Source organism: Ictidomys tridecemlineatus, chromosome 7 (assembly GCF_052094955.1).
Source record: "Ictidomys tridecemlineatus isolate mIctTri1 chromosome 7, mIctTri1.hap1, whole genome shotgun sequence".
Lineage (NCBI taxonomy): Eukaryota > Metazoa > Chordata > Mammalia > Rodentia > Sciuridae > Ictidomys > Ictidomys tridecemlineatus.
In genome coordinates, this window is record NC_135483.1 from 177,865,677 (window position 1) to 178,009,855 (window position 144,179).

Here is a 144,179-nt window from a genome sequence, read left to right on the forward strand (position 1 = left end):
GTTGTAGTTGGACACAATACCTTTATTTTTTTATTATGTGGTGCTGAGGATGAACCCAGGGCCTCACACGTACTAGGAGAGCGCTCTATCGCTGAGCTACAACCCCAGTCCTCAGACACGGTTTTTTATCATGCTTCTAGGTGGCATGGTATTCTACTTCGTAAACAATCAGCAAATTATCCCCAATGCACTGGACCCTTAGAGGGAATTCATTACTAAGTTATGTTGACTCTCTTTGTGGATAATGCTAGTGCATACTTTTCTGTAATATAGGATGGCCATAATTTTAGGAGCCCAGGATCTCCTCTTTTTGGTGTTTTTTGCTTTGTTTTGTGGGTTTTTTTGTTAGTTTGTTAGTTAGTTTGTTTGTTTTTGGTGCTAGGGATTGAAGCCAGGGCTTCTTGACTACTAAGCCACATCCCTAGCCCTTTTTATTTTTACTTTGAGACAGGATCTTGCTAAATTTCTTTGGTCCTTGCTAAGTTGCTGAGGCTGGCCTTGAACTTACGATCCTCCTTACTCAGCCTCTGGAGTCACTGGGGTTGCTGGTGTGCATTACTGTGCCTAGCGGCCTCTGTCCTTTGGAACCACATAGAAAACAAAAGAAAGCTGGGCTGAGTGATGCAAGCCTGTAATCCCAGCAGTTTAGGAGGCCCAGGCAGGAGGATGACGAGTTCAAGGCAAGCCTCAGCAAAAATGAGGTGCTAAGCAACTCAGTGAAACCCTACCTCTAAATAAAATACAAAAAATAGGTCTGGGGATGTTGCTCAGTGGTCCAGTGCCCCTGAGTTCAATTGTTAGTCCCTTCCTCCCCCACAAAAAAAAATGAAAAATAGAGGTCTGAGAGTGTGGCTCAGTGGTAGAGTGTATTCTTAGTATATATGAGACCCTGGGTTCAATCCCTAGCATCAAAAATAAACTCTCCACGTAGTCCATATTTTGGTTCCCAGATAGACCCAACCTTCTACTTTTGTACTGAAGGTTAGGGCTATGAGAGGGCAATGCCTCCCTGAAGCAGGCAGGATGATGTGTGCACGTGTCCTGCAAGTGGTCATGACTGCTTACTTACATCATGCATCTGGTCTTCTAAAATCTTTTGGCATTGTTCCCTTCTATAGATAAATCCTACCCATTTCTCATGTCTTTAATCTATTCCCTTAGAACTTTTTAAATATTCTTCAAGGTCATCTTTTTGAGTCATTTATATATTAACACACCTTCCAACTGTTAGTAGTACTCTGCTCCATTGACACAGGCTAAGAGTATTGCAGAAAAAATACAGCAGGTAGGTCATAAGACATTGCAGCCTTGGCCTTAGTGTCTTGGATGGCCTGCCACTCTGGGATGGGCCCAGGCCTTCTTGTAAGGAGGTGTCAGCAACCTGCTTGAGGAGAGAACCTTCCTTGCTTCCACTGGCTGCCAGCTGGGAAGGAGCCACCCCGAAAGGAGAGTTTCCAGCTCCAGGTTCTGGCAACACCTGGCTTCTACCTCTTGAGATGTCTGAGCCACAACTGCTCACAGGAGCATTCCATGAATTCCTGCCAACTAATAGATACCTGTTGGAAGTCATGGAGTTTGGGAGTAATAAGCTATATAGCAATTAATAGCTAATAGATTTGGGCACATAAATTATTACGTATATTTTTTGTCTTTCCCAAGCTACTGATTATTTTTTTACCTTGACTGAAGGTTAATATTAAGGACATCATTTTGGGGGGGCAAGTGTAGCATGGTAGAGCATCTGTATAGCATATGTAGTATTATGTTCAGTCCCTAATAATACACACACACACACACACACACACAGAGGATATAATTATTAAAACAGTTTTTGCTCTATTTAACACTATATTGCCTAATCATGCTTACACGTGTAATTCCACCAACCATTACTATTTTGAGTTTAAAAATTATGTATTGTGCCTCCAGCCTAGGAAGTAATGTGAATGGTAATGATGAAATTTCAGTTTTTAGGGCTGGGGATGTGGCTCAAGCGGTAGCGCGCTCGCCTGGCGTGTGTGTGGCCTGGGTTCGATCCTCAGCACCACATACCAACAAAGATGTTGTGTCCACCGAAAATTAAAATAAATAAATAAATAAATATTAAAAAATTCTCTCTCTCTCTCTCTTTAAAAAAAAAAGAAAGAAATTTCAGTTTTTACACAGTCCTCTTTTCTGCAAATGTAAAATAGCAAGGAGAAGTGGATTAACTTGGAAGAGTTATACAACAGTGTTTGTGTTTTGTAGTACTATTTTAAGAATATTTGTGTAATCATGGTTAGGCAATAAATATTCAAAAAGTATTAAAAGACAAGTCATAATTTTTAAATTCTGCAACATTGCAAAAAAGATGAATTCAGTAGGAACCATACGCACTTAAATACTCAAGCTGGGAAACAACAGCAATCTGTAGCTTCTAGCCATTGATCTTAGCCCCCAAACTACTGACCTCTGCAGTGTATTGTGCTGGTAAGCTGTGGTGTTCAGTAGGTGTATGAAGTGCATCTTCAATGTGCAATAGTTTCAACTTAGAATGGGTTTACTGGGATGTGACTTCACCGTACACTGAGAAGCAGCTGCACCCTCAATACGTGATCTTCCATTTCATTACTTTCTTTTTAAATATGCTGTTTGTCTCATCTATGGAGCTGTTCATTTCCAGATTTACTTTTTTCACATCTATGAATATTTCTGTGAATCAGTAAACTACTGTTATTTTGCATTTAGCCACTTTATCCTGAAAGGTCTTGGTGTGTTGGTCCCTGCACTGATATTGCCCCATGGTGCTGCCTGCTCTGGCTGGAGCTTGAGACAGGATGACTGGTGCTTCCTCATCCTGGTCAGCAAGAGTTCAGGAAGGGGACTGAGGGTTGGGTGTACCTGGTGAAGAAACTGGAACCCATTAGCCTAGTCTTTCTGCTGCTATTCAAACATTAAAAACCTTGAACACATCTCTGTAATCCAGCAGTTTGGGAGTCTGAGGTAAGAGGGTTGCAAGTTTAAAGCCAGCCTCAGCATTTTAACTAAACCCTGTCTCAAAATAGAAACCAAAATGGGCTGGGAATGTGGCTCAGTGGTTAAGTGCCTCTGGGTTCAATCCCTGGTACAAAAACAACAACCCAAACAAACCAAACCTCAAGACTGGCCAATTATGGTGGTGCAAGCATGTAATTCCAGTGACTCAGGAGCCTGAGGATGGTGGATTACACATTCAAGGCCAGCCTGGGCAACCTAGTCAGGCCTGTCCCGAAATAAAATGGCTGGGGATACCCCTGGGTTGACTTCCGCAGCATGGGAGAGGGGATGAATAAAAACAAACCCCTCAAGACTGATGTTTAAACGAAAAGCATAAGGACCTCATGCCTGTTATTTCAGTGGTGAAGAGGGCAGAAGACCCATAAAATATACCCGGATCAATAAACTTTAAATTGGGGGAGTACTGGGGCACAGGGAGAAGCACCACTTATTATTTGCATCATCCATTGGAGTCACTCAGTCTGTTGCCTGGTCCTGTGACACCAGGAGCACCTTCTTTTTGAAGCCTAATCAGTGTCCCTTCCTCAGAGCACAAAAACCTGAAGGGCTCTAAGCTCCCCAGTGACTTCCATTCTTAGATATTCTTTTTAAAAATCTAAATTGTTTTTAGTTATACATGAGAGTAGACTGTATTTTGACATATCATACATACACGGAGTATAATTTCCCATTTTTGTGATTAAAAGTGATGTGGAGTTACACTGGTCATGTGTCCACGGGAAAGTTAGGTCTGGTTCATTCTACTGCCATTCCTATTTAGATACTCTTAAACCTTATTGTTGCTGAACATTGCAAGGCCCAAATTTATCTAAAACAAAGCAAAACAAAACAAATTGTGAGCAAACATGGAAAAAGTGCATGAAAAATCTGTAAAGAGTACCTTTTAAACATCCATTCGTCATCAGTGAGGTCATGAAATAGAACTTTGCCAGCAGCCCTGCACATTTTTGTTCTCGATCACACCTCTTCTTCCAGAAAATCAGCTGTGTGTCTTTCAGGATAAATGCCACCTTGTTTTCCACTCAGCAGCTGGGTGATCATGGGTGGGTGCCTTAGCCTCTTGGAGTTTGCTGCTCTTGTACAATGGAGATAGATTCTCTCCTTGCAGAGCTTCTGGTTAAAAGCATGTGCCCTGGAGCTAATCTATCAGCTTGGAGTCCCAGCTCTATGACTCACAAGCCATGGAGACCTTAGGCAATTCATTTAGCCTTTCCTACTTTCTACTTATAGGATGATGGTAACTACAGTATTTACTTATAGGGTTGCTCTGAAGAGGGAATAAAAAAAAAATACTAAGGGCACTTGGAACATCACCTGGGACATGATAAAAGCTGTTTTTCATATTTTTTGTATATATGGAGGCATGGGGAGTAGTGGGAGATGATATTAATTTATGGGTATTACTATGAAAAATAGTGTGTATTTTTGGATATTTTTACTTACATTTCAGATTGGTAACCAGAAAGTTCCTGAGTTCTTTCAACCTTCATCTATTCTGTTTTATACTTCTTAGAATAAGCACAGGGATATAAAAGATACTTTCTGTAAAGTATATTTTTCTTTATCAAGATAAAATCACATGAAGTTTACCATTTTAACCATTTTGAAGTATACAATTCAGTGGTTTTAAGTATATTCACAAAGCTGTGCAGCCATCACCACTATCTAGTCCCATAATATTTTATCTGTGCTAAAAAGAAGCTTTGTTTCTATCACTCAAGCTCTCCCATTCTCTTTCCCCAGCCTTAGGCCACCACTTATCTGTTTTCTGTTTCTATGGGTTTGACCTATGCTGGACATTTTCAAATGGGGTCACTTAGCATAATGTTTTTGCATCTAGCTTTCACTTTGCATAATGTTTTGAAACTTTGAGTTGCAGAGTGTACCAGTACTTTATTCCTTTTTATGGACAAATATCCCATCATAGGGATACACCACATTTTGTTTAATCATTCAGTTGATAGACATTTGGGTTGTTTCTACTTTTTGGCTGATATGAATAATGTTACTGTGAAAATTTGTGTACAAGTTTTGATCCGAACTTATGTTTTCATATCTCTTGGGTATTTGGAGTGGAAATGCAAGATCATATGGTAAGTCTATATTTAGCTTTTTGAGATGCCACCAGACTGATTTCCAGAGCAGCAGCCCCATTTTCCTTTCTACCAGCAATGTAGGAGGTTTCAGTTCCTCCACCAGAGCAGGATGCTTTTGAGTCAAAAGAGCTTTTCGGTGTGTGTTAGTTTTTCATTGATGTGATCAAATACCTAACAAGAATGATTTAGGGGAAGAAGAGTTTACTTTGGTTCATGGTTTCAAAGAATTCAGTCCATCCAGGGCTGACTCTATTTCTCTGGACCCAAGGTGAGGCAGAACGTCATGGTGGAAGGGTGCGGTAGAACAGCCCTGCTTGGTTCATGGCAGCCAGGAAGCAGAGGGAGAAGGGGCAAGGGGCCACAGAGAAGATAAACTCTTCAACAGCACACCACAGAGATCCACCTTTCCAGCCATGTCCCGCCTGCCCACAGTTACCACCCAGGACAGTATTCCTTTCAAATTACTAATCCACCAAATGGATTAATCTACTGATTAGGTTTCAGCTCTCACAGTCTATAATCATTTTATCTGAAGATCCCTGCATTGATACAGGAGCTCTTGGTGGACACCGCCTAGCCAAGCCATAACACAGTATTGGGTTGTTGAGCATTTTGCAACCAACGCTGAGACAGAGACTGGCAGTTTACATTTAAAGTCCTGACTAGTGGTCACCTGGCAAAGGTAGTGCCTCCTTTCTGGAAGGAAATGGCAATTTCCAAAGTACTCTTATACAGCGAGCTCCTTGGAAGAATTCCTGATCTTCAATTTGTTTGACCTAAGGGAGCCCACTGTGGTGCACAGCACACAGGAGGGGTGACTCCAACCCTGGAGTGCAGAGTGCTTCCTGTGACTTCCTGCCATCCCCAACCAATGCTAATTGCAAAGCCTTTGGGAGACTCCACATAAAAACTGTTTTAGAGATAAACTTAGCTTCTAGAATTGTTAAAATCCGTATGTCTCTAAAGAGTAAGTAAAAAAAGAATTCAAGGTAATGTAAAACACACTTTAATATCTATATCCGGCTCTACTGAGGAATGTTAAAAAAGGAATTTTCCATTTGGGGCTTTTAGCTTCTGAAGCACCATTTCTCTTGCTTTTTTATTACACACAGCATTTTCTTCTCCTTATTTGTAATTTATATAGATTTTTGTTTGCAATTCAAATTGAATCTTATTTTAATGAGATTATGGAATGGGACAACATGATCATGAAAACAATTCGCATTGCAAACATAAGTGCCATCACTCTTGAAAAGAACTTTCTTAGTCTAAGGTCATCTGTACGTGCTTCTGCTTTGCCATCCTTGTGACAATCTTAAAATATCCCCAAACACGGGGAGTCCCAACAGGAAACTTTTTTTTTTTAAAAAAAAAAAACCAGCATTGTATTCCCTGAAAATGAGACTTTTAAAATTGTAGCCTGCCACTTTCCCTACCACAGTAATGGGAACTTACTGAATAGGAAGCAATTTCAGCACTTAAATGTGCTGATGTGATGTTTCTTAATCACTTTAATGAGTTTCATACAACTAGAAATGGAATAGAATTTTCAATGGAAATATAATTAAATAGAAAAAGTCATTTCCTAAACTTATAATATCCACCTGATTATTTCTCTATTCACCTCCCTAGAAAGTGTGCCTTACATACATAGTGATATTATTATAGGTAATTTGCATAATTCTTTTAGGTCATTAGATCTGAAAACAATATTAATACACAACAAATTTTACTACAAATCAAGCACAGCAAGGCACCGTAAAACTGAAAAACCTTTATTTTTCTTTTTAAAGCCTGATAATATTTATTACTTTCACCTGGTTTTCCTCCCATTTGTTGCCTAAATCCAGATTGGTCTTTTAATTACGTCTTTTTGATCTGCCTTGCTTTAGAGAATTTTCAGTGGAAACAGTCACATGAGTCAATTAAAAACTGTAATAGATCTTTGGAAATACTTAGTTTTTGTTTTGAATGATTTTGCCGAGAAATGGTTAATAAAAAAAGACTATTATACATGTCTTGCGTTGTAATGCCCAGACAGAAAAGAGCATTTATATTTACTTGATTTGTTCTGAGTTTAATTCATAAGTTTACTATACTGCTTTTGAAAATCCAGTAGATTGTTTCTTAAAATAATTTATATTTATTCTTTTTAGATACATGACAGTAGAGTGTTTTTTGACATATTATACATACATGAAGTTTAACTTGTTCTAATTAACCACCATTCTTGTGGTTGTACGTGATGTGGAGTTTCACTAATGGTGTATTCATATGTGAACATAGGAAAGTTATGTCAGAGAAGATCCAGTAGACTTTGTTTTCAAATATAAATACCTTTTAAGCTTAAGCCGAGGTGCTGCTTGGTCCCTCACCCATGAGGGTTTGCTTTCTCTTGGGCAGGCGTCTTTGGTAGAATTACCTACTGTACACTGTGTAGGTTGGTCCTAGGTCCTAGTCTTCTCTTCCATGAGCAGGGGTGACCCACTTATGTCTGAGAGTCATTTAATATCACTTTGATCTGTGTTTTTTGTGTTGTTTTAATAGACATGGAACAGCTAGGCTGTAACTGATAGACTGGTAAAGCTGAAAGATTGGTGATATTAAATAGATACCTGGAGTCTGGGTCTGTATATTGCTAAGGAAAACTCATCTGACCTGTAGTCTATAAATCAATTCAAATGTGTATATAAAAACATGCTTCCTGAATTTTTATTAATTATTAATCAACTATTTCCTATGCCATGATTTAGTATTCTGAAAGTGAGATTTTTAAAGGGTTTCTCCTTCCTTCCCTCTCTCTCTCTCTCTCTCTCTCTCTGTCTCTCTCTCTTTCTCTCTCCCTCCTGGAGATTTAACCCAGAGGTGCTTAACCACGGAGCTTACATCCCTAACTCCTAGCACTTTTGTTTTGAGAGAGAATCTCACTCAATTGCTGAGGCTGGACTTGAACTTGATCTTTGTGCCTCAGATTCTGAAGCCACTGGGATTGGAGGCATGCGCCAACATGCCCAGCTTCTTTTCTTTTCTTTCTTTTTTTTTTTTCATGGTACTAAGGATCAAGCTCAGGGCCTCATGCAGTCTAGGCAAGCATTCTGCCACTGAGCTATACCCCCACCCCTGAATGTCATATTTAATCCCAGAGTTTTGTTGCTTCCCCAAGGTGAAATTGAAAAGGAAATGATCTTTGCAGACCATGAGTAAGGCAACTGTTGAGATGGTAGTTTATCAAGTCATGCTAAAGTGTCAGTCGACATGAATTAAGACAGATTGGATGAGGTTATTATACCGTGGGGATTCCCTAAGACAAAGCTACTTGAATAGGATAGTACAGGGAAGTACTAACAGCTCAGCTATCCTTTTATTTTCCTCACAAGTAATCTATTTGAAAAGATGTTTATTCAATGAAGGAAGGAAAGGAGGAGGAGGAGGAGGGAGGGAGGGAAGAATAATAATGCTTAGAAAAAAGCAACTAAAGGTTGTTTCAATTATGCTTCTGAAGTGCTAGCTGGCATGTTTCATAAAGATGAGAGGCTACTTAAATCTGTTAAGGGAAAAAACATAAATCTCTCTCTGCTCTTGAAGAGTGGAGAAATGACAAAAGTGAATCTGTTTTTGCAGCAAAAAGCAGAAAGCCTTGTACAGAAGTAACCCAAGAATTAAAGAGCCTTGCATGTCAGAGCTATCTAAATGTTCGGTGAATTGAAAAGAAAAAGAACATTCATGGTGATTATTATTTCCTCCCCAAATACCTTATATAAAAAGAAGTGGCCTCCAAGTTGTGGAATGTAAATCTTTTATTAAAACAGTTGTCTTTCCACAGTAGTAAAGCTTTGGCACATACAGTATAAAAAATAATCACCAACCATAATTATACCAAATTTCTCTTATCAACCGCATACCAAGTGTCTTCAATACAATTTTTTTCTGTATAAAAATACTGAGAAAAATTGATAAATAACAGGTAAGAGAAAGACACTTCTAAGCAACTGTTAGAATCATTTGGAAGAAGTGAGTACTGTGGATATTTTAAATATCACAGTAGCAAGGACACGCCATTCCTATAGTATTGTGGGCCAGACAATTAAATGAAAGCAGAAGTGTTTGGGCAACTTTCCTATTTAAAATTTTGGTAACATTATTCAATACATCACGCAAACCAAATCAGACCGAGAATCATTTCATTTAAAATACTGAGCAGTATTGACGATTCTGAAGCAGAACAGGCAACATACTGCCCTCATTTATGAGAAAAGTCTCAAAACACTTCCAAGGGTGATGCTTGGAGAAGCTGTGAGTTGAGCTGAAGCTGGAGTCTCCAGAGCAAAAGGCTAAGAAAGAAACAAACATTCAAAGATGGGATCTGCTAACATCACTCGACTTCGGGTAGACCATGGCAGACATAGATGCTTGTTCCGTTGGGTTGCAAATATTACTCTCTGGAATCTTCTTTGTCAGCCTGCACATCTAAAGGCATGAAGCACTCGATTGGGCAATCAACATTCTGTTAATGGAAGAAGAAGAGAATCAGTAGCAAATACTCTAAAGTATATGGGGGTGTGGGTGGGAAGGGGAGACTTGTGACAACTGTTCATGGAAAGGAAACTTTCTAGTTTGAAGAGCCCAGCCATCTACTGAGCAATGAGAGATGTTCAAAAATTCAATGATGCTTTAGGATACAGTATTCCACACAAGTCACTTAAGAGATCTTTAAAAACAAACAAACAAACAACAACAACAACAACAAATATTTGGTTCATTCAGAAGAAAGGAATCTACAGAAAGAGATTCCCTGTCACGCACCCAGTTACATTTAGGGAGAGTCTACAGGGGCAAATGGACTTACAGTGTTTGTTCTCTGATGATATCTCGGTGTATACTGGTTGGGGGAGTGACCTGAGGAGGGGCCTTCAGGAACAGTTGAACCACCTGGTCTGTAACAGTTGTCACAGAGCCAGCCCTGGAGGAGAGAGATGAAACAAATGGAGCTTAGGACAGACAACCCAAAGACATCATAATTAGTGCTTGAGTTAAGAATTTCAGCTCTTGTGCATTGGTCAAATAAAAACAGTTAATCACTAAAGAAGCACCGATGAGAATCTCATGCATTTGCAACTCTTAGAGTACATTTTGGTTTATCACCAAAGCTCACACTAGTCTCTGCATACACTGTCTTTCTCCTGGAATTTCCTCTCTTCTCTTCCTATCTAAATCCCACTCAGTCTGCTAAGTCTGATTGCAGTCCCAACATCCTCAGCAATTTTTTTTTTTTAATACTAGATGATGGAAGAGATTGTTTCAAAGAATCCTAGAGCTTTTAAAAGAGACTTGAGACCACATGGACACATACCTTCATTATACAGCAAAGGAAATAGAGATCCAGAGGAGAGGAGTGGCTTGCTGGGAGGGAGAGGGAAGTCACACAATGGGCCATGGTTTGGAGCTGCCACCATGGATTGGGCTGACTCTAGCCAAGGTCTTTCCAGCATCCTATGGCTACTCCCTTCCTAAACCACCCTGGCCAGTAACATGGAAGTCTTGCCTCTGGCCGGCAACGGAGTGGAGCATAGGAATAGACCACGCTACACCAGTAAAGCTCTCTCAGATTTTTGCCTGAAGTGTGAGGAAATGAGAGTTCTCTTTCTCTGTTCCTAAATTGGGAGACGATAAAATTGAAGCTAGTCATGGATGTCACCAAAAGCAGGGAATCTACTAGAAAAGAAAATGTAGCCCAAGAGCAACAGACTCCAGATGCCATGGTGGGAGCTGCCCCTCAAGCTGGTAGATACAGAACTTTTCAGTTATGGGAGATATTTTTGCCCACTTAACTTGAACAGGACTTTCCTCTTGCAACCCAAAGAACACTAATATATTCTTTCTTATTTTTTTCATATATTTTATACATTCTTTCATATCTTTTATATATTCTAGACATTTTCCATTTTGTAGCCTACTTCCCATAACACCTAACATAACACAGGTCAATGCCTACCTACAGAATCAGGAATGTTCCCACCCCTGTCATAAGTGGTTCATTGAGCACTTTGGAACAGAATAGGGGTCACAGAGGAAAGGTTTCACGTTCATTAAGTAACAAAGAGACTGAAGTGTGACCAATGTCTACTTTCCAATAAATTCTCCTTTACACATTTTTATACCAAGATGATCGAGTTCTATGATCAGTCTTTATGAGAGAAAGAGGGGAGGGTTTGAAAGAAAGAGACCAACTTCACACACTAGGGATGGAATCAGATCAGTTTCCTTGGGCTGTGTCCCTTGGTAAGGTGATGCAGACAGAACCCGGAAGAAGCCTCCCTGCTGCCAGATGAATCTCCCCAAAGTACATTTTCCTTCACACTCATTTTCTTCTTGTGCATCTGTAACTGGTTAATGCCAAATATATCATGCTGTGGACCTCGCCTGGGGTGGAAGCATGTTTCCTTCCCATGGATCAGAATTTGGACCGCTATTAGGAAAGGCATGTCTCCATTGAAAACGAAGGACTGTGACCTTCCATTACTTTCCAGTTACAAGAGTCATTTCCCTTTGAAATTTCACTTATTTGGGAAAGGCACAGCATTCTGTAGTTACAATGAAGGAGGGCATATATTAGAAATAGCTGAAGAGTACTGGCTTAAATAGTGGATTTTTTTGCCATCTAATTTCTGACAACAAGACACGTAGGCAAAGGTTTGGTTCATTGGAGCCCACCTGGGCCAGTTCATCCTATCCCTGGGGTTGTGCGTACTGACTTTCTGCTCCCTCAACCAAATCTCAGCCATCCCAAGTCCAGCCAGTTTATGCTTCCCTTTTCCATAAACCCTTTCTTGCTGACTCCAGTCTAGCCAGAACTGTATTTGTCAGACTCAACTCAAAAACCGTCCTTAATTAGCTTGATTTTAAATACATACTAATTTAATTTCTGACTATATCATTAAGTAAGAGCCATGACCACTTCTCATTTCCTGTTTGTCCCATTTACTTAGCACATTAGTACAGCTAGTATAAGGATATATTTTTGGACTGAGAGAGGGCACAAAGTGGAATTTTCTTAGACCCAAAGTATTATTTGAAATATTTCACAACAAGGCCACAGGGAAATTGTCCATCAGCATAGAGCTGGCTCCCCAGTGCCAGGCATGGGGAGGGGCTGTCTGCCATCCTCAGGGAGGATGCTCCAGAGTCTTATCAACTCTTCATAAGAGGCACGGAGGCCGCTTGTACACAGCATGTAAATATAAGAGCCTCCTCTGTGTCATATCTAAATTGCAGGGAACCTGGCACATCCCATCTTACCTGCTGGCCTCCAAAGCATGTGCAGGAACAAATGGCACCTAAAAATTCCTTCTGCCACCGTTCTCCCACCTGGTAAACCTTCCCATCATCGTAGCATGTTGTCCCATCTACATGCAGGCACAAATCAGAAGCACATGTAAGACCAAGAACAGCAAGGCAGACTCGGCTTGATACAAGGGTGGGGTCTATTTTATCCTAAATTTGTATCATCAAAGTCCAAATTACACAAATTTATATGAATCACCATAAGAGAGGTACTACTCCTCAGATCTTAAGGCAGCATTTCCACAAACTAGATCTAATAGGTTCAATGGAAATCATATTTTAAAAGTTGAATTGACAGACCAATAGAGACTTCTTCCACCATTTTCACGGCAGATAATGATCAAAATACTCAGAAAAGTGCTAAAGTGGCCTGGAATAACATTCCATCATGACTCCTTTTTGAGGCTCGACTCCACTTTTCCAAATCAAAAGATGAACAAAGCCTCTGTTCAAACCTCAAGGGGACCTAAAGTCTCCTGTCCATCCTGTGAATGGGAGTTACAGCCCATAATGGAAGTGGGTGTGCCAACAGAGCTCTGGAAACCATTCTCAACGACGTACCAGGATCGCACTTGAACTCTCCTTTCCCGTTGCCCAGGCACGTGCAGCTCAGCATCTCGCCGGTGTCTGCCCTACGAGTCCACTTCTCCCCAATCTTGTAGTTCACACCATTGTCGTAGCACCATTCTGTGCGGGTGGGAAAATCATAGGCAGAGTTATTAGTGTTCTGACTCTCAAGAGAAAAGCACACCTGGATATAGGGTTTTAAAATCCACACATCTGGAAAGAATGACAAGTTAAAGGTCACAATCCCTACTGTGAACTGATTCTTCAGTTGGACTTAAAAATATAGTTTCTACTATTTATTATTTTCTAGGCCATTTTAAGGCACTCCGCAGTAATCATGTCATAGCACTTGGTCAGTGATTTCCATTTGAATTTTCGTTAAGGTTTCAAATTGTGGCGAATGAAAGCAGGATCAGAGTAGTCTTTTAGGAATATATATATACATATATATATATATGTATATATATATATATTTAAAAAATCAGTTTTGGATTTGCAGAGACCTTAGATACAAAGAAGTGTGATGAAACAGATCAGCATTTTCTTTCTGCCATGACCTCTTGCATGTAAGTTAAAAGAAAGAATAAACATAGATGACAAAACAATGATAAACCCTGGCTATCATCCCTACAAATAGAGACCTGGTGCTGAAGAGGATCCACAAGTCCTATCCCTTTACCGTATGTAAAAGATGACTTTTAGTCTCTGAGATTTATACTAAATAGAACACACTTAGGAAGTGTACATCAGAATGCATTTTTTCTTCTAATTTATAAAATCAACAATTCACAGGATGGACTGGAATTTTCTTCCTCAAATTGGAAGAAAAGGCATTAAACAACTATGACATTCAAGCAAAGAATATGTAAGTTGATCTAACTCTCATAAACAACCTTAGAGTTCTGCTCCCACAATTGCACCTAATACACAGAAAAAAAATAGGCAGACTTTTAAAAAGTAGTTCATTTTCAGAAGTTAAAAACCAACCACCTCATTGCTGCCAAATGTTAGCACACGCAACTCTACTGCAGTGCACGCCCATACTTCTGCTCAGCCTCCCAATTTTATATACCATTTTCAGGTGGCCAAGCTCAGAAGTCTACACTGTAAAAATCAGTTGGCTTTTGAATTTCAATCTGGATTAAGCCATTTCATGTATACAAGTCAACTAAAACACTTTTAAGAAATCTTTAAAACTCTGTTCTGTTTTACTTCCATGAATATGATTTCTGTAAAAGTCGATAAAAGGCTTGTTTATATGGTATAATGGTTAACACCTGTAAAAATGAACCAATGGTCAATAATGATTATATTTCCTAAAATCAAAGGATAAGTGAAAGGTTATAAATTCTAATACTAACTCTCAAAGCACAATAGATAAATCCTAGGATCACTGTAATTTGAAATATTAAAATCTCTATAATTTGAAAATCAAATATTTTTTGGTGAAGTGGCTTTTAAATTATGGACAAGTAGAATATCTGTACATTTTCCTTTACATTACTAGCAATATTCAAACTATGTGGCTGGTGTGTGTGTGTGTGTGTGTGTGTGTGTGCACATATTCAATGTGTGTATTTGTGATGTGTGTGTATAATGTGAAAGTGTGTGTGTAGTACATGTGTATGTTTGATCTGTGCTAAATGAGAATGAGTTATGAATCATCACCTTGAACCACATTCAACACTAAAGATTAAAAGAGAATTGAGGTTTCTCTGACTGGTACTCTCAATGAGAACTGACTCTACTGAGTTTGACTTAACAGAAAATTTCAAAAGCATCACCAACAACTTGCTTTAATCAGTAACTGTATTACCATGTGAGTTGAAATGAAGCGATATTCAACAAGTAAAATTTCCCATCATTTTTCAATGATGCAAAATGTTACTTTGAGTCCAACAGTTTTCTCAAATGTTTGGAAGAGCTTGTGTCTACCAAACATGACTCCTTGGTACGTTAATGCGAATGTATGGAACTGGAGGAGATGGAGGAAGAGTGGATGGTCAGAGCAAGCTACTCACTAGATGAATCACATCTGAAATGCCCACTGCCAAAGCCCAAGCACTGGCACGTGAGTTTAAAACCAGTTTCAGATATTCGCTCCCATTCGTCTCCAATGTCATAATGGGAAGCCGAGTAGGGGTCAAAGCAGGTGTCATCAATAGGTTGGTTGGGGCCTATGAGCAAAAGGAAGAAAAAGCAAAAGAGACATATTATTGGTGGTTTGGAAGAAGAAGAAGAAACCAGAACATTATATACAATGACTTAATCTAACAGAAAAATTCCGGTAGCTCTAAAATTCCATCTGCTCCATGGATGCATCAGCCAGTCTCATAAGTGATGTAATGGTTTAGCCAATGGACACCTGCCACCGGCATCTGAAAAGGAGCCCATCTTTCACTTTTTTCTTCAATTGTAAAAATGATCATTTCTGGTAAATCTACTTTATAGAACATGGAATGGACCTTGAGGCAATTTAAGCTAGGTAAGAATTAGGGTAGCAATGCCTCTCCATCAGGACTTGAGTGACCTTGAGCTAATTATTTAGCATCTCTCTCACGAGGCCAAGAAGCCAACGCATTGTCCCTTTGCCAACCTGTAGAAAGTGCTCACTAAACTAAGAAATATTATTAGAGGCTACCTTCTGCTTATAATGCAAAGGTCTTAGCATTTTTATATACTGTTATAATGCAGTCTTCACTTTTATTATTGCATCTTTTTTGCATAATAGTTTGGAAATCCTAGATTTTGCAAAATAGTTATTAAGATAGTAAAACTGATTTTATTAATTAAAAACCAACTGTTTCAAATAGGAGAAATCAAATGGGAAGTACATGAGTTAGGAATAAGCAACAGTCTCATCATGTGACCTAAGATCTTGTCTCTTTATGTTTTAGAAAAATATGTTTTAAAATAATTTGTGTAAGCCAGGCATGCTGGGTACACACCTGGAATCCCAGCGACTCAGGAGGCTGAGGTAGAAGGATAGAAAGTTTATGGCCAGCCTCAGAAAAATAGCAAGGCCCTCTCTTAAAATAAAAAATAAAAAGGGCTGGGTATGTGGCTCAGTGGTTGAATGCCCCTGAGTTCAGTCCCTGATACCAATAGATAGATAGATAGATAGATAGATAGATAGATAGATAGATAGATAGATAGATAAACAATCTGCAAATAAAGCATGCCTCAAGTTATTCTCTGAAAACTGAATATGATAACATACTGTGACTTTAAATCTCACTGTGTGTGTGTATATTTTTTTAACAGTGTAAAATTAAATCCAGTAGATATTGGAAGGGCCTAATATTTTAAAAGGCATCACTCTGGAAGGAAATATATTTTAGAGAGCTAAAAAGTCTGAAATGTCTCAAAGTCAAGAGACCCTGGCTATCATGAAGAACACTACTACTAGGAATAAGAAGTAGGAAAGAAAAACAGAAAGAACTTAAGACTGTTAAATGGGGTTTCACTATTCCAAAAATATTCAGGAGTTAAAATTCTACCGTAACTAATGTTATGGAGATGGAATCTTTTAAAGAAAAAAAAAAGATATGAAAAAGCACAAAAACCTTTATGCTCTCAAAAATTCCTTTCACACAACAATTTTGCCATTAAAACCACAAAATGCAATACCTAACAACAAACACAAAAGAACCTCCCCACAGCCTGCCAGCAGTTAGCTGCTATAATTCTCCAAAGTTTACACATGTAAAATAGTAGTCTTTTGTCAGATGAAGAAGGCGGCTGAAATTACATAACTGGACCCTAGGATGAAATTCTGTCACATGGCATAGACAGGAGTTACCACTCCTTGTTGAAGTGGAGAGGAGACCCTTCCAGTGGGAAGATTCAGGATTCATGATTTTGATGATTTCCTATCTCATGTTTCTGGGTGAATATCATCAGCTGCTGCAAAATAAAAGCCAGGTGGCATGCTATTGGCTTGAAAGGACTTGCAAGGTGCTACAAAGAAGAGTCAGTGGTTGCTGGGCACAGTGGCACATGCCTGAAAACTCAAGCTACTTGGGAGGCTAAGGTAGGCCAGCTTCAGCAATTTAGCAAGGCCCTAAGCAACTTTGCAAGCTCCTATCTCAAAATAAAAAAAATAAAAAGGGCTGGGGAATGTAACTCAGTAGTTAAGCACCCCTGGGTTCAATCCCCAATACCCGTCCCCACCCCACAATAAAGTCTATGGTCATTTAACCCTTATGAAGGTTTTACACCTATATCACCAGGAGAAAAAAAGTGAAATAACTTTAGAATAAGGAAGCTCTTTGGATAAAGATGGGTTGCAAAGGAGAACTTCCCATTAGTTTTGGTACTAAGAATCACTCTAGGGGACCACAGCATGGTGAGAAGGAAGGGATATGGGAGAGTATACCAGGAAACCAGAGCCTCAGATCAACTCAAGACACTGGGAAGTTTCAACACTTTTGGGCTAAATAACTGAAGCCCTTCCCAGGCCTGTCATCCCAACACTGCATGTGTGTTGGTGAGCACACTTAAAGTTAAATGAACTTCAGGTTGCTCATTTACTTCATATTGATGGTAGGCATACTTCCCACAGTGCAAAGGCAACAAGCAAAAAAGGAACAGTCACTAGGAAAAGCCTTCTCTGGTGCAGTCCAACAAGGAGCAGGTGCCTAAACCACACGTGAATTTACATACCAGGGTTGCCCACAGTCACAACCTCCTCCAGAACCTTGTGCCTCTTCAGGTTTTTCATTGCCTCCACTAGGATGTTGTAGGTGGCCCCTCGGGTAAGGCCTGTCAGAGTGGCACTGGTGGAAGTTCCAGGAACTCGGAACTGCAATTATTGGTACAGCCAAAATGGGGAGAGAGCATTATAGTAAAGAACAGATGCGGGCTCCCCTGGTCCCTTATCATTAACCCTCACTGTTTAAACAAATCAAAGGGAAACTAATAAAGACCAGGGGTATATAGGAGTCCCAACTGGCCCGGGAGAGAAATGGAATGAGCAAGGGAACAGTCACTTCTCTCAGATTTTCCTACCCAAAGTCTGCCTATGTGCTCCATAGTTAGCAGGAGCCGTCGACGACACTAGCCGCCTCTTAATCCTACTAGATGTGGCTCTGTAGAAGCCCAAGGAAGCCCTGCATGATCCTTTCACATCAGGCACAGACACTGCTCTCTGTGGAGACAGGCAGGCCATGCACAGTGGGCAGTAGACCACAACGCAATACAGAGTCCTTCGAACAATGGCACATCCTCAAACTCAGGTTTCTAAGCTCAGGAATCTCCCACCACATAGTCATTTTTAAAAACTGTGCCAGTGTGACAAATTAAAGGATGGGGTTTTAGTAAGAGAATCGGTGACTTCTAACAGCTGACGTGCACAGCTCCTCCTACATTCTTTTTCCTTGTACGTACTACAGATAATGGGATTCTTCAAGGACAAACTAAGAATGGTGCACAAATGTAAATTCAGTGGAATATCTTTCTTCTTTTCTAAGATCATCTCTTTTGTTCATCTTACTATGGAGCCTCCAATGTGTGAGGATAATACAAATGATTTCATTCTCTACTGAATAAAAGCTAATGACGCTCTCTGGTACATCCTCCCAAGTAGAGCCATCTGGACTTTTAATAAATGATCAGTGCTTAAATGTGCCATCTCTCTAAAAGTCCTAGAAGTAGCCATTTTACATCAGAGCCTCTTAATCCTACTAGTAAGATGGGAATTGATAACCATTACCAATTAATAACCATTATCAATTCAGGCAATGAAGACTGTTTATCAACCTGATCAAAGCCTCTGGGGAAATCAGCAATTTTCAGATCACAAAACACTTTCCCAGAAGGAAAACTTTGTCACTTCTTTCCTCTAATTGATTCCTTTCTGAGCTTCCCATCCACAGGCAGGGCGGGAGCTGATTACCTGTAAGGGTTCTTCTGTCGTGCCAATGGGCTGACATGAAATGATATACTCAGAACTGTCCTGGAACGGGGTCCAAGAGATGGTTGTCTGAGAGAGAACTTCTTGTCCTGTAGAGGCATTTGGATTGAGCTCCGTAATGTGAGGGTAGAGGTGGTAGTCTACTTCTCCCCTGGGGACATGAATCTCATCTATAGTCGGCGAGTATGGTCTTGGCCTATGCCTTACGGGGGTGACCGCTGTGGGTGGTGTGGTCCTCCTAAAACCATGTTCCTCAATGACCATTTGTTGCCCAAAACTGGGCTGCCGATGGCTTGTGCCAGGAAGATGAATACCGTTTCCATTGTCAGCCCCAGGGCTGGTGATGAATGGGGTCTTTGGAACTGTGGAGGGGACATCCAAGATCTCTGGTCCTTGAAGATTGGGGTGAGGAAGGGTTACCAGTTGGGGAAGCTCATCTAGCCAAGAGAGGTTAGAGCAAAAAAAGCAAAGCGCGTTAAGTTTCAGTAAGTAGCAACCATTATCAATTGAGGCAATGAAGATTGTTTATCAACCTGATCAAAGCCCCTGGAAAACCAGCAGTTCTCAGATTACAAAAAAAAACATTTTCTCCCAGACAGAAAACTTTATGATTTTTCTCAAAGGTTTCTTTATAGTTTAGAAAGAAAAAAAGTGTTAGCATGAATTTATTAGAGACACAAAGCTTTGAACCACTGAGCGCCATCGAAGCTGCCTCTGTTCAAATTAAGCCCAATGAAACTGCAATGGGTAGTGCCTCCCCACCCCATTCTCTTCTCTCTTTAAACCTGAGAAACAAATTATAGGAACTAGAATCCACAGCGATCATGTCAGTATCAGAAGTATGAGAATTACAGAGGTTTAAATCAGAAGCATGAGAATTACAGAGGTTTAAATCAATAGTTTTCATGGTTGGAAATGGTAAAAATAGGTAAGAACACATATTTGTTTTGAAAGCTTTCCTATTGCCATATGTATAGCACTTTCTCCAAATTCAACTAAAACCGAATGACAAAGTAAAACATTATTTAGTTCCAAGTTTCAGAAATCAAATAATAAGATAATGGGAGGGATTTCTATCCCTCCTTTTTTTTAAAAAAAAAAATAGTTAACACAAAGTATAGAAGAATAGCAATTACAACTTGGTTTTATATTTCATATAGGATTTGAATTTTTGAAAGGTAATAACAAGGTTTTATATTGACTGGCCTTTTAGTAAAGAAATAAATAAAATGGAACTCTACAGAGGATGTTCAGTTATTCCTCCTGTCAGAGAGTACAAAATATACTCTGGGCCATTAGAAAAGCATCCATGAGATACGCATCAAAACATGGAGACCCTTTTCACAATGCAAAATCCATCATTCATTAGTTTGGTCTTAACGTTCCTCTCATTACCCGGAAAGTGCTTTTTACCTGTCTTTTTCCTCCCAATCAGGGGCTCACTCTTCTGGTTGTTCTTCAGGGCAATGATGTAGATTGTGTACTCGGTTCCTGGTTCTAGGCCTGATGGGTAGAATAGAACGTCATGTCATATGGAGGGCTCAGCCACTCCAGCGGGAGTCAGTGCCAGCAGCTGAGGCTCCTGGGGAGCAAGCATCCCTTGCTAGTCAGCCCTTGACCTCTTAAATGGTAAAACTAGTACTTATGCCCCATTCCAGGCATTCTCTGCCTCCAGACCTACTCTGTGGTACACAGCAGTTAGACAAGTCCTGCAAGATTACCAGAGCTATAGGGAGCTGAATGTGATGGCAGGATCACACTTAGTTTACTTTGAAAAACATCATTTTCTAGCACTGAACTGACAGATAAGCTTACAGCAAAACAGAACACAAACAAACAAACAAAAAAATCCCAAAATCTAGTTATGCCACTAACAGTATTAAAACTTGCATTTTCATGAACTAGTGCCTTTTGAGATATATTGAGTTCTCCTGGTACTGTGTGGAGGATGCCTTTTGAAGTGCAGGGCTTCCCTTTCTCATGATATAGCATCAAAGACACAGATGGAGTTTCAAGACTTAGACTGTCGGAGGGAGTAAAGAGGAAAGGGAGGGAGCACAATACCAGTAATAGTGGCCTCAGTGACACCAGGTTGGGGCCGAGGGACCACTTCTCTGGGAGGGGACCCAGGCTTCTCATATTTGATGATATAGCCAGTGATCTTGGCACGGGGCGGCTGCCATGCTACCAGCAAGGAGTTGGGGGTGGTGGTCAGGAAGCGCAGGTTGGATGGTGCATCAATGGCTAAAAGAAAGCAAAACTAAGTCTCAGAAAATAAAAGCCAAGAAAATACTCCCATATTTCCCTGCTCCCCCCCCCAGACCTTTTAATCAGACTTAAGAGAGTGAAATTCTGTAAGCTCCTCCCATGGTTCACAGGGAGTCATATTACAAAGACCCTTCATTTGTTTCTTAAGTTCATGTGTCTGATTATACTACAAGCCAGTGGTGTCCCTCAGCACAAAGTAGTTACCAGTGGAGGCATCGATGACCACGGGGGAGCTGTGGGCATTGTCGTTCAGGGTATACAGGTAGATCTTGTAGTCTGTGCCGGGTTGCAAACCTGGGGTGTGAGAGGAGATGGTTTTTATGTGTTCTTCTTTACTAGGAAACTTTTCAAGCTTACACCTGCAATTTTCTTGGCTCGTCTACCCACCCATGTTTATGCAGACCACGGGAGTGGTCTACCTTTGAACAATAAAGCAGAACATGGTGTGGATATTAACTGTTATTATGGAGCATACTTAAAAGCAAATCACTAATGCAGAGAAGGACACGGACTAAAATAAAGTTTTAAATGCAAAAAACGCTATTTTAGAAGCAGTCCTCTTGGAGAATGAGGGGTGGCCCACTGAATGTACTTTCTCTACAGGGTAATTAGGTGGTCATTACTTGGTACCCGGAATCAGAATTGTACAGCACAAAAAGACCTAAATTGATCTATTTTATCAAATTCCCTCTGAACTTTGACCTTTATTAAGTAATGTTGTTTGTCTTTATTAATTATGTCTTTTTAAAATCTATATTAATGCTAAGAACTATACACCACCATTTCATTTTTTTCTTTTCTATTTTCATATTTTTGTGCTTCTGGGGATGGAAGCCAGAGCTTCACCAAGTGCTTTTACCATTGAACCGCATCCTCAGACCCTATTTCTTTTGGTTTTACATTATTTTACTTTTTTTAAAAAGAATAAAAAAAGGGCATAGGGATGAAAGAACAAATCTGATAAAAAGCCATTTCTCTGAGACCACACACTAGACCAAAATCAGAGATTCAAAGGACAAAACTATTTTTGATTATGGTATGAGAATAACTGTTTCAAGCTGTGTTATCATAAAATATTGGAAATAAATTGAATCATGTAAGTCACAGAATAACTAAGAAGCTGGTTTACATTGTGAATGTTGATTGATTGTCACTTGTGGTGACGGTGGTGGGTACCCTCACCTGTGATGGTATAGCTTCTGACATCTGGGCCGATGGTTCTCTGAACTGGGGTCTGGCCATTGGCTGGGATGGCATCAACTTGGAAACCAGTGATTGTCTCGGTCTTGGTTCGCCAGTTAATAGTGATGGTGGTCTCAGTAGCATCTGTCACCCGAGCCCTTCTGGGAGGGCTGACATCTGCATGGGATTATAGCTAGAGATTAGTGCCTGCCTGGCTCATATAGGTGAGATTTCAATCTTTTAAAACATTTCTTTATGTTTTAAAAATACATCCTCTTCAGAAAATACATTGATTAAATAATTTGTAGATTATCTCCCTTGGCATTCAAAGAACGTTCAACAGTAATTGGGAAATATGGAAATAGTTACATTGGGTGCCTTTTTCTTTGAAGAACTGAAAAGCTTTATAAATACTACCAGTGGTTCCTAGGTCTGACTTTATAGTACCTACAAATACTTCAGTAAGTATTAAAATGATTAATTTACTGTACTGTAAAAGTGTGTGGTAGGAATTATGATAGCATGGCCAGGTAGCAATTATATATATATAGAGCCAGTATTATTGCTAGTATTTCGTCGTTTTTATAGGGCTTCATATCTTTTCTCTCAACAGAAAAGATTCCTATTTTATCTCTATTTTATAGATGATGGAACTTTTGACACTTTATGTGACGGCTGAAAGAGCTCGCAGCAAGTTATTGATGGAGCAGAAACTAAAATCTGGGCCAAATTTGATCCCATACTTATGGTGCTGTTAAGATACAGCAGAAGTCAACATGTCCTCCCCAGACCTAACTCCAGGAAAACAAATTCTAACAAGTGGAGCATAAAGCAGCTGTTAGTCCTAATCTATAACACCAATGTTATACCATTATGAAAGGATTTCATTTTAGGTATTAGTGGAATACTTTCTGAAGGGGCAAAAAAGGTAACAGTCAAAAAGATAGGCAATCCCACCAATTTCCAGATTGGGACTCATTCCACTTTCAGCTTAGTGACCAGAGAGATCATTTATCATTCTTTGTTTATACAAAAAATTTTGAGACGAGAAAATTGGATTACTTACTCTCGAGAGTAGTGATGATCCCCTGAGCTGGTCTGCTGGTCAGCGTGTCCTTAAGAGCATAGACACTCACTTCATATTTGGTAGCCACCTAGAAATAAGGGTGTGGTGAGCCTTAGCAGTGTCATTGCAAGAAGCCCCCGGAGTTTCACCATGGCTTAGATAATTCAGTGGTTATTAGTAAAAAAGAAATAAACTAACAAATCCCACAACACTGTCAATTCTTAGATTAATTTCATCTCTATACTACAGATGACCAGCAAAAGACTGAAATTAAATGAATTTTAAAATGCTCTTATGAGCTTATGCCCAAGTAAGCTATAACTCACATTTTCATGTAAAACTGGTGATGAAAAAATAAGAAAAATGGGTAAGAGCCTGTTTTTTTTTCTTTTATGACAGGTGTAAATCATGAATTTTTATGGTCATAGACAAAGATAATTTTCTTTTCTGTCTCTGAAACCCCTTTCTGTAGTTTCCCTGTAACTGGTCTTAAGATATACATTAATTTTCTGGTATTCTAGCTAGTTTTCCATATACACGTCTAGAAGGATTTAAAAATTTTTAATGAGGGTATAGTCAAATTGATTGGTATAATCTGGAGAACATTTCTTGCCAAGATGACATTGCTCAAAAAATGTATAACTAAATGAATTTATGTACTTAGCCTATCGATATGCAAATTGCCCCCCACATATATAGAATACTTCCAAAAGAGCTGCACAAAATCCAAAGCTATTTATAAAATTCTGTTCCAATAGTCATCTGGAAAAGCTTAGGTCAACAAAAAGCAATTCTCTTGATACAAAAATCACAATGAAATTATTTGATAGGAGAGGAAAAGATCAGTTGGATCCAGCATGAGATTATGTTTCTACCACCTAATAAACTATGTAAGAGAGGCTCTACTTTATTCCAATGACAGAAGTCACTTCTTACCATGAGTCCTGATACAACCACAGAGGTGCTGTCAGGAGCGAGGTTGATTTCCTTCATTGGTCCGGTCTTCTTGTCTTTGGGGGTCACTCGTATCCGATATCCAGTGAGCTGGACATTGGGTGGTGTCCACTGGGCACTAAAGCTTGTTGGTGTAATCTGAGTGAACCTCAGGTTGGTTGGAGCAGGGATGGCTGTTGGGATGGTCATTGGTCAAAGGTTATCTTACAGGAAGTGGGGAGAAGGGAACATAGAGTGAATTCCAGGAGGTAGAAGGGATAGCTCTTGTGGGATTAGAGGATTCCCTGGTCCAGAAAAGATTCAGTAGGAGAGAGTAACAAGAAGGGATACAAAAGGAAGAAAGTTTGCTGAAATGTGTGTTCTCTATCTGCCAATTCTCAAATCCTGAAAACACTTTAAATACTTGAGCTCTAGGAAACTTTGGGTTTTCAAAGTTATTTGTTTTTCCTTAAAAAACAAAAGAGTCAAATTGGCTTATTGGTCATTACAATTGATTTTCCATTTGTATGAAAAGAACAATGGCCCTTTTTCTATATAAATTATGTTCATATGGAAAACCATTCACAGTATTCCATCCAAAAAAAGATAGAATTATGTTTTTATTGTCTCTTTTTATTCGGACCCCAAGGCAGATGTAACTGCTAAATTTAAAGTATTTCTGTGGTGCGACATAAGAAGAAAATTAGATCATAATAGAAGCAGAAAAGAGAAGCAAAGAGCAGTAATCAGATTGTCACCGCTAAGGTTTATACCATCACCAGGACAAATTTTTAGCATTCCACTCTGATTCAGCAATAAAGCACAAGAGGATAAAGAATTGTGGAAAGAATTTGCCTTAATGACTGTTTCCTGTGTGTCTGAATCAGAATCCTTTAAGCAAATTATACACAAGCATAAGCTATCTTGCCAGGGGAGAAAGGTCTTACCCATGTGCTCTCAGAATCATGCTGCTATAAAACGTCCTAGTTGGGATCTTTTCTTAGAGGAAACTCTAGGATGCCAAACTGCTTTCCTTTGTACATAGTGTGAGAGTAACCACAGGGAGTCATAGCTTAGGAAATACCCACAATTTTAGTGTCATCTTTAGATGTTTGGTTTCATGGCCTTATGTATAAGCCAAGCTACTCCAATATTTCTTTCCATCAGATTTATTTACCTAATACCACTAAAATTGATTTTCCTCTTTCCTCTTTAAAGAGGGTCTTTTCTAAAGAGGGTTGTTCATTTAATTTATTTATTTATTTACCCCTTACATGGGAATGAATAGCCCGATAAAGTAGACTTTCAGCAAGGCTTAAAGCCACTGCTCCCATGAGCACCCTGGTGGTGCGATTACCAAGATACCTGTGGACTGGGTTCCAATCAGGGGCTGGCTCTCCATATCATCGTGCAAGGCAACCACACTGACTGTGTACTCAGAACCCGGCCTGAGGCCTTGCAGCTCTGCAGTGTCTTCTTCACCATCAGGTGCAGGGAATAGCTCATGGATTCCATCCTCAGGGCTTGAGTAGGTCACCCTGTACCTGGAAACTTGCCCCTGTGGGCTTTCCCAAGCAATTTTGATGGAATCGACATCCACATCAGTGAATGCCAGTCCTTTAGGGCGATCAATGTCTGTTAGGCAAATTAATGGTAAGAGGTCAAGTGAAAAGCAAGTTGTGAAATAAGCATTTTTATAACATGCAAAGCAGTTTTGCAGATACCATTTTTCTTTGATGAATTACACTGCAATTAACCCACTAGTCAATGGAAAATTACTTGACACTTGCCTAAAATTGTTTTGGTTTAGAAAATATTTGATGCTGCATAACTTATCAAAATAGGTGTACATGAGATGCGTAGGCACCCTGCAAATGTCCCCACGTTGGGGATATACTTGCATTGATTTATAGATGTTCCACTAAGATTTGTTTTGCAATGTGATGTTAGTCTCATAGACCTGGATTTTCTATGCCTTGGAAGTGGTAACGTTGATTTTTCAATGTTACATTCAGATCGCTATAAGCTTTCTTAAACTCTTTCTTTTTTTTCTTATTATTAAGTATTCATATGAAATGTTTTTCCAGCCACAGTCCTCCAAAAATGGTAACTTCATGACGTATACTTTATTCAACTTTACCATCCAGTCATAGAAAAGAAGGTCCTAGCAAAATATTTTGTAGATTTGCTATAGGCAAATAAGATTTTGCTGAGGCCACTGGAGCAAAAGGAATTCAAAGCACAGCAATTCACTATGGTAGTTCCGCAACTTCTTTCCTGTAAGTTCACTACTTGGCAGGAAGAAAGAAAAATGTTTGCCAAGGACTCAGCTCAAGATACAAACTAAACAATAAGCTGGTTCTACCTGTGTATAAAATGCAAAAGACATGCAGAGGGCATTCAGACCCAAGAATAAAATTTGACTTTAGAAAAGGAAACCACACATTTGTTACGTACTGGTTACTGCAGTTTGAACCAGGGGCTGGCTTTCTCCTTTTCCATTCTGAGCATAAACACTAACCACATACTCCACTGTGGGCTGCAAGCCTTCAATGGTCATTTCTGTTTGATCTGCAAGGGGAGTGAAAAGCAAATGTAGCATCTATGCGCTATAAAGCCATCCAAGAGACTTCTGGAGTTTGATAGTAAGTATGTGCGGTCTTGAATTTTTAGTTGCAGAATTGTCATGAAAATATCGAGGAGTTAGATATCAATTTCCTCTTGGACACACCTGTTTATTGCTAATGCAATTTCCCATGTTGGAATAAAATTACATTCAAGGAGAAGGTCAAAAACTTAATAAGATGCCCTCAACAATGAATGATGGTGCTCTTGGAGAAAGGAAGAAAGAAAATTAACTTGATTTTGAGGTTGCTTTGAGATCCTATTTTCACAAATATTTCATATAAAAATAAAAATAACAGATCTACAAGAAATCTGAAAAAGTCAGTTATTCTTCTTGGTGTGCAAATACCAACAAAACCACAAAGACAGATCTGGTAATTTAAGAGGCCTGTGTCACTAAACCGAACCATGCATGTAAAACCAGAAATGTGTGTATCCTAAAACTGCTACTGTGAAGTGAGTTGGAAATGATCTTGAGTCCTGAGCTCATGAATGGGAAACCATGACATATGGCATGAAATGGATGGTCCCCATGACAAGGTGGCCATCTAGTAAAGAAGGAAAACCATGTTGTCCTACTCTGTTGATCCTGCTGTATGTGACAAGAGGGTTATTCTTACCTGGACCTGCAGTTCTAGTTTGTGATGGTCCTTTGCCCGTTTTGGGAATGGTGGTCACTCTGTAACCAGTAATTGGAGAACTTGAAGGCAGCCACCTGACACTAATGCTGTTATCCTTAACATCAGTCACTTGCATCTGGGATGGCTTGTCAATTTCTACAAATAAAAGTAAAAAGAAACCAGTTCAGGCCCAGTCCTGGGGGACAAGACTAGAAAAATCCTTATCTTTGGTTCTGGTACATATTCAAAGGTCTCTTATTCCTATTAACCTTTCCCAGGTGTTTCTTTTGCAAGAATAAAGAGATAGCTTTGAGGGGTGGGGTGTGCATTACAATTTGTTTTCAAGATGATGGCTTCATTCACAAAGAAGCTACACCCCAGGTAGGTGTTTGTCTTCCTGTCTTATCAATACATTCATTTCTTTCTCAACAAATATTTATTGAATATTCTCTTTCTGCCTATTTCTTGCAGGAGGCACATGAGATATGTCAATTAACAACACATTTAAAAAAAAATCTGTGCTCTTGAAGTCGTTCCTTGTATATTTGCCTTATAATGTTAACTAACGATTTTGTCTTATTAAAAAGAAAGACCAGGGCTGGGGGTTATAGCTCAGTAGTAGGGTGCTTTTTTAGCATGTAGAAGGTACTGACTTTGATCCCCAGCAAAAAAGAATAGAAAAAAAAAAAAAGAAGAAGAAAGAAAGGAAATCAAGTTCACAGTGAGGAAAATATATTGGAGAACATTGTAAAAGTTATCTGAATAAATAATCCTATGTTGTTCCAGAAAAGAACTTTGTACCTGTTCGATAGTCAATGGAAATTGGCTTGCTGCTGGCTGGGCTGTCCCCACGGCCAGTGACAGCATACACTGTGATGGTGTAATCTACTCCAGGTTTCAGGTCGCTGATGGTAGCTGTGGACTTGCTCCCAGGGACAGTGAACTCCTGAACAGGGCTCGTTCCTCCTGTGTGAAAAGCAATGAGTCCATAATGTGAGGGGCTTGGAGTTACTTGGGCATTACTGATTAATTAACATATCGAAAGCAGTATGTAAATCACATTTTATTACTTATTCCCCTTTAAAGAGTGTTATTAATAAATCCTGGACAGGAAGGTGTATTTATACACATACTAAACCTTGATAAGTATATAAAATAGGGAGAAAATTGCAATTAATGTTATTTTAACATTCTAACTTTGAAATGTTACTAAGCTGTAGATTAATACTAAACGGGAGGAGAGGTAACCCCTCACTCAAACTAGGATTGCATGTCCTTCATCCTTTTAAAATTTTTTCATGGAATGTTTTTATGCTAAAAATTAGAGAATACAGAAAAGTAAAATGAAGAAAAAGTTAAAAATCATATTTTACCAGTGATAATATATTTGTGATCTGACAATCTTTTTTTCCTCAGTTCTGCTATTCCTCCTCTAGTTGTATTGTATAAACAGCTTTTTTCTCTTGATTTTATAACCAACTATATCATATGCAGAATCCAGGTATTCTTGGAATAGACAAGTGTCTGCAAGCACGCTGCCAAAATTAATTTTATGTCCATCTTGAGCTTTTGGGTTCTTCACAGCAGATTTTGGTCTGCTTTTAAGAATGTGAAGCACCAAGCAGCCTACATACCTGTTTCTCCATAGGTGATCCTATAGTATCTCACTGTGACAGCAGGGGCTTCCCAGCTGATCAGTACGCTGGTGGGGGTGGAGGCAATGACTTCCAGGTCCCTTGGGACATCAGAAACTAGAAAACACGAGGGACAAATCTTCACATCCGTAACTTTCAAATGATAACTGGATTCTCTTTGCTCATTTTCCAGGTCATCGTTTTTAGGTTTCTTTCATATAAAAATGTAAATACCGTATGAAATTAGTAGGACTAAAAGTTAGGAACAATTCAAGGAAAGCGGTTAAGAGACTATTCAATTTGTGGTAAAATGACTGTTTCAAATTTATTGAAGGATCTTGTTCCCTCCACTTTTTATTTTAGTAAGACCGTAGAAAAGTCACAAAAAGTAATAACAATGAATAGCCACCTGTCCTCCTCTTAAGTGTGTACTGTTTGGAAACATTTGCAACATTTGCTTCTCTCTTAACATTAATAACCTAAAATGATTAACATCATTTCAGACTAAGATAGAGACATCGAGATGACACTTCTTCCCTAAGTGCTTCAGCATCTATCTTCCAAGAATAATGGCACTATTATGCTAAAATTATATTTTTAAGAGAACTTTGAAATGGTTTTCTGTATTTTAAATAAAACTTTAGTAATTATAAACATATACATATCTAAATCAGGTGAGAAATTTCTTGGGATAAAGCAATGATTTTCTTCACTATATTCTAAGAGGGAGATTTTCCTCCACACCTTCTCTCACTGGCCTCTCTGTGTCTCTAACCATGATCCATTTTGCGGGGAGAGGATGACTCTGCTGACATAAAGCTAAGCTATTTCATAGACTGTACCGACTGTATAGGAAAGTCTGGGTTTCTCTGAAGAACAGACTACAAGTTACCTGTCGACTGTTGGCCAATCAAGGGGGAACTCTCCTCTCTGCCATAAAGAGCAACAATGCTGACCACATATTCTGTGCCTGGATTGAGGTTGGTGAGGGTGATGGAATTCCGAGAGGGGGGCACTCTATCTTCTCGGGGTCTCCCGGCACTATGCTCAGGATGATGGCGAATCCAGTAGCCAGTGATGGCAGCTCGAGGCGCAATCCAGTGGACGGTGAAAGAGTTGGGAGTGATGTCAGAAAAGTCAATGCCAGATGGGGAATCAAGACCTATATTTTCCACCCATGAGAATAAGAGGGGAAGAAAAAAGACAATACCGTGAGCTTAACATGTGAGGAAGGTTGGGGGGAGTTACATCCATCCAACTTTCTATCATTTCTCATCAATGGAGTGAAGTGCCCTGAACCTCAGGTTATGAGGCACTGATTCAAAGCCACAGATGAATTTCAAAATCATATATTTGCAGTTCAAAATAGCCAATTCATGCATTTTTTTTCTTTTTCTCAGCAATCCTTGTGATGTATACATATCATTACAGTGGTCTCTGTATCACATTTGAAGAACAGTGTTTAAGATACTGTGGGAAGTAATATTTTCAAGTGTTTCAGTGATCAAATAGTCCAGTTCCATCCTATATCTCTCAAAGTAACACAAGATCTGCCCTCTGTCAAGTTAAAGAAGCTACCAAAGAAGCTTTCTGTGCCCAAGAAGAGACTAATTTGTCAACAGAGTTAGTGGTGATGATGCTGGACATAAACTTTCTAAAACTGAAGACATTATCCTGGACAGATCCAATTTAGGTAATCCTTTATGAATTGAAAACTCTTGGAAATTAATAAGAATTCAGTATTCATCTCAGATTCAAATTATTTAACCCCTCTGGGGCTTCCAGCAAATTTTTGTTTGAGTTGAAATATTCACTAATTCTATTTAATAATATACTCAAACAAAATTGTGATATATCAGCTTCCTTTTGGGAAGTCCTTTTTAAACTATGAAGAAATAAACACACTAAAATAGGCTTTTTTAAGGGAAAAAAATTAAAAGCATTTATATTTAAGAAAGAACATAGTGTCTAATGAAAAGAAATGTCCAGCAACTCTAAAATAATAGAGATTATGAGATATTCTCATTGGGAGTTTCATTTTGTTGTTTTGTTTTTGTTTTTCTGTTTTTTAAAGCATAGATAGCAAAGTTTCCGAACTAATTTCAGTCCACTGTGGAAGCAGAAGTAGAATGTTACTGACTGAACTGCTAATTATAAATTACTAATTGTTGAGTGAGATGTCTTTTAATTTTCAAGACCAGTGAAGAAAAAGTAATGACAAGGCTGCCCACACCACCATCACCACAAAAGACGAGGTGTATATTTAGAAGTAGTGTTTCATTTTGTTTTTTAAAATCGGTAGGCAAGAGCTACTTGATAAGCATGTTGCTCCAAGACTCACGTGTTTTCTGTCTTCCTTTAAGAGGTATGCTCTCGTGGTGTTCGTAGACACTGGAAACACTGACTAAATATTCGGTCCCAGGCAGGAGGTCTGAGGAGGCAAGTGAGACTCATTTTACACTTGTGCTTGAAGGTAGGAAAAACCAGAGTACTCCTGAGACTATTTCAACTGATACCATATATTAGCATTCAGTCCTGCAGCCTACTCACACCTACGTGAACATGGATACCTGGAGATGGTCTATAAGCAGGTGATGATGAAGGTCACCTTGCCCTGAGTCCTCTCTAAGCCCTGTCCTAAGTTCTTCCTGTTTATGACTTAGCTCTATCTATACCTGACAGTGTGACCACTGGGAGCACAGGAGACAATTCCTATGGCACTGTGGGTGATCACTAATCCCTCCCCAAGACTCTACATGGTGGTTCACTATTTTCTAAAGCAGTTTTATAATGATACAGTATACTGCAAATATTAACATGTGCAGTTTGACAAGTTTTGATAGATATTTAACTTACGGACCCTTTACTACATTCAACATAAAAAAAAAACATAAACAGTACCTCTGGACGTTTGGTTGGTGACAAGTGCCCCCATTTTACAAAGAAGAAAGCTGAGGCAAACAGAAATGATCATTTTTAAATGACTTGCCCAGGATGATTCAGTGGTTGACTCAGGTCGGGACCAATGGTCTTAACAATGCAGCTTTATTGGAAAAGGGTCACGTGATAAAGGGATAGCCATCAATTGAGCCATATTAATATATGTTAAAAGTTTAGCCTACATCCATGAGTGACCCTTTCTCCCATTTTGATATAGCCAAAGGGTACAGAGGAAGCTTTCCAACCTTTGAACTTCTGCTCACTAGACCCTCATTCCCCTATATACTGTTGGCTCTTCAGTCTTTCTGCAGAGGGTCCTGCAAGGTTTGGAAAAGGACCAGAGGGGAGGGCTGGATGCCGGAACTTCACATCTTCCTTCCTAGTTGGCCAGAGGCAATGTAACTTAACAACTGGGGACCTCAGTTGTTTCATCTTTAAAACAGGATAATAATAATTCTCTAAGGGGGAAATGGCTACCTTGAGGTCATAGCATTAGGACCAGAAGGTCTTAACACATGAACATGTAACAGGTATTGGTTGAGCAGGAACCAACATGCCATGCAGGGTTTAGTGTATATCAGGTCATGCCGTCACCACTGGTTCCAGAATGCTCTACAACAAAACTAGTGCTGTGGACGCTCTCATGCAAATATAAGGATGTTCTCTGTCACCAGCCAGCAAGTAAGAAATCCAGATCATGGTCACACATAGCTGCCTTTCTTTGTGTTTTGCTTTATAGAACATGTTGGAAAGGAAGAGGATGTTTTCAGACCATCATTTAGGAATGTCCCTAAATGTAAGCCATTTCTGCTTGTGTGGAATCTTTGATGTTCTCACACATTGTACTACAATAGTGAAATATAATAAGAAATGTTTATGTGAAACACAGCACCACATTGCAGCCTACTCTTATTTTCTTTAAAAAATATTCTGTTTCAAAATGGCAGGGACTAGAAAGAGACAATTTCCATAACTTGTTTAATGTCAGTTGTTTTCTAAGACCTCGGCCTTCTGAGAAATCCTGCCAACAGATGCTTTTTGAAGTACAAATTAAACTTCTGTCTTCACAATATCCTGATCTATCCCAAGCAATCAGTCACTGCTTTTAAGTTTTCAAATGTTAAACAGATCATCTGCTGATACTTTAACAAGAAAAAATGACAACACAACATATATGGGGAGACTGTTTTCAATCCTCATTTTTTTCCTCTTCTAAACACTTATATTTAGTCAAATAATTTCTCTTGAAATTCACTTATTTTATGTGTTTAGTTGAAAGCAGAATGTGAAGTCTTGGAACATTACTTTTAGGGTTTTCCACTAAAGTTGTAGACATCAACAGTATATGGAGATAGCAATAAGCATTGCGTCTTTCAGAATTTACAGAAGTGGACTTGGGACTTTAGTTTGGAGCTCGTCTGCAGCTCTTCTGCGTTATTTCTCTTTGAGAATTAATACATCTGCTCCAGGCTAGTGTTTATTCAACAGAGGTACCCGACTGCTTACTTGTTAAGACCACTGCGTTGTCTGATGGAGAAATCGACAACTCTGCAACATCGTCCTCGTTTTTCACAGGTGAGTAGCGCACCAACAGGTTGCTCAGCTCAATAGATGAAGGGGGCGCCCAGGTGACACGCATAGTGTCTGGACCAACATTGGTGAATCTCAGGTCCGTGGGAGGAGGGACAGCTGGTTTCAAATAAAAAGGAAGATTATATTAATATGATTTTTTAAAGTCAAAGCTCACAAATCCACTGAAAAGGTAAAAAAAAATCAATGTTTCATGCATAAAGGAAACAGAGTCATAATCATGCAAATAGTCTAATCTAAATCTAATCTAAGTTATGGTAGACTACTGTTAAAAAATCAAACACTACATTCAGTACTGTTAGGCCCCTTTAACCTTTCTGCCCTCATCGATGTGTTCTAAAGAATCATTTTAATCTACTTTTAAATACGTTGATTTTTACATACATGATGAATACCACTTAAGATTCTTTTATCCCAGGCCAAAGAGGCTTAAGTTGCCACACAACAAAAAGAAACATAGCGGGTACGTTCCAAAAAAAAAAACCAAACACACATGCACACAGACAAAAGACAAGAAGGTCCTAAATGTCCCCCCGACATGAAATATCTATGATCTAATGGCATAGCCACAATTCCATTCCGTGAATTCTACTTACAAGTGAGAAGGGTTCATGCAAATTGGTTCTCAGCATGTTTCTTCCCATGCAGGGCAGAGAACCTTTAAGATGTTGCATGCTGGTCCCCAGACTGTGGTTAAAGAGGAGTTCCTTTACCTTATGATAGCAACAAAATCTAGCATATGCTGAAGTTTATTTTTCTTGTACATCAAAACAACCCCTTCCGTTCTACTGTAAATTTTGATGGCTTTTCAGTCAGCTACAAAGAAGGAACATGGTGGAGTTCATCCAGGGGTAGAAGGAAGAGTGTAATGGCATATTCTGGAAGTACCTTTCAGCATGAACTGGTGTTCATCCTAAAATTTGGTATTCATGTTAGGTATTTTTTTAAAAATGCTAGGTCTACAAATTTAACTCACCTCTGCTGCTTTGTATTTACTAGATCCGACATCTTAGATTCCTCTAGTTTTATGCATACTTGCAGTTTAAATGAAAGTGCACTTAAGACTCTTTGCATACGACTTCAATTAGTCAGGCATATGCTTTAGACTCCTTAGGCTCAATCCCTCCCGTCTTCATCTATGTGGCCAATTGCTGGCTTCTCCCTTGAAACATCCATATTTAACCAGAGTGGCTGTTGGCAGCATGCAACACCATCCATGTGTCAAACACAGAAGTTTTTAAAATTCACCCGTTTGCTGTGTCAGTGTAGTAGGGGCACTCTCTCCGCCATTAATGAGAGTGATAACGCTGATGTCATAGTCAATGCCGGGTTCCAGCCCTGTAACTGTGTAGTATCCTACTGAGGAGTCCACAAAATCTTCAAAAATAGGGATCCCTTCTCCTGCTGCAACTACTGTGATGCGGTACCCAATAATGGTGGACGAGTTTAGCGGGGTCCACCTCAGGCCGATGCTTGAATCGGTTATATCAACAAAGCTTAGGTCAGTGAGTTGGGGCACCTCTATTTAGTTACAAAGCGAAGAGGGGGCAACAGGAAAATAGAAGCAAAAAAAAAAAAAAAAGAGGAAAAAATAAAGCAGTGTATATCAGGTTATCCGTAGTCAAATTGATAGAATGGTAAAGCAATGATGGTAATATGCAATCAATTTCAAATGATCTGAAAAGATGTCCTAAGCATCATGAATAGTTTGCTTTCCTGGGAAAATAAAACAGGTTACAATATTCTTTTAGGGATTTTCTTGCATTTTGAAAATGTCCCTGAACAGTACAGTTTGACTTCTCAGATTCCTAAAAATCATAGGCCAGTTTAGGATGTCAAAACCATGAACCCAGACACAATATCCACATTAAGTATCAGCGATGATTTAAAAAAAAAAAAAAATCTCAAGCTGTTTCAGTAGGAAAATCAAAGCTTGCATGAAGGTTTTAAAAAAACTGGCTGATGAATTGTTTTTTGCCCCATACAAAACTCATGTCAACATCATGGTGATAATACTAATGCATTATGGATGTACGGTGTGAAATGTGCCTTTCCAAAAAAAGCACATTCAGGCCAAGGACAGACAGGCTTTCGTCCAAGGCCACTGCCAATCTTTTAATTCATAATCAAAGTTATTTAATCAGCATTAGTAAACACATGCCAAACAGTGCCAAAGGGGACACAATCTGTGCAGTAATTTCATTCTGTCATCATCCAATTTTGGACAAACAACAAATGTATCCCTAGACAGGTCTTTGCGATGCCGGCTTTCAATTCATAAGAAGGAATGCACTGTGGGCGTGGCCTTTATTGCCTTCTTCATTGTCTTTTCCCTCCTCCAATTTTAAAAAAGTTGCAAGATAAGGAATTGGATATTGTCAACCATACACTATATCAGTGCTCACACATGGAGACAAAAAAATATTTTATAGATAGCTGCTAAAAGCAGAAACTGGCTGTAAAATCCGGCACACATGTCCCGATGGGATGCATTTACCATATTACTTTTAGGCCGTCAGCACTGAGTACAGACACATGACGTTTTAGTAATTTCCACGTGAGCAAACAGTAGAGAGTTCATGCCACGGTTGCCACTCCATTACATACCCATCGCAACAAAGAGCATCCCAGTGAAGCACAGACAGTGAAGCAGTGTTATCAGCAAGCCTTTGTCCAAACAGTCATTTTGACTGCGTAGTTTTGGAAAGTGCGGTTGGGAGGTTGGCATTAAATCCCAAACACACTTGACACACTCAGCCATCTGGGGATTAAGATGCTAATCCCTTCTTATTGAAAATGCCACTCTGAGGATAACAGCTTATTTTTCTATTACCTGGGATGATGGTATCAGAGATAGGGACACTTTCCTTGTCATCTTTGACAGTGTAAACACTGACATTGTATTCCAGGCCGGGACTCAGATTTTCAAAAGTGCAAGAACTCTGATCCGCACGAACCATTTCTTCCAAAGCATTACCCTGCTGTCCGCTTGTAGGGGTGGTGGTGATTCTATAGCCAGTGATACCTGCAGAACAGAAAGGAGGAAGTTACCACAGAGCATTGAAGACCCACAGAGGATTAAACAAGACTCCGTGATGGACTGACGAAGGAGATAGAGTGTTTATTAAGGAGTCTACTATTATTCAACCCTTTGAGGTTGACCAAGAGTCTGAGTTCGGTCAAGAAAATCTTGTGTTAAATAAAATAAGCTCAGGACAGAAAGACAAAACTGTGTATTCTCATTCATTTGTGGAAATTATAATGTTGATCTTATAGAAGAAGAGAGTAGAATAGAGATCACTAGAGACTAGGTAGAGTAGCAAGGAAGGGAGATACAGAAAGGTTAGATAATGGGCCGGGCAGTGTGACAGCCAGTTTGGGAGGCTGAAGCAGGAGGATCTTATGTTTGAGGCCAGCCTCAGCAATTAAATGAGGCCCTAAGCAGCTTAGTGAGACCCTGTCTCAAGATAAAAATTTTTAAAAAAGGGGGCTGACGATGTGGCTCAGTGGTTAAGCACCCCTGGGCTTAATTCCTGTTACCAAAAACAAAAAGAAAGAAGGCAGGAAGGAAGAAAAAGAAAGGTAGGTAGGTAGGTAAGAAAATGGTACCAGAATACAGTTAGATAGGAGGGATTCATTTTAGTGTTCTACAGCCCAGCAGGGTGACTATAGTCTATAATGATCTATAATATATTTTGAACTAACTAGAAGAGTCTAAAGATGCCCAACACAGAGAAATAATAAGTATTTCAGGAGATGCAGATGCTTATTTGATCATTGCACACTGTTTCTATGTATTCAATTATTTTACTGTACACCCAAAATATGTACAAATTTTGTGTGTCAACTACAAAAAATAATGCTACCTTTCAGCAACAACAGAAAAGAAAAGAAATCTTGGAAAAAGGGGAAATGATGACCAAATTCCTCTCCTCCTACCACTCTCCTCTGCTTTCTCTTAATGATCAAGTCTCCGTAGGACAGCCGAGGGCCATCCCATTTTACGAAATACTCTCGACCTATGGGATTTTCAGGAAGAGAAACCAAGGTGATGCCGCTCATTCTAGAAAAAGTCTATAAATTATTGAAGACTTCAGAAATCATGGAAATTGGGCAGTAAAATAATTGAGGGAGAGAAGGGAGAGAATCAAGTAGATGGTAACAACTAGAGATCTTCAGGACCCAAAGAGAAGAGGTGGAAGAGTGATGATGTTAAACTTACCAAAGGACAAGGAAACAAGGGTCTATTTTATCATTAGGAACGAGGTGAACACTAAAGTGTTATACAAGGAAATCCAGCTGGATGGGAAAAAAATATTTAGGTCATTGCATTGGTTTGTGATCATCTGATGAGGCCATTGAGACTGGAGATGAATGACTAGCTGCCAGCCAGCATGAAACTCCCCAGCAGAAAGTTTCAAAACCAGAGTAACTCAGTTGGAAACTGGGTAGCTTTGGCCTAAACTATGTGTTCATATACTTAAAAACAAACAACAACAACACAAAAAAAAACTCACCAAAATCATTCTAGACTTCAGAGGGAGATTAGAAAGGATATTTTGAGCTACTTTTACCTTGTGTGACTGTATAGACTGATCAGACTTACAGATAATTACCTCAGTTTTATACCCACATAGCAGTAGAGGTGTGCAAGAAATACTTCTTACAGGTTTTTATTTTTGTACCAGGGATTGAACCTAGAGGCAATTAGGGGCAATGTATCCCTGAGCTACATCCACAGCCTTTATTTTATTTTTTTCTTTGTGGTCCTGGGGATTGAACCCAGGGCCTTATGCATGTGAGGCAAGCACTTGACCAATTGAGCTATATCCCAGCCTCTTTATTTTGTTTTTAATATTACATTTTATTTTAGAGACAGGGTCTTATTGAATTGCTAAGGGCTTCACTAAGTTGCTGAAGCTGGCTTTGAACTCACAATCCTCCTGCCTCAGCCTCCTAAGCCACTGGGATTGCAGGTATGTGCCACTGCACCCAGCTACTTCTTACAAAAATTTTAACAGTCAAATAAGAACAAGTAATAAACTAGTTATATTCCTCAAGTTAAGTATAGCAGGTATGGATGCAACCAACATTAGCTGAAACCTTTGTTTAGTATAAAATCTTGGTTTTGGAAACCCTCTGACTGGTCCCAGGCCTACCTGGGGTGGTGCTCCTCTCCCAGGACACAGTAAGCTCGCCAGTATCAGGGTTGGCCTCCAGGTGCAAGTTTGTCGGTGGAGACAGTGCTATGCAAAAAGAAAATGTTAAATTAAAAATGAGAGCTCACACAAAGTACTTGGCCAGAGGAATGTTTCTTCCCCTTCTTTCTTTTCCCTTTATCCCTCCCTCCCTTCCTTCCAGAATTGGTGAAATTATAGAAGTTATAGTATGAAAACATGGTGCACGATTATTTTGTACTACTAATGGAATTATTTCCATCTTTCCAGTTTGCAAATACTCTTGACACGGAAAGAACATATCTTATGCCCCAAAATACCTGGCATGAGTTGGATCCGCTCTTCCAAATTTCTAAATAGTAAGTCGGGATAAGATTTTTCCCCCATACTATTCTTATAAATAGTGCTATTGACAGATTTTAAAAAGTAGAACAGTTTGAAAAGCTAAAAGAAAAGAAAAAAACACAAGAACTCTCCCTACGTGTCACCACTCTGTTGACAATCGGCTGTTCGATTTCTTTCCCATCTCTCAGGACTTGGACGCTATAATCATATTCCACTCCTGGAGTCAAGCCAGACACGACAATGCTTCCTGAGTCTGAAGTCACTTCTCGTGGGGCCTCACCTCCCTGGCTTGGTCGCACACCCAGCTAGAGGGAGGAGAGCACATCAACACAAAGGAAAAGCATTTCTGGTTAAATCATAGTTAAATTATAAACTAGATACATGTTGAGAGGTTGTGGTTAGACTTTACATATCATGGCTCCTCAGAAACACACAATGTACTTTCACCGGGGACGTGCCGTAGCTCTATTTCCAACCTCAGCTGGAAATTCCCTAGATTGGAGCCAGGGTAGAAGAGGTATCATCCAAATAGCACTAAGGTGGTTTGTGATGGAAGGTTCCAGAGAAATGCCTGGAACCTTCTATTGAAAATGCTGATTTGCTTGATAAAGGACCTTCTGGTATAAACAGGGGGCTTTGGGCCACATGATATAGTTCACTTCTATTTTCTTTTGTGTGAGAGGAAATTCCCTAGGAACTCTATTAAATGAGTTATTTACATCCAGTTCACTTTTCAGTTGCCATTTCAGGACACCAGCCTCTGTAGCACCTCTTATTAAACACACACACACACACACACACACACACACAATCCTCCTGTTGAAGACATTATGTTCACAGTTTCAGCTGCAGGATATGTTATAAAAGAAGAATTAAAATAAATGTGCCCATAGTTTTAAATCCTTTTAAATTTCTATTTCAAATACCCAGGTAACATTGTGTTATGAAATGGTGTTAGACCTCAGAGAAATCCTTCATATGCTACGCAGCATCTGAAAGTTAGATTGATGCCATTAAAGGAAATCCACAAGGTACATTGGCACACTTCAAAAAGGAGTCTCAATAAGTGGCCTAATCATCAATATGGCCATTATATACTCAAAAAGGAAATGACCTCTGGCTTATTTTAAAAACAATCCTGGGGGTTTAGTCTTTATTTCCAGTCTCGATGAATTATTTCTTCCTCCATTCTCTACATAAACAACAAAAGTAATTCTTTCAAGCATATTCATTTGTATTCATCATTTCCCTAATATCATTACTTTAAAGAACATGAATCCAGATATCTACAGGGGAGACCTCAATCTTCTATTAAAGAGATTTACCCATGGGGCTTTGAACAAGTCAAAAGGAAACTGATTGGATAAAAGTGTGATTTTTAAATGACTCCGAGTTTAATTGTTCTCCCCAAATTGGCTTTTGTGAACTGCCTGGCACCCATTTAGAACAACACATCAAATGGAGTTCTCCTACATTTTTCTTAAATGTAGTTCCCTGGGGGAAAGGATAGAGAAAATAAAAACAGCAACAACTAACAGGTCCGTGCTAATGTTTTCCCCTTTGCAAAGCACACACACAGCCTCAGTCCATCCTTGCAGCAACTGAACAAGGTAAGCAAGGGGATCCTCCAGGTGTGAACAGAGGCAGGTGACAACACCCAGGTCTCCTCTCCTGCACAGCTTCTATCTACTGCATGCAAAAACAGGAGGGCTCTATCAAGCCTGCATCGCAAGAATTTAGGAACATCTGCAGTTTACCTTAAACCCAATCCTTGGAACAGGGATCCATGTGATCACAATGGTGGTCTCGGTGACCTCTGTGTTGAAAGGTGGAATGGAGCTCGATGGCTGCACTGTGAAATGAACCCACACATGTGTTCAACACCTTCAACTCGTAAATGATGGTAGAAAATGTAAAAAAACAAGTATCTTTATCTAGAACTTGAGTTTAATGAACCAGTAGATGGAGAAGGAGTTACTTCATCAGGTGAGAAGAGCAGTGCTTCTCAATGATCAATGTGGCACACAAATAACCTGGTGAAAATCCAGGTGCTGATTCTGGAGGTCCAGCACGGGGTTGGGGAGCTAGCTTTTCAAACCGGCCAATGATGCCAACTCTGGTCTGTGAATCACACTTGAGTATGACAGGTGGCTAGACAACCCTTTCAACTCCTTAGATTCTGTCATTTGTGGCTTTTCATTATTGTTGGGATTTGAGTTTGGTGACAATAAATTTTCTTATAACAGAATAAAGTCCCTTATAAAATATGTAACTGGTCACTGCAAACAGATGATCATTTGGTTTCTTAAACATTAAGAGCAATGGTAAAATTACAGATGTGATCTAAAAATAACTTTTTGCTGAATTTTCCACAATGGGGACCAATATTTTTGGTTTTGGTAAGTGATGCCATACAAAAGTTAAAAAATTCTGAAATCATGGATGTATTTTAATTGTAAAAATTCATCCTTTAATATATGATTGTTCATTCATAAGAATTCTATAGAAGTTTAGTATCCTACCACTAGAATTAGAAATCATAACAAAGGTTTATTTTGCATCTCCTAGCATCTTAGCACCAGTTATTTCTCTTAGTGAAAATATTCCTTAAAGCAAGGGATTAGACAAAGGGGAATGAAGGGAAGGGAGTGGGGATGGGAATAGGAAAGACAGCAGAATGAATTGGACATAACTTTTCTATGTTTATATATAAATATGCCACCAGTGAAACTCCATATCATGTACAACCTCAAAAAATGGAATCAAATTAGAATAAGTTATACTCCATATGTATATGTCAAAATACACTCTATATCATGTATATCTAAAAAGGACAAAATTTTTAAATGACTTCAAAAAAGCAAGGAGGAGAAAGAGCATGTGTACACAGTTAAGGCAGGCACTCCTAACAGCCTTGCAAATTCTTGTTGTAAACTTAGAAAGATGAGGCTTTGGAAGCCAAGAAGTTTGAGTTGGGTGAATTAAGTTCAAGGGTTTGGAGCACATTATTAGCCCTGGGTTATGCCTTCACAATTCCTTCCATTTTATGTCCCAATCAAACTCTGTTCTCACTGGGAAAAATAACTACTGAAAGCATTTCTTCTAAATCATGAATGGCTAGTGAGACAAAGAGTTATCCTTCAGAATTACACCAACAGAGATTAAAAAGTCTTCAGACTCTAGTCTATGTAGCTCCAATCAAATGTTTTATTATTTTCTTTCTAAGCCATGTGGGAATTTAGACTCAACACTGTTTTTCCCCCTCAGTCTGGATTTTAATGTCTTACTTCTTATTTTTATTTTTAAAATACTGTGTGGGAAAAAGTCAAATATCTGTGTGGGACATTTTGCAGAGGCTGCTATCATGGCTGAACTGAAGCTAAGGTTTAGTGAGCTATTTTGTTAAGTATATTATTCTGGTGGCATTTGGGGAAACGGGGGTGGGTGATCGTTGGTGCTCTCCAGCACCTCTGAAATCATACATTACGTGGCTGTGGCTCACTTTGCCAAAATACCAGGGCCACCCGGGGGTCACCATTTTTAATGGCCCGCAAGAAACAATTTAGAGAACAGTCAATTTCTTTTATTGAACATCTGTGAAAGCCACAACTTTTTCACAAATTACATTCTCTCCAACAGTCCTGGACTTTAGAACTGGGTATTTTCTATTGCTTGAGCTAGCCAGGGAAAATCTTCCCAAGTTTAAGATGATCCTCTCTGTCTGGGAAGACCATTACAGGAAAATCACCAAACCACAAACCCACAAACTGATGTCAAACAAAGGATGTGACTGTTAACTACGAGTTACAGATTCTGGAAGGTCTTGTTAGGTGAAGAACTGCCTGGCTGTTAAAGAAATAAAATATGCCCTATCAATAAAGGAGTGAGCCATATTTTCCCCAGAAATAGCTGCTTCTTCCCACTTTTCTCACATTTGCTCTTAAGAATTCAGCACAAGTTATAAAACTCAGGAAAGTTATTCCCAGAATTCAGCTTAGTAAGACAGTAAAAAAGCTACAGAAAGTTAAAAGTAATTTCAAAAACAGCAAGCTCTGCGGATGTTTACAGCCACAGGAGTGTTTGAGGTTCAAATGAAGTTGTATAACTCCTTGTTTACGTTGGTTTATTTAAATATAAGCTGGCCTGAGTGGTTCTCATTATCATTTCTTTCTCAATCAATCATCTCTTCAACAAATGTTTTTTGAAAGTATACTCTGCAATGTACTATGTTAACCTTTACATAATAAAAATTAATTTTGCTATTAGCATTTTAATTCAAATATAATTATATTTTAAGTAAATATATATACATACATATATAAAACATATTCAAGAGAGCAAAAAATAGCATTTCCAATAAGTATATAAAAGTTCTCCCCCCCAAGAAAAGTTCCTGTACTGATCCCCTCACTCCACTTAATTATTGTTATCTTCACTAAAAATTCTCTTTCATTTCATAGGCACTCTACTCTATCCAGCAAAAAAAGAGAAGTACATAAAATATGTCTCATGCTAATGAAAAAGACAACTATATAATTCTACATTTCAGTAAAAAAGGCTGTCTGCTGAAAGGAAACAGGCACAGGACTTTCCATTCTAACTCTGTGAAGGCCTTTCTTAAGAAACACAAAGACAATTTCATGAGAGCAGATTTTAGGCTCTCTCAGAACCAGATGACATAAAAGAGTGAAATTTTAACGTGAACTTTCTTTCAAATTAAAAGCAAATTTCATTTGCCTGTGATTAACAATCATTTAGGAAAAAGCCTTCATTGGCCAGACACCAAATTTAAACGAAAATAAGTTTTTGGTGAAGTATGGATTCCTATGGGGAAACATTTATAGAGAGTTTTCTTTGGGAAATAAATTCCAGAGTTATGTAGAAACTAAGGGTTGTCTTGACTTTTTTTTTTACTGCTTTTGAATGTCTATATTTTTAAATTAGTAAAAGAGGAAGATTTGTAGAAAGCTTTTGGGAAATTGAAAACTAGTACATGGTTGCAATATATGCTGAAAAAAGTGCTTATGTTAGATGTTTTCATAATTCAAAATGTCAAGTTGAAAATAACAAATAATATTCGGCTAGCAATAAGGAGTCTCATAATTCTTTGTAATGTAAATGGAATGTACTTAGTGGAAATCAGTTTGTGAATAGAGGCCTTTATTGTGATGTGTATATATAGAAGATTTAAGACCATTTCCTCTAAAATGTTGAGCAAAAGTAGAAACATGACCAAAAATTATTGTTAGAATTTTCACCCTCTGTGGAACTTCAAGAGTTTTTTAAGGAAAAGAAAAAAAAATGAAAGAAACGAAAGTTCGTTTTTGTGTCCTTTAGAAGTACTTAATGCTTTGCAGTCAACAACACTTGGGAGAAATAATTTCCTCAGCTTCTTGCTCTATTGGTTGGTTTCTGCTCAGTCCCTAGATATTTTTGATTCTGCTTGTATGGCTATCATTTGATGCCCGATGTAATAAACTATAGGTAGAGATGCTGATTTAGTTTGTCTTAACCATTTGGTAAATTTATTTTGTCTGATAGAATTCAATTTTTCTAATTGCAGGGTCATTATGCTACTCAAAGTGCTAGCCTAGGAGGAAATAGGGAACTTGGCAATGTATGCAAAAAAAATTTTTTTTTTCTTTTTTTTGAGCCACTATAGATCAAACCCAGGGCTTTGGGCATGCTAGGCACGTGTTTTGCCGATGCAGTCACATCACCAGCCCTCATAGAGAAGATCTTTCTTCAAAAATTTTATCAGCTAAATGAAACAGCATGCTTTTGAATTACATTCTGGCACAAGCTCCTTGTCTTGTAGCAGATGAATAATAAACAATTTATGGCCCAGCAGCCAATCCGTAGAGCACATTATTAGTAGCATTGCTTTAAATGATGTACTAAGTTTTTAAAGTTAACCTTTAAAAATGGAAGAACAGAGACTGCAAAAATACCGTAAGGAACCTATGATACAGGTGGGGATACAGCTCAGTTGGTAGAGTGGTTGCCTTACATGCACAAGGCCTTAGGTTCAATCCCCAGCACCATAAAAAAAAAAAAAAAAGAGCTAAATTTTGGCTTACATGTAGAGAAGACTCCAGTGGCTTTGGGGCTCTCTTGGTCGCCTTTGATACCTACGAGGGTGACAGTGTACTCAGACCCAGGCTGCAGGTTCCTCAGAGGGTACTTGGAGACAGAGGGCCCCACGTTGTACTGCTTGGGCCGGCCTCCTCGGGTCAGGCCCACCGTCAGTCGGTACCCTGAGATCCGGGCCCGAGGTGGGGTCCAAGTTACCAGGACACTTGTGTCACTTTCATTGACAAATTGGAGGTTAGTGGGAGCATCCAGTTCTAGAAAAAAAAGATGAAACATGTCAAGAAATATTTAGATCAGTAATTATCTCATTGAAATCTTAAAGCTTGACCAAACAGTGTTGCGTTTCTTCTACTCAAGGTAGAAACTAAAGGAAAAGTCAAAACTCTGGAGAAAATGAGCCTTTAAGAGGCAGAGCACTTTGTACAACTTTGCCTAAACACTGTGTCAGCCATGAGAAATCCTTGACCTTTTCCCCTTGAGGGTTATCCTTTGGACAGTCTCATTTTCAGCAAGATCTCCCATCACACTCAGAAATTACAATTACATTAAAGCGATGGCATTTTCTTAAAAAAGCAAAACAAATACTTGTGAACCCCACAATTTGCTCAGAGCCAGAAAGGTTATGGGAAGAGAGATAAACTCAATAGAAAGGACAGCAAGACGGAAGTTCCCTATGGATCAAAGGAAGAGTCTGTGCATTTATTAAATGAATAGTCCTTTGCTGGAGAAATAAATGTTATTTTCGCATGGTTCTGAGTAGACAATAATTATAATCACAGATTCTCAGTAGACATGGGTGACTTTGTACTATCTGAAAGAATCACATTCATTGTGGGTTTTCTTCTTGAGTATGACAACTAGCAGTTTCCCCTCAGAATTCTAGAACACATTTCAGATACAAGAAATCTTTAGGAGGTGGCTGGGTATAATTGAAAACAGGGAGTCCAGAATCAAAAAGTCAGATTTTAGAGCCAGTTCTAGCTCTTCTTAGCTCTATGACCTTACAACTTGCAGAACTTCAAAAATGTTTCAGTTTCTTTCTGAATCCAGTAGAGATAATAATATTTTCCTTTATAAGATTAAAATGAAGATTAAATATGAGTACTTTGCTAGAACTGAGCAGACAACTCAGTGTTCAAAATAGTAGACACATTCATTTCCACATTTTTTTTTTGCAGTGTTGGAAATTGAACATATTAGGTAAGTGCTCCACCACTGAGCTACATCCCTAACCCAACTACAATTCTTAAATTCTACTATAAAAGTGTTAGTAGTTTACATTTTAACTTAGATCTAGATATATTTATTAAATACAAAATGCACTCAAATTACTTAACCATGCTTCCATTAGCAAAGGAAATTAGGTTCTCTTAGTGCCATCCCCCTGAGTATTGGAAATGGATTACCATTTACCATCCACAGAGCTTATCTGAATTTTCATTCCAAGTTTAGTGAGCTTTACATTCAATACACAGTCTCCCTGTTGGGCATTTTTCTACTGCTAAGTGTAAACCCAGGAGGTTAATAGAACAGCAAGGTTGCACTTCCACATAGGTCAGATGTGAGGGTGGAGAAGCTGGGGGTGGGGCAGACACAGGTAGGAAGAGTACATACTGGTTGTCTGTTGTGCAATCAGAGGCTTGCTCTCCCTCCCCTGGTTCACAGCAAAGACCTTGAAGTAATAGGTGGCCCCGGGGGACAACCCCGTGACTTCTGCAAAAGTGTTCCTGTTAATGGGCAGCCTCTGCCCATGCTCCCCAGGCAAGTTGACAGGGATCACATCCACACGATAGCCGGTCACTGCACTGTCAGGGGGTGTCCACATGATGGTGACCTTCACGTCTGTCACTTCCACAAACTGCAGGTCTTTAGGAGGGGGAACTTTATCTAACAGACAAGAAACAGCACATCATTCACAATTCCAACTTTTTTTTTTTTTTTTTTTTTTTTTGTACTGGGAATTTAAGCCAGGGAAACTTTAACACTAAGCCATATCCCCAGCCCTTTTAATTTTTTATTTTGAGACAGGGTCTCACTATGTGGCTTAGGGCCTGGATAAGTTGCTGAGGCTGGCCTTGAACTTGAAATCCTGCCTCAGTCTCTCAGGTTGCTGGGATTACAGATGTGCACCACCATGGCCAGCTGAAAACTGTCTTTAAGGCCATTTTCCTGGACATGTTAGGCACTTCATGGAGCTACCCTCCAGAGCACTGCTAAATTTTGTCTCTTAACCAGATAATTGGCTTTTTTTGCATAGATTTTCATGGTTCAGTCATACTGCTTACATTATGAAATTTGAAGTTTTGTGTCTAAAATACATAGGTAAATGTATGAGTTTACAGCATAAGAAGTGTCAATTTGGAGAGAGAAGTTAAACATATAAAAAATCCAGTTTAAGGTAACTGCCCAAAAGATAAGATGGTCTTATTTTACTGAACTATTTTATAATAATCCGAAGAGCAACAGATAAAATGACCCTAGGCTTCTGAGGAAAAAAATAAGAAAAATTAATGGTAAAATTGGTTTTTGACTAGAAGCGCCAACAGCTGTCTTTGATAAGCTCCCTTACTTATATTGTGGACACTTCAGCGGAATATCCTTAGTTTAAGATGATTTGGATGTAGGAACTACTGACAGAGAGAAAGCAACCCTCCCTCAGGGACTATCAACCCTTGTCTTTGTACTCCAGGTCTCCCCAGGAGGCTAATGGAATGAACTGGATCCCAGGAGGTCTACCTGTTATCTAGCTGCCTGAGGGGAGAAGACACCAAGGGGAGCATTACCTGACCGTGGGGTGCCCGTGGTTTCTTGCTGGATGAAGACAGGAGTACTCTCCTGGTTTTCTTCCACGGCATAGATGGTGATGTTGTACTGAACTCCAGGCTGCAAGTCACTGAGGGTGACAGAGTTGGCAGTCTCGGGGAGGTTGAGCTCGGTGCTACCGCCCTCTTCTGATGGTGCATAGACTATTCTGTAGCCTGCAGGGTCAGGAGAAAAGTATGAAGCGCTGTTTTATAAAACAGAGGCTAAGAAAATCATGAATCCTCCCCTCTCTAGTCACCCTTACACTTTGCTTGATTAGTTAAGAATCAGCAAGATTCTTTCTGATTCTTTCAATGCTACCACTTCTAATGACTATTCAGCACAAAGATAAAATAAGAAGAGCCATACAAACCTTTTTAATAATAAATATCATCCTTGAAGACATGAGATACTTAATAACTGTCAATTAGAAAAGCCAGTAGGTGGAAATCTTCATGCTAGGCTGATTTCTCTTCTTTGAGCTCTGGATTACGGAAGCAATTAATGAACCAGCCTGAACACAGAGCTCTCAAGCCCTGTCTGTTTCTTTGTCTACTATGAGGCTGAATAGGAAACTTAGCTTTTCTTTAAGAGTAAGCCTTAGTGTAAGGTTTTCAGAAATGCCACACCTCTGCAGCCCTGGAAATGCTTGCTGTAATGGCCAATGAGCTGCCTTTGCAGGGGTGTGCGCGTGAGTGTGTGTGTGTGTGTGTGTGTGTGTGTGTAAGGAGTTGGTAAAAATGGCATGTTACACTGATCCACAGTCTGAATCTGCTCTTGCCACACTTAGCCATAAAGATTAACAAAGAAGCCAAAGAACAAGGCTAAGCCCACCTGTGATTGGTGCCTGGGGTCTGCTCCAGCGAACAACAATGGAGGTGTCATCAACTTGGCCCACAGTTGGGTCAGGAGGGGCGTCAGGAGCTAACAAAGAAAGGAAGGAGGAAGTGAGGCAGCTGAGCAACTTTGCTATAGCCCTGCTTTTACAAAAGGATTCCTTGAACACCATGTAGCACACAGGTACCTGTTGTCTGTGAGGTCGACAGGATCAAACTTTGCTCCCCGTCTTCGGCTATCTGATAGACATTTACAATGTACTTTCGGCCAGGAAGCAGGTCAGGGATGCTCACAGAAGTGGCCGTGCTCGGGAGTTCTTTGGAATAAAAAAGGAAAGGTCACTGATCAAAGCAAACCAATGCCCCCACAGCTGATCTAAGAAGAACTACATATCACAGGGGGGAAAAGACTAGAAGGAGATGTAGTAAAAGATAATCAGTGATTATTAATGTTCTATGGGATATTTTTTCTTTTGTTTTTCCAAAATCTTCTCCTAAAGATGCATAGTTTTAATAATCCACCCCCCAAATTTTTGAAAATAGCTCTGTGTGGTTATAAGTCATAGTAGCAGCAATGGGCAGAAAGTGATGGGGGTCGGGGTGGGAGGGATATTCTTTTTCTTGACCTGGATGCTGGTCCCATGAATGAGTTCAACAAACTTTGTAAAAGATCTCTAACCATGGGAATCTGAAAAGCATAAGCAAAGGACCTGAGCACTCTTCAAAGCTACCATCATCAGAGGTAGTCCTCATATATAATCACTGCCATGAGAAAATAGTTTCTGTTGTGCAAACCTATGTCCAGGCAAATACTTGGTGCTCAGTGAAGCTCACATCAGGGACCAGGACAAAGTGTCGTTGCTCACAGGAACTCAGCCAGTTCTGTAAAGGGTCAGCCCCTCCCTGACTTATCAGAGGGGAGAGTGTTCAGACCACGTATGATGCCCTGTCCCCAGGGGGTCTACCCATCACCCCTCCAAACCTGTCCTGAGACAAACCGTGTTTAGCTTACCCAGGTACCGTCGCTCAGCTCCCTCCTCACTCAGCTCATACACCACCAGGAATCCAGACAAAGTATCGGAAGCTGAGACCCATGAGACCACAAAGCTGCTGGCAGTGATTTCAGTCACAGATTCAGATGTGGCCACCACCGGTGACAAAGGTGTCGTCTCTCCTGTCACGGTGTTGCCTAGAGTGCCACAGAAAGGGGGAGACAGTCCTTGAGTTTTCTAGAATGTTCACCCTTCTTGTCTGAAGAATACTGTCATTTAAAAAAATGGAGGTGCCATTCACGGAAGGAATTAAACTGAGAATGAAGCAGGTCCTGCAGGGAGCCCAAGTCTGGGATACCCAGGTGTAGACATGAGGATGCTAGGTACGTACTGGTCCCTTTGGGGGTGCTGCTGCTGGTGGTGGTGAAGTCGAAGCGTGTCACTTCTCTGTGGCCATACTGCTGAAAACTGATGAGCTGCCCCTCATATATCACTCCTGGGGTCAGGCCTTTGATGACGTAGGAGTTTAAGTGACCAGGAATGGTAGCCTCTTTCCAACGGCCCACAGAATTTTTCTGAAAATTTAAATGAAATTTTAAAAAAAGAAAAAAAATCACACAAGAGTGTGCAAGGATGCACATTCAGAGATGAATGAGGGTGAGCAATCTTCAAAGACAAATGAGGAGATTTTCAGCTCCACTCTGGAGGATGATCGTGGAAAACTGAATTCAGAACAGGGACTAGTAGTAAAGTTTGTTGATGTTAATAATTGTATTGTAAGTATTATTTATTGAGAGTTTATAGCTCTGTGCTGTTTTGCTTGCTTTCTCCCACTGACCTTCACCTCCCTGCATCCTACTCAGTAGTGTTGGTATCACTGCACTCATTTAACAGGTGGAAAAACCAAGAGTTATGTGACATGCTGGAGATTATGAATTTGCAAGCGCTGAACACCTTTGCTTTGGCAAGAGCAATTACTTAATATTGGTGAATACAATTATGATATCCTAAATTTTCATCTTGCCCACTTTTTTCCCCACTTTTACAATAAGCAGAGATAGCTTCCTTTCTAAAATGGGAAATATGTTCTATCATCTTTTAAGTTGGTGGGATACAATTCAAGTTTCTTGCCCTGCGGAAGTGTTCCAAGGCACCATACTGTTTTTGCGATTCAGATTCTGGGGACAGCACAAACAAGATTCAACTGGTCTGGTTTTGTGACTCATTCTTGGATACAAACTATCCCATCAAAAGTGGTCAGCTAACTTTGGGCAAGACTATAGAAGAATGTAATTTCAGTTTATTTAATCTTTTGCTCCTGGTTTACATTTTCACATCCTGTTCAATTTCATTAATATGTCATAGATCACAAAGCTCACTGCAACAGAATGTGTGGAGAAGAAACACCCTAACTTCAAACAAGACGAAATCCTTTTAAGTATAAATATTCAAAGTAGTATGAGTATCAAAATACATTTTGTATCCCCAGTGATTTTTCTTTTTAATTGCCCAATCAACCAGTTCACAGATTTAATTCAAATGCTCAAGTGCCCATTTATATTTTGGGGATAAATGAAAGTGATCCTAGTATCCTTTGAACTTAAATTTTAACTCAAATACTCTGTGAAAAATTTTGAAATTAGTCATTAAAATTAGCTCCAAATTGGTAGTAAACTTGTATTCAATGTGAGCTTTTAAAATTAGCTATCAGAAGAAAAGATTAGAAAATATACTCATAAGGAAACAATCGAAAAGTTTTCATTTTAATAGACATTTTCTCCTGTATTTAAAGTACTGTTCCTCAAATCATGTTATGAACTTAGAAGTTGTATTGGGGTAGGTTTGAGAGGGTAAGAAAAACTAAAGCTTAATAGACATTATCTTCCTTGGTATGGTTTCTTCAGTTTCTAGACGTTTAGAAAATCACAGGGCTCATTCTTTAAATAAACCAACTATCATCCCTCATCTGCACTTTCCTCTCATCCATCTCTTTCTCTTCTATCTAAATAACCTTAGGAGATAAAATTAATGCTTGAAACAATGAATCTTAGGCTGGAGATGTGGCTCAGTGGTAGAGCACTTGCCTGGCATGCAGGATGCCTGGGGTTTGATCCTCAGTACCACACATAAAACAAAACAAAAATATGGTTTAAAAAGTGAATCAAAAAAGAAAGGAATTAATTTACAGGACGGATCCCAATAAGTTCTTCCTTTAATAGAGTTGAAAGACATGCAAAAAAATTAGATTATCTTCCCACATTGGGCAAGATTAAGTTTATGCTATCATTTCTAATTCCTTGCAAAGATTATTTGTAACATAAATTTCTAAATTCTAAATACAAAAAAAAAAACCAGTCAATTTGATTGGCCATATATTCTCACTAAGAAAACATACTGATAGTTAATCAGATCTGTTGACTCAAAAGCTAGAAACAAACAAAAGAAACATATCAGAATTTGGTGAGGTTGGGATACTCAGTATTCAGGGTTTCTGGATGGATACTCACAGGTCTCCACCTGAGAATGTACTTGGTGATGTGAGATGGTTCTGGTGCATTCCAATGGATGGGGTGAGAGTTGGGCTGACTGGGGGTCTCAGTGATAATTACTTGGACAGGACCAGATGTACCTAAAAATTTTAAAAGATGAGATTTGGTTATATAGAGTATTCACTCCAATTTAAAATTTAATGTTCATGATGTCATCATTAAAAACAGATTGCTTATCAGTTAATATTACTATAATAAAAATGATCTGGGCTTGGTAAAGCCTTTTACCTCCTGACACCGGGAATCAATGCAACAAATTCTTTCTTAGATGATTATTATTGTTCTTCAAATGAGAAACACAAATGTTTACAACAAATAAAACTATTGTTTTTTTTTAAATCTCCTTAATCTGTTTTCTTCTTTATTTTCGAAGGAAAATTGTGAAACAATAGTGAAATTGCTTTAACACAGACAATGTAATTCAGAATACAAACTTCATTTACTGATTATATTGTTTCCTTTAAAGAAAATTCTAATTTGTGAAAGTTTCATTACCAACGACTCTGCTATCTGAGAAGAAAACAACATTCCAAAGGCCATATGACATGATGTAAAACAAACACATTTCTAAATGGTGCCAAAACTTAGGCAAATAGACAAAGGTAATAATTAAAAACCCAGTTTTATTTCTCATCAGCCTAAGCATTCTGTCAGTTTGAAAAAAGAAATCTAGCTTTATTTCTATTCAAAAAGTATACTCTAAAATCTCACCACTGGTCAAATTATTAAAAGATCAAAAATTTTTTTCAAAAGGAGTTAACAACTAAAATGACATTATGAAATACATAATAAATTCAATGTTTCCACATATTGGTATGTGTGACTGTTATGGACTTGGTTCTTTTGTTTAAGGAAAAGGAAAAATAAGGAAAGAGAATCAATTTGTTAATACAATAGACTCCACTTAGGATAAAACAAAACAGTGCTGAAATATTTAGGTTTATAGAACAGAAAACTATCTTTCTCTTAAACTCTGTATTCTCTACAATGTCAGCCAATGTTCAATGTTCTAGAAATAAAAAAAGTTCTTTGTAATAAATAACCTTTCCAAGAATTTTGTTTGTTTAATAAAGCACTTCACCAGATTATTAACAGAATTAAGTTTCCTGAAAGGTCTCAGGGAAAAGTATATTTATTTTCGAATATATAGTAACTTATTTATAAATATATTTAGTATCTTAGCCATTAAATTATCTTTGAAAACAAAGTCTTCTCTAGCAGAATAATTATCTAACTTGTAAATCTAGGTATACTTAAAAGTCCTAGAATAATACACTGACTCTCATGCGGGTAAAAATTCAAAGTTGGTTGGAGATCCAAATATTCTTTGAATCTTAATTTCATTGAGGGTACATATTTCCAGGCCACATGGCTATCAAAGTTCATATATAAAATTCACAGTTTTCCATTCTAAAGTGACACATATTTCACAGAACATGCAGGATGTTTGTTTTAATCAATTGGCAAAAGTTACATGACCTTCTTTGAGACATCCCTCTGTTCATGGAGATTCTCACAAATATGAATATGTTTTTAAAGATAAATATTTAAGAAAAGTTTTAGAGATGTGACTATTTAAAGTACTTTCATATAAGTCAGTAAATAGAGGAATATCAGATCCTTAAGTTATTTATGATCATTGGCATTAGGTTGTATAAATATTGATCCTTGAAAGAAATCCTACCACAAACTCTTCAGGAAAAGAGACACCTGGTATACATTTTATTTAGGGTGTCAATCATGACTTTGAGGCGGGGGGAAGTGTATGAAGAATGAACGTCTATGAAGATAGTTTTAAAAAGACAATACAAGTCACCTTTAAGAATAATTATACTGCCAAGTCCACGAGGAGGAGGATGACAAAGGGGAATGAAGGGATATGGGAAAAGGTTACCATGATGGTTTGATCCTAGCCAAAGAAAAGCACACTAGAGTCGCCCCTTTTTCTTCGCTGTTCTGAAATTCTAGGTTTTAATGTTGAGGCTTATGCCGTGGCACACCTTTAATGGAACTGCACTGAATAACAAGTGGGGACTTAGCATATTTTTGCCCAAGAAGCAAAGAAATTGTGTCAGTTATTTGTGAAGTCAATTAAATTCCTTTTAATCACCACACTCTACTTTATACTACATACAATTCAGACACCATTGACAATATTTAAATTTTTGACCTTTATTTATTCATTTTTAATTTTTTTGGTGATGCCGGATCGAATCCAGGGACTCCCATGTGCTAATAAGCAAGATCTCTACCAATGAGCTACATCACCAGCCCTTTTTAAATTTTATTTTGAAACCAGGTCTCACAAAATTTCCCAGACTGGCCTTGAACTTGAGATTCTCCTGCCTCACCCTTTACAGTAGCTAGGATTACAGTGTGCACAGCCATGCTGGATTTGCTCATTCTTTTAATATTGGCTGGTTGGTAGAAATTCTCCAATTAATCTCTCTGGCATATAGTAGCAATATACTACCAATAATTCACCACCAAAATCTTTACTCCCTTTCTTCTTTAGTATGATCAAACAAACAATAAAGTAGTTAAGATAGACACCAGGTCTACCCTTATAAAAACAGCTTAAAATAAGGTCAAAATGATTAATTTCCAGTAACGGTGACCCTGTAGAAGTTAAACATTCATGATTTTTAGACTCAGTCACTTTTCCGTCTGTTTAATTTGCTAAGCTCTGTGTTCTCCTAGTTGCTTATTAACAAACCAAAAGCCACATATCTTTTGCTAGTTTGAACAACTCTAACAAGTCCTCTGTAGGAGGAACAAACAGAACAGGGCTCAGAGACGCTCTGTTGGCAATCCGTTGTCGCTTTATTCTTTCCACACTCTTGGAGCACCACATGCTTCACATGAGCCATTGAGCAAAGAGACAAACACCTAAGAATGAGGCTGAGGCCCTTTCCCCAAGGTCTCCCCTGCGCAATGGACACCTGGCCCTCCTCTTTTTCAGATAACAGGAACAAAGGCATCAGGTAAAACTACAACCGAAAGACTCCTTCCCACCCCGATTACATCTCTAACAGATCCACCTAAATGCAAGCAAGCAGCTGTGTGGACAGGTTTATTTAAAAAAAAAAAAAATAGAGGAAAGATTTCTGTAAATCACTCAGGAGAAAATAGTTTCCAACAATTACCACATCAATTTCAATAATCGTAAACATGAAAACAAGAATATTTCTTTACAAGATTCTATCCTCTGGTTGCATCATTTAAAACAAACCCAATGCATATTTTCTGAACCTATAGTGCTTTTGTTAATCAGATGTAAAACTATATTAAATTTTTTTTTTTTTACTTTTTTTTTTTTTTGATACCAGGGATGGAACCAAGAGGTTCTTAACCACAGGGTCATATCCCCAGCCCTTTTTTATTTTTTAGTTTGAAACAAGGTCTCACTAAATTGCAGAGGCTGCTTTGAATTTGAAATCCTCCTGCCTCAGCCTCCTGATCCACTGGGATTACAGATGTGTGCCACAGTGCCTAGCTAAATTAAAAAAAAAAAAAAATTAGGTGATTCTTTAGCCTAAATCTACCAAGAAACACAACTTAAAGGAGGGGTGGGTCTGTGCCCTGAGCATATGCAGTCCCTTCTCCAGACCTGATAATGTCTGAGGATTGGCAAGAGCTAAATCTCCCAGGGTCATAGAAAGGATGCAATGGTGACTGTTATTTAAGATCACAAACTGTCAGATTATTAGTGTGGAAGGAATTTTAAAGGTAATTAGCTACAATCCCCCCAGTTTACAGATGAGTAAATGGGGAACAGAAGCTTGACTGCTATCCCTTTGGCAACAAATAGAGTTTAGACCCAAGGTTTGGCTAATGCTGCCTTTGGCCAAATGGCTCCCATAGCTCATTCCCTGTGTGAGAGACTCTGTTATCACATTCCAGAGAAAGGAAATTAATTTAATTTTAACTTCTGTCATATACAGATTCTGACACCCCTAAAATCTTTTTCTTTCTGATTATGGGCCATATTCTCTCTAAAATTAATAGAGATTTAGGAGATTTTATACCTCAGTAGTTGCTCACAAAACTGAGGCTGAAGAAGTAGACTTCCATAATTTAATGTTTTATTGTAATCATTCAGCAAATTTAAAAAAAAAATTAAATTTCCCCCAAATGAATTCATAACACCTACAGCTAGAAATCAAGTCTTTGTGTCCTGAAAAACCCAGCAACAACATTTGAGGGTGTTTGAACTGTGTAGGCAAAGATGACCAAGTTACTCAACTCTTGGCCCAGGATACTTTGTTCTACATTCTAACTGATCAAACAAATGAAAGCTTTACACCAAGAGGGCCTAGGTGACATGGGGAGCAAACACATGCCCCGAGTTGCACTTCATCCCCTCTCGAGGCAACTTCTCTGTCAAGAACCAGGATAGAAAGCCCCAAACCCCCAGCACCACTCACTCTATGGTTTCTATTTCCATGTATGGGTGTGAAGATAAAATGAGTCAGTGTTGTAACTTAGAGGAGCATTCTACTATATAAAAAAGAAAATTATATAGATATGCCTGTTCAGAGCCTTCGTACCTTTCACTGGATAGATTGGGGAGGGGAGAAAGGAAAATCATTTTATTCAAAAACTTAATCCATTTTTAGACAATGATATGAGAAATGGATGGAAAAGAGAGAAGCCCGTGCCTTGGGCCTCAGAGTATGATGAGCACTAGTGCTGCCTGCGGTTATAACCACCGACAGTTCCCTCTGACAGTTACAGAGCTGCTTACCTGGATAGGCCTGCAAGGGCTGGCAGTGCCACTCCCCAATGCCACGGCCATAGCAGTAGCACTGGTACCTGATACCATGCACATGTTTCTCCCATGAGTCTCCAATTTGATAAAATGTCCGAGTTTCTGAATCCTGGCACTGATCTAGAATATATGCAAGGAAAAGATAAACAGCCTTGAAGATTTAAGTCTACCAAGTAAATTTCAGGGTGCTAGAGCATGCATTCTTAGAAAGTTGAATAAAAATGTCCAACTCTCCTTATAATTATATGCAGTTAAAAAACACTTTGTTCACATTCTTTGCCTTACAGGATGATTAGTTTAAGAAATATCCATTGGAAGGAATATTTAGTTTTCTAAAAACAGATATGTTTCTGAGTAAAAATGAAAAGAATAAGATCAGTATTAGTCTGAGCATTAATTTTCTAAAAATTACATATTTTATTTTAATGATATCAGTGTAACTGGCTTGCCATTTGAATAGCTAGGAAAAATGTGCAATAATTTCACATTATATACTTCCTTAAAATCTGGGGGAAATAGATTTTAACTACGAGTACCCACTGAGCAGCTTCTAAGGATCCTTCCCACCTTGGTCAATCTTAGTTTGTTTTTGTAGTGAGCAACTTGCTTCTTTCAGTAAAGAAGTATTAATAAATTACCCTAAACTTTGGAGCACTAGGAACACAGCTCTTTTAAGATCCAACCTTTCCTCTTTGCTCAGTGCTACTTTAAAGGGAAAAAATGGAGTGTTCTTTAAAAAATGGAGTGTTCTAGAAGGAGGTAGCGCTGGCATACTTCTTTGCCCATTTTAATGCACGTTCAGCAAATAAAAGTGCCTTTTCCTAACGTGAGTCAGAACTAAAGAACTAAATTTATTGAATTAAAACAGATGATTGCCACTATTGAGACAGAAAAGACTTTGCACAGCTCTGTAAACAGCTGGGCAAACTCTGGATCAACTTCCACCATGTAGCATTGAATAGCTTTCCTTATCTAAAACTGACTGGCCCTGCTTCATACCCAAAACCATCCCAGGAGCAGGGCTACTCACCAATGGGATCACACTGCCATCGGCCTCGGCCCTGACCAAAGCAGGTACAGTTCAGCATGTGTCCCTCTTCGTGTCGCTTGTGGAATGTGTCATTCACGTTGTAAGTGATGTCATCAACAATGCACTGATCTGTTTAGAGAAGAGTTAGATGGGTGAGGAACTTTCAAAATCTCACTGACAAAATAAAATGAATTAAACTTTTCAAAGCATATTCCCCCATCTTGATTATTAACAGATTGCATGAGAAGAACTTTCTACTGGTATAGAATATTCTAACTTTTTTTCAAAGCTTAGTCAGTATTACAATTTTTGCCCTCCCCCAATTTTCTCTTATCGACATAAATGTTCAAGTTTACAGCATATACAACTAAAGCCAATTTTTAAACAAATACATGTCTTAGTTTCTGAAAAGAAACTTGCTCAGGTGATAATTTTCTTTAAATCTCTGCTTGCCATAAGAAGATGATTTAACATAATATTTAGTACACAGCACAGTGTTGTGATCTGGTCTCTGGAATGGGGAGAAGGGAGGAGACATTGGATTAGGGAAATAAAATTACATCAATGCATCTTTGTAAAGTTCAATTAAATCAATTCTGTGTCTCACTCCGTGAGAGATCCTGAGAAAATCACTTTGCTTCTTTGGGTTTTAGCATCTGCATTTGTAAAAGGAGGACTTGGTTTGCACACCATACTAAGTAAGTAAGGCTCCAAAAGGGCTCTGCCATATCATATGCAATTACTATTATTCCTGGATTGTGTATCCATTCAACACCACAAAAGGAACAAGCTCAAGCCAATATCCACTCACTAGCTACTATTATGACTATTTATTAGCTCAGAGTTCTACCTAAATATTACTTTTCAAATCAAAGAAGTAGAAAACTGAAAGTCTGAATGAATCAACACCTCCTCATATTGAATCTTTGGGTTCAAAGCAGGGAAAGTAATCTGAACAAAGGAAATGAATCACTCCACGTATTCTTAAATTCTTCTTAAATTCAAATCTACAAGAGTCTGATTTTAGAATGGCAGTGTTTGTTCTTTGTAGAAATAATTCCATCTCTTTTAGACACAAATGCTGTGGTATCATGTAAAGCTCGGAGGATCAAATGTGTTCTTGCTTTGGAAGCCACCCTTTTGGCTCAGCCTAAGTTCTTCCATCCTTGGAATGCTTTAGAGCCTTAGGATTACTGTGCCGGATCTTACCAGTTCATGAACTGCACAGGCATTTTGATTTCAAAGTTAGAGCCAGGCCCAAGCCCAGTCTGACTCTACTGGGTTTTATCTTCCTGGGGGAGGTCTAGAGAGTTGGTGCATGTCCTCTATTCTGAGCTGATATCACCCAATGTACCTCTTTCAAGAATCAATTTTCGGCCGGGTACATGGTACACACCTATAATCCCAGAAGCTCAGGAGGCTGAGACAGGAGGATCACAAGTTCAAAGCTAGCCTCAGCAAAATTGAGGTGCTAAGGAACTCAGTGAGAACCTATCTCTAAATAAAATACAAAACAGGACTGAGGATGTGGCTCAGTGATTGAGTGACCCTGAGTTCAATCCCTGGTATTCCCCCTGCCAAAATAGAATCAATTTTCCCCTCCTCTGTCCTTCAATGCCACAGGGCAAAGGTTCACAGACATTCCACTTTACTGTGCTTTTTCTCATTGCTACTGAGACAAAGAAAGAGAAATATTAAAAATGGAAAAAGCACAAAGATCATAGGTTTTCTATAAAGTTTTTCCAAAATCTTCCTAAAATCTGTTCACTGTGATAATGTCCCATCAAATGTAATAAACGGAAATCTCTTTGAGAAAAGAAAAGAATCATCCTGCCAGCTTTTCCTAACTGGCTGCCCCCCAAAATGAACTTCTTCAGCATAGCAGACTGACTAATGGAGTGGCATTGGGGGATTCTTCTGCTTTAGGTAAAGTACAAGTTTTCACATTAAAGTCTCTCTGTGTACCCTTTGTTCTCTCAAATGCTTTGGTTAATAAGGCAACATACCTCGGAGCTTGGAGTAGGCGACACATGTCCATTCTCCACGGCCATTCCCAATACACGTGCACCTCATCATGTGGCCCATATCATGCTGCTTATCCCACTGGTCTCCAATGCGATACATGACTCCTTCGTTGGTTGTGCAGATTTCCTCATGGGCTGTTTTGAAATGGAGAAGCGATGCATTTGATAAATAATCACAGGGTCAAGGCAGGTGTGCAAACACCATTATCAGTCCAGTCTAGTCTTCCTAAGAATTCTCACTTGGAAAGACTTGTGTGCCTCAAAAATACCTACAGCTGTAAGGTAGAGGCAGAGTGTTCTGAGCTCTGGAGAGAGGAAGCATCATCCAAAGGGAAAGTGTGGTTTTTTTGTTTGCTTGTTTTTTTTTTTTTTAATTTTTAATTTATTATTGTTGGTGTATTAAAATATATATAATAGTGGGATTCACGATATCATATTCATACATGCACAGAATACAATTTGGTCCCTTGGTGGGGATTGTTAAAATAAGGTGATACCTGAATGTTCACTCATCTACCAGGCTTTAGGTAGAAGCCTGGATTGAGTACTGCTTTTAATTTTCCTATTTCCAGTTTATTCTAGTTCAAAGGAAAACTGTGTTTGGGTGTTGAATTGTAAGCAAAAGTGAGTTTTCCTTTTAAACTCAATATGATCTTTTGTTGCAAAGAAAGCAATAAATGCATGGGTGGTTTCCTTGAGTCTTGTTCATGGTTGACGCTGCAGAGTATACAAGTTCTTGATTCTACAACCAGAAAAATCAAATGCACAGTTTGGAACTCTTGAAATTTGAAAACAAATAAAAGATACTGGTTCCCCTTTCTCCATATAAACTGGAGATTTTTTAAAAAAATTCCCTATTGTCAGAAAACAAATTTTCAGATTTGTCTCTATCACTTTGGTATTTGATAAGTGTTAGAGCTAATGCCAGCCAAACAGTCACGTGTCAATACTATAGCTCTGTGACTACAACACAGACAAGTTGTTTTAAGTGACTCAAGCACACCAAAGTGTGATCTTGACAAAAGTCAAACTTTTGCAACTTTATATTTTCAGATTTCTAAAAAAAACCATTTTTAATTGTCTTTGTGTATTTTGGACAATAAAGCATGTCAATGAGATTTTAAAAGGATTCAGATGATTATATAAATCATATTTTTTTCAATTTGAATGTACATGATGTAACATGTATACACATATATCACATAGATTTTTCTTCTCCAAATTGTCTTATTGGGTGAAGTAGGAGTAAATAGAACACTCATCTGTCTCTACTCTCTGAATGGTTGTCCACAAGGGCAGCCCAGAGGGCTTCCTCTTACCAGCCATGGGGCAGAATCCAAACTTCTGGTCAGCATCATAGTTCTGTGTGGTTCCGCACCATTTCATGTTGTCTCTCCTGCCCTCAGAAGTACAATCGGTGTAATTGCGGTTGTTGTACAGGAAGGGGAAGTGGCACAAGGCACCATTGGAATTTCCACCTCGAGTTTGAACCAAAACTGCCCAACACACAAATAGAAAGGAGATTATAACTGAGCTTTCCCAGGTACACAGGGGAATCACTACGGGGTCGTTCTGAGAGATCCAGGTTTCTGCATTAATTCCCAAACAGTCTATCTCAGAATAAAAAAGGTCTGATCATTTAAATACACTAAATTTCTTAGTGTATTCACCTTCACCTTCAAATCAGAGTTAAATCCCATTGTCACTCATTTTCCCAGAAAAAAAAATTAAACGATAGCTTTGAATAAAACACACTTTTAACCAGAAGATAAGGAAAGGCGTTCAGATAGCCATCCAGAGTATTTTTCAGCTCAGTGGGATCATCTACTGATTTCAAGATGTATCTTTAATCACATCATAATCTCTGTGTATCAGTATAAATGACCTAGAGGGCTTTTCTCTAAGCAGCACTGGGAAACATGGGGAGATACCCAGATGCAGAGTCACCATATCTTTTGGTCGAAGAAGAGCAAAAGCAATGGTTCTGGTGCAACCTCACAATTCATGGTTAGACTGTTGGCAAATAAGATGGGTTTTTCTCACTGCTGTGGTTTCTCCTGGGACACTCACCAGTATGGTCTGTACAGAAAGAGTATTTCTGATCCTGTTCATAATTCCAAGTCGTGCTGCACCAAAGATGCCCATCCTGTCGCCCTTCTGTGGTGCAGGAGTAGAAAGTCCTGCCATTGTAGACGAACGGTAAGACGCACGGCTCCCCGTTTGAATTGCCACCAAAAGTCTGGGTTACTGCTATTAGCATAACAGAAAGAATTTCAGTTAATAGAGCTCTCTCACCAATGGCAGCTTATTTATAGCTTAAATGAGAGATTGAGCTTCTGCCCACAAAGAAAAAAGCTGGGAGGACAGATGATCATCTGGTTAATTTCAGTTAAAATGTATTATTGAGGAAACCATGCCTGCTATGGATAGAACCATGACCTGAGTTCTCTGCTCACATCTTTTGTTACCTCTTCTGCCACCATGCCTTAGTTTCTCTATTTATAAAGCTATATTTATACAAGTTAATTAAACATGTGGCTCAAAGATGCTGAGGGGATATGTATGACTATATCATTGCCATAAGAAATAACACTTGAGGCTATTTTAAGGCAATTTCTTTTGAAAAGGGTACCAATTTATTATTACTATAGTTGCTGCCATATTTGTAGCCCCGAAGAGGTGCATTAGGTTATTGAACGATGTTTGCATCACAAAGCTGATGAAATTTGAGACGCAGAGTATAAAATTTGGATGCTTCGTTATTCTGAAAGCAACCCTCTTGTAACAATATTTTGGGCAAATAAAGATAATGCATAGCAGTTTGAGCCCCACAATGGGAAGGAAATACATAAATTAAAAATCATTGGAAGAAAACAGATGAAATGTTACCCCAATTGTCTTCACAGAGGAGTAAGATCATAAGATTTTTCTCATTTTATTGCATTACATATTTTGTAAATGAAGGTATTGCAAAAAATAAGTAACAAAGTCATCTGTACTGTTTTTTTAATATTTAATTTTTAGTTGTAATTGAACACAATACTTTTATTTATTTCTATGTGGTGTTGAGGATTGAACCCAGGGCCTCACACATGCTAGGCGAGTGCTTTACTGCTGAGGCACAACCCCAGCCCCCTGAACTGTTTTTTTTTTTAAATAATAATGCATACCTGTCTCCTGACAGCTGATGCCATTGCCCAAGCAAGTGCAAAGCATTTGCTTGTTTCCTTGTGTCTTCAGCCATTGCATCCCCACAGAGTAGATCACACCACTGTCTGTGACACAGTGACCATAGGGAACAGGCTGGGGGTGAGTCGGGGGCTGGTAAATGGCTTTTCGGACATCTGTGATGGAGCCAGAGCCTAAGGGCACAAGAAATGAAAGTCACAAAACTGGATAAGAGAAGACAGTGAACGAATTTTTGGAGTCAGAATCCTTAGGATCTCACAGAGATCAATCTGACTTTCACATGTCACTGGTCAGGAAAAGAAATGTCCCTTCCATTCTGCATTGTAGCTTTTGCATTCAGTCTAAGTAATTACCCACAAAACTTTACCAAATGGTCTCCATCTTCCAGTTCATCTGTGCTACTGGGATTATATTTTTAAATGACAGACATCATTCTGCCATTTCACCAAGCAGATACTTTAAACAAATACCCACTTGGGCCAGAAAACTCATAGTCCATGAGTTTCACAATCCTGCATTTGGCTAACTCCTGCCAGCCTCACTTCTGGTCACTTTCTTTTCTGCTCTATGCCTTAGACCACTGAGCTGTTCATCCCCAGTATTCCTAGAATCACGTGCTGACCTTTTCCTCATGCATTCCCCTTCACCTTACATGATCTGCCTCACCCTTCCTCTCTTAGCAGCCACCATAAGTCCATGCACTTGGGCATTGTTTTTTCTGACACTGATTTTAGGAGCCTCTGCCACTATACAGCAGACCTCTTTGCCATCCTATAACTGCACTCACTGGTGGGTACCCTGGGCAGCCGTACTGGATTCCCTACAAGCTGCCCTTACTTTCTGCATCTTGCTCTTCTACAGGATTACTTGTGCTTTTGTTATTTGTTTTTCTAAAATTAATTAATCCTTCTGGATTAACACAACAGAATGTGCTTATTTTTTCTTGCAACTTTGGGAAATATGCTCCCGAAGGCCAGGGTTCGTAGCAGAGTCAGAACCGAGGCTAGAATGACTGGTAGACTGAATTCCGTACACTAGAGCCCAGAGATACTTCACAGAGAAAGGAGCCCAGGTCAAAGACTGGGAAGATGGCCCTGTCTCGTACACCCCACACTGAGAATCAAGAGGCAAAGGGACATAAAGGATCTGTGCAGCAGGTTTCATTTTGTTTAGCTCAGTATTCCTCAAACGGTTTTGAACAGGGAAACCTTTTTAGCATAGAATTAGTAATTAATAAAAATAGTTAATATTCAATGAGTCTTTACCCCCAGTTAATTTCCAATGACCCCTTTACTCTATTTTAGTAGGCAATTGTGATTATTTTTTTTGTTTTATTTTTGCTTTTTTGTTCAGCAACAACTTTGACGGTAACCAAATAACTCAAAGATACCATCAAGTCTTGTTTTGCTCATTTTTATAAGTGTTAGATCAAAATAAAACCTCATCAAAAGAAAAAAATCTAATCCATTAATATTTTTAGCTAAAAGACTGATAGCTAAGAAGCTAAGTAACAACGCTGGCACATTAACAAAAATGTGCTGAGAATAATTATAAGAGCAAGGGTACACCCTTGATAACTATATATCTCTCTTCAGACTCTTACAAAACATCTGTGATGCAAAAAAAATCTTTTCTCATACCAGAAGTCACTAAAATTTCTTTTTAAAAATATTAAAGTTATTATTATTGTTATTTGTTTTCCTGCTGGGAATTGTACCCGGGGCCTCTACAAGGCTAAAACATGCACTCTGCCCCTGAGCTACGCCCTACCTCCTATCATGTTTTTGAACATGATATTTCCCCCACTAAGGTCTGTTTTCACTTCATCTTAATTTTCCTCCAAAATTTAAAGCCTCATAGTAAAAATAGTTTTTAACAACTAATAATCTGTAAATGATCTCAGCTTATTAGTTGAAACTCTGCAAATCCTCAAATGGCACGTCAAGGGAAAGGTGGGTTTGCAGAAATATTTCTTGATCCACTTCCCCATTCGTGGCCCTAGTCATCCTGTGTCTCACCAGAGGACGTGGCCTGCAGAGATGTGTGCCTTTCGCACTTCCACTCCCCTCTGCCGTTGCCTGTGCAGATGCACTGCAGCAGGTTTCCTCGATTATCCTTCTTGCTCCAGGTATCTCCAATTTTATAGGATGACCTTGTGTCCTGATCGTTGCATCTGTCTGTTTCAGAAAAGAAGCATGTAAGTACATAATCAGATCGAGATTGGCAAGGGATCAATTCGAATCTAACAAAGGAATACAGTTTAACGTTTGGTAGCCCACATTTCTGTAATGTTTATATTCAGCTCTGGTGCTGTAGATATTAAATTTCTACAAGATGAGACTGCATTTGCTAAGTGGATGAGTAGAGCTATGTTGTTCCCCCTAATTCCACCTTTCTGTTTGCCAAAACTTGTTCATCATATTCTATTATTATTATTTATTTATTTATTTATTTATTTTTTGGCATGGGGAGTATTTCCAGGATTGAACTCAGGAGCACTTTGCCACTTAGCCACATCCCCAGCCCTATTTTGTACTTTATTTAGAGACAGGGTCTCACTGAGTTGCTTAGCACCTCACTTTTGCTGAGGCTGGCTTTGAACTGAAGATCCTTCTGCCTCAGCCTCTTGAGATGCTGGGATTACAGACGTGTGCCACCACGCCCTGGCGGCATTAATCTTTTAAAATAGCTTTCACGCTGTTCTTTTAACCAAAATCATTCTCAGGTATTGTATTATATCATTCTCAGGTATTGTTCTATTCTGTATTTTTCCTTCTCAGGCTCTCCTGGGCCTTCTCTTAGTAATAATTATGGGCTGCCTTTCAATAGAACTTTCTTTAGAACACCAGACAGGAAGCCCTGAGGGTCTCCTGGGTCTCTACCAATTGCCCCAAGGAAGCTACGAAAAGACAGTAGGATCTCTTTATCCACTCATTATGTAAAAATATTCAGCAGAGGAACAATCTATGACTAAAATGTTCTCTTACTCTCCCCCCAAATACCTATTTAAAATTCACTAACTAAATAACCTCTTTTGAATTGTTCGCTATTACCACTCTAAAGGAAAAGTGGGATTATTCATGTAAAATGGTAATTGGTAACTAAATTACCATTAGTCTATGTGCTTAGTTATCTGGCAGATAGATCGTTTAAATTATAATCCAGCTTCATCCATATGCTACAATGTGAATATAGAGGATCTGATTGTGAATCAGATCTACTACAACTGTTGGGTTGGAAAAAATAATAATTAGATAGCTGGTGTAGGCACACACAAATCCACCATGGGATCTGCCAAGAGAATGGAGGTTGAACAAAGGTATTGCTGGTTAGAACTTTCCTCCAAGCCCCAATCAAAAGTCATTCCCTGACCCCCACAATTCTGTTTTCAGTATCTTGGGGGCAAACTCCTAATATTGGGTTATGTAGGTGGTAAGTACATATAATCCTTTCTCATCTCCCTGACCTACTAAGTGCTCTCAGAAGGCTAGGCTAATGTTCAATTTATATTTACCTCCTTCCTCTACCACCTTCTACAAAGTATGTACTTATAAAATCTCGTGGAATAAATAATCTTTAAGAAACTTTTGCCAACTTCCTATTAGAAAAGTTTTAAATAATAGATAAGAAATCTAGTTAGATTTTGAATTTGTCTTAAGCTAAAATATTGCCACAGAGGCCTTAAAGGCTGAGAATCAGAACATTTTAAGAACAAAAAAATATAATGAACTGGCAAGTTTCTGAGAAATATTTGGTCAGAATCATTGTCATTTTATATGAGACTTATTTTTGTTGTTATTATTAGCAAAGAATTTGAATTTGATGGAGTCTTTTAAGATAATTAAGTGTTTTAAGCTAAATTAGTAAAATAGGTATAAGATATTTAAATTTGATTTTAAATTCAGTTATAATCTATAACATCAATAGTTATGTGGCTGTTTTGCATCAACATATTATACAGCTGCTGATAGTTTTAAATTCTACAAAAAGGGCCCTGAAAACAAAGGCAACAATTTATATTTCAAACAATTTAAAAAGGATCATTAAAGATTCCCAGGGTCAAATTTTCAATAGCACTAATAAGTTGGGTAAGAGACACTATTTATTGATGCCAGAGTTAACAACTTTAACCTATAGGATAAATACTTTTTATTTTCATCAATTTTGCTCATAAATCTTTTAAACCTAAAAGGAAACCTAAACCTTTGGAGCTTGGCTCATTACCACGTCAAATGCATCCCATGCCAAAAGATATATTGGTGTGCTATTTTTAATAATCTTTTTGCTCTTTTTGAGATACTTGAAAAACATCTCAGTGACAATTTAGATCATGCACAGAACTAATCTTCAAATCTATGACACATTTAGCATCTGAATAAATATGAAGATTTTTTTTTTTTAGTAGCCATAGCCTAAGACCTCTTGAACAAAGATTGTTGTTTTCTACTTATTCAGTCTTCTCAGCTACAGAACACAGTGGCTATAGAACTTTTCCTGACATCCTAAACTCTGCAGGGCTGTTATTGTATTGGATGTGTTCTAAGAGACGTCAGATGATAATTCTCTCTAGGAATTCCAGAAAATAGTAGCTGGCCTCATGGTCAACACAAAGACCTAACACATACTTCTAGAGGTGCAAGTGATGCGTCCGCTGCCTTCTCCCAGGCAAGTACAATCCACCATCATCCAGCCTTGATAGGGCTTTTCCCAGGTTTCCCCAACAACATAGGAAGTCCCAGCAGCATTGTCAAAACATTTCTCAGCTGTAGAACAATTTGGAAGAAAAACAGAGAGAGAGAGAGAGAGAGAGAGAAGGTTATTTTGAATTGTACTGTCTCCCTGTAATTTTAAGTGTAGTGTGTTAGCAAAAAAATCCAGCCACATTTTTTTTAAGTGGCACTCTCTTCGGAAAGAAAGGCACGCCCTGGACCTAAGCACAGAGTAAGCAGCCAAAGCAAAAGGAAGCTCCAGTCAAATTGGCAGGAAGAGCTTCTCTTCTACTAATGAGCACATGGACTGCACATTTTCAGCCAGTCTCAAGCTTCCCACCAGCGCTTGGTGTGAACAGTATGTATGTATCTAGTCTGTGGGAAAATTCCAAACTTAATTATGAATTATGAATGGCCTGAATAAGACAACAAAAGACCTCTTTCAAATTTGGATTTCTGTAAAAACAACATAAAAACCCCCAAATTAGAGAACAATAAGCAAAGGGAACCAAAAAACTTTTGGTCTTATATGTATGAGTTCAGGTGAGGACTGAGACTAAGAAAAGCTCACAAATTTTTATTGTGAAAATAAATTGCCAACGTGCAACAAACAGCACTTGTCATTTTACGTTCCAGTCCAGTGCATTTCAATGAAATGTGTCAAAAGTGTCATTTTTTTTTCTTTTGAATAATTTATATCTTAACCAAGATGGGATCTGATATCAAATGTATATTTCGGTTTTGTTTTATTTTTTTGTTTTGTTTTGATTTGGTTTTGCAGTGCTGGGGACCAAATCCAGGGCCTCATACATGCTAGGCAAGCACTCCACCACTGAGCCCCATAGTGCTATAGTCCTGAGTTCAAATATTAACAAAAGAAGGGCCTTCATCCTAAATCTTTCAACTCTATCTTGTGACTTTGAAACAAAATGAAGACTTCTGTATATGGTTAGTACTTTATAATCTGATTTCCTTAAGAAGATTGCAGATCATGTAACATTTCATTAGTTAAAATAAAATTCTCATTTCACTACTTTTGAAATTGGAATTCAGATCTCCATGTGATTTGGGTTCGACTCAACATCATAGCTCTGCTTGGTGCCCCTATTAATCCGCAAAAGCCACACACCTATAGGCTTGCAGGTCCACTCTCCTTTCCCGTTGCCAAGACACACGCACTCCAACATGTAACCACCAGTCTCATGAGGTCTCCTCCAGGTGTCACCGATCTTGTAGGACTGACCCCCTTCGTGGCAGCGGTCTGTTTAAGAAAGAAGGCAAGGGTTGATAGAGTGGGACAGAGAATTAAGGAGGAAAAAAAGTCTTGTGTTCCACCTAGAACAGGCACTTATATAGTCTAAAGTGAGACACAGAGAACAGTTTCTGTGTCCTACTAGAGACACAGAAAAGTTAACAGAGCTGGTCACTCTGGGTCAATTCAATTAAATGTCTTTGTGCCTAAAGTTCAAAGGAAACCACAGAGAAATCTGAATATCAAAGAAAAGGCAATAAATCATGATTCCCCAGAGAGATCACAGAAAATTGGGTCCTAACAGAAAAGAAAGGTGGGGAAGCTTGGCCTCCATCCATGCACAGTTGGTTGAGCCTGAGACCACTCAATGCAAAGGCCACATTTGGTAGAGCATTCCCATTTTCAGGTGTATAGAAAGCCTATAATTTACCCTAGGATAGGTATGTAATTTTGGTGGAAAGCAAATGGATACATGCATATAAAGTGTGGGAATCCTGATGCTTCTCTAGGATATTAAATCCAATAGCACATCCAAAGGCTAAATTGTTCACTAGATAGCAAACACTGTAGACCACTGATCTTAAGATCTGCCTATGAAGTTTCATAAACTCTAGCTTAAGTGTGGGGAAAGTTGATTTTGTTTATTCACAAGGAGCTAATTTGTTCTTTTGGATGGAAACATTTCAGATGACTTTAATATAAATGATTAAAAAATCCTATTAATAGAAAATACGGGTAACTCAATGAATCATACTAGAATGATTGCCTTCGCTTCACTAAAGCTGATGAGAATCAGCCCAGTCCCCAGTATTCCTTGGGCATGCTACTGGGTTAATCATTTCATATTATCTCTGGGAATTACTATCTCAGAGATCTGCTTCCTGGATTAACCTACAGGTCACAAATAAACCAGACCATTTCTGATATGCAAGAGGTCTCTGCATAGCAAACAAGAAAAGCAGATAAGATATGACTGACTCACTCTTCATGAACAGCTTTCCAATCACTGGGCTTGAAGATGCCCAGGTAATTTAAAATACTAACTCCCCTAAGCACATCCTACTGAAATGGAACTCAAGAGAGCAGTTCAATTACACCATGTATATACACGCACACACACAGGGACATAAACACACACTTACAAATTCATACACACTAAATACTCTTTCCGCCAGTGCTTAGAACCATCTTCTAGAAGCACAGAACCAGTTGGGTGGCCACACAAAAGCACCTGGTCATCAGGGGCAAATCCCAAAGGGAAGAATAGTCCATCATGGGCAACAGAGAATAACAGTGACATTAATAGAGAAATTCACATTTATGACAGTTTATCATCATTTTACAGAAAGGTATCTTCCTTACTTGCAATCGTGCAGCTTATTCTCCCTCGCCCGGCCCCGATGCAGGTACAATCCCAAATCATGGAATCTTTAGGGCGCTCATAAGTGTCACCCACTCGGTAAGTGTTCCCAGTATACTTGTCAAAACAAGTCTCTTCAGCTGAGGAGAGAAGAAGCCCATGTGAGCCTCACTTATGTGCAAGCCTTTCTGCCCCACTCATCCATTCAGAGGAAAATGTGCTTTTCTGTTTGAACAGCTACTGCAAGTTTTAAAATGAAGTGCAGGGTTACAGACTCTACCTTTGGCACAAAAAAAGGTCACAGTTTTTGACCACTGACAAGTTCTCAAATTTTCTGTAAATATTTCTATCAGAAAGAATTCTCAAGGGAAAAAAAATTCATACAGAGTAGTAGCTTACAACAGGCTACACTGAAGAAAGGGATTCAGATTCCAATCTCTGAGTCAGGGCCATATAAAAAGCAGTTTGAAGACCCCCACCTCCCTCTAGGCATTGACCCTTGTTAATTCTACTAAGTATTTCCATTTGAGCCTCATTGGTGCTTCTAAGAAGGCCTTGCTATAATTTACAAGAGATACATCAATGCTCTGAAGGTATGAACACTTTGAAGTGGTTAGTGGTTTTGCATTGAATCGCAGCTGACAAATCACTTTACAATATAGTGCCCTAAAGTGTTTTCTGGCCCATAATCTTATAGTTCAAGATCTGAGATTACTTTCTAATAAACTTTTATAAGTTTTGTTTTGTTTTGAAGGAGGACTCACAGAATCTTTCCTTTTTCTCATTAAAAACTTTGGGAGAGTAAAAGAAAAAGACGACTCTGGAAACAAATTTGGAATATATTGTTTAAAGGTAAAAGTGGAATATGAAAAGCCCACATAACCAGCTTAGAAAGAAGAAATAATAGGCAATTCTATTAGAAAAATGGTGCATGTATTTTTATTTAGTGCTAAATTTGAGTAACAAGACTCACTCATTTACTAAAAGACTCTAGTGACATCCCTGCTCCCCACACAACACTTACGCTCAGGTTTGCTCTCGCAGTTGAAACCTCGACTCCCTCCATAACAGGTACACACCAAGGCATTGCCTAGGTAGGTGCGCTCCCACTGTTGGTTTATCTGATAGTGTTTTCCATTGTCAAAACAACCAGCTGTAAATAATTGAAGGAAAAAGTCATTAAACTTCCATTCTTCCTTTTGTTCAAATTATGGATTTTTTTTTCTTTACACACAATCAAATTAATAAGTCTGGGCACCAAGCAGAAAAAGAACTTAATCACCAGAATGCCAGGAGAATTAAAAATAATATTCTACTAAAATATAGAAGTAGAAACTAGTTATTCAAGGAGTTAACCACAATTTGTAGAGGTGGATATTTGAATTTATTCTTCTTTGAACTTAGCTAAAATGTTATGCAATGATGTCATTTCCATCTGGCCAAGGGTCTACATCAAAGAAATGGAACAATTCTAAAAGGTGGATAATTGAAATTAACATTTTGAAATATGCAAGGAACTTCAATACCCTTTTGGAAAAAGAAGTCAAGAAAGGCAACTTTAAAGTTTCCTTTAGCTAAGGCAAAGGGAGGGTGTGTCTTTGAAAAACTGAAGAGGGATTCCAATCTCTTCTTGGTGAAGAATCCCAAGGGGCCTCAGAGCAATCTGAACCAATTACGGATCTTTCAAGTTAGTAAGAAACAAGTTATTATCTTCTCACCTCCACTTGGAAAATATTTAACAAGTTATTTAGTAACAAAGAAAATAGGGAGCAGATGGAAAATTGATAGGCACACATGATCTTTCTCTTTAAAAGCAAGTTTTGATTAATTCATAGAAGGTCACTCTGGACACGTAGAATTGATTAGGACAGTGGAGGACACTGCAGAGCCCCTGTCCTCCAACGCATTATCTCCTCTTAAGGCCCCCAGAACCCTCTTGCTCAAACCAAGAGCCTTTTGTGTCCACAGCTGGTTTCTCTCAAAAAAGCGCGCACTCACACACACACACACACACACACACACACGCACACACACACACACACGCACGCACGCGCGCAAAACTTCAGCCCCAACTTTACTTAGCGTTAAGGTGCCATCCCGGCGACCGCCTGTTTTCAGCCCGCGGTCAGTACTTACGCTTACTTTGAGCGACGGTCACAGGGGACTGGGGTTGCACGATTTGCTGAGCCTGCCTCTTGCTCTTCGAGGCCCCAGTGGAGGGCACCGCTGTCCCCAGGCACAGGACCGCCAGCAGCAGCAGCAGCCGGGGCCCAGGACCCCTGAGCATCTTGAGTGGGTGGGGGGAAAGCCGTCCTCACCAGAAAGCAAGTGGGCAACAAGTTGGGTTCCCTTCGCTACCTGCGGGAAAATTCCCTCCCAACGCTTGTAAGAAGGTGGGGGCCGGAGGATGGGGAAGGGACCCCGTGGAAGGACCGGAGAGGTGGACAGGGCGGGAGAAGTTGTGGCTGCAGGTCCCTGCTCCTCCGCTCGCGCCAGGGGTTCCTTCTCCTCCCCCTGTACAGCGCGAGCGACCGAGCCCGGGACGCCCCGGCTTATATGGGACGGTCCCCTCCGCCCCCCGCGCGGCCCGGGGCGCAGGAGAGGAGGGCTCTGCGCTCTCCCCACGCCCTCCCGCCGCCGCCTCTGCCGCCGCCGCGGCCGCCGACCGCGCAACGATTGGCCCGGGCTCCTGGTGACGTCACGGGGGACTGTGGGTTCGCCCCGAACAAAAGAGATGCTGATCGCCCGCCAGGATTGGGGCAGGAGAACTTTTTATTTTTGGTTTCCTTTGCGGTCGTCAAACTTTTTGGGCGATCGGGGGCGGGGGGGGAGGGATGGGAAACGACTGTAAAGGAGTAGACTGCGAGGAGAGGGAGGGGCTGGAGCTGGGGGAAGCGACGGGCTGGCGAGGCTGCCCCCTCTTCCCTTTTCTTTCTTTTAAAATTGGGGGTGGTGGTGGTGGTGTTTGAGGACATTGCGTCACCTCTGGGGGGGAAAAAGTCTGTATTCACAGGAGTGCATTTTGTGGGGGAGGAAAAACCATAAAGTAGCCACCACCTTCCAGCTGTAGGAATCCAGACTTTGCCGTCCCAGGGCGGGGCTGGCTATTTTTTTTCTGTTGCCTTTCTTTGGTCTAAAGTGCCCTGGTTTGGGACATCCTTTCTTTGACTTCACGGGGCGTCCTGTTCTGACTTCTTTCCTCTACGCTGTACCTACCTGGATAGGAGAAAGGGCCAGCCGGGAAATGGTTGGCGAAGGGGAAAGTAAGCCTTTAATGAGTTTCTATTAAGTGCCAGGAGTTCTTGGGGGTGCTTTGCAGATCTGGGGGAAATTGAGAGAACGAAGCGGGGTTTTGTTTCCCTTTTATATATGCAAGAATATAAAATGTAAAAAGAATATAGATCTTTCTTCCCTGGGGATGGGAGGCCCCTTTCTACTGGAAGAATCATCAGTAGTGAACAAGCTGAGAACTGAAAAGTCTGACCAGTTGTGGACGGACAAAAAGATCCGTGTCCTTGCCACGTTCATTGCCCTTTACTCACACAGCAGAGATTTTGTTAGAATCACTAAAAGCTGGGGTGGTAGTGGTGGTGAACTTCTGCAGTCTTGCCTTCCTACAGCCCCCAGCTTGGGTTTGCTTGGCATTTTCTTTTTTTGCAAAAATCAGTTTCATCAGATAATTCCCCACCCCACCCACTCGAGTCCCCGCCGCCAGATTTTTATGTTTCAATTGTTATTTTCTCCAAGAATGTGGAAAGTTCCCACTTAAGACTTCCTTTGTCTTTCCTTCTAAACTCGAGTGGTGGAAAGGGAACCTGAGAAGTCTCCAGCATTTAGCAACTCATGACATTGGTCCTTTTTTTTTTTTCTTCTTTCCTCCAGGCAAACACAAGTTTACTTGATTTTTAAAGGTTTTCAAAAGGAGAAGCCCACAGTTTTCACAGTAAACCCCTGAGAGATCTACACTCAAAGCTCTGTTTTCTCCTTAGGATAGGAGTGCAGAGGTCCCCTTTGCTTTGAGAACATTTTAAAGTTACTAGCAAAATATGTTTATTTCTGCAAGGTACGTGTTTTCTCCAAAAGTTCCTCCTTCAGAACTTCCATAGGGGTAATTTGAACTCCACGGTCTGTAAAATCCCTAACACATTAAAGACACAAAACTAACATTTGTTTTTGTTGATGTAAGGAATTAAAAACAAAAAAAACCACAGCAAACATCAGTTTCCTGCAAGTGGTGTAAAATAATTCTTGAGGAATCTTTGTGACCAATACTCCAAGTTGAAAGAGAGCCATAGATTTCCCCAAATTTAGAATCTCGTCTGGGTTAGAGTTTTTTTTTTTTCTCATCACCACTTGACAAAAAGTTTTCTCTTTCAAATATAAAAGGACTCCTTGTAAAACGCTTAGTGAATTTCTGGGAAGCCCAGTGTTCCTTCCAGAGGAAAGGATACCTGGAAATCAGGATGTCAGCAAGATAAACCTGAAGCTAAAGCGGTTTTAAAATACACAGATTCTGGAGGAAGGAAATAAGTGGTCTGAAAAGTATTTTGTCAACCAAAAACATGAGGGTTTGTTATATTTATTCTACTCAAAATACATTAGAATAATATACCTATGAGGGCTTGGGAGTGGAGAGAAGCCCACTGTACTTTTCAGAAATTTTTATATTTCAATCTCATAGAAATATAATTTAAGAATTTTTAAAATTTCTAACGTCTCACAAGCAAAAGCATAATATTTGTCTGAATTTTAAAGCAATCTTAGGAGTTTACTCTTTTACTTATAAGTTGTTTTTTTTTTTTTTTTCTTTTTTTAAACTTGTTTTTCGTTGTTGTTTTGTTTTCTAACTTTGGAGATTGGAACATTTTCTTAGTTAAGATAACAGGGCGACTACAGCATTCTTTCATTACCCAAATCCCTTGTAGCTCTGTAAGTGTGTTATCTCTAACTGGGAGATGATTAAATCTTAAAGACCACACTAAGTCAACTGAAGTCTCTAGAGCCCAAGATTTCCCCAAGAACTCTGAATAGTTTGACAGGGTAGGTTCTTCTTCAGTGAATAGTGGCCTTTTACTTGTAGGAAACACCCTTGGGTTTCTCTCATTAAATAACAAATAAAAAGCAAACAAACAAAAACTCCATTTGGAGAAGCAGCCATTACAAAAAAAAAAAAAAAAAAGCAAACCGGATAATCCATAGCAACAGGAAGTGCATTGGTGGGTATCTGGAGCTGGGAATGGGAATTAACTATTTTAATACACACAAAAGAATTGTACTGGGGTGATGGAAATAAGTGTTCTAAAACTAGACTGTGGGGGTAACTGCCCAGTTAGGTAGTTCCTAAAAATCACAAGAGTTGTGCACTTAAAATGGGTGTTCTAATGTAAATTATACGTTAATGGAGTTTTTTTAAAATTTGATTTTAAAACTTCATTTTTTAAAAATTCTGTTGTATTTTTGACATCTCCTGATTTTGTTTTCAAGACTTGCTCCTAAGCGATAACAACATACCCAAGGTGCCTTTATTTCTCATTTTTCTAAGAGAAAGTTTGCCTTGACTACAGGAGATCTTCTTATGCACTGGTGGTGCCTTATAAAACCTAGTCTTTGAGTGATGGTTCATCTTGGCAGAGACAGAACAGATTGCCATTGAGGACTGTGTCTTGTTTCTTCTTGGAATTGCCTCAGCTGATAGAATTTTCCCCAGCACTACAAACAACTTCTGTAACAAGAAGGGACACATATATTTGTGTGTGGGTGAGGTGGAAGGAGTATTATTTGAATGATTTGTTATTGGAAAGGGTTAATAAGAAGCATGAGCAGTTATGGAAATCTGAGTTGAACTGGCTTCATTCAAGTGGAAGATTGGCAACGGAGACATTTAGTTAAGCAACAAAATAATTTATGAGGTCCACCAACTTAGAAAAATTGAAATTAAAATACATTCAGGGATGAATTTTAAAAGGTAATTTTTTTCCAAGCCAAAAAAAAAAAAATCAGCTTTTCTTTAAGACTGATAAGCACAATTAGGACAATATTTTTCCTATTAAATCCCTTCCCTATTGGGAGAAAAACTTTTTCGCTGATAAGAAATACTTCTTGACCTCAAGGGTTACAGTTAGATGACAATGGACCATTTTTCCTGAAAACCTTTGGCATTTGCTCTGCTCTTAATCCCTGAACTGCAAGGGGCAGGCCATTGAGTAGGTGATCTCTGGAACTTATACATTTCATAGTTTTTTTCTAGGTAAGTTAGATGGAGTAGTGTTTATTTCTTATCTTGATTTAATTATTTTGGCATGAAATTCTTCCCTTCTTCCCTTGAAACGGGCCAAGTTTGCAAAAATGCTACTCATTAAGCACAGGTGTGAGAAAGAAAAGAAAGTACCCCATGGGTAGCCCACATGGGTAGAATGTCTGAGCCCTTTGTCCAGAACTGACAGGGCGCCTGCAACCAGGCAGAAAATACCTGAGAAGTGCTTTAAACTGTGCCATGAAAGCTACCTGGTTTTCACTTAGCAAGCATTTTGTTCATATTTTAAGTGACTTTATTTTTTTTTAATCAGCGCTTTTAAAATCCTTAATCTGCGTCTTTTGCTTCTTAACAGGAGTACTTTTTTCTCATTAGAGTGATGTAACTCCCCAAAGGCTTTGTGAAGGAATCTAATTCATCCAGTAAAATAGAAATAAACTACTGTGTAGCTGGAACACACCACCAAGATTGTGTTATAGGACATTTCTGCTCCCCAAGATAGGTGGCGCTTTCTTGGGGAATTTTAATTTTTGTGTTTTATTGCTCATTTTTCCAGTTTTGCACTGTTTTTGTGGTACTTTGTCTTGAAAGGCTGCATTTTTCAATATTTTAATTATTTTCTATCCTTTTTACATTCACATATGTTAAACATCCACATATAGCCAGTCATGCAAGTTGAAGTGAATGCTTAAAACTAAACATGATGTTTTAAATAAACTTTTATACTAAAAATTAACTTGTAATATAAGTGGTTAATAATTCCTTTTTCTAATTAATTATAATAAATTAAGGAATGTTGACTTTAATTATAAAAATGGACGCATAGATATATAATTAACCCTAAATTGTATACTGAATCGTTGTCTAGATAAATTTGGCATATTCTTTCATTAGCTATGAAAGTTTTACTGAAGTGGAATGGACATTGACAGTCATTACTATCTGAAACATGGAAAACAAAGGCACAGTTTACAAACACAAGAATCACAAAGTGCAGAATCACAACAGTTACAGTTCTGGAAGAGAAATAATTAAATAGCTAGATTTTATGAAGCACTGATCTGAACCAGATGGAGTACACTAAGTACTTTAGATGCAATTTTTTAAATTCAATCAATACCAATTCCTTATCTGCAGAGCTGGGAATCAAACCTGTGGGCATGTACATGCTGAGCAAGTACTCTACTGTTGAGCTACATCTCTAGCCCCATCAACAGCTTTTGCACCTAAGTATTATCATCTTCTCATCCTTACAGATGAAGACACGTGGCTTAGAAAAATTGCAAGAATGAAGTTTGCCGAGTCACCGGCCTTGTATGGGCAAAGCAATTGGCTGATGGGTTTTGGGGATGGCTTCTGAAACAGGAGATTCAATTCATTTAAAAGACACATAACCCTGTTAACTGATAACCTTGTCAGTTTCTACCTGTTGTATTAGGACTGTTCTTTTGTGGACCAATTTTATTCAGACAGCCTGACTCCTTTTTAATTTATGTTTTTGGTGCTGGAATTGATGTCAGGGCCTTGCAATGCTAAGCACATGTTCTATAACTGAGCCATCTCATTATGTAGAAGATAGTTCTCAGCTAATGGGGAGGCTGAGGCAGGAGGATCACAAATTTGAGGCCAGCTTGGGCAATTTGCATCTCAAAGTAAAAAAAAATTAAAAAAGGCTGGGATGTAGCTCAACAGTAGAGTTCCCCTGGGTGGTTCAATCCCCAGTATCAAAAAAAAAAAAAAAAAAAAAAGTGGAAGATGTGTGTCAGGGACTCTCCACTAGACTGCAAGTGTGATGGAGGCAGAATTTCTCTTGTTTCCTTTGTATGCCCAGCACTGGGCACAGTGCACCTGGGTAAGTGCTTGGCAGATGCCAATGACTGAGTGAAAGGAAAGAGGGCAGATGATAAATCCTCCATGCACATGTAGTGACAATCCGGCGAGGCACCATAGTAAATGCTTTGCATATGGTATTTTACTTTATCCTCATAGTAACTTCCAGAAATGGATATTAATAGCTTCATTTTACTCTTTGAAGCTGAGTTTAAAGATGATCCTTCAGCTTATCCAGTAAGAGAGGGACAGAGCTGGAATTTCAATCAAGGTCCTTGACACAAAATTCATGTTCTTAACCAAGACACACCCGATTTTCCCCAAAGTAATTTTGCCGTACAAAAGTTATAAGAAGTGTAGGAAAACTCTCTGGTAGTCACCTTTTATCTTCATCCAGATCTTGAGCCAAGGGCCTGATCCTTTGGACTATTCAGCTGGCTTCTGTCTTGCTGGGGGGCAGGTAGACAAGAGGCCAGAAAACTTCTTTCCTACTCCCTTCCTGCTCTGGGTTTCAGCAGACAGTTCTGATGGCAGCTGCTCTCTCTAGAACATGCATTCTCTCTCAGTGGGGGCAATATTGCCCCAAGTGGGTGAAAGTTAGTTCTTGGTGGAGATGGAGGAGTGATTAAAAATATCTTTATCCTACTGGATTAAAATCTTATTCTTTGGTTGTTAATCTCTCTCATTGATGGCAGCCATGGGAGTGACAAAACTCCCTACCTGTCTGGTCTTTGGGCACCTCAGCATCCCTCCTCTCTTTGGCCAGAGGCCTCTGGAACAGTGCATTCCCCAAAGTCTTCCCATGGAAATCACTGAATTTTGTTTATTGCTGAAATCCTGAAGATCCAGAGTCTAACAGATCATGACATGAGCAGGTTACAGAAGCTATGGTTTTAAGTCTTCAATGTTAGCACAATAGTTTTAAGATCCATGAATTTTTTTTCCAAACTTAGCAACTAGTATTATGCAGTGGTTTCTCCATGCATTCCCCAAGTCTTGAATGGTCTGATTCTTTGCTCTCTGCTGAGTGTGCCTTTCCAACACTGCATCTTTCCCAGAGTAAAATGCTATGACCCAGTGATCATAAAATTACAGAAAAGAAACCAGTATTTTATTTTTAAGTATATGGTGTTTGTCTTAACTTCTTAACTCTCTTGAAAATGATTTGATTTGTCTACCAAGTAATTTGGTTCATGCAAAGAAGTTGGGATCAGCAGCCCAACTACATCAGAAACAGAGTTTATCTTTAAGAGTGCCTCATAAATCTACCAATGCCATGTATGTAAAAACCAAATATTTCTATGTATCTTTTTGCATGTACAAAAAGGCAAGTTTACTTCTGAGTTCACTTGAGATAGTGAAATAATTTAGCTGAGGGCTTGTAAAGTCAGGGAAGCCTTACTCAGAACTACTGTACTTCAGCAAGCTGCAAATTCCCAGGAATTGCCAATATTTAGTGTAGAGAATTCCTTATGTAAATATAAATACTTCTTGGGCAGATTCAATAGACAAACACCATTTTATTCCTTTTAGAGACTCTCCATCAAAAGAAAACATCTGTCATATCTTTAATCTTATAACACAGTATGGTATTCAGGAACACAAATATCACTTTTGCAATACTTTGAAACTCCTCGGAGTGTTCTGGAGATATTTCAACTTACATTACTCATCCTTTGAAAACTAGAGAACCCATTTATTTTGGTGTTGCATTGGAATTTAAAAGTAATGTCTTTGTTATTTATGTGGGAGCAGTAATTTCTCTACAGTCATTTCAAAGTATTTGATAGTTTATTGTCTATTACAGAGTATTCATATTTTGGTCAGTTTATATAACAGTCTGGAAGATGCCTAATATTTACCAACTTACACATTAAATTAATCATTCCATTTTCTGTATCCAGTAATTTTGAAGCAAAATAAAACAAATTTCTACAGACTCAAGTTATACACCCATTTCAGGCTGGGGACGATGGTATATGCCTACAATCCCAGCAGCTCTGGAGGCAGAGGCAAGAAGATCGCAAGTTCAAAGCCAGCCTCAGCAAAAGTGAGGTGCTAAGTAAGTGAGACTAAACAAAATACAAACTAGGGATGGGGATGTGGCTCAGTGTTGAGTGCCCCTGAGTTCAATCCCTGGTATCAAAAAAGAAAAGAAAGAAAATTTCAGTTTAGGAAATTAATAGAAAGTAAATATAGTATGGAGCTATAATTAGAATATCAACTATGTTCTGAATTTTTTTCTCTCTGATGAACTGAAGTTTTCACTTAGGCACACTAAAGATTAATTAGAAGATACATATATATCTTCTAATAAGGAAAATTTTCTTACGTTGTCTGTTCTTTTTCAAATTCAGTTTTTATTTGTGGACAAATTAAAATTGCCTAAAGTTACAACTTATAAACCAACTCAAATATTTCAGCAGATTGTTATTCTGGGTGTTCTCAAATCAGGGTAATGCATTCAGAGGCAACATGATTAGAGCATTAGAAAAATTTTTAAAAAATGGCTGTGTTGTTTTTTCTAAAATGCTCCCCTGATATTATAACAGCCTTTTTCATATATAAGTGCATATCAAAAGATGCACATACTTATGGCATACAATTTGATAGGTTTTGACATATGAATACACTTAGGAATTGATCACCACAATTAAGATCGTAGACATGTCTATTACCCCAAACGTTTTCTTGTGCTTCTTGGTAACCCTTCCCTCCTACCTTTTTTATCCTCAGACAGTCCCTAATCCTCTTTCTTTCACTATGGATTGATTTGCATTTTCTAGAATTTCGTACACTCATTTGTATCTGGCTCTTTCACTCAGTATTACTATTTTGAGATTCATCTCTGTTTCTTGTATCAATAGATCATTCTTTGGACAAACACATTCTTTTTTTCTTATGTCAGCATCTAGGACTGAGAAGACTGAATCATATGGTGGGAGAATTTTGAGCATTTTAAGGCAACACCTTTTTTCTAACTTTGTTATACCATTTTGTACCCCCCTAAGAATATATGGCATGTTCACCAACATCCTTATCAACACAATATGATTGTTTCACATGAAAACTAAATGTCAAAGACTGAAATTGAAGGAAAGATTAAATGAAATCCCATGGTGAATTTGAAGTTGCAAAACCTGAGAAACGCTACCTCAATTCAAGAGACCATAAGTAATGAATAGTCATATCCAAAATGATGATCCATTACATCATCAATGAAATGGCACCATATTGCTTTACTCTTAAAAAAATATTTTTATTTTATGGTCTTCTTCCTCCAAACATTTTACTTTGGCTTAATCACTAAAAAATGTTCAAAATACACTCAAAATATATTACTCCTCAAGATGGTTAAGGTTATCAAAAACAAGTCTCATCTGAGAAGCAACAATGAGTAAGAACCTAAAGAATATGATTGTTCTATGAATGTGGAAGGCTTAACAGGATTCTAATAAGAAAATGAACATGAGGTAAAAATGAATATTTTAATCAGTGTTTTTGCTGCTGTGACTAAAGGACCTGACCAGCACAATTGAAGAGGAGGATAGGTTTATTTGAGGGCTCACAATTTCAAAGGTCTTAGTCCAAAGAAGGATGGTTGTCAGGAGACACTCTGGACAGGAGCTATGTACACATCTTTAAGTCCTGAGTAAAGAAGTACTGGGTAGGTATTGTACACTGCAATACAATTTGGACTTTACCTCTGCTTGGATAAAGAGGTGCAGTTCCAGGAGTGGGTGTCACCCGATGGGGTTGGATTATACCCACTTGTTTGTTGTAACCCTACCCCTTGCCACATTTGAATGGCTTCTCCCCAATAAAACCCAGGTTCAAGGTGTGCTCCTCTTTCTTGTCTGCCTTGCCCCCATTATGGGTGCTGCAGCTGAGGAGTGGTCACTGAATTCAAAGAAAAGTTACTTTCTGTGTCTGTGTCTTATTTAGTCTGCCAAAATTCACTTGGAGTGACCCTGACTGGTTTAGTCATGTGTTGTGACAAATGGTTCCATTCCCCAGGGCTTGAGGTGAAGCAGAGCATCATGGTGGAAGAGTGTGACAGAGGGAAGCACTCCATGGTGATTGGGAAGCAGAGAAAGACTCTAGTGGCTAGATACAAATATATACTCCAAATATATACCCCCAGTGACCCACCTCCTCCAGCCTACTCCACCACTTCATTACCACCTGTTAATCCTTGTCAGGGGATTAAATCACTGATTGGGCTAAGACTCTTATAACCCAATCATTTCTCCTTTGAACCCTCTTGCATTGTCTCACCCATGAGCTTTTGGGGGACACCTCATATCCAAGCCATAACAATGAACAAATATAAAGTATTGACTCATTAGTAATATACTACTAATTCAGTAATTGTGACAAATGTAGCATTCTAATGTGAGATGTTAAAAACAGTGGAAACTTAGATATGGCATGCACAAGAACACTCTGCCTAATAACACTGTACATCTAAAAGTAAAATTTAAAATAGAACTATAAAAAAAAGAAAATAAGAAAAAAAAATTCCATAGGGGAAAGGAGCACAGAAAATTATGCTAGCACCATGGCTTCCTGAGGTGGTGAATTAAATGGCTATTAACCTAATTGGTGGATAATTACAGGATGTATTATCATTTAATACAATTAGTATGTAAATAAGGTGATATAAATTATGTTCTGCGTGAAGTTGCTGCTGATGGTGACTGTCATTTTTCTTCTCATTTTGATTATACTTATACTTTTCTCCATGTACACTAGTAGGTTATTGTAGCTCTTTAAAATTTTTGTGTGAATTCTTTTCTCCCCAGCAGTGGTATGAATTCTGATGGAAGGCACTGACTTCATTCTTATGAGGAAGAACCCTGCCCCCCCACTTCCACTGAGGTTATTTAAGGAGTACAGTGAAAACACCTAGTTTTCTGCCCCAATCATTCTCTCCTTCTGTGGTTAGTCCCATTGTAAACCACTAGATCATTCTATAGCCTCCACTGGAGTTAAGTAAGGCCATAGAAACAGTCCTTGTTAGTGGACTGTGGGACATGTTGTTTCAAAAATGGATGGAGACCTAATTCTTTCTTTTTTTTTTGTATTTTTTAAAAATCAAATCTTTAAAAAAAATGTTCTAATTAGTTATACATGACAGTAGCATACACTTTGACACATCATACATAAATGGAGTAAACTTCTCATTCTTCTGGTTGTACATGATGTAGGATCACACTGGTCATGTAGTTATATGTGCACATAGGGTAATGATGTCCAATTCATTCTATTATCCTTCCTCCCCCCATTCCCCCTACTCTCCCTTCACTCCCCTTTGCCTAATCCAAAATAACTATTCTTCCCTAGCCCCTCCCCATTATTGTGAATCACATCTGCATGTCAGAAAGAACATTCAGCCTTTGGTTTTATGGGGACTGGCTTATTTCACTTAGCATTATATTCTCCAACTCCATCCATTTACCAACAAATGCATCATTTCATTCTTCTTTAAGGCTGAATAATATTCCTTGTGCATACATACCACATTTTCTTCATCCATTCATCTGTTGAAGGACACCTAGGTTGGTTCTATAGTTTAGCTGTTTTGAGTTGACTGTTGAGCTACATTGATGTAGCACATCACTGTAGTATGCTGATTTAAAGTCCTTTGGGTATATAAACCAAGGAGTAGGAGAGATGGGTCAAATGGTGGTTCCATTCCAATGTTCTGAGGAATCTCCATACTGCTTTCCCTAATGGCTGTGTCAATTTGCAGTCCCACCAGCAATGTATGAGTGTACCTTTCCCCCACATCGTTGTCAACATTTATTGTTGCTTGTATTCTTGATAATTGGAGACTTAATTCTTCCCTGTGCCTCCTCCAGTTTCTTTTCTTTATTCACACCAGCTAAAATGCAGACATGAAGACACCTAGCTGTTAACCATGCAGATGATGAAAGTGTCTTGGAAAAGCTTGAGACTTGAAACACCATGAAATGTGGAACGTGACCACTGACCTGGGCTATCCATGTTGGATTATTGCATAAGATGGAAAAACACCTTTCTTCACTGGGCGTCTGGGCTGCTGGCCACCTTTGTTACAGCAGCCCAACTTTTACAGTTGCCGGTCACTCCCTTCCTTCGATGCCCAGTGTTCAAGATACCCTCCTGGGGAAGGTATGTGGTTTGCTTACTAGCTTTGCCCTGAAGTTTGCAATTTTGCACCAGAGTTTTCTCTGTGTTCTTGACTCTTCACATGCGCATGTAGAATTTTAGCTTCTATGTTAAAATTCCCTGATATTTTATTTATAAATCTAGGTCATCCATTCAGCAGCTTTGAACATCTGCTAAGAGCACTGTTTTGGGTTGAAGAGTTGTTCTCCCACATTCAAATGTTGAAGCCCCAACCCTCAACACCTCACAATTTGACCTGCTTTGAAGACAAGGCCTTTAAAGAAGTCATTTAGTTGAAACAAGTTCATTAGGGTAAGCCCTGACTCAGTATGACTCCTGTCCTTAGAAAAGGGGGAAATTTTAAGACAGACATCTGTAAAGGGAGGAGGCTATGTAAGGACGAAGGCAGAGATCAGGATGATGCATCTACAAGCCAAGGAACACCAAAGATTGCCAGCTAACCAGCAGACACCAGAGGAGAAGCAAGGCACCGGTTCTGTCTCAGGACTCTCTGACATCTTGAATTTGGATTTCTAGCCTTTAAACTGTAGGACAGTGCATTTCTGTTGTTAAAGGCACCCAGTTACATTGTTATGGCAGGCCTAGCAAATCAATCCAAGCGCTTAGAGTATTTATGACAAGAAGAGTGTTAGCAATGAGTTCTGACTAACAGATCTCTGGAGTCAGGGCATGATATGGCCAAAGGCGAACTTCTAGCAGAAGGGCTGGAATGGCTGAATTTTTTGGTACATGCTCTTTCCTATAGATGTTTCTGTGCCAAACATTGTAAATAAGAGATGAAGATAGTCAAGAGTTAAGTCCTAAACTTACAGAAAGTACAACTTTGTAGGGAAGAAGTTTGACTTATATAATATTAGCAAGTGCGCCAGTTGAAAGAAGTTATACAAAATTTTGGAATGTAAATTGGTGAGATCTTTTCACAATGTTGACATTTTTGACAGTAATTAAAATGCATACACCTAAAAGATCGTAGACCAAACACATGCATTTCCTCGATACTCTCCTGAAACCACATGGATATGATAGTTCAGGTGATGAAAACTATCTAAACCCACAAGAATAAAGAATGTAGGCAGATAAGATATTGATAAACTTTTAGAATAAGGAAAGCAGATGCAAAAGTAATAATAAAGGCCAAAAACTGCATGCCCTTCCCCTAGTTCACCCAGTCCAGGACTGACTTCACCCTCTCCACTACTGCTCAAGTAGGATTCAGGAGTTTTACAGAAAACCCCCAAACTCAATGTTGGGGAGGGTGGTAGAGGTATATTCCTCCTCCTCCTCCTCCTCCTCCTCCTCCTCCTCCTCCTCCTCCTCCTCCTCCTCTTCCTCCTCCTCCTCTTCCATCTCCATCTGGTCTTGAACTTCCAGTCTCTAGAATTGTGGGAAAATAAATTTCCATTGTTTAAGCCACCAAGTGGTATTTTTAACGGACAGTACAAGAAAACTAATATGTTACATTAAATAAAATTAAATGAATGCTAACAGAACATGCAGTTGCTTTTCAATATGGTAATGCCCCATTTCTCTGTCTATTCTTAAAGACACCTAACTTAATTGGCTGGCAAATCTAGAAGCCAGATCTAGCCTATCTTTTGCTTTTATGCAGCCTATGAGCTAAGAATGGTTTTAAGATTTTAAATCATTAAAGAAAATTTTAAAATATTATCCTATGATGAGAATATTATATGAAATTCAATTTCAGTATTCATCAATGAAGTTTTTTAAAATACAGCCATGATCATTTTTAATGCCTTGCTTATGGCTGCTTTCCTGCTTCAGTGGCCCAGTTGAGAAGATCATATTGATATATTACCCACAAAACTGAAAATATCTGATGTACATCCATTTAGGAAAAGTTTGCTGACCCCTAAGGTGAATATCCTCCTAGATTCTTCTAATATTTTACCCAATCTTTCATAGTTGTCTTGCCAAGACTTTATTCAATAGCAATATTTTAAATGTCTTAGTTTCATTGAGTCTTTCCAAAGAAATTAAAATTGTTTTTCATGAAAATGATCCTTTCACACTTTTATATCAAAGGCTCAAAAAACTCTGAACTAAATTATATGATTATAAAAATAAGTAAAACTGGTATAAACAATTTGGTACCCAGTTACTGCTTGCTAGTAAACGTATAACTCAACCTCCAGGAGCAGAAGAGCATTGGTGTGCATTCTTAGGGCATACCATGAGCACCTCCAATATGTTTTAATGGTGGAAAGCAGAGCATGGGTTAATGTGTTAGGTGGGTTTGAGAGATTTTATGTTACAATTCTAGTCTGGCTGTTTTAAGTGTTTGGTTGTGTCTCTCCAACTATTCTTCTTCTTCTTTTTTTAATTCTTCTTTTAAGTGTGGAGCACTGAGTTAAGTACATTATAAATATCCAGTAGGTATCTCTTGAGAGGTTAGATGATGAAGTTTTGATGAGTCAGAGATGACAATTCCTGAGGTGAGCTAGTTCCCAGCCTTTAGATGTGTGCTATTCCCCCAGAATCTTGAGACAATGCAAGAACGTTCAGAGGTGAAATAATTAGCTTATGAGAGCTGTAATCAAATCACTGTATTAATCGACTGATACCGATTAACTGGGTGATATCTTTAGGAATATAGGATGTGGCCAAGGAAGTAGGTCACGGGGGGCATGCCTTTGGGGTTTATATTTTGTTGCTGGTGAGTGTAATGCTCTCTGCTTCCTGGCTGTCATGTCCTGAGCTGCTTCCTTGTGCCACACCCTTCCACCATGATGTTCTGCCTCACCTTAGACCCAGAGCTTTGGTGTGGGCCAACCATGGACTGAACCTTTGAAACCATGAGTCAAAATTAACTTTTCCTCCTCTACACTGTTCTTTTCAGGTCTTTTGGTCACTCAGATGCAAATTTGACTAAAATACACCCATAGAAGGGTATGCTCAACCACTGATTTCAGACTCAGTCTGTTTTGGGTTGAGACACTGTATATTTCTTGCCATTCTCCCAAAGGATGCATTGGCTTTCATGATTCATTTTTATGTTTCCTTGCCTATCAGCTTCAGTATCAGACTTTTGCCTAAGCAGCAAAATTCAAAGAAGTCTTTCCTGTCAGAATTACTGACGTAAAAGAAGATGGTAAGGTTCACATGAACTCACAATGCATAAAACAATGAGAATAAAAATGGGATAATATTTATTGTTAGAGACAAAAATGAAAACAATGTGACAAGCTTGCTCAATGTTGGGTGGGATGGAAGTGCTTGCTGCAGATTGCCTAAAAATTGAGTTGTATCATTAATATTAACAGAAAAAAAAAGAACTGTCCTAAGGCCAATTGTTACATATATGTTATGTGGTTCTTGCTTTAACCTTTTAGCTACCCAGAAGTGTGATGAAGGATGTGTAGTAGTGCAATTCAGTGTAATTTGCCATATTTTTCTAAGAGCAAATTACTTTTGATGGAAATTCACCCAACATTTTGTAACATCTTGGTTTATGATTAAATGTATGCGATCTGGTATAGGAAGTACTTTAGTAATTAACTTATTTATTAACCTTATTTTTTATTTACCTTATGAATATAGTTAACATACTTTTAAATAGCTTAATCACCCTTTTTGTAAAAGCTGGATAAAATATATCTGGTCCACCCACATTAATAGTATATTGCCAAGATGCACAGGAACAATCTGCAAAGTGGCACTTGTGGCTTTGGGTTTCATGATATTTATCAATTAATATTTTCATATAATTGGCACTCTGGTCCTTGCTCTAATGGTATATGTCTGTGTTTAATTGATTATGTTTAAGTCTTTGTGACTTAGATTCTGTTTTTATAACACAAATGTGTTAAACTAGATTATCTCTTATTCCTTGGACTCAAAAAATTACATGATTTTTAAAAGGTTAATGTCCATTGTAATTTTTAATTCAGTTTAAAACATGCTCAAATATATAATAATGATATTTTATCCTTTCTAAGCATTCAGATATATGTTTTGTATATACTCTGAATTTTGGAACATACATATTAGCAAGGAATATGGTTTCTATCCTAAATTTACTTTTTGTTTCTAAGTAAAGGTAAAGAACTGAAACTTTACCTCTAGTAAGAAAAAAGACTTTGTTTGTGTTTAAGTAAAAGATCTCTTACTCTTTTGTGTTAGTCAGCTTTTCTTTGTTGTGACCAAAATATCTGAAAAAATTGATTTAAAGCAGGAAAAGTTTACTTTGGGCTCACAGTTTCAAAGGTTCAGTCAATGGTGGGCAAACTCCGTTGCTTTTGGTTTGAGTTGATGCAGAATATTATGGCAGGTAGAGCAAGGTGGCATAAGCCTATAACCCCAGCAACTCAGGAGGCTAAGGCAGGAGAATCTCAAGTTTGAGGCCAGCGTCAGCAACTTAGCAAAACCCTGTCTCAAAATTAAAAAATAAATGAATAAATAAATAAGAAAAAGTACTGGGAATGTAATTCAGTGGTAAAGCTCCCTTAGTTCAACCACCTGTACTAAAAACAAAACAAAACCAAAAATCCACTATGGCACGAGAACATGAAGGAGGAGCGCTGCTCCATTCTTGGCAACCAGGATGCAGAGAGGGGGAGGAAGGGTCTGTGTAGGGAGGATTTCCAGAGCACTTGTGAATGATCTGCACCCCCCAGCCTTCATTCTACCTGCCTACAGTTACCTCCCAGTTAGTTCATTCAAACTAGGATGGACCAGTCAGGTTACAGCTCTCATAATCTAATCATTTCACCTTTTGCGTTAACCCAGGAGCTTTGCAGGGGGAGGAGAGGACCTCATATCCAAACTATGACTCTCCATGATTTCCCACTTTTGGAGTCCCTAAAGGTATTGGTGCAACACGTAAAACACCACCTCCTTCCAGGCTGAGTTCTAAACTAATAACTGGTGGGAACCAAGGTGGAAAAAATGACTCAGTGGAGAGTGAAATAGGACAGCGAGGTGTGCCCAGACCTAGGGAGTCCCTTTGGCTCATCTGCCCTGCAGGGGCAGGAGTGATCTTTGCTGGACATGCATGTGATTGCTCCAGCCAGGCCGGTTGTATGAACAAGCAGAAAATCAATGTAAACCTCAGTGAACAGGCTCCCTACCTAGAGAGAAGGAGGGAGCATTGAGCAAGGGAGAAGGAGGACAGCATTGAGCAAGCTTTTCAAGTTATTCTTTACAAATCTACAAATTTAGTAAGTTGCTTCACTTCCCTAGAGGAGACACAAAATCAGAAAATGAGCAAAGAGCACCAAGGCTGTGCTTACAGAAAATCACCAGGAACAAGGAAAAGGTGTTGCCTCTGAATCTGCAATCATAATCTCGACTGTCCATGTTCTCTAGAGATGAACTTTTGCAAATTAAAAAAATAATTAGAAAATGCCAAGATATGTCACATAAAGCAATTTAATGCAACTATTCAAGTGGATTTGTCTATAATGAAACCATTCCTGGTTTTACATTTGCAGATGCTCTTTGCAAAGAATTGTATGCATGTGTTTAACATTTACCTTCGGTATTAACTGTGTTAACATTACTGTTGCTTACTTTGACATTTTAGTTGTAGCATTTATATTTGGAGGAATTAAGAAGAAACACTTCAAAGGAACTATAATTCATCTCCACAATCTGAGTCCGTGCCTGTGTTTTAGGAGAAATTTCAGAAATGGCTTTGAAGTCTTCTGAGACCATGTTTAAGATTATGCCATTTGGGAAGTGAAATCCTACTTGTAGGAATTGCTTCTAAAGAAATACAAACCAATGTACAACACAGAATGTCGTTTGACAGAATGAGAACATTAGAATTTTCACAGTGACTAGATAAAGACCTATAATTAAATAATAACTAGCAAGATAAGAACAAAACAGCCACAATCCTAAGCACAGTTTGACATTCATGACAATAGATAGAAATTACAGAAAGGTATATTTTATTTTAATGTGAGGATGAACTTCCTAATGGTAAGAGCTATTCAGACTGAAATGGGCTTGGTTAAACAAAGGCTATAAAATCATTCGGTGATGGTACTTGAAAGGAACTCACTCATGTTTGTCTCATACTGGACGACTTCCAAGTTCTCTTCCAATTCTAATATTCTTTAAGAGCAACTGACTCAAGTAATGTTATGAACCTTTTCTATTTTTTTTTCACAGTAATGGGGTTTGAATCCAAGAGCACTCTACCACTGAGCTAAACCCACAATGCATTTTTCATTTTTATTTTGATACAAGGTCTCACTAAGTTGCTAAAGTGGCCTCAAACTTGGGATCCTCCTACTTTAGCCTCTCTAGTAGCTGAGATTATAGGCATACCACCATGCCCAGCTCAATCTTTTATTAGTTATTCAAATAGAATAAAACTATCCAACATGTGCCTGCTTATAATATAAAAAAAAACAAGAACATTTAAAATGTTAAGAAAGAAGAGATCCATTTGAAATATTTTTTTTCAAATGAAGTTCTTGACAGACATACCTATTTTATCTACATATGAAAAGAAAGGTCCTTTTAAATATATTGTTAGTACTCCTTTGCTAGGAATGAAAAGATTTCTGTGTTATTCCTTAAATAATGTTGTATGTAATTGAAATTTTATTGGTAAAATTATTTGGCTGACTCTAAAGCTTATGGGAGGAAATCCATAAACAAATGTTGCCCAAAGAATGGACAGTATTAGTTTGGAAGTCTGGTCCTGAGGGTTTGCTAAGTAGACCGGTTGTAGTGAACTCTCCATAGTTTACAAATTAACCACAGGCTCTTGTTATGCAGGAAAGATCAGCCTTGATATACAGTCCTTGAAGCAACAAAGATTAGAGGGCGCAACTAGCTTCTTTCATTTTTAAATTTTTTATTATAAATATTTTTATTTTTAGTATTTTAGTACATGGCAGTAGAATGTATTTTGGCAGAATGTATATGCATAAAGTATAACTTACTCTATCAGGTTCCCACTCTTATGGTTGTACATAATGTGGAGTTACCCTGGTTGTGTATATAAATACTAGGCTAGGAAAGTTATAACCAATTAATTCGACTATCCTTCCTATTGCTCTTCCCCCTCCCCTGCCTCCATTACCCCATATCCAGTCCAACCTATTTCTATTATTCTCTTCCCCAAACTCCCCTGTTTCAGGTTAGCAAATGAACGGACAAAGAAAATGTGGTGTATGTACCCGACTAGTTTCTTTATTCCATCTTACAGTTGGGTTCCAGCAGAAATCAGTTCACTGATTTGATAATAAATGTCCTACCCTCAGTGACAACCAGGAGGAGCTGTTTGGTCTCAACTCTGCCTCAAAACCATCTCTGAGGGATCAAAGCATCACTCCTACTTGAATTATCTTTTGTGTCTTTTGGTCTACATAGGTAAAGGTTAAAGAAAAATATATGTCTTTTTAGTTCTGTAAAGAAAATACAGTTTCTGGATGCTTGGAAAATGAACAGTTTATGACAACGGCCATTGTTCTTTGTTCTCAGGAGGACTTTATGGGCCCTTTTGAAAGGATGACTTGTTGAATTCTCAGCTTGGTCATCAGCCCTGGGTCCTGTTTGTGTGCATGAGAACTTTTGGAGCTTCTCAACTGCTCTTTTAGTTTGAAGATAAAGAGTTTCAAAATCTCAATCTCTGGTCTAAACTGAAAAACATCTTTTCTTGTGGTGTGCTAATAGAAAATCCCCTATATCTTTCTGCACAACAGAATCATTACATATTTTCATTTCACAGGGCCAACATTATGAAACTGAATGCTCATTTATTAATTAATATAAAAACATTATACTGAAAACTAGTATATGGTTTCTGACCTCAAACCAATATGTTCACAATTGGTAGCAGTAGCACTTAGAAATAATAGGATATGAGGTGGAGGACATTTTTTTGTGGTAGAACTGATGGACTGTCAATATATTTTTTGGTGTGCACAGTTTGGAGAGTTAAAGGACAGGAGAGTGAGTAAAGTCTACAAACATTAATTAATTTTTATTTTATTTTTTTTTGCAGTACTGGGGATGGAACCCAGGACCTCAGGCATGCTGGGTAAGTGCTCTATCACTGAATAACACTCAAACCCCTAAACAATTAATTTTTGGTGTCTTCCTCAGAGGTCAAGTCTATAAAAATCAATTAACCAAATAACATGAGCCTGAACACCCCTTAAATAATGTTAGATTGAACCAAATTATCTAATTATTTCTGTAGGTCACAATAGTTAATATTGGCAATTGAATATGGCTTAACCTAATTAAAAAAAAAACAAGCAAAACTCTGTGCTGCATTATTTTTCTGTTGCTATGTAATTAATTACTACAGTTTTAGCAGCTTAAAACAACACTCATTTTTTTATCTCACAGTTCAGTAGGTCAGAAGTCTGGGGTGGACTCCACCAGTTCCCAGAGACCAGTTTAGGGTCTCACAAGACTGAAATGTAGGCAGGGCTGGCTCTTATCTAGAGATCTGAAGAAGAATCTGCTGCAAGACTCAGAATGCTGGCAGAATTCAGTTCCTTGCGGCTGTTGCCAGGGGTTTTTCTCAGAAAACAGAAGCTACTCTCTGGCCCTTACATGTGTTCCCCTCTGTCCAAAAGCCAGCAATGGTATGTTGTTGATTCCTTGAGCTTTGATTCTCTCTGACTTCTCCTTTGTCCCTAGCCTTAGAAAGCACTTTGCCTTTCAAGAATTTGTGTGATAACATTAGCCCTACCTATCTAGTTGCTTTCTGATTAACTCAAAGCCAATTGATTAGTGACCTTATTTGCATCCACACAATTTCTTTTGCTGTGTAACATATTTAAATCAAAAGTACTGTATGAGGCAGTGATTTAAAGTGGCTAAGGGCTTGGGCTCAGGGATTTTTTCTGTCTGGGCCAGGCACGGAGGATCACAAGATAGAGACCAGCTTGGGCAACTTAGACTCTGTCTCAAAAGAAAAGATAAGAAGGGATGGAGATATAGCTCAGTAATCAAGTACCACTGGCTTTACTCCCCAATAACACACTCACACCCCAAAAGATTAGAATCTTAGTCTGGCTTCAACATAATGCTTGATCACTAATTATGTGACATTGGACAAAGTATCTTAGCCTCTCTGTAATTCTGCAAAACAAATATCATCTTTAATACCTTATTGATACCTTGCTAGGTGGATTCAATAAGACAATTCATGAAAAACAGTTAGCACAGTTGGTGCTCATAGTAATTGTTCAGTAAGTCACACATGGTTGTTGGAGAAAAGGAAAGATGTGTCCAGAAGGCAACAGAAGGAAATTGACCGAGTGAAGACAGAAGGAGCTAGGGCTTGAAATGAATTTTTAGAGTTAGAGAAGACTGTCTTCATTCTAAATTATATCAGATTTACCAATGAAAGTTTTTTACTTGGTAGAAATGAGAAATTGATTTTATCTGCTTATTTGGACAGGGAACGAGACTAGTAGCAATCTATGCATTCTGCCTTTTGACAAACACCAGGCCTGTACAGTTTTATTTTCTTCAACAATAAATAAACACACCAGCCGACCGACAAGACTCACTGCATTAAGCCACTGTCCTGTGTTAGATAAGCAGATAAACAGCTTGTCCTGATGCATGAGAACTTACCCCAGGAATCTGATAGAATGTTATTTTTTTGAATATTCATGTAGACTCAGGAGGAAATCTATATATGCTTTTTATCATTATGTGATCGGCTCAAATGCCTTGATCGGTCTCTCCCAGCATAATGCAAGTTTTAGTGAACCGAGACTAATGATTGAAATTTCATCTCCAGTTCAGTGAAGGGACAAGATCCACGATCCCTTAGGCAGATAAGCCCGAGTCTGTCACCCTAGTCATTCTGCTAGCAAGTCACTGCTTATATATTTTCTCTTCAAGGAAGAATACTCCAAGGCTGGCTCTAGATAGTCAATCATCAGATCAATTAAAAAATAGTCAATCAGTTATCACCATTTTTTCTAATGCATGACTTAGTGATTAACAAGAACACCTCAATCAATCATTCATTCTTCACTTTCAACGCATGATCTTTAGGCGAGCTGATGTCAGGGATGGGACCTGGATGGGGTAGGCAGACCATGGAAGTTCCATAGGCTTTGTCATTGGATCATGGATAGGTTCCCAATCCAAATAAGCCAATGGAAAACTTGTCAGAGACTTTTCTGGAATTAATAATAGTTGAGTTTCCACTTGAGGTTGTGTTTTAGTCATGGTGAACAAAAGACCTGACAAGAACAGTTTTAGAGGGGGAAAAGTTTATTTGGGGCTCACAGTTTCAGATGTATCAGCAGATTAAGGTTAAGGCTCTCCCAGCATAATGGAGATATGGCTCTCCCAATCATTTCACCTCCCATAAGGCTCTCCCAATCATTTCACCTCTAAACTGTCTTGCATTGTCTCACACATGAGTTTTTTGGGGGATACCTCATATCTAAACCATGACAGGTTAATAAAATGATATAATATAGGTAGGAAGCTGCTGGTGGGTAACTTTCCAGTGTGGGAGAAGAGCCTGCCTGAAAATGAAAACAACCCCCAAAAGACGAACTGAGACATGGAGGCGCTCAGTCCTGAAGATGTCATTTGAGCACTATACCCAGCCATGTTGGAAACATCTCAGGTTCCAAGCTAAAGAGCCAAGGAATATTTTGTGTAAGCACAACTGAGTTTGCATTGCTGTCATTATTAACAAAGAGAGTTCTAACAAAGTCAGTCCCCAGAGCCTCAGACTTAATATCCCCACTTTAACCAAGCTGTAGAACACTGATAGAGAGGCTGTCTGCCCCTGGTCCAAGCAATTGTGTTTATCATCAAAGAGGCTCACAGAGTACAAACAGGCCTGTTGTTGGGGCCTTCCTTGGTGGGTAGGTGAGGAGGTGGAGTTGCCATCAAAGAGGGACAGATGTATACCTCCTAAAAGTCACTCGATTCAAATGTGTGTGATTTCATAATCAGAGAATAAGAATACTTATTTAAAAAAGAGAGAAGTGTTACTCTTTTATTAAATTCAGTGACTGCTAAGAGTTTTTTTGTACCCCAAATAATTTCAGTTAACATTTAATTCTGGAAATCCAAGCAACAAAAATGTTTACTCTAAGTCATTTGGAAAAAAAAATAGTGCTCAGATAGATGTGGAGAGCTAAAACCCATTTAGACATTTTTCCTTTACGTGCTTCATGGTCTAACACTCTTTAGCCAAATTCCTACAACCAACTCCTGTTATTTGTTCTCAGTCTCTAACATCTCTCTCTCCTTACAGGATACTTGTTTCATGGAAACAGCAATGTACTGCTAAGTGGACCTTACAGATTATTTATACCAGCTTTCATTTGGAATGATACATTTCCACAAAGTTGAGAATAGTGAAATATTTTTTTAAAAGATGGGGGACCTAATTTTATTAAAATTCCCCAAACAACTCGATATTAAATGTACTTTTAGTTCTAGATCAAATATAGATAGTTGAGTCCTCTGTTTCATAGACTTTACTCCTAAGTAGACATTTGTCTACTCAGTAAATATAGGTTGAAAGAGATCTTGGAAGTTATCTAGTTCAAACCATTGTTTGACAGAGGAGGAGACTGTCTCGGAAAATGGCATCCAGTGGAGTCCAGGAAGCTAAGAGAACATTCCAGGAAGGAAAATAGCTACAATAAAGGCACTGATGTGAGAAAAGAAAAGCCCAGACAAAATATGGATGAGATTTTGGTACTTCAAATTTGTGAACATAAAAGGAAAATTAATAGGTACAAATTACAGGAGGCTTTAAATGTTAAAGGGTTGTTTTATAGCTTTATAAACCACACAGAAGTAGAGTAAATGCAACAACCAATCCTATGTTGTCATCACTCATCTCACCCATTGATGAACGTACCATATCCTATCTATGCCTCCCTCTCTCCATCCCTCTCGATCTTCTCTCTCCATTCCTCCCTCCATTCCAGCCCCAATTATTTTGGAGCAAGTCTTGGTTATAATATCATTTCATCTATAAATAACTCAGTGTATATCTCCAAAAGAGAAGATCCTGGAGGGTTTTAAACTATGTCCTAGATAAGAGGAAACCAGCCTTGGAGTATTTTTAACCTGGGGGACATCATATTCAGAACTGTTGAGGGTATTCTGGCAATTACAAGTGGGATGGATTGAAGCAGGAAGAAGCAGGGTAAGCACTTAATATTCCATAATACCATTGTCCCATGAGCTGTGTTAAAATTATTTCCTAGTTTCCAAATCTAAAATATGCTGTATGGTTTCCCATGCTGCTATTTGAGGGCAGAAATAATTTATACATTTTTTGGTCCATGGATATATTTATGTTTTAAAGGTTTTGTCATCTTTACATTTCAGTTTATGCTTTGTGTTTTATTCATTGAGATGTATGGCAATAATGTAAGTGTGAATTTTTATTTTTATTTATATATTAAATATTCCCCTTTTATTTTATTATATTGCTCCTAAGGACATTCTGAGTACTTGCTTGATGTTTATGGGGAGAAAAAAGCTTCCTTAGCACTAAAAAATTGACTTCTAAGTTCCTCATCTCTGTAAGTAGCAAAATATACCACATAAATTATTCAGGCAATGTAAAAAGAAAATAAATCTATTTCAAGTGGCTATCTAAGATAGAGATCACTTCTCTGTGAGTTCTTTTTCACATATACACTGCAAAACCATGGAAGATTGAAATATTTTCTGAATGAGAAAACTTTCAACATGATGTGCCACGCGGGGCATTGCAAACAGAAACTAAAATAAACCCTGTCTGGCCTCGGGGTTCATGTCGAATATTTAGTGTTGGAAATACTCATTTCAGGGTAAATTTTTATTTAACCCAGTCATCCCAGAGTAGAACAACAGCACTTGAGAAAAGATAAGAGTGTCCGTCTGGCCAGCTGAATATGCTGTCCTTCACACTGCAGGAAGATTTGTAGAGTATGGTAGAGGTTTCTAGATCTTGAGACCATGCAATACATCTTCTGCTTTTAATTTATGCCTTGAAGATTTACACAAAATAGAAAGACAAATAACTCACTTTCCAGTTAAAGTGCTCACATTTTCCATCTGGCACGTCGTTATGAATAACATGTTCTGCATTACATACTAGTAAATTTTTCATACCAAGGCTCGTCTGCCATCAATTTACAATCAGAAATGTCACATGATATATTGAGAAGAAATCGGAATTACACATGGCGGTTACATTTGCCTCCTTATATTTCTTACCAGAAGTTTTTTCCTTCTCTTTAGTGAATCTTTGTGTGGAATCATTCAAAAAAAAAGTTCCAGGTAGAGTGCTAGTTATTTCACGGACTTGTTAAAAAAAAAAAGGGTGGGGGGGGAACCCTTTGGCTAAACATCACATTCCAAACTCTTCCATTTATCTTTCTAGATGCAATTTTTAAAAATCAAAACACAAAATTAAATAGATGACCGACCATCAAAGATTTTCATAACCAAGCTTTCTTAGTGCTTGAAATTTCAGACAGACCAGCAGGAAGTCACGTGAGCAGGTGCTGTAAAGGACCAGACCGATACATCACACTACCTAAGTCTGTTTTTGTGGCAGTCATGCAAGGTTTCTGAAATACAATTCTAGTTTCCCTACAGGATTTCAGCCTGAAAAAGTCATGCATGTGCCCAAAGTTTTCCCAAACTCTTCTCATTAAGGGGGAGAAGAGGCAGGAAGCCAGAGTTCTCATTACCAGTCTCCTACCAGGGTGTTGTGCCACATTGGGCATGTGGCTGGTTTCTGTTTTCAGTGCTTCCGATTTCCTTTATTTCCAAATAAGAAAGAATTTGAACTATCAGAACAAGTTTCAAAGAGCACACATGTGTAATAATTACTATTATTTTTATTGATCTAATTCTGAAGAAGCACAATTGCCAAGAATCACTCAGCCACAAACATTTATTGAGTGTCCATCATAGGCCAGTATTATTCTCGTTGCTGGGGATTTAGTAGAGAACTGGACAAAGTGCTCCACTGGGTCTAGAGTGGGAGAGTCAGGTATCAATGAAAATGATCTTAAATGCCATAAATATTTCAAAAGGCTGTCTCTACAGAGCTCTCTCTGCAGGAGTGACTCATAGGGTGTGCTAACCAAATGCAGAAGTCAAGGAAGTCCTCCTAGAAGAATTGGTGCAGAAGTTTATCAAAGGATAAAGTGGGTGAAAAGTTGAAGAACAGTATTCTGGTCATCAGGAATGTCATGGCTAGAAGTTCGGGAGGTGCTGGTACTCTTGAGGAATTGGAAGGAGATCAGATGACTGGACTAGAGAAGTGCTTCCTGATATTTTTCATTTCATTGCACACGAAAGACAATGGACCAGCAGTGCCTCCAGTAATCCCAAGGGCCTCAGTATCTTGGCATGTTTGAAGTTAATTTGCAGAAGTACTTTGGGCTTTGGCAAACCAGTTAGGAAGCCCTCACAGTACTGAGAGAGCAATTGGCATGAGAGGATGCTGACAAGGGTAGATGGAAAAGAGCTGGGTGGTGAGCGGGAAAGTGCAGACAGCATATCCGAGATCATCAAAGATCAGACAGGATTTGCTGAGGGTACTGGACTAGACTGAAGGCAACGGGGAGCCAAGGAAGGGTTTTAAGCAGGACAGATGTCTGGGATGGGGAAGATCGATCCTGACACAGCTTCAATCGACTTGGATGTGTTAAGATCTAGAGTTCAGGGAAGGGTCCGACCCCAAGCCCCATTCCCCAGAGTCATGCTGAATCGCAGAGACTCTGATTTTCTTTTAATATATTATTTCCTTATCAATAATAGCTATAATTGGTTTCCATTGTTGGTAATGAAAGAATGCTAACAAATGCAGCAGTGTGGAAATTGCAATAAGGAAGGTATTGATTCTTACCAGATAGACACTCAACTTGGTTGCACACGTGAATTATCAGCAAAAAATGGCTGGAGTTTATCATATTGCATCCCTGTTAGAAGTTTACTGAGCTCTCTGGTTTGAAAGAACTTTGTGAGCAGTTGAAAGATTGATTAGACATGCATTTTCTTCAGGGAGAAAAGAAATGTAAAATGTTCTTTTTAAACTGGATCATATTATAATCAACATAATGAAAATACAAATAACTGGCCTAAACTTTGCTGAAATCTGAAATCTGACTATAATTATCAGAACAGCTGTCTTAGTGAAACCCTCTGTCCCAGGACCTGGAATGAGTAGGGGAAATGTCAAAAAACTGATACAGATGAACAGAAACTTGCCAGAGAACATTCAGTTATGTATATGAACATATCAAAAATTGAGTAATAATTTATGGTACTCTCCAACTTGGATTTTAAATTCAACCATTCCATAAAATAATTAATAAAATATTCAATAAAAAATTTAGTGAAATGGATCATATTTACTATAATTAAGAATAAAGATTGTGTTAATTACATGTTGTATAGAAAAAAGTTACAGTGGAAACACCAAGTTGTGGACATTGTTAAAAAATATTATGGCTATCAAGTCATATCACTGGACATGAAGTTAAAAGATTATCAAGCTTCTGTCCCTTTGTTATAGTTAGTAAAATATTTTTTTCTGTGTACACAGGGAGTCTAATTTTTAGTTTTAAAATTTTACAACTATCACTTGAAGGTATAGATTGACCACAAATTAGCTATATGCTCTCCCTACCATAAATGATGTCATTTTATTTGACTTCTTTTCTGTTTTAGCTGAATTTTTCCAGTTAAATTGATAAAGAATAAAGACAAATTTATTCTCAACTTCTTCTACTTAGCAAATTAATTTGTTTGCTTTAAGACTGAGACAGTAGCATCCCTTATGAAAAATCCACTAGACGTTTTCAGTTGGAAAATTATCACAAAATGGTTTTGCTAAAATTAGTGAAGTGAAGGCATTTGGTTTCATCAGTGACTTTCAGATATAGTTTCAAAACCTATTGGCTGTTTAAAAAAAAAAAAGGAAAGAAAGAGAAATCAACAAAGTCACTTTAAAAAAATTGAGAATTCTAGAAGTTATACAATTTACAAATCATTTCTTTTCATAAATTCAGATGTGAGTGTGTAACTTATTTCTACTCCCATTTTTAAATAACTTCGTTCTGTTCTAGGCATGATGATATGGATCCAGTCTAGACATATTAATCATTAAACAACCAATTTCACAGTTAAGTGAGTGGACTATGTTTAGATTTCCTGTTGGTCTCTTAAACTCTATTGTTTCCTTTCTGTGTGATCATCAAATATTTACACAGTGTGTACCCTATTTCTGAGATGTGGCCCGATGACTCTGATCTTAGTGGTCAATATTCCTAGAATTCCCATCCCCTGCTACTCCACCTGCTTCTTTTGCCCTAGATCAGCTATCTTAGTGTTACAATTGAATTTTGATAAGTGTTTCAGTTAGCATTTTGTTCCTATGATTAAAATACCTGATAAGAACAAGGTAGAGGAAGAAAAGTTTATTTGAGGTTCACAGTTTCTGAGATCTCATTCTATAGATAGCTGGCGCCATTGTTCTCAGCCCAAGGTGAGACAGTGCATTTTGGCAGAAGGACATGGTGGAGGAAAGCAGCTCAGAATATGGCAACCAGAGACAGAGACAAACAGCTCTGCTCACCCTGGACAAAATATAAATCCCAAAGGCAGGCCCCCATGAGATGGGCTTCCTCCAGTCAAACCCAACCTGCCTATAGTTACCACCCAGTGAATCCATTCAAAAGGATCAATTCCCCGATTATGTTACAGCTCTCATAATCTATCATTTTAGCTTTGAACATTCTTGCATGAGCTTTTGGAGGATATCTCACACTTAAAAATAACAGAAATTTCCTAAATTTCTTTAGGAAATTCTTCATTGGATGATAGGCATGTTTGTATTCCACCAATGTTAATGAGATCATCATGAAACCATGGGACTTTCCCCAGAGAATAAGTGTCACTCTTTCTAAAATTGCAAATATAAACTATCAAAGTTCCTGGCATAAGAGATTTTAAATCAAATACATATTCAAGTATAAAGAAAAATTTAAATGTGTTGCACCAAAGTTTATGGGTTGGAAAATTAATCCCCAATTCAATAGTGTTGGAAAGAGGTTCCTAACGGGAGGTGTTAGGCTATGAAGCTTTGTCCTTATGAGTGGATTAATGCTGTCATCACAGGAATGGCCTTATTATCTGGTTAGTGGGGTGCTTATAATGGTTCCTGCTCTTTCCCTCTCTGTTTGGCTTTTTGGCATGGTATGGTACTTAGAGCAGGTCTTTGCCAGATGCAGGTCTCATGACCTTGGAATTCCCAGCCTCTAGAACTTAGGAAATATATCTCTGTTCTTTATAAATTACCCAGTCTGTATTATTTTGTTATAGCAACAAAAACAACAACATACGAACTAGTCACTGCATTGGATGGGGGTGGGTACGGGGGGAAGAGAGGGAGGATGGGAATGGGAAAGATGTAGAATGAATGGGAAAGACAGTAGAACATAAACATAACTTTCTTATGTTAACATATGGATACACTATCAGTGAAACTCCACATCATGTACAACCACAAGAATGGGAAGTTATACTCCACGTGTGTGTGATATATCAAAATACATTCTACTGGCATGAATAATGAAAAAGAACAAATAAAAAAATTTAAATGAACTAGAACACTACCATAAGCTTAAAAAACAAGGGAAGAAGATTTATCTCCCAAGAGGCCCTTCCATTGTTTGGAGAAGTAGTATTGTATTCTATTCTTCTGTCAAATTCTCCTACCTCCAGGTTTCTGGAAAGAGCATCTCTGAAAGTCTTTGGGATGGGAGGAGGTACTGACTTTGCTAAGCCAAAGTTACTAAATTAGTAAGTGTATCCTAGTGGTTTGCAATTTTTAATTTACATTTTATCTAATTCAGAAATAAATTGGAAAAGCAGACATTTTCATGACTGCGATTCAAGAAAAACAGCCCATTTCTAAACAATATTGGCCAGATCTTTTCAATTGTGAGGGACTGAAATTTAATCTTACTTGCCTGAGCAAAAGAGGGAAGGCATTGGATCCTATATCTGAAAAACTTAAGGCATCAAATACAGCTGGATGCAGATGTTCAAAACATGTCATCAGGCCTGTCTTTATCCAATACTCATGGCTCTGCCTTCTTTGTATTGGCTTGTTTTCAGGCAGGACTCCCTCCACCTCCAGCACAGGATCTATTCTACTGATTTACCAGTCCGAATGGAACAGATGCCTTTGCCCCCATTATTGGGATCTTCCAGGAGTGCCTTAAGTAGCATCAGTCTTTACCACCTGGGTTCTGAACCAATTAAGAAATAAGAAATCACACAGGGCCTACTTATTACCTTTATTACTGATACAGGCATTCATTTGGCCTTAGACATCAGGTAGCCCCAGATGACTTCCCAATATAAACCACAGAATCAGACAGAGTTCCTATAGTCCTGGGCCCAGGAAGTGCTGTACTGGGCTGGCCTCCTAAAGATTGGCTAAGTGAATGTGCCAATTTAACCTTCTTGTATTTACCGATTAGTTAAATTGTTCTTCCTTGAGGACAGAGACTAGAGGGGGAGAAAGGCCACGGCTGTTACACCTAGTGGAATAGACAACGTCATGGATATGGGTAAATTCCTACTGAGAATTTCCTGGCTCTTTATTCTCTAACCCACTAAATTAACCACTAAGTCATTAAATCCATGGACAACCAGTAGCATGGCTAGCTCCTGAAAGGACAGCCCCATTGCCTCATTTGTGAGGCCACACCCAATATGAACTTGTATTCCACTGAGAATTCCCATGGGCCCCCACAAGCAGTGCAGACCTAGTAGTCAAAAGATTCCTAGAAAGGTACTTGAGTTCAGCTGACTCCAAGGTGTTTGTGTTTGAGACTGGGTGTTCACTTCACATTCTGTTTCACAAGCCAAAAAATATCCAGGCTCATCTAAGATTGTTCTTTTGGAGATCACGTGGCATCATAAAGACACTGCAAAAATAAAACACGGAGAAATTCCATGAATACAATTCTAACAAACAATTTAGAAATCCCCTAAATGGAAATACAACATTTTTCAATGATCCAAGTCCTAGGAAGTAATAATAAAGTCCACACAAAGACCCCTTTAAAATTAAAATCCACAGATATTAAAATCTAGGAAATGTTAAATTCTATAAATAAATGTCATTATCCTTGTGAGCTCAAATGCCAAAATGCAAAATTCTTATGTCAAAATTAAAGTGGTTTTGTGTATAAGTGTTCATGTCAACTTTATTAATAATACTCCAAAGTTGAAACCAACCCAATGTTCTTCAATATTTAAGGACATTTAACAAAATAGAAGGCATTGAGTAAATAAATGGATAATGGATGTGGAGAAGGATGCTGTGTTTTATGGATTAAAACACTCAATAATACATTTTCATAACTTTTACTTTAGGTTGAACAAAATCTCCATGAGTCAGTGATAGGACAGTAAACTTAAAGTGTAAAAGTTGTTCTCCCTGGTTTACCATTCAGCTTATTAGTGTCAGCATATGGGGCTCTGGGTACCTTGAGAGGGGAGGTTCTCTGAGCATGTGCAGCCTGGGCTACTATTTCAGAAGGAATGTGGTTCTTTCAGGACCTCAGAAGTGCTACTATTCAAGGGCAGATCTTTCATTGTCCAAAGAACTCAAAGAGTTGAGAGAACACACAAGATTTCCAAAGCACCAGTATTGCACCCATCATTTTTAGAAAACAGAATAATGTCCAGATCCCTGAAGCTGTCATCCCAAACAAAATTATGTACCAAGACCTGAGTGTTCAGTGCTGCCAAAGAGCATTACAGACACTTGGATTAAATAAAACAGAGGAGGTGAAAATCTTGGTTTAGCCTCTCCAAATGATGGTCAGTCAATGCTGGTTGCCTGGAATCCATGGACTGTAAACTTAAGTTTAGTTGAGAGAAGATTCTTAGAAAGATGTTATTTTGGCATTTTGTCTTTGCCATAATTTGGAGGAAAAAAATCCACTTCTGCCTACTGTCTCCATTTCTGGAGAGTGACATTTTTAAATACTACTGTCTTTTTGCACCAATTCACAAATTGGTAACGTTGGCAACCCTGGTGCTCAGCTCTTGATGAAAATGCCTGTATTTCTCCTCTTATATTGGAAAACTTGTTATTGCCATTTTCCCTCGAGCCTTGTTTTCTTGACACTCTGAAACTGCACTGAGGATGATTCTGTCTAATGTCTGCTCCCTTCAGTTTGTTGTCCCACATGTCAATAATCTCTGGAAAATACCCTCCCTGACACACCCAAAAGTCTCAATTCAATCAACTCGACAGTCCATATGAACCATCACATGCCTATAATCTATTTATAACATAGTCACCAGATCATCTAAAAATATGAGCCATGATGTCATTTCTCTTCTTAGAAGTTTCCCCCATTCAGGATAAATCACAAACTCTTAAACATGAGTTCCAGGCTGGATGTCACCCATTTCCCTCCCACTCCTCCTATCCCTCGGTGCTCCCTCTTGTTCCTCTTCCTCACATAGTGAGGCCTCTTCACTGTTCTTCAAATGGACCAGAATTGCTCTTGCTTACGGGCTTTTGCATGGGTCAGAGTCCACTTTCTGTGGCTGGAAAGCTCCTTTCAAGGATGTCCTCTTGGATGACATGTCTTTGTCTTTCCTCAGATGTTACCTACTCAGTGAGCCCATTCTTGACCACCTTCATTGAAATTGCAGTTTTCCCATTGCACACAGAATAATACATTCCCAAAGACGTTCGTGTCAGAAACCTGTTATGTTACATGGCAAAGGAGACTTTAGAGAGGTGATCAGGTTAAGAGTCTTGGGAAGAAGAATTATTATTGACTTCCTTGGGGGTGCCCGATGTTGTTATATAATTCTCATAAGAGGGAGGCAGGAGGGTGAGGATCAGAGAAAGATGGATAACAGAAGCAGATGTGGGAGTGATACAGTTGTTGGAAGGTGACCATGAGCCCAGGAACCTGGGCAGGCTCTGGAAGCTAGGAAAGGCCAGGGCACAGATTCTCCCCTGGAGCCTGCAGAAGGAACCCAATCCTGCTGACACTTCAGGGCCCTGTGAAACCCGTTTTGTAACGATGACCTGCAGTACTATAAGACAATAAATTTGTGTTATTTGAAGGTGCTGATGATAATTTGCCACAGTAGTGATAGAAACCAATGTAGAATCAATATAAACTAATAGAAACATGAATATGGAAATTGATGCAACTCCCTACCTCTTTACCCCACCCCACCCCCTGTGCCTCTCACTGTTTATTTTTCTCCATGGTTCTTAGCAATGTATGCCAAACGAGCCATTTCATTCTTTTTCTTTCCATTGTTTCACTTTGTGTCTCTTAACTATTTTTTTAAAGATGTACTCATCTTTAAAAATTCTGTCACATCTGATCATTCTTAGTTTTGTTTTCCTGAACTTCTAACAAAACATTCTTTTGTTTTCTGAAATTTTACCAAAAATTTGGTAAGAATTATTTCTTCCTTATATTTAGGGATATTTTTCTATACTACTAGCTCTTTCAAGTGTAAGACAGTTGGCAGCGTTCTGTATCTTTTGTACAAGGTTGATTTGAGATGCATATTTGCATTTTCATTTATAGAGCAAACCCCCAAGTCTTCAGTGTTTTGAAATAGGAAAAAAAAATTAACATTTTAGATATTTTTTTGAAAGAGACTCATGTTCCAAAAGCATTAGTAAATACAGAAATTATGTCCTTACCTAATAAAGAAAGCAATCTTTAAATTCCTGGCCAGATATCAACTTCCTGAAGTCATACAGATTCAAATCTAAGGACCACAAGTCTTCTAGTGAGAATTCCAAAATATGTTTCTCATAGATTTAGGCAAAGTAAATCATCTTAGAGTAATTCCCTCCCTTCCTCCTTCTCTCTGCACTACTACACAGTCTTTTCTTCATTTCAAAAAAATAGAGGAAATGGCAAAATGTGCTGTATTCTGATTTTATAAAATCTGCCATGATGTGTTTATCATCCTGACCCTCAGACCCAGGCTGGGTTTCTGGAATTCCACATGCAGCCTGTGCAATTGCAGAACATCACTTTTCCCTGTGCTCCATGGAAAGGACTCGGTCAGCACCCATGTGGTCATTGTGCTCTGAGACTCCGGGAGTTGTACTGGACTCTGCAGTGCACCTAGGGCCAAAAGAGCACATTTCAGCACAGGTATTCCTTCAATTAACTTGAGAATGTTTATCAAGCACCTACTTTGTGAGAAATTCTTGGTGTACAAAGATGACAGTCTCCGATCACCGTGAGCTTTGAGCCCTGCTTCAATTCTCCATCTTCCATTCTGCTTTCGGGATACAAGGGTCAGAGCTTGTTGCTGTATAATGAATTCAAACAGGAAGTGGGCAGAGGTAAAATAAATGTTTTCTTTGTAGAGAGTCTTTGCATTTAAAAGTAACTTTTTATATAAAGCGCATTATTTTAGCCTTTTTTTAACAGAAGAAAGCATATACAATGCTTCCGATTTGAGATGGCAATTTGAGTACACGTGTTGGGATCCTCTACTCCCAAATTCTCTTGAAAACGAAGAGGGTGCTCTGGATTGTTGTGAGGACTGGAAAGGGCACTATCCCCAAGTCAAACTGAATGGAGTTTTTCAGGGATGTTATGTAGGTAGATTGAGTTGAGTGATGGACCAAGCAACTCACAGTTCATTGCAGCCAAAGAAGTCAGACAAGTAAATGGAAGACGCCCACCAGCACCTTCTACCTCACAGGGACAGGAGCTGGAGAAAAGGGCGGGCTTTGAGAGGTCTTTGGAGTGCAAATACCTTTGATATTGGTCATGGTTCACACAGAACATGATTCCTCTCATGGCTTTTAAATTATTTGAGCTCATATTTGACGCTGATGGCCATTCCTAGGAAAAAAGCCAGGGAGGATTCCTTAGCTGGCCCACAGCGAGGAAGTGGTGCCAGTTGGAAAAAGGGAAGTTACTGTTCCAGCTCACTGGTTGCCACAACAAAGTGGAAGAGGAATTCTCCCAAATGCAAGGAGCTCTCTTGTATAACAACAGCCTCCTGCTTGGAGTGGGAGCTCCTTTTCTGGATCACTAGCTAAAGAGCCTTCCATCTCAGAAGGCAGTGCAAATCTTCCCATTTGTGTAGTTTATTTGGTCAAAGATTTGAACAGGCAAACTTGTAATTTCTGATTAAAGCCATAGCAAAGGATAAACCTCTATCTGCTGTCGTAAGGGCGGGAATGCACACATAAATTACAGGGAAGGCACCCAAGAAAGCTCAGACATGAACCGGAGGGGACCATTTGAAGAAAAGATGGACAGCGACACAGTGATTATAAAAGATGAGTCCTGCACAACCGATTAAACAGATTACAGTGTCTCCCTGCCCTAGATGGCAGACATTCAAAGATATTACTGGAAACATTTATTGTCATGGAAAAGTTTTTACAATATAGCTCTAAGTTTAAGACAAAAGAGAAAAATCATGTAACGGTAAAATAGATGCACTGTGTGTCTGAATGCGAAGGCTGGGCAAGGGTGAGGGTTGGCAATGATAGGAAAATAAACATTGGAAAATTAGACTCCCAAATAATTAATAGGAAGAAAGTTAACATACATGGAAATGTGATATTAAGATGATTTTATGACCTTCTATTTTTATGATGTATCTTTACATTTTTTCACAAATTGAACATAAATGGATATGTTTTTGTTACGTAATTACAAAAAGTCAACATTGTTTCTCAAAAAGCTTATTTTCAAAAAAGGTACTGAACTGGAACAATTTTATGAATGAGTTTTCAACATTAAACAAGGGGATAGGTAGCTTCCATTCTACTTAAAATATTCTACTATTCAGGAAGAACTGAAAAGTACACTGATCCATTTCAAGAAACTATAATATTTATATCTATCAGAACCTAACAAAGGGCCAGAAAAACAATCAACCAGGAGCCATTTTCATTTGTGAAAATGAAGCAAAATTTTGAAAGTGAAATTAGTGACTTGTTATTAGAATTATGCTAAAAGAATAATATACAATTACCAGGTAGGGTTTCTTCTGAAAAAGGAAGCATAATTCAGTGAAGTTATTCAACAGATCAAAAGATAAATTATTTGACACTGAGGCATCAAGAGATTTTGTGAGTTGAATGGCACTTAATATCCAACTCATTTGAAACAAATCATTTTAAAAAACTAAGCTCTTAAACTGAGACTATAGGAGCACTTCCTAAACTGGTAGAGTTTATGTTGAGGAAACATCCATTATTACTTAAAACAATGGAAGAGTAAAAGCATTCCTGTTAAAACAAAATTGTCAGTAACTGTGATAATTTGGATGTGTCTTGTACCCCAAAGTTCATGTTTGTAAGCCTGGTCTCCAATGTAGTGGCTCTGAGGTGGTGGAAAATATAGGAGGCGAGGCCTGGTGGAGTTCCACCCTCATGAATCGGTTGATGCTTTCACTGGAGTGAATCAGGTCTTCTGTGATTGTATTAGTTCTCACAAAGGGGGATTGTTATAGATTGAGGTCACCCCACCCATTGGCCCCTCCTGCATGTGGCCATTTCCTTTTTTGCTTCTCAAACACATTGTGGTGTTGCCAGGAGGATCTTGCCAGAGTCAGCATCATGCTGTTTTGACTTTCAAAACAGCAGAATCGTGATTCAAATAAACCTCTTTTCTCTATATATTATGCAGCATCAAGTATTCTATTATAGCAACACAAAACTAAGGCAATCACCTATAAAAAAAATCAAAATCAAATCAACGGAAAGAAATTATTACACTATTAAGTTTTGGTAATTGGTTAGTGACAAAGAAGAATGTGTGGAATGCAACTGAAAGATTGAATACAAAAATAGATCAGGCCTGAATTAATAAAGTAACTCAACCTTTATGGTCATTTGATTTGTTTTCTCAGACAAGTAACTTTTTTTCCACCATGCTTATTTTGATAAATTATCCTAGGGTAATTGATATTCTTAAGTATATAGGGGCAGGAGTTGGGGGCAAAAATAAGCATTGGTTGTTTAGAAAAGTCCAAGTATAGATTGAGCTAAGACCCCACAGATGTGTGTACTGGAACAGATGGAGAAATGGGAAATGGTTTTATTCCAACCTTGTACTTTTCTAAGATGTTACATCCATTAAAGAGAGATGGCTCTGTTATAACTAGACCCAAACAAGGATAAAGTTGCCTGTTGGGAAATGGTAGGCTTGTAGGTAGCCATCATTATTAAGAAGGTCTCTCAGCTCAAGAGTGATGTGTCTAAATGTTTAGACACTTTTTATTTCCCCTAGAAGATCAATCCTCTAAAACGACCAAATAGAGCAATAGCAAAATCTTGGGTCTTACACTACTATCCCCTCCTGATCCAAAAGATGTAGGCAGGGATTTACGCTGTCTCTGACAAAATCCTCCATCAGACAGTGCAAAGAGACAGAAGAAAACTTCAGCAAATATGTAATTCATTTTATGACTCATGATTGTGAGGACATTTGATTTAGATCAAGCTATAAGTTTAGGAAACATTTCCTGGAGGAGAAACTGTGTTATTTAAAAAAAATGTGATGGAAGGAATGAATAGTAGATTTAAAAGGAAGGAATACAATAGGTGAATTAGAAGACAACACAGGGAATTCAGCTAGCAGAGAGAAGAATAGAGAAATAAATGGGATGTACAAAGACAAAACAGACTTAGAAGAGAGATCTGGAGATGCATGAGGATTTCAGAAGGGGGACAGCAACAGACATACCTAAGTCAACAAAGACTGGTCTTCATAGCAAAAGGGCTGAGAAAATATCAGGCAAATTACTTAGCAAACCCCTCACTGGTCATGAACACAAGATTTATGAATTCTAGAGACAGGGAACTTTTTGAGGTAGATAATTAAAGGTATTCCCATCTTCTAATGCAGAGGCTGACACAGTATTGCTGCAGGAGGGACCCTAACACTGGCAGTGAGTGGATGATGAAGGAGAAACAGGTGATATGTGGAAAGTGAAGCGAGTGTGCATATTTCAAAGACTGCACTCTATAGGAGAGAAACTTCATAGTGCTTTCCCCAAATGTGACAAATATACAAAGTCATTATGTTGTATCACAACAAGTGTTGAAATTAAAAGGGATTTTTAAACTATTAGTAGTACGAAATAAAATTTGGTTAATTAGGCTGCAGGAATTCTCTTATACTTCTATGTATCGAAAATTATATTACAAAGTTGTCATTTGGACAGGTGATTAAAGTAGATGAAATAAAAATGAAGGAAAAGATATATTACAAAAGAGAAATATGTTATAAAAATATTAAATAAAAATATACATTACAGAAATATGTATTGCCAGGCAATTAGTTAATATCCATACTATAGTATATTTTGGGGTTTTTTGTTAGTTTTATAGTCATATTTTAAGATTTGTCATATTTTAAGATTTTGAAATTTTGTTATTTCTCATTCTGGATCAAAATTCCTGTTTAGACGTAATTTTCTATCAAGGTGTGATTTATATATAATAAAATAGTAATAATAATTGTGTATTTTTCTTAAATATAACCCCTTAAAATGTATAAGTTAAGTTTCAAGTTCCCAGAACTACTCAGTTACTGTATTTCTTCATCTAATCAAGAAATAGATCGACATAGAGAAATAAAAACCTTGGAAAGGGAGGATTAAGAATTAAAAAGATTCTGGGTGATATTAAGACTAAAAAACACGAATTGTCTAAATAATTGTTAATATGTTCATAAAACCTACTTTAAATGAAAACACAATCCCTGAAAGTGAAAAAAATACAAAAGTTGTTTATTCTCAATCATCAATATTGGATTGTTTCCATACAACGTGTTGCAGAGTGGGTAGAGATATACAACGTTTGTATTTAGAATCTGTTTTTGGTGCTGTGTGGTTTGTTGTTTAGCAGGAAATTGGCATAATGTTCTAAATGCATAGTAACTGGTACATCATGAGCACTCAACACCAGAATGGACACAGGTCATGACAATCCACGTGGTCATCCTGATACATGTACAAGAAATATTGTCTTTGCATGGACATGATAATTATTAGTAGCAATAGTAGGAAATTGCAGTGGACTTGCTTTTTTTTTAAGTGAATTTCTTCGACTTCAATTAACATTCAGTTGTCCTTTAGTAAAAGTATTAGATTTGAAGACAAAACTATTCAGTGAATAAAGAAGTTCCTATCTTTGCCTCCAGACCACTACACAAGACAAATATAGATGTGGGGACTCATTATCTGTGAGACTGTGTTGTTCGGAAGCCTGTGTTCAAAAAGGAGCAGCTATGACTTCAAAGTCAGCAGTTGCAGCAGATTTCTGTGAACTTTGAAGGGCTGATCTCACTGTAGAGTTACTCTCTTTTCTTCATTCCAGGAATGAAAGCAGAGCCTTGTTGAAAAAGCCATACTCGTCCCTGTCACTGCCTGCACATTACAAGTTCCTTTTTTGTTTTTCTTTAAGTTTTTGTGGAAATAGACAAAACCCCAAATAAAACCAAAACCCCAGTGCCCCAAATGACAACACTCTTTCTTGGGATATGTAAACTAATTTATATATTTGTCATATGGAAGGTGTGGAATTATAATTGGTAAAGAAATCAAACTTGGAGCTTTGAAACAACTGTTATTTCCTACACAAGGCACAGATGTCAATATTTAGGACCTCTACCTTCTATATTATTAACCTTCATTTGTTAGTGGTTAGAGAAAACACAATTCCACAAATGCAGTTTGACGTCTACTCAACTTGGAATCTCAGGTCAGTATTGAATCATTTGTAGGTTATTGGCATCCCAATTATTTCTTTGAGAATAACAATGGTATTGTTTCCCCTTTTTCACCTAGTGATAAACTGTTAGTGTTAGGTTCAGTTTGCTTATTGTAGATTTTGTGTGTGTTTGTGTGTGTGTGTGTGTGTGTGTGCTATGTCTGTCCCTATGTATAAAAAAATTCCAGTAACTTAAGAGTATGATATCAAGGCAAATGTTTTTAGCATCCAAAAGACATTTTTCATAGGCTTGTCATTTTTTTGGCTTTTGCTTAGGAATAGTTTAGTTTGGTTGCTTGGGTACAGTTGATTGAATACAGTTGCAACAACTCATCAAAATCTGCTACAAGTTAGGGGCCTAACATCTGTGCTCTTTTGCCTCTGAGAGGAGGCATTATTTGAAACTCACATTTTAGCACCTGGACAATCTTTTCTTGGTCTGAAACCTTGGTGGTGATAAGGAGGTTGCAGAAGTATTGATTCACTCTGAGCTGAAGAATGGTTTATTAAAAATAAAATATTCTATAAAAAGGTGATAGAAAAAGATCCTTTCTCTTAACCTTGTTTGGAAACAGGTAAGATTCCCTCACCATTGGACTTCCTGTTAATGGCTGGGTTTGTCCAGGGGAGAGCCCTGCAGGTTGTTGGAGGCTCAGAAGAGTTCACGATCTGGGTATTTTTTGTCCTATCTTCCCGCTTACAGGTTGTTGAGGGCTGGCTTTGTTCCTGTACCGAACAAGGCTCCTGTCTGGGAGCTGCTCCCTCTGACTTTCTAGCCAGGTTCTGATACTCTTCCTCCTTTTGTGTTTCCAGACCCAGGCTGGTAACAGCCCCCTTCTGTTGCTTCTTGCAAGGTACCACACTTTGCCCCCTGGTTCACTTTTTATACCTGTTTAAAATAAATAAATAAATAAAGAAGTGGCTCTAATGAAACTCATTTCAATTTTTTTCAATGTAAGTGTGCCTTCTGTTTTTCACCTACTCTTAGGTAAAGTAGTGATTTTAAATAAATAATCACTGGAGTCAACTTAATGATGAGCCAGGGAATAAAAGTACTCACTGAAATTTCTACACAGCCGCTATCCTTTCCAGCACCATTTGATCAACTGTATTCTCCTTCTGGACTCCAGTTTCCTTATGCCTGACCAATGCTTTTGTTTATTCATGGAATTGTCTCCACTTTGGATTAAGCTCCCTATTCTAGACTTAATATTTTTATTATTATTATTCTCTCCCATTTCCTGAACTTCTCATCAATTTATATCTGTTATGCCTCATTCTCTCAGAACACAATGTCAGTCAATGATTAAATAGAGCTAGCTGGGTGCAGGAGTGCACGCCTGTAATCCCAGGGGCTCAGGAGGCTGAGGCAGGAAGATTGTGAGTTCAAAGCCAGCCTCAGCAAAAGCAAGGTGTTAAGTAACTCAGTGAGACCCTGTCTCTAAATAAAATACAAAATAGGGATGGGGATGTGGCTCAGTGGTTTCGTGCCCCTGAGTTTAATCCCCAGTACCCTGCCCCCACCAAAAAACAGAAAGGCTAATTATGTTAAGGTACAAATGGTTACTAATGCTTTAATCATGTATTGCACTCCATGGAGTACTGACTTCTAAACAAAATTGACTTACTCCAGATTACATAACATAAACAAGGAAGTAGCTCTATAATGGTGAGAATATCATTCACAAAGTCAGAGAGTTCTGTTGTCACAATATGAGGCAACAAGTACATGGAGGCCACACAATAGGAGCTTGTCAGTATTACTTGGGTATAAAGTTTGCATTGGAAAGCAGAATGGTAAGTTTAATGTTAACAACTATGTCAAAATGAGGCAATTTGCTTCTTAGAATAATTTTTTTTCCAGGAAAGTAGAATGGTTATTGGAAATTTTGATACAAGAAATGAGCAGCGACTACAATTGTTCTGTCTAGACATGAGCCATCTCCAGTAAGATATGATATGGACAAAATTTTACATGTCAAAACTTTAGCAAAAATCTAAAAAGAGTACAGAGTTTGATGTGCTTGGATAAAGTTAAAAGCTGCTGGATGATTCGGACTATTTCAAGAGCCATGTTTCTTTGTATTCCTCTGCTTTGGAAAGTTTGGAGTGCCTTTAATACATATAGTTGAATTTCTGATGGTTGAACTATTATGTATTCCCTGCTATTAATTCAGCAGTAAGATGAGTTTTGTACACCATTTTATAAGAAGTTTTTCTGGTAGTGCCTTCTAATTTGAGTCCAGAAATAAATGCACAAATCTCACGTCTTTAGATTTACCTTAATCCAGTTTTGATCAGGGTGTATGCTGCATAGCAGGATTTTATTAAAACACTACGTATCAATTTATTTGCACAGGGGAGGCTTATTAATATCCCTTAGTAAATAGTTATATCCCTATAGCCTATTTTTCCTGGGGCCACTATGAACAAAACAACATGAAATAGTTGAGATTAAATCAAACTCAAGAGAAAATGATACCCTCAAGAGGCATAGTAAACATGAGAAGTGCTATGCTTCTGCTATACAGCTTACAGTAATCTCTTTTCTAAATAATTGAGAGTATGCTAAAATAATGATATAGTATAATAAATACATAAACCTGCAACATAGTCATTTGTTAGCATTATCAAGTATTGTGTACTCTAAATAATTGTGTGTGCTAGACTTCAATGCAGCTGGTAGTGCAGATTTATTTACACCAGCATCACTGCAAACAGGAGCAATGCAGTGTGCTATGACATCATGATGGCTATGATATCACAAGATGGTGGAAAGTTTCCAGCTCTATTAAATTGATATGCGGTATTTTAATAAAATCCTGCTATGCAGCATATACAGATGCCCTGATCAAAAGTGGATTAAGATAAGTCTGGAGAAGTGAGATTTGTGCATTAATTTCTGGACTTAAATTAGAAGGTACTACCAGAAGAACTTATGAAACAGTATGCAAAATATATCTTACTTTTATGGGGCCACTGTTGCATATGGAGTCCATCACAGGCCAAAATGGTATATGGCATATGAAGTTATTTAAAATATGATAATCTAAAACTACTATATTATGGCCTCTCTTCCTCCTCCTCTGTACAAGTTCAATGGTAGAAGAGTAAAAGTGACACCGGGTATTGACAGACACCTCATGTCTTCAAGCATGTGGGTAGGAAATATTTATTCCAGTTGTGCTATTTGTTCTGTGTTAACCTGTATGGACTGAGCCCTTAAGTTATTTATTCTTTCACCTCTTCTGGAAAATGCAGACACCTACTTGAGAAAATTATCTTGATTACTAACAATTTTGGCTTTGCTGAAAGTAATTTTGTATTATTTCTAACCACTTCAATTTATAGCTTCTAATTATAAATCTGGCTTCACTCAAGTCACTTTTTTAAGAAAACTTTCACAATTTGCCTCAAATCCACCAAATTTGAGCAATAGTCTTTGTAATATGGTTTCAAAGAGAATTTTCAAAAGTACAGACACTATGAAGTCAAAAACAAAATAATCTCCATAAAAATCTACCCCCTTTGGTTCCTGTCAACAATGTTTGGTTGTATCTCTTTTAAAACAACATGATTTCAGCAATTTTTCCTAAAACAAATACAGTATATTTTCCTTTGCGTTTTCTTTCTTTATAAAATTGTCAACTTAAAAGTATTATTGAATTTTACTGTGGTCAGCAGTTATGCAGAATTCTGTCTATAAATCCAAGATGTTTTTGCCTTTTCTTATTTTTTAGGACACCCTGATGAGGAGTTAGAAGGAACAGCTTCCACTTCTCTAGTTGAATTTTTTTCCCCACTAAATCATCTCTGAATTAAAAGCAGGGCAATCAATTTCTTCATCTGTCTTCCTTGTATGGATGACAGAAATTCAATCTTTTTAAAGACATCCCATAATTTCCCCTTTTAACTCAGAATATCTGATAGAATGTGATAGCACAATTAGCAAAATTTAGGCCAGAGCAAAATGTTTACAAAGACATGAAAGCTCTGTAATTATTCCATCCTCAAACGTGTGCATAGTATTGATTCAGTTTGGAAAAATACTTTTCATTCATTAATTTTCATGAAATTGTCCCAGTTGCATGGATTGCTGACAAAGGTTGATTGTAGGGAATCTTTGATTTGTTGTCTACAAATTGAAAGATAATAAAATGATTAATCCTTTAGTTGAATAGTTTTTCTTTATCATTACACACTTATTAACTTGATAATATTTATAACCACAGGGATGTGAGTGGAAGATACTAATGTATTTTCAAATAAGAAAGCATGGGAATTCAGCAAGTGTTTTTTAAATATTATTTTTATTTGTTCTACTTAGTTGTACATGACAGCAGAATGCATTCTAATTCATTGTACACAAATGGAGCACAATATTTCAATTCTCTGGTTGTACACAGTGTAGAGATGCACCATTCGTGCAATCATACATGTACCTAGGGTAATGATGTCCTTCTCATTCCACCATCTTTCCTACCCCCATAACAAGTGTTTTGTAATGTGATTTATCTAATAAGGTTAATCAAAAATATTAATTTTAGTTCAGATATTCTTTATATTTCTCCCTTAGTTCACTAACAAAAATTATTCTGAAGAATATGAACATAAAAAGTTTACTGTATATAAAACATGTAATTTTGACAATGAGATGTTCTAAAGTCTTTCATATACTTTATACATGATTTTAATAATTTTAAAACAGAGAAAAAGACATTCTATAGTTTTAAGGCAGACCCTCTGACAGTGGAATTTCTCTGTAAAAACAATGTGCATAGAAACAGGTAGGCCATCGTGGCCAATTGTGTTTTCCAAAGATTGATGCACCAATTTCAATCTTATCCCCCATTCTCCTATAGTGTTGCATCAACATGCCTCCACTGAGACATGAGGGGTGTTTTCCGCTCTTGAAATTGGGTAGATCGTTGTAATTTCCTCAACCAATACAACATATTAGATGTGACATTGCATGACTTCTGAGCCTAAGACATAAAATGATATTCAATACTGTCTTGTTTTTTTCTTGCTTACTTGGGAAGTAGACACCATATTTTGAGGAAGTACAGGCCACATGAAGAGGCGACACACAGGAGTGCTGTCTAAAAGTCTCAGTTAACAGCAAGGCAGACAGCCAGTATCAACTACCATTGTTTTGAATGAATGAGTCTTCAGAGGATTCCAGCCCCCTGCCTTTGAGCTATCCTGATTATGTCAAGTAGAGCAAAGATGAATTATCTACATTGAGTTCCACCTAAATTACAGATTCATGAGCAAAGTAATTGCTTTAAGTTTCTAAATTTGGGGTAATTTTATATATAATTTAGACAACTGAAATAGCTTCCAACAAGATAGTTATTTAACACCATAAAAATTACATTGTTCTTGAAATATGTTTCATTGGATTTTCAGTAATCCCTTGTATAATTAGCACATTTTCCCCCTTTTTAAATATGGAGTTTCCTTTTTGTGACCACATATGGAATAAAAATAAATGAGACCAAGAAATTATTTCTGTATGTTTTTTGTGAGTCCTCAGTACTAGAAAAAACAATAATTGGCATACAGTGAAATTCTCCCATTGGTTCTGCTCTTCAAGAAACACCTTCATATCTAGTAACATGATACCATACTTAAACATTTATACTAAAGTAAGAGTAATTCAGTTTTGATATTGTTTGGATGTCAAATGTCTCCTGGAAAGTTCATGTGTTGAGAGTATGATCCCCAATGCAGGAAGATTCAGGGATGAGGATGCTGACATCATCAGAAGATTAATTCATTTGCTGGATTAATCCATGGATAGATGAATGGACTACTGAGTGGTAACTGTAGGTAGGTGGGGCATGACTGGAGGAAGTATTTCACTGGTACATGGACTTAGTCTATATTTGTCCCTAACTCCTTCCTTTCACCTCTCTCTCTCTCTCTCTCTCTCTCTCTCTCTCTCTCTCTCTCTCTCTCTCTCTCTCCCCTGCCCTGTTGCCAGGAACTGAGCAGTTTTCCTCCACCATGCCCTTCTGCCATGATGGTGTGCCTCACATTAGGCCCAGAGGAATGGAGTTGACTGACCATGAACTCAACATCTAAAACCCTGAGCCCAAAATAAGCTTTTCCTTGTCTTAAGTTGTTCTTGTCAGGTAATGTAAAGCTAATTAACACAAGATTTTTACCTTGATTCTCTCTGTAATTCTAATAAAAATAACTTTAGGGATACTGGTGAGTAAGCAGTATATACAAACAGAACAGTAAGTAAGCTATACTCTTATTTATTGTGCAAGTTTCTAGTTAGATTGAAAGCACAAGTCTGGAGTTATTCCTCCACTCGTAATTCAGTGGGGTGGTTACTGTTGTTGACCAGACTAGTAGGATAAACTGGAGAAAGCCAACAAGTCAAAGAGTGTTGGCCAACTTCTTAGAAACACTTCAGTTAATCTGGAGTCCATGTCACCATTTAGTCTGGCTTTTCTCATTTTTAGCAGTTTGGATAACATTCCTGTCAATAAAAGGTTTAAATTATACTGTTAAATTGTTTGCTGCAATCTACATGGTATAACTAGCTGGCGTGGTTGAAGGATTTATATTTGGTGTTTTTCCAGGTGTTTTAAGGATTCTATGTCAATAACATGGTTTTTCCTTTGATGTGATCCTGAGACATCCTTATGGACTACTGCATAAACAATTTTAGAATAGCAGGAGGAATATATGCAGCAATGATGATATCATGAGAGCATCTGAGTCAATTGCTGTTTAGTACAAAAATCTTTGAGTTGGAGCTTTCATGCAAACACTCTGAAAGTGTCATGACAAGGTTGCTAAGACAATGTAATAGCCATTTTCTAGAAGAAAAAGGTGAAGAGTAAAGTATTTAGTGGTATGCCATACTTCCCGGGCTCAAATTCTGTCTCTGCACTGGTTGCTGGATCCTAGGACAGGGTATTTAGTCTTTCTTTGCCCCACTTTCCTTATTTCTAATATGAAAATGGCAGAGTTGTTGTAAAAAAAAAAAGTTAACATGTGCAAGTGCAAAGTGCTCCTACCTGTTAGCTTTTACTACTATTTTGCAAATGAATTGTAGAGCATCTTAAATTGCTGAAGGATTTCCCCTTATCCGCCATTTTGAAATATTTACAGTTCTGGGCAGTTAATCATCCAACTTGTTCAGGCAGAAGACATGCTTCAAGCACATTTTCTAACATGAACACTTTCTCTGAAAGTGGCTAAATCTCTCCAGGGATCTCCTATAATAGTCTACTCTGAACATCAACATTAAATACTATTATTAATTATACCTTAGGCAAGCAGAATACATCATGACCACTAAGTATTTGGTCCAGTGCTGCATAGTGACAATTAATTATAAAAACTTTCAAGAATAGTTTCGAATAAGGCTCTTATTGTATTGTGAAAATTAAGAATGTGTTAGGAGACTCCTGACTTCAGAAAGAACACATGTGGCAGGTGACACTTTTGAAGCACTTATTATCTCAGAACCAGCTGCTATTTATTTTTCTTACTACACATAGCTCCTTCACCAAAAACTTAAGAATAAATAGTCAAAAATTGTGGTTTATTGTCAACATAAGCAACTCATTCCGACTGGGAAGTGCATGACCATATAACATCCGAGTAAGCAACGTTATGCTGAAACCAGCTCCTTAGACCATTTGTTCCAATAAAATATAAAGTGGCCTAAAAACATCAGGCTTTTGAGAAAGAAGAACAGGAGAAAGTGTGAAGCCCTAGGAAAGTTTAGTTTTGCTTAGCTTTCAATCATGTTCGGCACTGTACATATTTAGCTCAAGTTGGAGAAATGCTGATAGCAAGGCTAGAGTAACCCAAGAAGGTGCCAGTAGAAGTCTTCATTCCAGAACTTCCCTCGTCATTTGGATGCCCACTATGTTCTTCTTTTGTGAAACTGTCAGCATTTTCTTCCTCCCTTGAAAAGACATTATTAGTATTTTACTATATCAGCAGTAATGGGAAACTTTGAGAAGACAATTTTTCTTCTCCCCATATTTCTGAGTTTTTCTGTGAATTCAGCTCTTTTATTGATGCCATGATTAACATATGGCTGAAGTTTCAGTACCTTCTGTCAGTCATTTCAGTTGCACTCTCAATCTAGTCCCTTCTCTGTATTGGAGAGCTACATTTCCCAGGTTCCCTGGCACTCTGTCTTTTATATAAGTTTGGTTAAAGGGAGGCACAGATGAGATCCTGGAGGACAGGAGGGAGAAGATAGAGCAGAGTACTCCTCCTTCTCTTCTCCAGGCAACATGGGGCATGTCCCCTCTGGTTCCTATTCTCATTCTGCAGTTTGACATGGTTTTACTTGAATTGGGGTTTAGCTTTGGAACTTTTGGTTTAACAAATGTCCTATTTTAAAGCCTTTCTGTTGAAAACATCTAGAGTAATTTCTGTTTTTGACTGAACCCAGACTGATACTTGTGGAATTCTTGCAAGATCATGGAAAGAAAGCACTGGAATGTTAGAAAATTCCAGAATTTTAAGGGTAACAAATTCTAAGTGATATGAATGAAACTATTTCTGGATCATTCATGATTGTGTGGGCATCTCCAATCATGCTAGTAATTATCAGGTATTGATAATCATAGACAGAGTCAATCTTTGCAAAGACCTTATCTTCAGTAAGGAGGATTATGTATTATGTATTATCATAACACACAGGATTTATCAAGAGCTTTCTTTTAAGGCCTTTTATATAAATCTTTGCAGAGTTTAACATAAAACATTAATAACAGTATAATTATCATAGTCCTTCATATGCACAATTTATTCAATTGTACCTTAGTTGAGTAGAAGCTCAAATATCTTTTTGTGTATTTGTGTATGGTACTAGGATTTCCACCCAGCGGTACTTTACCAATAAGCTACATCCCCAGCTCTTTTTATATTCTTATATATTCGGGGTGTTGCTACATTGCTGAGGCTGGCCCAAACTTGTGATCCTCCTGCCTTAGCCTCCTGAGTAGATGGGCTTAAGGGCACATATCACTCACTGCACCTGGCTCAAATATTGGCTGTCTATTTTCCTTAAAGCAAAACATTCACTTCTGACTTAGAGTAAATTGTTACAGTGACTGAATGTAGACAGACACAGGCATATTTTTTTTAGAGCTCAATGGTACAGGAAATTCCTATATACTTCCTCACTCTCCAGTTTCCCCTATTATTAAAATCCTGCATTAGCATGATGCATTTGTTATACCAGATGTGTGAATATTGATATTCACCAAAGTCCATAGTTTACATTAGGTTCTACTTTTTGTGTCATACTTTTGACAAATATATAACATGTATCTACATTAAAGTGTCATACAGAATAATTGCTCTGCCCCAAATTTCCCCTCTGCTCTACATTCCACTCAAACTCTGATAAACACTGATCTACTGTTTTTCTTTTCCAAAATGTCATATGGTTAGATTCACACAATATGTGACCTTTTCATACTGGTGTCTTCCACTTAGAAATATACATTTATGATTCCTCCATGTGTTTTCCAGTTCAGATGTTTCCCTTCTTTTTAATCACTGAGTGGTGTTTCACTGTGTGGCTGTACCACATTTGTTTATTGATTTACCTATTAAAGGACACCATGGTTGCTTCCAGGTTTGGCAATGCTGAATAGAACTGCTATAAGCATATATCTGTATGTTTTGATGTAGATGCGAGTTTTCAGCTCATGTGAAAATAAATACAGAGAATCATACACTAAGTAGTGTATGCAGTGTAAGTAGAGTAGTTTTGGTTTTGTAACGAACTGCTGTATTGTCTTCTAAGGTGATGGCTGCATTTTGTATTCCCATCAGCAATGAATGAGTTTCCTGTTGCTCCACATTCTAACCAGCATTGGGTGTCAGCATTTTAGATTTTAGCCATTCTAATAGGTGTTCAATGGTACCACATTGTTGCTTTAATTTGTAACTTCCTATTTATGATGTGAAGCATCTTTTCATGTGCTTATTTACCACCTGTTATCTTCTTTGATGATACAAACCTATCTTTTACTTTCATAATTGGGTGCTTATTTTCTTATGGTTGAGTTTTAAGGGTTCTTTGTATATTTTGGATACCAATCTATCAGATTTATTTTGCAAATATGTTCTCCTCATCTATGACTTATCTTCTTGTGTTCTTAACAGACATAATTCTTAGGGCAAATTTTTTTTGTGATGTCTTGGACATTCTGTTACCATTTTGTGGAAGCTAAGATTTTTTTATGGGTCTGAATATCTTGGTAATGAATTTCTAAGATTTGAGGCTGTAAATTCCCCTTAAGATATTTTTACAAGAGAAAATATGTCCATAGTTCACAAGGTAGCTTCTAGCAACATCAATTGTGTGATCATTGTTACCTTGAAGAATTACAATTAGTGGTCATAGCAGTGATATGGAAGGGCTTGGAGGACATTTCACAGACCATATTTTTAGATCATATTTATATTATCAGTTCTCTGCAAGCCACGACAATCTGGCATCCACCTCTCAACTCCTGCTCTGTATTTTACCTATTAGAAGTCTCTTGAGGAATCCATCAATGATCTGCAGTGTTAAATCCAGTTCCTATTTCTTGAATATCTATTATTGTCTTAGCTTTTGCAATACCACCTTACCCTAGAGGTAATTTATTAGGGATTTCATTTTATTTTCCTTGAACTTGGTAATAACCTCCTAAGCTGTCTGTTTGTGTCTGTCTTGTCTTTTCCAATATATCTTCCATATTTTCACAACATAGGAAGAAATATCACAACGAGACAATCACAGGCTTTGCTTTCTTTGTGCATATTAATCATTCAGCATTCATTGTGGCATATTCATATATGTGTATAATATAATTTGAAAGTCATAGCCTTTGAAGTTAGAAAGACCTAGATTCAAGTCTCAGCTCTCACCTAAGCGACTTAGTGAATTCCTCAAGTTTAGCATGACATTTTTTACATGTGGATAACAGCTTACATTATTGCTGTAACTGGAATCAAATCTGATGGAATCAAGTATAAAGTGAATAAAAAATGATAATACCTGTAAAGGAACTGAATGTGATATAAAGTCATTTCCATTTCTTAAAAATCAGTTCAGTTATGAACACATTTCTCCTTTATTAGTTACAAATAAATTTCACCTCCTCATCCTGGCTTGCCTGATGCTTCACAGGCTGCTGTGTCTTTTCTGTCTTAACTCCTGTACCATCATCCCATGCTTTAAAAATACAGATGGGCTTGTCTTTTTCTCACAAGTGGCCTCTCATTTATGTCTACGTGTATTTGCATAAATAGTGCTCTATCTGTAATGTCCTTTGTCCTTCTGTCTGAATGGCAAGCTTCCAATTTATGCCTCAGGACCCTATTCTAGTATTACCTCCCAGCCCTTTGCCCTCAATCTAATAGATTTCCAACAGCTTACACTATTAAAGTGGTTTCCTATCTTGAAGAGTCTGCCCTTCACATTCTGGAATTTGCCAACACAGTGAGTCTGGGGCTCCATTTCTTGAGTAGATAAATTATAGAACCCAGCAGACAGAGTAGAGCTGACTGTCCTCATGGCAAGTTAACATAGAAATATCATGCTGTCAAAGGCATGATATTTCTATGTTAGGAACAGAAATTTTAGTTAAAATTACTCATCATGATAATTGTTGGTACTGGTGAAGATATAAGTACTTCCATGTCACTTAATGATGGGAACACTGAATATTTATGTTTATATTCACCCAGTAATTCTCTTTTTGAAAATATATTTAAAGAAACTAAAGAAGCATAGATATACAGATTTATGCATAAACATGCTTATCATATAGCTATAGTGAAAATTAGAACTTAATAATCTAAAATAGTTTTAATTATATAAATTATAATATATCTATACAGTAGAATATTATGTAGTCACTAAAATTTGTGTTTATGAAAGTTTTATAATAAAAAGAAAATCTTTATGATTTTATATTAAATAAAAAAAATCAGCATACAAATCAGCATACTTCTCATATTACGACATATTGAATTCATACATAGTAAAAAGACTGGAAAGAAATATTCTGAAATTTTAATAATTATCCCTTAGTTACAGTTGAGTACTGGCTGTAATAAATAATCCTTTACCCTCTGTGGCTTAATGTTAAAAGTATACTTCTTGTTCCTGTCACAGTCCAATGCTATTTGGAAGGTAGCTCTTCTCCATGCAGTTATACGGGAGCCTAAGATCCTTCATATTCTGGATGCAGTTATTCTATTCCTTCAATGCCAAATGCAGGAGACATTGGTTTCAGAGGCATGGTTTAAAACTGAGATGCATCTGTTCCATCTATTCTATTCAGCATTGGCCGGAACTCGTCTCATGACCTCACCTAACTGCAAAATACTAGGAACTATATTCCCACCAGGAAGAAAAGGCTCTTGAATACTGGCAACCCTGAAGATAATATTGTTATCTTCATCTCTAGGAGAGGAAATTGAGCAAATGATTTCCAATAATTCCTATTTCTTTGTATTTCTTTTGTGTTTTCTAGTTTTTCTCTAGTATCTATAGATTACAAGAGGAAATGTGTAACTAGAAGCCCTGAGAGTTTTACAAGAAGGTACTACTTCAATTTCTATGACATGAATTTACACTATCATCTAAAGTGTTTTCTTGGACATTAGAAAGGTTAAATTTGATTTAGGTTAGAGGAGCTGTTGCAAGATTACATTAGAAACACAATAAAAAGAAATCCATGCAATCTGAATAGTCCTTTGATTTAGCTGAGGAATTCAAACCTCTAAATAACATTAAGCTTATTGGTTATTTTAAAAAATCATTAAAGATTATTTAATGAGCAAGAATGTAGATCAAACTTTAAATCATGTTTTTTGTAGAAATATATGGAGAGGTGAAAATGTTGAAACTCGAATTACTAAAGTTCGAGCCCTTTTCTGTCAGCACCATCTACAGCTTGGTTGCTCCTAATTATCCCCTCCTTGGCCACCCACACCAGCCCTCTTCTTACTTGAGGGAAGAAAAGTGGAGAGAATATTGGAGAAATATAGTGGCCATTTCCTTCAATCCCTCCCTTCAAGATCTAAGGACTAGCATTTATACTGGATAGTATTGAAAATATTCCCTCAAACTTTCAAGATGATAGCAATCTTTTCATCCATCTATCCATTCACTTACCCACCCACCCATTCACTCATCCTTTCCTTTCATCCTTCTTTCTTTCTATTCATCTTTCCATTCTTCCTTCTATCCATCCATCTGCCTACTACCTATCAAAAAAAAATTGAAAATTTACAATGAGCCAGGAACTATGCTTTATTTTTATTGCTACATAGTGAAAGTCTTTGTCCATTTACATTCCAGAGAGCTTGTACACTGACAGGTATCCTTATTTGCTCTAGGAAAGTTACTTTAGACACAATATCTCCTCTGATCTCAGAGTAGAGGCAATGTTATTTTGCTCATTATTTTGTAGCACTCAAGGATAGACCTACATGACTTGTTGTTCAACTTCCTTTTTTTGCATACAATTGCCCCAATCTTCCAGTTTCAAGTCTTCAGAAGTATTGCATTAAAAAAAAAAAAAAAGATCACGTGAAGGTCTACTACAAGGCAATTGTGGCTCAAAACAATGAAGCTTGCAGATGGGACATCTCAGAAAGGCTATAGCCATAGCCAGTCCATTACCCACAGTGTAGATATAGAGCCTGGATTGTAAATATGGATTGTTAAGAGCGTTGGTTTTGCCAGCATCTGAGTGTGAAATTGGTAGAGAAGGTATATAGAGCAGCTATAGCTGTGATGTTACTACCCTGCAAGAAGTGCTGGTCTCGTCCTCCTTGGGCTAACCCAAGCACAATCTTCCTACATTTGTAGATTGCTGTTCTTATATTAGTTCATGAGCATCCTTCATCCTCATGTTGTTTAAGGAAAACTTTTCTACAACAAAAGTGCTAAAGAAGACATTGGGGTAACAACTCAATTTATTCTATAATACTCTAGTTTAAATTAGAAAAGTCACATTTTTGACCTTCTCAGTTTTTCAGGCTGAGGAAACAGATAGCTAGTACATACCATTCCTTGGGTTGTTAGCATTTCGCAATCATTCACATTTCATTACTCTTTTTTTTTTCCCTGAGTACAAAATGTCACTAGAAACATATGCGAAGAATTTAGAAACCTGTGTAAAATATTCATTTTTAAAAGTAAAATGGGAAAATAATTTCAAATGTCTCATTGATTTCCAATTAGAATTTTACACTGATGTCTAAATGCTTCAGTCAATCTTGCCTCGTTGAATGGAATTTGTCATCTCTCCATCCACGTCTTGTCTTTCATACCTCCTACTTACATGGTTGGTTGTGTCTGCAGATTAAGGAAAGTGAAGATATAGAATTTTATTACATATGTTTTGGATTGTTAGATCGACCATTCCATATTATATTAAGGCAGAGAACATTGAATTTTCTAAATTGTCTGGTAAAATAGATCAAATTCTTTAGGTATTTTGACCACTCTGTTCTTTTTCTAGGAGACTCAGGGAATTGCTCACCCTATAGTTATGCCAATAGCTTTATTCTATATGCATACAAAACAATAAGTCATACACAGTACAAAAAAGTCACTTGAGATTCAGTCCCTGCCCAGCAGGTCCATAGTCTTTATTGATAACTGTCACTTCAAAGTTAATGGAAATAATTGCACTTTTGCTAAATATAATTGCTACTGCATGTTGTAAAGGAAGTTAAGATGCTTTTTGTTCAAAAAATGCTTTTTGTTCCTGCCAGCATTTCCTGGTGGTGACAATTCTCGCCATGTAGTAAGAGAAATGAAAGGTTCCTATCTCATGAAAGTATTTTTGTAATACAGATATGTTTCTTTTAAGCAAGGAAGTGGTGTTAAAACGAACCAGATGAAGTCCAGGCCGGCATCAGTGCCTACAACTTGAGGGTAGTGCTTCTCAGGGAGGTTCAAGTTATATGAGAGACCAGTGTTCGATCATTTACTCCTCAAAAAGGCTCTGATCTGCCATGCAAGGTTATTTTCTAATAATAGCACATGGGCTATGTTTATAAATGATTCAGGAAAACCAACACCAATCCCTGTTAGAGCTGAAAGTATATACTATAAATAATTGGCACTTTCTTGCAATAGTTTGGATTAAAGGATAATGTTAATTCTCCTTTAGAATATTATACACTGTCACTTTATTTCCTTATTCCCCTGAGATGAGAAGAAAATTCTAGTCATTAGAAAAGGTAGAGGTTTTTTTTTTCTTGTCATTGGTTGAAAAAAAAAAATATTCTCAGTTCTCCTCAGAACCCGGCTTACTTTGGCTTGTGTTTTTATTTGCTCTTTCTCCCAGTTTTACCTTCTTTGTACCTGTTTTTTCCTTTTCTGCATCTTCTGAGTCATATGTTGACATAACTCCATGCAAAGCCTGGGGTTTGAACACTGAGTCCAGGTACACAGAGATTTTTGTCTGATAACACCACAAACATGCTGCCTGCAGACTTCCTACGCTCAAGTCATAATATTTTCAAACACCAGTGTGCCAAGCAGGTTGGCTGTGAATGTGCCAGCCTGCTGGTGGCTTGTCAGAGTTGGGATGACTCCATCTATTCCTCTGACTCTTGGGCTTAATGCTCCGTGTAGCCACACTAATAAATACAGCTTCTTTTTGAAGTGGAGAGTCTCAAATATTCTCCCCCAGGCTATGGAGAAAAAAAATTTTTTTTTTAAATGGACTGCTTTATTCCAAACTTTATTTTTGATGAAAAACATCTTACAGCTTGTCTTGGAAGGAAAAGAATCTCAAATTTTGAACAGTTGAACTTGGGAGTCTGAGGAACTGTGACATCTTTTTTGATCACTCAGTAACTTTGTTTCCTTTTCTCTCTATTGCCTCACAATTTGCAAGTTACATATACCTCATATCATTGTTACTATTTGATGTCTTCAAATGTGAACTGGTATGACTTTTCTACCGTGAATTAAATCTCTTCTCTACCAACTCCATTCCTACATTTTTACAAAGTGTTTTTCTGCCATGTTCATGGTTGCTGTATATAGATATTAGGTCCAGTGAATGAGAAACAAAGAAACTTAACAGGGACTGAAGGAAGGAAAAGGGAAGAACAAGTGAATGATCAGAGAAGAATTAAAAGGAGGTGAGACCGGGTTGGGGTTGTAGCTCAGTGGTAGAGTGCTCACCTAGCATGTGCAATGCACTGGGTTCAATCCTCTGCACCACATTAAATAATAAATAAATAAATAAATAAATAAAAATAAAGGTATTGTGTCCAACTACAATAACAACAACAAAAAGAACCAGGTGGGACTTAGAGGAATGGTAGACAATTTTAAAAAGAAATCAAATAGATTTCCTGCTTTAAAATATTGAAAATTTCTCTAGGTATGGTTGGACAATTTGGTTCCTTTTGTGAAACAAAACCAGAAAACCATATGTTTTTCATAAAAAAAATAATTTGTATTTTAAGATTGGTAAAAGATATGTGAATAGGAAGTATCTAAAGAGTCTTTCATGTGTACACACACACACAAACACACACACACACACACACACACACACACCTTAGGGTTTGATAACTGACATTTAACAAGGCAAGAAGAAGAGGTTTCAAAGGTAATGATTCAATCAGCAGATAGTCAACATTTAGCCTTGCAAGACAAGAGGTTCCAAAGATAATGATTCAGAGTCAGCAAAGCTTTTCTTTATCTGTGGTTGAGACCAGATGTTGCCTGTTATTTGGCTTCAGACCTGTCTTAAGATCTCTTCTAGGTGTGGTCTTTCTGAACCCAAGAGCTCAAGGCAAAATCAATCATGCTTTCTCCTTTTTATTTTAGCACCAAAATATATCCAACATCTATGGTCTATGGTGGGAGGTCCTCCATGATCACTTAGCTTTAAATAGACAGCAAGATAACTAGCTGGTACTTGGTCTTACTCAGCCCTGGTCAGAGTTTTATAAGAACGTACTTTCCAGTCTGGGCCTCCACATCTTAAGAGAATGCTAAAATCTGCAGAGAATTCAGAAGAGACTATAAATGTTGATGAGAGGGTTGGAAAAAATCAAACTTCTAAGAAAGAGTTAAAGAAATTGGAAATGCTTATCTTGGAGAAGAGAAGAAAGGTAACCTAATAACAGTTTTTCAGTTTTTGAAGGTATATAATATTCGTGATGGTTACCAGCTGTTTTCCTTCTCCACCAAAGAGAATGAGAGGCTGAGTTCTCACACTGCATCCATCAAATACAAGGGAAAGCTTTTTGTTTGTGGTAGTGGCAGTGTTAAAAAGACAAACTGGTAACCATTGACTTGGTAAAAAGGTTTTCTGCAGTTATTTAGATAGTGGATGACCTGGGGGTGTCACATTTTCTGGGCATTGGAGGATAATATTTAAATCTAAGTTCTTAAGGTAGCATCAGGATTTATAAATTTGAAAGAATAGAAATTTATTTATCACATTAACTTATTAACTTATTTTAAGTAGAGATAATTGCCCAAGATTCATAGAATCTATGAATGACTTTCCATGGAAGAAGTGAAATCAAGACAGAGGATGGGATTTTGAAAGGGACTTCAAACTCTATGTTGTGGTGCTGTGCTTTCTTAGAAAAAATGTGCTGCTAATTGAAATGAGGACAGGCAAAATCAAGTGTATTTATGTGTGTGTGTGTGTAAAACACCCAACTGATACTAAAATTATGTAGGCACTAAGAATCTCAGAATTATATTGGTAAAAAAGAATCCCAGACCTTTTCCTCTTTTCATTCTTTTTAAAATTTCAAATGACTCAGTTAATTCTTCGAGTGGATTCTCAAATAGATACGCTTTTATGTAAAAATCTCTGTACAAGCCAACATGGCTTAGATTTCCTTATTTCCCCAACTCACAAAGTAAGCTGCTCAATTCAGTAGTAAAACAAAATACCTATTTATAGTGGCTAGCCCTATAGTCATTTGGTTATCACAGTGAAGAAACAAAGCTCATCTGATTCTTTGTCAAATTTATGTTTTATTTTATTTTATTTTATTTTGTGCTGCTGGCATCATAAAAACAGTCTCACTGTTTATCTGCTTTTTGAACTCTTAGAGAATGCATCACGTGATGAAATAGATTATCAAATTTCACATTGGAAAAAGTAAGATTAAATACTGTACTCACCCAAAATAGTATTACATGTTTTTCGTGATGCAGTGCTATATGGATTTCCTAGTTTTTATCATATAAAAGCATTGCTATTCCAGATCTACTCTTAACATTAAGAGATTCTCTGTGAGTAGGCAGTGAGAGCTTTGCTTTTTTAAACTTTTTAGCAGAAAAAGCACATCGTCTGTTCTGGAAATGTGGTATTAATAATTTCTAGTGGAAATATACCAATACCAAAGGTTTCCAGATGAAGGCTAAGAGGGAAGATTTCAATTTTTGTCCTTTACATTTCATTTTAGGGGAAGAAATACAGTGTCTGTTTACCATAGTGACGGCTTACTTAGAGGATCTCTTTAGATTTTTTTTTTTTAATTTTGGGGAGTAAAAAAGTTTTAAACCTTATTATAAACATTTTTAAACATTCAGAAAGGGGGCTGAGGTAGCATAATGAACACTTATCACTCACCATTCAACAATTATCAATATTTTACATTTCTGTTTTATCTACTCTCCCTCAAAAAAAAAATCTCTAGTCAAGTTTATATGTACTTAAATTTCCTTTGGGAATCAGAAATATTATTGTTAGTATCTAAAAGTAACAAGGATGTTTATTAGTCAACTTACCCACACTTGTAAACTGGTCAACTTTTTGTTTGAGAATTCTGGGTATTATTGTTTTCTATGGCCCACTGTAGCCAGTGACACTCACTTAGTGGCTTAAAATGACAAACTTAATATCTGGGGGTCAGCAATCTCAGTTGAATCTCACTGGGCTAAAAACGAAGTGTTACAGGGCTGTGTTCCTTCAAGAGTCTCCAGAGAGAATCTGTTTTCTTGCCATACCTGACTTTTAGGGGTGGCTTGCATTCCTTGGTTTGGGGCATCCCCTTTTATTTTCAAAACCTGCAATTGTCTGTGGAGTCTTTCTCACGTCCCATCACTTTGGACCCTCCTTCTTCTATTGCCCTCTTTCACTTATAAAAACTCTGTGATCACATGGAGACCACCTGGAAAACCTCCCCAACCTTAGTGCTTTCGGTTCCATCTTCAGCGAACAATTGCCTCTAGTGCTGGGGCATTTAGGTGTGGACATTATTTATTTTGCCTACTGCACAAGGCCTATTTTACATTAATTCATGAATACACATTTAGTTTTTTCTCTTGCTAAATATATAATGCAGATTTAATAGTCATGGAGAAATAGCAGCTGGACATTTTTTGTCAAATCCTACAGATTGGGTCTAAATCCAATTTTGTGGCCTGATTATTGTTTATCTCACTGTTCACTCTGAATACACACAAAATCAATTATCATCTCACATTCTGGAGAGTAAAGTGAAAAAAATAATAATAATAACAAAAATTAACCCTGTGGTGGGGGACAGATCAATGAGAGAGAGAGAGAGTTTATAGATGGATCGTGCCCTCAAATCTGGAATCTTAACATATTAATATATCAATTTATTTATCCAGGAGTATTTCTGTACCTCTTTTTCCTAGGATCCCTCAGTCATTGGAAATGTTGGGCACTTTCTCTCTGAATTCTCAATTTTGTCTTCTATAGGTTGCTGCCGGCCCCCATGCCAGGCCTAAACACTCCTTTTCTTCCATTTTCTTCCCTAAAATTATGCTCAGTGGGGAGGCCTCTTAGATTTGCCTTACAGTGGAGAGGGACTGTGTGATTTCACTGTTGCCACTGCCATAAAGCTGCAGACAGAGAAACCACAGATGTGGAGCAGATGTGCATGATGATCATTTTAAAATTCTGAGTAGAACCCTCATAAAAAGTGACTGTGGTGAATGTTTGGATATTGCTATTTATTATTTAAACAAAATCAACTTATTTGTGTTTTACAATCTATTTCATATATTGCATAAAAGCAATTTATTACTTCCTTGTGTCTCTTGCACTTGGGGAGGATGATAGCTTTGCCCTCCCTTGAAATTCAGGAGGATTGGTTTACCTTTTGCTTTTTCCATTCTAGATGGAGTTGATCCAGAATAGTGGGGAATTACCCTTCCTGGAATGGGCATATCTCTTGATGGCGTGACAATTAAAACTATGAGAAATCCCATAACTTGGTGAGATTCACAGAAGCAATTAATATTTGTTCCCAAGGAATAGGGAAAGACAGATACTGTATGTGCTGGAAGGAATGTAATGCTAGATTTATTAACATGGATTTGAGGTTTTAAGGTTATTTGTGTTTTTGGTAAAGAGCTCAGACAAGAAGTCTTTGTTTACTGCCTGAAAAATTAATATGTCAATTTGTTTCCTGTCTCCTGTCTCATCCACAGACAACATCTTCCTAAATAAGGATACTGGATTGCATTCATGATGTTAAGCAAATATGTACAACAACCTAATTGAAATAAATCTTACAGTACCTTTAACTCATAAGAACTTTGGGAAATTTCAGATTTCTGCAACAACAGATGAGATAAGTATTTAAAGCTAGCTGTAAAGTTAGGCAAACTTTTGTGGTTGGAGTAAATATTTTGTATTTGTGGCAGGTCCACCAGAAGACCCCCTCCCAATTTACACTCAACTGTATTGAGTGATGGAAAAATGAAATGGGTCTGAGGAGTCAAAATTAGCAAGTTTCATGAAGACATCCTCCAGTAGAATGAAAATGTAGCAACAGAGGGTGGTTCTGAATTGAACTCGGCTTTGGATAACACATGAGCCAAGAAGAATGGGTATTCTGTTTTAGAAAGTTGGGGCAGCTACAATGTGGTGGAGAGGCAATTTCACAAGCAAAGGTTTTGAAAGAATAAAAAGAGGAAATTGAAATAGAAGAAAAGGAAGTGATAAAAGCATTTCTCAAGAATTTCAGAAGAACCAGGGTCAATATACAGCCACGGTCTGCCAGTCACAGTCTGAGGGAGGCAGGAAGTCGACATAAGGATAAAGGGATGGGAAGAGAGCAAGGTCCAGTCCTAGGTTCCCCCTTGGACTTGTGCTGAGTCAGCAAACATTCCTTTTGAATTGAGGGAGAGTGGAATCCAGGGGCCTGATGGGAATAAATATGTGGAAACTTTTTTTTGTTTTGCTTTGTTTTAATTTCTGACATCTGAACCAATTTTTTTTCAATGAAGTCTGAGAGAGTACATGTAGACAAGAATAGAAGCAAATAGTTTTCCTCTTTTTCAAACTCTGTTGTAAAAATAAAATATATTTGTTAATATTTTAAACTTGCCGGCATCTGTCAAAATTATGAGGTCTTGAATTCCTACGTGCCACTGATACACTCATGTTCTATAAAGGACAGAAAGTGAGAGAGTGAATATTCTTAGGAATATTCTGTGGAAATATTCTGTGGAAATCTGAGGCAGGGTGCTGCTCACCTCATTATGAAGTAGGAGTGTTCAGGGGCTGACCCTGGAGGATAAGGTCAGAAGGGCAAGACTGGGGCAGCTCTCCTTGTTATCACAGTGACCACTTATTACCCACATATCGACTCTTCCTGCTGATTAACACATTAACTTTAGTCCTGGAATGAGATAGTGCCACCCCATTTATGATAGAAGAAAATGTAGGTTTAGAAGATTTCAAGTAACTTGCCATGTAGCCAGTAGTGCTGAAGCCAAAATTTCTATTTAGTGCTGTCTGATCCAAAGACACATGTTTTCCAACCCTACGCCCTTCCCATGATGCATTTTCAATGATCGAATATGTACTTTATCAAAATGAGTGTAAGACAACAATGGATTTCAGCTTTATTTTTATTTTGCCGTTTATTTCCTATTACCTCTATCATTGCTCACTTCGACCTGCAGAAATAATGAAGTGAAATATAAATCATAGCCCAATATATTTTGCTGTCTTGGATCCGTTGTGCAATTCCACTACTCTATCAGTCTAGTGCCCTTTCGTAGAGTTTGAAGATGGGGAGCAGCCTTCCGGAAAATAGCAAGTCCCTTCCTTTTTAAGTTACTCTCAGACATTATGTGCTCATGTTTTGTAGTAAATGACAAAGTGCTCTGTTCGTGCTGATTCTGGGGTATAATATTAAATTGAAGAATTCCACCAGAAAGCAGACTTTGAAAAATCAGAAACACTGAATATTTTTTTTAAGTCAAAGAATAAAACCTCCAGAGGCTGCTCATTGATGTGATTCAGCCACATGAGTTTCTGACTGGAGCAGATTTTGTAGCTCTTTCCATGAAAACTGCCTTCTATTTCCACAACTTTGATCACTTTGTATCGGGTCCAGGTGATTTAAACTCTGCAGTCATCGATGTCAGCCTTTGACCAAGATGAGTCAGTTTCTTGCATCTGGCAAATGGCAAAAGGTTTGGTTTTAGGCAATTCCACCTTTCACTCAAAAGACGAGGGAGATGTTGAGAGTGGGAGAAGGAACAGCTCATATTTTTACTCTTTTTTGAATTAATTTTCCATCAGATGCTTAAAAAACAAAAACAGGTGACAGATTCCTGCTAATCTACACTCTATTGAAATATGCAAGACCAGCTCTGGATAAAGCAAGTAAGAGGCCTGTCTTTTCTCCTTCCGTACCTTCATCTGAGTTTTCCTCAGTCCCTCCCACCCCAGCTGGGTCGCCTCTTTGCCGGTAAGAGCCCCACCTTTGGGCTTGGCTTCCCAAATTGCCTTTCTTTGGGGTAAACGTCCTACACTCCAGAATTTGATCTGTCTTTGCTCTGTCCTGTTTTTCTCAAAGTCCAGTTGAGTGACTCATCTGTTAAACTAATCAATCTGTTAAACTAATTGTGTAAAACTGTTAATGAGTGACAGAGGCTTTCAGGGGCTTGTCCTTCCAGATACCACTGACTCCTGAAATGTCCCAACACAAGCGAGAAGGCGTCTTCAGCCGAGGCTCCATTGGAAGAGCCGTGCTTTGTTCAGCGTATATTCTTGGCATCTTAGCCTCTTTTCCCAGAGGAACAAACAGACTCAGGAATGTTTGAGTCACAGCCGGTACTTAGGGTCTGGATTTGAACTCCAGAGTCTGTAGTCTTTTATTGGTACTTCCTTTCTTTGCTCCAACTATTTATTTTGAAAAACTTCAAGTCCATAAAAAGTTGAAAGAATAGTACAATGAGCATCCATTTATGCATGACCTCATTTCATGGAATGTTAATATTTTGTCACATTCACTCTCTTTCCTGTATGTATGTATGATCATGCACCACATATTTCTGTCAATAACAAACCACACATAAAACTGGTGGTGCCACAAAATTACATGCCTAGTGACCTGGTAGCTGTCTAGTCTGTGTAAGTACACCATGATGTTTAAATAACTACTAAAGCATCCAATGACACATTTCTCAGAAAGTATCTCCATTGTTAAGACATATATATATATGTGTTTTATATATATATATATATATATACACACACACACACACACACATATATACACACACACATATCAAGTTGAATATATGTACTTTATATATACATATATATGAAGTCATGTGTCACTTATATACACATATACACACACAAAAATAACAATTTGAAAGTAAGTTTCAGACAAATAAAGCATACTTTATTTATTTATTTATTTATTTGTGGGACCCGGGATTGAATCCAGGACCTTATGCATGCTAGGCAAGCACTCTACCAACTATATCCCCAGCCCCCTCAAATAAAGCATACTTATGTTCTTCTGTGGGAGGTTAGATATTTATTTGGTCTTCATATTACTTTAGTTCTTATAGTAGAAAAATTACCCATATATTTTCCTTTTGAGACACTGATATTTTTGAAGAAATTAGTTCAGTGTTCTTGTAGGATCTCATACAATCTAGAGTTGTCTGATTTTTTCCTTATGATTCAAATTATGTTAAACATTCATCAAGAATACTGCAAGCCAGGCACTGTGGTACACACCTATAAGCCCAGTGACTCTGTAGGCCGAGGCAGGAGGATCGAAAGTTCAAAGCCTTCAGCAACTTAGTGAGCCTCTGAGCAACTTAGTGAGACTCTGTTTCAAAATAAAAAATTAAAGAAAGAGCTGGGGATATGGCTTAGTGGTTAAGTAGCCCTGGGTTTAATCTCAAACAAAACAAAACAAAACTGCATAGATGGGAGGTACTTCCTATTACTTCCCCTTAGAAAGGGCACCAACTTGCTTGTTCTTATCTGGTTAACCACAGGTCTTTGTTGTAGGAAACTTTCCCCTTTTTTCTTCTTTTGCTGAAATAGCACCAAGCCAGCTCCTATGTTCATTTGAAACATTTTCATCAGTGTTTGAGCACTGGCTTTTTTTCCTTCTTAATAGTTATTTTTTACATTTCTTGCTCTGGACCTAGAATCAGTCATTTCTCTAAGGAGTTTTGAATCCAGGGGCGCTTAATCACTGAGCCACATCCCCAGCCCTTTTTATTTTTTTTATTTTGAGACAGGATCTTGTTAAATTGTTTAAGACCTCGCTAAACTTGATGAGGCCAGCCTTGTACTTGTGATCCTCAGCCTCTTGAGCTGCCAGGATTACAGGTGTGTGCCACTATGCCCAGTTGATTTCTTTTACAGAGGATTGACATTTAAAAACCAAGCTTTGGGCACCAGTATATTTATTAATAAAGGGCTGTTGTTTTCTTTTTAAAAATTTATTTTTTATAGTGGCAAATAACATGTAATATGAAATTTGCTACCTTAACTGGTTTTGAGTGCTCAATTAGGGCTGTCATTTGTTTTAGGCATTTTTAGAAAACCTAGAATACATATGAACATAAATAGAAATACTATCTTATGGACTGGGGCTGTAGCTCAGTAGTAGAGTGCGTGCCTTGCACATATAAGGCACTGGGTTTGATCCTCAGTACCACATAAAAATAAGTAAAGATATTGTGTCCATCTACAAATTTTTTAAAAAAGAAATACTATCTTATTTGTGTATGTGTGTATATATTATGTTTATTGTTTTAAATTATAAGCTCATAGTGATATTGTAGGGCTTATCCTCGCCCAGTCCCATTCCATATTTACAAGTTCCATTTTCCACAATGAGATCCCTGATTTTTAGCAGTTTAAATATATTTACTAATTACCTTATATTTATTGTACACAAACTAGTTTGAATTACTGCACCAACACCATTAGCAATAAAATTTACCTTGTTCAAGATTTTTTGGTTTTAGACTGTATCTCATTAATAATGCGAAAGAATTCCTTCCACTAAGAGTATATTATGAGAATACGGTGTTCAAAAGTTATTTGAATTATTTTTTTTCTGACTTTTTATGGTGTTCAGCTATTTGTTTCCTTCTTTTGAAAACTTAGCTTTATTACATGAACTGAAAAATGTTTTCATGGTTCAAAACTCTCTCCACAGAGCTTGTGTTTGTAACCTATACTTTCGTCACTCACCCATTCATTTACAATGAGAAATGAGTTTAGTTCTTGATATTGAAGTATAGCAATGAGCTGGAAAACAAGGTTTCTGCCTACTCAGGGATAATAGGAAACAAATGAGTAGAAAGGAGAATTTCCGTAACTCATAAGAACTGTGGAGAAAATTTAACTAAGATAATAAGATACAGACTGATAAGTGCCACAGAGAAAATTTAAGGTACTAAGATACAGACTAATAACAGGGGCAGAAAGAGCTACTTTCTGATTAGGAAATGAGCTTCTCTGTAGTGGCTTTTGCCCAGAGATCTCAGTATAGGAAAAGAAAGGAATCATATAATCAAAGCAGGTAATCACCCTCAGGCCACAAGAGCAAGTGACAGCAATGGTGATGGGAGGCAGAGCAGGGAGGCTGTCCTGACCTCCAGAGAGAGAGGTAAAGGCTGCAGGAATCAGTTAAGATTGTATTCCAAGCTACAGGAGGCCAGGGAAGTTTGTATTAGAGAATGCGAGATCTGGATAATGTTTTCCAGAGATGCCTCGAACGGCTGTGTGGAGAGGGATCACAGGTGAGCACAGGTGCAATGAGACAGGCTCAGGGCAATAGCAAAAGGCCACTGAAAATGTGCAGGGGGAGGACCCAGGCTTAGACCCAGGCAGTGGCAATGGAGAAGTGAGAGAGGTGGGATGCAGTTATCAAAAGATGTCCCGATAAAAATGTTGTTTTTGCAATCTAATGTTCTAGTTATAATAAATTTTGGATTTCTCTTTTGTATTAAAATTCATGAGAAATAAATTCTAAATTTTTTTTCCAACTTTGAATCAAGCTCGAATTCATACAAAAATTATAAGCGCAATACAAGAAATTGTTTTTCCCCTTCCTGTACCAGTTGGGAATAAGTTGGTGGCAGGATGCTCTGTCACATTTAACACCTCCTAGTATATTTCCTATGAACAAGAGCATTCTTACATACTTGCAAGGGAGCCATCAAAGTCAGGAAACCAATATTGCTTTATTATTATGCTTTGATTCTCAGACGCCGCTGAAGTTTGGCCAATTGTTTCAACAATGTTCTGTAAAGATAATCCAAGTATGAATCACATGCTGCAGGTAGTTGCACCCACAGCAGTTCCTTAGTCTTTTCTTAACTGTATGACCTAGATGATGTTTATGATTTCAGGTCAATTATTTTGCAGAGTTTTTCTCATCACAGATGTATCTGGTGCTTTCTTATGATTGGGCTTTCATGTCATGCTTCTTTGACACTAATATCATTGGAGGGATGCTGTATTCTTACCGTACTCTATCTTCTATGCATCACATTTCTGAGGCTATTCATTTTACTCCCTTATTTAAGGTAGTGTCTGCCAGGCCTTTTTACTGTAAATTATTGCTTTCCCCTTTGTAACTAACACATATTTTGTTGGGACGTGCTTTGAAACTGTGAGAATATCCTGTTCCTTATGCAACTCTCCATTTATTAACTTCCACAGTTGCATTAGTATGGACTCATGGTTTCCCCTTTTATTCAATAGGTTATAATACATTAGTATCATTGTTTGTGCTGCTACTAAATCATTCTAGATTTGGTCAGTAGGCACTCCTTTAAGCTGGCTTCTGTGTCTTTTTGACATGCTCCTGTCCTTCTCTGAGTACTTTTTTACTTTCTGGCATTTAAAAAAAAATCAAGTTTATCTTGTATTTTCACTGGTTCAGCCCTAAAATAAGTGCTTTTCAAACTAGCTTTTTTTTTTTTTTTTTTAGTGGGAAAAGAAGTTAAATGTCAAGATATAGGTGCTAGTAGACCCTTACATCATTCCCACTCCCTGGATAAAGCTAGTGATGCCTGCACAGGCATACGTTCACGTCTGTTTATATCCATATAATCTGTTTACCAATCTGTCTAGAAAACCATGTGCTTACACTGGCATCTCTCCTCTCTCTCTCTTCCCCGATCTATCTTGAAAACCATGAACTTACACTGATACCTCCAATTCCATTATGATAACACAGGGTTGAGTCTCATGTTTTCCTCTTTCCACATTTCCAACCTCCTTCTCTGAGAGTGAGAAAACTGGCTACAATTATTTTTAGTACTTTTATTACTTTTATTGATTTTCTTAATTTCCCTATATGTGACTAGCCTACTGCCCCTACCCCATGTAAATAACCTCCTCAACCCACCTGGATTTCAACACCCTGCTTGAGGCATCCCCTGTCTCACCTCCACACCCTCACATGCCTATGAGGGTGCTCTCTATCTGTATATCTCAACACTGTGTAACCAGATATCCCTGTTACACCAGCTCTGACTCCAGGATCAAGCACCTGGTGCAGAACCCCCATATTGCTACTCCCTCTACGTGAACACCATTTCCACCTTGCTCAGGCTTCACCACAGTGGTCGGTCATTCCCACCTTCTGAATTGTGTAGACACTCTTCTCACTCGACACCCACATTGGGCAAACCCCTGCACGGACATCCTTCTGCCTCAGCTCAGACTTCAATACCCCCATCAGCACCATCACTCCCCATGAGAATGCTCTGCTCACACACTTCAGGCTCTAGGACCCCATGGGGGCTCCCTGCTTGCATAGGTGCCCCCAATCCCATTCAGGCTCCATTGCCCACCATTGCACATGTGGGGGCCTCACTGTCCTGGGCTTCAGCATTCTGCTCTGGGCCATGATGGCTGACTACTCCCCAAGACCAAGTGAATTCCCAGAACTGCTCAGGAAGGAAAGAGAAAGAGAGGAAGGGGAAAGAAAGAAGAGAAGGAAAGGGGATTAGGGGAGGAAAGAGAAAAAGAGAACTTTAAAAAAATTGTTCTGAGGCTAGGTAAAATCACACGGTGAAAAGCTGTTTGAAAAATCACATTACACAACAACCAAATTGAGTTCACAATACTTTTAAGGACGACAACAACATAAAATAGAACCTATAAAATTGAAGAGTATGATGATTTAGCAGAGTAAAACCCCTACTATTTAACAAAAGCATGGAGAAATCATACTTAATGCTTACAACTAAACTTTAAAGAGATTTTATAGTTTTTAAATGACATTTACAAAATCTTTCAAAACAGTGAATATGAAACATTGATCATCCTTGTTTTCCAAGTAATGCATTATGATTTTAAGAAAAAGTAGGAACACTTTTGGAATGCTTGCATATTTCCAGAGGAAATCTTAGAAGAAAATAAATATCAGCCTGATATTAAAAAAAATAAATAGTTCGGGCACCGTTATGGAGAAAAACACCAACACCTATTACTTTTATTACCAATGAAATAAAATTTTGCTTCCAGATTAAATTTTTTCTCTCTTTTTCCCTCAACATAAACGCCACTGTCTTCCCTGCTGTGTGCTTTGTATTTGTACAAAGCCATTGGTGAGGGCACAAAGTGTCATTTCCAAATATATCAACAGTTCCAGGCAGGAAGAGAACAAGGCATACTTAAGAAAAGAACTTTTCTCCCTGCATTCTAGAGTTTTCTCTTGTTCCCTGAAATAATTCTGGCTTGGGAGATGACTAAGGTATGAAAGTGAAGGCAGGGGAAAAAAATGCTAATATGAAAGTTATTTGCATGTTGGTCTGGGGAGGCATCACACTAACTGGTAATTACTGCTTGAAAAATTCTTGTTTGCTAATAAATTCATATTCTTCAGGTGTTTAGGTCCTAACACTGAAAAAAATTATAAAAGGAATACCACCATAAATCTCAAAAGATTCTTATTTCAGATCTACACAAGCAATATGAAGTGGAGAACTTGCGTGATTTGAACAATTGAATTTATAGCATAGCTGCCTTGGTTCTTTGGTATTTATTGAGAACACATTTAGGCTCTGGGATAATCAGCTTAACCATTTTCTTTATTTTGTGGCATAAGGTGCAGCACTGTTCCTACAGCTTTTTAGGACTCCAAGACTTCAAATTACACAGGTGCCTCAGGACTCCTGGGCACAATACTGGGTGGCACAAAGTGGATGATCTTTCTCTAGGTGCTACAAGTTCATACTCTTAGCAAATTGGCATAATCCTACCTAAAGTGTTAGCTGAATGCTGGGAAGTTTAATACAATATCAGAGAGAGGGACAATTATTTAGGGCAAAAAGTTGTCTTAGGACAACCTAGAAAATTGCTGGAGGTGGGGATCCATGTGCAAGTGATTTATTAAGGTCATGCTCTTGGGAGACAATCCATGAAGGAGTGAGAAGAGAGGATGAGAAAAGGAGGAAAGCTAAGCGTGATTTCAGGTCTAGTCTCATCCTGATGTTGAAAGGCAGCCTAAAGAGTTAATTGCACTCCACAAACTGTGTTCCTTGGAGGAAGGGAGCAGGGTTTGTTATTCACCATACCATTTGTTGGCTCTGGAATGTCCAGAGTATGGGAAGTAACTCCTGGCACATCTCAGGAGGCTACTCCTATCATCCAAGAGCAAATCTTGGAGAAGTCTTCAGGAGTGACCCATTAGTAGCAGTATTGTAATATCCTGTTAAAAAGATCCCAGGCATCGGAATGGGGCATTAGCAGAACTTGCTGCCATCCATCCTGTGTGCTCTTATTCCAGTTTATCACAGCTTCGCAACACTTTTAAACTTTGGAAAAAACTTGCAAGAGGTGGGTTTGTGGAAGGGGTTACAGTCCCTACTGCTACACTGGTTCTGAGATTAAAATAGATAGTAATTATCTCCTTCTTTTACCACTCATTCTTGGTAGCTTTTGCCCCCAGTCTGCTGGCCTAGGTGGCTTCCCTGAGAGAAGTGAAGATTTAATATAACATCAGGGAGAGAGATGATCATTTGGAGTAGAAGATTACTTTAGGACAACCTGTAAAAGCCTGAGATGAGGATTCTTGTGCAAAAGATGCCTGCAGAAGACCTAAAGCCTCCTTTCTGTGGGTCTTGAGCCCACATTACCATACCTTATCAGTTTGTGGTCATAGTAGGAGGCCACAGTAAAATGATGCCTGAGAGTACCAACAGATGGCCGCAGGGGCCATCAAAGTGCTGCCCATATTCTTTCTTGCCTGCTTTGTATATCAGCTGTCCTGCCTCCTTGAAATAATGGGGGTCAATTTCGCTGTCAGTGTGGCAGCTCCTTTATTTGCTTACTGATCTTTAGCACAAGAAGTGACCCCATGGTAGCCAAAGCTTTAGGTTTAGTATAACTCTTCTTTTGCTCCCCTGGTGAATGCAATTGCCCTCCAGGAATCCAAGGCTAAAATTTTCAAGTTGATCACTGGGAGGGATGGTAAGTGGGGTCAATTCTACTTCTACCCTCTGGATACTAGGCCTATCTAGCCTAGCTTTGAGGGAAGAATAACCATGAAATAGTCATTGGTTAAAATTTGATGCTGTGTCCTAAATAATAGTTCTCCACCCTCATAAAAACATCATATTCAAGCTGGTGCCACAGCTATATCCTTTAGAGATCACTGTACTGTGTTGTTCTAGGAGTACTGTCTAGATACTGTGACCACACAATGGTATGGCAATAGATTCCATGGTTGGTGCCCACTGTTGTACCCCTTTTGCTGTAGTGTGTATTCTTTGATCCATGGTAATGTTATGCAAGATACTAACTTGAAAAATCAGACGGTGGGGCTGGCTGAGGCCTTGAGGGCAGTAAAGGCAAACCCATCCCTAGAGACCCATCTGTTCTGGTCATGATAAAGAATTGTTCCTTCTTGGATAGAGATATAATATAATGCATTGTGTTGATCTTACCTTAG

The 144,179-nt window shown here is 38.1% G+C and overlaps 1 protein-coding gene across 11 annotated transcripts; it reads right to left on the reverse strand.

Moving 5' to 3' along the window:
* Positions 1 to 8,911: 8,911 nt before the first annotated feature.
* Fn1 (fibronectin 1) lies at positions 8,912 to 73,536 on the reverse strand. Of its 11 annotated transcripts, none has more exons than XM_013361361.4 (46): positions 73,084 to 73,535; positions 71,966 to 72,094; positions 70,944 to 71,081; positions 69,459 to 69,590; positions 68,246 to 68,383; positions 65,639 to 65,797; positions 63,602 to 63,793; positions 62,502 to 62,681; positions 61,751 to 61,927; positions 60,414 to 60,566; positions 58,408 to 58,536; positions 57,354 to 57,497; positions 52,565 to 52,686; positions 50,449 to 50,632; positions 50,078 to 50,254; positions 49,254 to 49,382; positions 49,064 to 49,153; positions 48,211 to 48,405; positions 47,042 to 47,314; positions 45,415 to 45,681; positions 41,092 to 41,186; positions 39,471 to 39,639; positions 38,972 to 39,058; positions 36,646 to 36,837; positions 35,061 to 35,333; positions 33,729 to 33,911; positions 31,624 to 31,713; positions 30,175 to 30,444; positions 29,283 to 29,399; positions 28,450 to 28,614; positions 27,649 to 27,804; positions 26,861 to 26,974; positions 25,769 to 26,038; positions 24,407 to 24,597; positions 23,471 to 23,558; positions 22,405 to 22,581; positions 21,427 to 21,516; positions 21,019 to 21,198; positions 20,368 to 20,457; positions 18,937 to 19,391; positions 17,706 to 17,844; positions 15,062 to 15,217; positions 13,035 to 13,160; positions 12,429 to 12,535; positions 9,979 to 10,092; positions 8,912 to 9,636 (listed from the first exon to the last, which is right to left on the reverse strand). In XM_013361361.4, the coding sequence occupies exons 1-46, from the start codon at positions 73,226 to 73,228 to the stop codon at positions 9,565 to 9,567; spliced, it is 7,419 nt and encodes a 2,472-aa protein (XP_013216815.2). In that variant the 5' UTR covers positions 73,229 to 73,535; the 3' UTR covers positions 8,912 to 9,564. The 11 variants fall into 11 exon arrangements, with proteins under 11 accessions (XP_013216815.2, XP_013216817.2, XP_077874095.1 ...); XM_013361363.3 differs by having other exon boundaries at positions 18,937 to 19,043; positions 73,078 to 73,535; XM_078017969.1 differs by having other exon boundaries at positions 18,937 to 19,346; positions 73,078 to 73,535.
* Positions 73,537 to 144,179: the final 70,643 nt, after the last annotated feature.

Excerpts from the sequence above, each read along its gene's own strand:
- Fn1 (XM_005331841.4), bottom strand. The coding sequence starts at position 73,228 with ATGCTCAGGGGTCCTGGGCCCCGGCTGCTGCTGCTGCTGGCGGTCCTG. Across the intron at positions 69,591-70,943 it reads AATAAGCTGCACGATTGCAA|ACCGCTGCCACGAAGGGGGT; the intron begins GTAAGGAAGATA and ends TTTCTTAAACAG. Across the intron at positions 49,383-50,077 it reads AGCTGAGCGACGGTACCTGG|AACTCCCGAGCACGGCCACT; the intron begins GTAAGCTAAACA and ends TTTATTCCAAAG.